We start from the raw sequence: 111697 nt of genomic DNA on the forward strand, positions 1-111697 counted from the left end.
TGGCGCATGCCTGTAGTCCCAGCTACTCGGGAGGCTGAGGCAGGAGGATCGCTTGAGCCCAGGAGTTTGAGGTTGCTGTGAGCTAGGCTAATGCCATGACACTCTAGCCTGGGCAACAGAGTGAGACTCTGTCTCAAACAAACAAACAAAAAAAAAAAAAAAAAAAAAAGAATTTGTAACTACATGTTGTATTTGCCAGGGTTTGAATTTTTACTTCCATGATGTACTAGAAATTCAAATGCTAAAAAATTAATATAAATAATGGTCCTGGAGTGGTGATATCCTTTGAAAACCTGGCTGTAGCAAATCCAAAATCTCTCCTATAAGACAAGCCTCCAACCCAAGCCATGTGGACACTCACAGATAAAGCCCTGCGGAAGATGAGCTCATGATAAAAAAAAAAAAAAAAAAAATTACAAGCCACCAAAGTAAACACCAGGAGAGTCAGTAGATACAAAAACAGCAGGATTAGATTACCAAGATTTAAGATACGGAACTCTTGAATAAGAACTATTGAATAATTATATTTTAAGTAATTAAATATTTTTTTTAAAAACTTGAAACAGAAATAAGAATAAGACAATATAGAAAAGAACAGGAGTCGAGCGATTTGAACGGAAGACGGTGCAGAAGGCGGCCAGGGTGCTCTCCCGGCTTCCCCCCGGAAGTCCTCCTTTTCGCCCCCGTACCGGAAGTCCGAGTCCAGGCGCCGTGGGGTGGTCACCAGGACTCTCCGCGGCCCACCATGGCCAGCGCCAGCCAGACCCCTGGTATGTCGCGGCAGGCCCCCTCCTTGGGTACTTCCTCTCGTCAACATGGTCAGAAGAGAGATGGATGCTTAAGGAGATCCGAAACTTCAGAAGAGCACAAACCTCTTGTTAAGGACGCGCCCCTTCAGCCGCCTGGCAAGAGAAGTACGTGCTAACTGCACTCGTGGTGTGGACCTCAGTTGGCAAGCCCAGGCCCCGCTGGCCCCACAAGAGGCGGCGGAAGCATTTCTAGTTCATCTCTTTGAAGATGCTCATCTTCTTTTCTTACATGCCTGCTGAGTTACTCTTTTCACAAAGGATGTGCAACCGGCCAGGAAGATCCGAGGCTCAGCTGAATTCCTATGGCAGGTGTTTCTAGATGATTCCAGGGACTCTCTCTGGAGCCACAACTAGAGCCAACGGAGTCTGAGGTACTACTTCCTGGACTTTGCTGTCTCTAAGCGGTGTATGCATGTTGCTTTTTAAATGTTTTTTTCTTTGAGAAAGAGAAGACTACATGACTTTCCTCTGTAACAAAGGTAATATATGAAACAATCAACACAGTTCCAAAGGCCTGAAAAATATTTTCAGGTAAAGCGCCTCCAAGATTGACTTCAGTTTGTGAGTTACTCATATGACTATTTAAGGATTTTAAAGATATCAGATTTGCTGTGTTATGGGAGAAAAGGAAATTTACTTATTATTTTAGATCTTTCTGTACAATTTACATCTTTTACCATTTGTACTTTTATTTTAAACATAAAGGAAAAAATAGGAGAACACTACTTTGATCAGCTGCATGGAAGGGCCTGGCATGTCTTGCATACAGATCTTTGCCCTTCAGGTCAGCCTCATTATTAGAGGCAGCATCAAGTTCCTGAGTGAGCTGTGCTTGTCCACAAATGTATAGCTTTTCAAAAACTTAATTGGGGTTAAATAGAAAATCTTTTAAGATTTGATGTTCTTGTTCTTTCTAGTAAATTCCTATCAAAATCATTCAGAAAGTCTAACTACATTCTAAATGTAGAATCTAGCATTTTATTTTCACTTGTAAATCATAGAAGATATATCAGTCTAGGATTTTAAAGTGACTTTTCAATGCTTTTACAGGTATTTTTATAGCCTCTTTGTGGAGTGATAAAAAAATAATTTTTTTTTTTTTTTTTTTTTTTTTGAGACAGAGTCTCACTCTGTTGCCCAGGCTAGAGTGAGTGCCGTGGCGTCAGTCTAGCTCACAGCAACCTCAAACTCCTGGGCTTAAGCGATCCTACTGCCTCAGCCTCCCGAGTAGCTGGGACTACAGGCATGTGCCACCATGCCCGGCTAATTTTTTGTATATATATATTTTAGTTGTCCATATAATTTCTTTCTATTTTTAGTAGAGACGGGGTCTCACTCTTGCTCAGGCTGGTCTCGAACTCCTGACCTCGAGCGATCCACCCGCCTCGGCCTCCCAGAGTGCTAGGATTACAGGCGTGAGCCACCGCGCCCGGCCAAAAAAATAATTTTTAATGAAAAAATGAAAACAAATTTACTGCAACAGCAAAAAAAAAAAAAAAAAAAAGAACAGGAATATTGGGAAAAGATCCAACAACTGAAAAAATGAAAACTAAATTTATTCAAATTTAAAACTCAATGAATCTGTTAACAGCAGAAAAGATACCAAGGAAGAAAGATAAGTATGGAAGAGATTTGAAGAAATCACTCAAAACTTTTCACAGAGAGATATAGATGAAAAATATGGAAGAGCAGGTAACAGAGCTTGAGGATAGAATGGGAAGACCAAATATACATCAAAGGAAAAGAAGTATGCAAGAATGGCAAAAGGCAAAGGGAGAAGATAAAATTGCTGAGCATTTTCCAGAACTGATGAAAGGCATGAGTTCTCAGATTCAGGAGGTACAATAAGTCCCTTGAAAGATAAATTAAAAAGTCAACAATTAGACATATTACATAAAATTGCAGAACACCAAAGTAAAATATCTTAAAAGCATTCAGAGAAAACAAATATTAGCTACAAATGAATGACAACTAGATTGACAGTAGACTTTAAAAACATACCAATAGAGGTCAGAAAACGATGGAATAGCTTCAAAATTCTGAGAGAAAATGTTAACCTATACTTCAGTTTCCAGTGAGTTAAAAATTCAATGAGGGCAAATAATAACAATTTAGTCAAATACTGGAAGAATTTACCACCTATAGATGACCCCACAAAAAGAACTATTTAAGGAAGTACTTTAAGAAGAGGAATGGTGACTCACATTTATAATCCCAGTGACTTGGGAGGCTGAGGTGGAAGGATGACTTGAGGCCAGGAGTTCAAGACCAACCTGGGCAACACAGTGAGATCCCATCTCTACAAAAACTTTTTAAAAATTAGCTGGGCTTGGTGGCTCATGCTTGTAGTCCCAGCTACTCGCCTGAGTATCCCAGTGACTCAGGAGGCTGAGGTGATAGGATCTCTTGAGCCCAGGAGTTTGAGGCTGCACTGAGTTATAATTGTGCCACTGAACTCTAGCCTGGGTGACAGTGAGATCTTGTCTCAAAAAAAAAAAAGAAAGAAAGAAAGAAAAGAAAAGAAGAAGTAAATTAAATCCAGAAGGAAGGAATAAGAGAGAAGAAAGAGTGGTGAACAAAGAAATTGGTCAATACATCGGTAAATCTAAACAAGCATTAATAAAATTTGTGTGGGAGTATAAAAACAAAATGGAACTAAAATGTGGTCAACAGTAAGAAGAGGAATAATTGGAATGAAAGCATTCTAAAGTGATTGTACTGTAGTCTCCCCTTATCCATAGTGGATGACACTCCAAGACACCTGAAACCACAGGTAGTATTGAAACCCTGTGCCAGTTGATCTGATAACGGGGATAGCTACTAAGTGACTAACAGGTGTGGCATGAGGGTGGGGGAAGTAAGTATAGGAAGTTGTAGTGTTCTAGGCATAGAGTGGGGGAAAAGGCTGGGTCCCACCCCATGTTCAATTAGAAAGCGTTCACTTTTCTGTACATTTATTCACTGTACCAAGTGAGTACACTGAACCAGGCCTCGCTGGTTCAATTCTCTGGAGAATAAACCTCTGGACTTTTATGGAGGTGGAAGAAGAGAATCCCCTGGCTGCCCAGGGTGGGAGAGGAGAACTGGGGATCAGCAGGTGTGTACTCAGATTCTGAACTCACCTCCTTGTTTTCAGCCATGGGCCTCTCCCCAGCTTCCCACAGTACTGGGGAGATTTTTCAAGGTTCTCTTCACATTTTATCAAAAATACTTTCTCCTGGTCTTTAGGTTGTAATTTTCTCTGCCCTGCTAAATGAGGTATCTCTTTCTATTTGCTTTCCCTCTTCCAGAATTGTGACTAAAATATTTTGTCCACTATTGTCATCCTTTCCTTTCTTTTTCCCCTAGTGGTCTGATTACCTTTATTTATTCATTTACTGTCACATATGATGGGTTTAGGGAGGGAGAGGATACAAAAATGTGTGATTCATCTGCCATGTTTAACGAGAAGCCTGTGACTCAACTCTTTCTCTGCCACACTTCCACCTCAAACCCAAGGAAAACTTGAAAGCTAAATGCAAATAATTTGAAGCATTGTCATATAGAAGAGGAGTTTGAATTGTATGTGACTTGTAGCATGTAGATCAACGAATGGAAGCTCTCAAGAGAAAAATTTAATTGTCACTGCATAAATTTTGAAACCATCAGAACTGTTTCAGAAGGTCAGAGATCATAGGAACTCTAATAGCCTCTTCCTTCTTATTTATTTTGTTCAAGTAATTCCTTTCACTTACCTTTGGGCCTACATAACAAGGCATGTGTTACTTGAATAACTTTGAATAACTTGAATAACCCTGTGCCAAACTTTTACGAAAAAAGGACAAATTGCGAAGGAAAACTTGTTTTTTTTTATTTACAGCATCTAACAGAGTGCTCTGCAGACAGTTGGCATTGGTTATACTATTTCCTGATCAATCAGCTTGGAAGAGCTACTGCTGCTTAATCAACTTTAAAAGAAGAGATATATTTCTCAATAATTTAAACCTGGAGTGAGATATTCCATTCTTTTTTTTTTTTTTGAGACAGAGTCTCACTCTGTTGCCCGGGCTAGAGTGAGTGCCGTGGCATCAGCCTAGCTCACAGCAACCTCGAACTCCTGGGCTCAAGCGATCCTCCTGTCTCAGCCTCCTGAGTAGCTGGGACTACAGGCATGCACCACTATGCCCGGCTAATTTTTTCTATATATATTTTTAGCTGTCCATATAATTTCTTTCTATTTTTAGTAGAGATGGGGTCTCACTCTTGCTCAGGCTGGTCTCGAACTCCTGAGCTCAAACGATCCGCCCACCTCGGCCTCCCAGAGTGCTAGGATTACAGGCGTGAGCCACCGCGCCCGGCGGAGATATTCCATTCTTGAAATAAAAGAAGTAATTACGGGAACCTGCTTCGGCTACAATTCACTTCTCTGCCTCCTGCTCGGCCCGCCCATCTCCCTCATTTTTTATGCCCTTTGCTTGTTATTTAACATGGAGTAGTATTCTGATGTCATAATAACAACACATGACTTTTTGTTGAGTCAAGTCAATAAACATAGCTGACTTTTAAAAATATCAACAACCGTCCCAGGGGGTGAGTCTTCCTAATCATCACTTGTAAATGATTTTCAGTTAGTGTGCCTACTATTACTCTCTATGATGTAACCCTTTAAGAGCTCCAAGTCAGCTCAGCACTCCTCACCTCATTTTGAAATAAAACAGGCCAACAATATTGTCAGCCTGACGTGTCCTCCCTGGCCATATTCACTTTAAAAAGGGTGACCTAGCTGGGTGTGGTGGTGTGCAACTGTAGTCCTAGTTACTTGGGAGGCTGAGGCAGGAGGATGGCTTGAGCCCTGGAGTTTAAGACCAGTCTAGGCAACATAATGAGACCCTGTATCAAAAAAATAATAATAATTTTTTTTAAAAAGGGTGAAATCTTCTCTCCAAATAAATTCAGAGTGGATTTAGCAATAAATTAAACAAATCAATGCAAGTAATATAAAAAATCTTACTTTGTAATTTATTTATTTTGGGAATATGTATTAATTGCTTAGGTCTTTTCCTCCAGAAGTATTCCCAAACCTTGAAAAACTGGATGTTTATGTATGCTGATGATTCTCCATAAGAAACAAGTGGCATTTATTTTTTAGAGAAAGAGTCCCAATCTGTCACCCAGGCTGGAATGCAGTGTGGCACAATCACAGCTCACTGCAACCTCGAACTCCTGGGCTCAATCAATGCTCCTGCCTCAGCCTCCTAAGTAGCGAGTAGCTGGGACTATAGGCATCTGTCACTGTGCTGGGCTTCTGGGAAATATTTTTGAATTTGACACAGGTTGAAGATATGCTGTGGAGATGGTCTTGTTTGGTGGACTAGACTCTGATTTTCTCCTTGGAACATGAACAGGAGACTAAAGAATGATAAAAATGGGATAAAAACCAGATAAATGTAGACATGACACATAAGCATCCTCTTGGCCTCCACCTTCAATGGAAGGGACTTAAACTGATGTTACCACTCCAGGGTAAGACAGAAAGAGAAAGAAGACATGATGTGGGAAAGAAAACAACTTCCAGAGAGTCTTACCCAAAAGCAAATTAGAGGACCAGTGCAACTGAGTACGTAAGAAAAATGTGGGAAGTTTATTAAAAGACAGGTTCTAAGGTTCAACTTTAGAGATTTTGCAGGTCTGGGGTATGGCCTGAGAATCTGTGCTTTAAATGTTTCCCAACTGATGCTGATGCCAGATTTGTGGATTACTGCAGAAAAGCAAAAGTTAAACCAGGACCCAATTTTTAGTTCTGGCCTTGAAAAAAAGGCCTGAGGATGTTTAGAGCTGGTTAGGATACTTTTCTCTTTATTCTTTCCTATCTTCTTTCCCTCCTTTCAAGCAGCCAAACTCTTTTGTGTTCATTGCTTCAGGGGAAGACTAAGCTGGGATGAAAAGGAAATAACCTTCTAGTGTCTTCCAAAAACCTAAGATCCTTAGGGGACTAGACACATAGGAAAAATGTTTGAGAGCTGGGAGGTGGGTGTTTAACAGTGTGGAGTTTCCCTTCAGCCTTCCCTAGAAAAAGATTGTCTAGGACGAGAGAAGAATTTGGGGGGATGGGGGAGGAGCAAGCCCAGAGGACACAGGTGCCTTTGTGTCCTCTAGAGGGACCATGTGTCCTTCCCTAGGGGAAGAGCCCTGGAGAGATGGTTTGTAGGATTCAGTGGCAGAACAGTCCCTCTTCACTCCCCAAGCAGAAATGCAGTGGAGCGGTAAGAACCCATAGAGGGAGTGGCTACACTGTGCAGGAAGGGTTTGCAGCCTTAGCTTGGTACAGAAGCAGCAGGATGATGCTTGTGTGTGAGTGGAATAGGGAAGGAATGGAAAGCACCACGATTGAAGGGGCCAGATGGACAGGAATAAGAGGTGACTCGGCAACAATTTGCATGGATGGAGGACATCCCAAAACAGATGCCCCCCACAGCATTATGTGAGCCCTTGGAGCAACTCTGGGACAAGGGAGATGGGTAATGGGACCTGACTTGACTGCATTTGTGTTTCTGCTGCCTGTAAAAACAATGGGGTTTTGAAATAGAAATTCTGTTGAGTCAAAGAATATAAATTTACATTTCTGGCACACCATATAAGTTACGGACATAAGATTCATGTTTGCTGCACTAGAAACCAATAAAATGAATGAGAGTAGCATAGTATGATAAACCATTTAACAGCTTGGTGGGGTGGGGGGGTGGGAGGAGCGGTGTGCTCACAGTTCAGAGTTTCTTACAATTCCAGTCAACAGCAAGGAAGGATATTGTAACTCCAAGCTAAAGATCAGGTACACAGTGGTAAGTCACTCCAGTGTACATAACTACTCTCTAATTCTAATTTAAGGCATTTTGAAAAAGGGCAAAGAAGTAGGGTTTCCAGATTTATTTTCCAGAATTAATTTTCCAAATTAATTGTCCTGTGCAATATTTGCTATATTGGGGACTTAAGCAAAAAAAAAAAAAAAAAAAAAAAATTCAAATTTAACTGGGTTTTTGAATGTGATCTGGCAACCCTACAAAGAAAGCAACTCACAGGTATCTGGGGCCCAATAGGACATCATGCAATACACTGATCTGGTTAGCAGAGTCCCTGCTCTTCCCTAGAAATCCTGCCAAGGCCCTAGCTGAAAAGCAGCTGGACATACCTAGGTGGAAAGAACACGAATACCAGTGGGCTCAGCAGCTTCCATAAACATATCAGGTTCCACTCCCTCCATCTGCCCATTGCCTGTGGAAAGCTCTAGAATGCCTCCTGGCTCAATGGAAGAAGTGCAGGTTTTGAAATCGGTCCGACCTGTGTTCAAAGCCCATCCCTGTCAACTACTAGGTGTGACCTTGAGTTATCTCTTCTAGGTTATTCCCTAAAATACTCCTTGTAAGGATAAAAGTTAATTCGTGTAAAGCGCCCAGTGGGGTGTATAGCATACAGTGGGTACTCAATAATTGGTGCTATAATTTCATGCCCTCAGTTACTAAGAGTGGAGGAGACTTTAAATCCTATTCCTTGGCCTCTTCTTCACCTCTGGGAGATCCTACTTAGATATTACAATCATTTGGGGGACACAATTTGTGCCTTTGCAATCTTATGTCTATGTGTCTTTGCCTCTAGTATACATTTTGCAGTAGCTTCTGTAACCTGGCATTTCATACAGAAGAATTTATTTCACCTAAAGAAAGGAATGGCATCCTCTGCTGAAAAATCATTAAATTTTACTCACATTCTCTAAAGGCAGAGTCTTGAGCCCATTGAACTGAGGAGTGGAGATCATGATGGTTAATCTGAAGCTTTATTCTGTTTGCTTAACAAATTTTTTAAAATAGAGAAGGTAAACTTAAAGCCATCTAGGGCAACACGTATTTCCAAAAGGAAATTTATCTGCATACGTATTTACTCAAAATATTTAAAAAAAAAAAAAAGTAATGGTACAACTGTCTCCACTTGTCTCGAAATGGCAGGACCTATCCTGTCCTCATGTTCCTTTTTTTTTTTTTTGAGACAGAGTCTCGCTCTGTTGCCTGGGCTAGAGTGCTGTGGCGTCAGCCTAGCTCACAGCAATCTCAAACTCCTGGGCTTAAGCAATTCTTCTGCCTCAGCCTCCCAAGTAGCTGGGACTACAGGCATGCGCCACCATGCCCAGCTAATTTTTTCTATTTTTAGTTGTTTGGCTAATTTCTTTCTATTTTTAGTAGAGACGGGGTGGGGGGGAGGGTCTCACTCTTGCTCAGGCTGGTGTCGAACTCCTGACCTCGAGCCATCCTCCCGCCTCGGCCTCCCAGAATGCTAGGATTACAGGCGTGAGCCACCGCGCCCGGCCTGTCCTCATGTTTCTATCTGCAGGACACATGGCCTGGAATAGAGTGAGTGACTGTAACCCTTCAGGTTATAGTTCCTATTATGGCATAATCCCTCAGGGAAAGCACCATCTTGATCTGATTACATAAAAGTGATTTTTCTGTTTGCCTCTGATACTGCAATTAGTGCATGGTTTCAGGTAAATTGTGTTTAAAAGGAAAGGGGGGATTAAAGGGCCTTAACAATAAAAGATTAGTTAAACAAATTTTATTTTAAAGTAATTTTCCAAACACACAGAAAAAAATTTGTATGAGAGTTGTTGAGGGAAATAAAGAATTGCAAAACCTTCCCAAAATATGCATTCATCCATTCAATAAATATTTATTCAATTTGTGCCTGGCACTATGGATACAAAATGTTGGGAAAACATGAAGCGACAATAATGAGGGTCTTTTCTTTCCCATGTATTATTTATTAGCCCTTCATTATTTATGTTGCTAGTAAGTGACACTCTGGGCTTCTGTAACACCATTTCTGCAAGGTATCACTCATTCTTCCTTCGTTTTCTTACAGCTTTTGAATTTGGGTCAATAAGAAGCCAATCTGGACCCAGAAGACTGACTTATGGAGGGAAAGTACAGCAAAGGTGAGTTAAGGTCGGCACAGACCTGGCAGAAGTTTTGGTGGTGTTTTCAGAAATGGCTAGTGGTGACTATTTGACAGAATTTTAAATTCGCCCTCCCTCCTTGCTCACCTCAGCCTTCCTCTCTTCTCTCTTATATCACTCCTCAAACATTTCCCCTTTCTTTTTCTATATTGCTTCCATGTATAGGAAGTTTTCAGTGGAAAATAACTGGAGAAATTTAAACAAGTGATCTGACCTGCCTTGTTTGGATCTGATGTAGAACCAGCCACCGCACTTTTCTTTTCCTTACCTTGAAATTAGGACAGAAAGCTTCTAAGAACCGTTGCATCTTTCCCTTCCATCTCAGTTTTTAATACTTTTCAAGGGATCTTGTTCTACAGTTAGTGGTGGAGCAAGTGAAAAAGTCCACTCCTTTTTGTTTGTAAACCAAAACCAAACCTGGAGAGAAGAAAGACTCTGCTGGTATCTGAGGAAACATAGGTGCAAATGATGAAAGCGAGTTAAGAGGCATAGCCACAATAGCAAACAGTGAAGAGAGAAAAGTGGAGTTTTCCTGCCCAATTGTCTATTCCTGGTGCCCTTTTGTAGATTTACCTCCTCACCACCCAGCACCAGATCATTACTTCTTTGCAGAGTAACTGCCGTCCAGCATGGGACCCAGTATGGGAGAGAGGAGTGATTATACTCCAGCATTAGCAAGAATGAAGTTCAAATCAATCACTGGTCTCAGCACTTCAGCAGAAAGGGATGGGCCTCAAGGCAGGTGCTTCTTGTGGAAAGTGCTTATGAGTCACTGCTGACTCACTGAGGGGGCAAGATTTTATGACCAAGCAAGTAAAAAAGAGAAAATTGAACTGTTGTTAGTTTAATTGTGGCTGGTAGATGCCATTTGTTGCTTTGTTCAGGCCTCTGTGGGGACCTATGGTCTGCTTTGATGTTTTTATGCTACACATCGTGTATGTACGAGGTGGAACCTCAATCTTCCTGGAGAGTTTTCTCTAGCTGGGGGTAGTGTGTTTAAGTAGGTTTTGCTCAATGTCTGCAGACTTGTCTTTGGTTTGTTTGGCAATACTGGCTATTTAATATTGAATGGAGAATGATATAACCTCACTTATCTTTGCTTTGGAGAATAATTGAAGAGTTCTTTTTTTGTCCGTTTTTTGGTTTTGAAGAGCCATATTTTTAGTAGCTTATGATATCTTTCTGTCCTTATAATGGACCCAAACAAGGTGAGCTATGTTGAGGCCACTGGCCATGGTTATAGGTACTGGCTTAAAATCATGTTAACTAACCATTATGTTTTCGTTAATTGCTCTGTTAAATCAACTCTGCTGCCTAGGATAATACAGAATGAGGATGTACTAAATCCAGATTTTCATTTCGGGTAATAATCTAGTTTCTTTTGGAAAAAAGCTAATGAAAATAATAATTTAAAAATGTTTAATTTCATTTCTGCTCACTTTATGGTAAAGATGAAAGGTAACAAATGGTGAATAAGAGGGAAAAAATCTACACGTTCTATAAGCTGTTGGTTCATCAACTCTTAAATCATTGGTTGTTGTAGATTAATGAGGAACAGAAATTTGTAACCCTGGTCTTTACACAGAAACTTTGGTTACCTCATTATCTTGCCCTGATGCATGTGTTCATATGAGCAAATGTGTTTATATTTGGCTTATACAAGGGGTGATATATGTGAGCCTTTTAAGCACGATTTTTCAGTTTTTGTATTTCATAACATTTTACGTCTTCTCTGTTGTAGGAGTCAGGAACTGCTCTAGGTGTATTGTGGAAAGAATACTTTTGATGAACAGCTTCAGGGGATTTTTACACTAAAAGATCCATTATTGTTATCAAATTGAGCTTTTCCAGAAATAATGTTTGGAGAAAATACTGTATCTGAATATTGTCTTAGCTTCATAGCACCTATTTAAGAGCTCAACTTACTAGAAGTAGGTAATCTATTTAATTGTCTTTATGATTTGTCAAGCAGAAAGTTGCCCTTACAGTTTAGGAAAGTGAAGTCTATAGATTTTATTCCAAGTTGCCTGACTTCTCGTCTAGCATTCTAGATATTAGATGCTAATCCAGTCCCAAGAATATTCCCTCCTAGAGTGCCTGTTTGCTTTTCGACCTTAAAAATGATTTTGTGACTACTCAGAAAAGTCATAGCAATTTTAAGGAAGTACTCTGTTTTTGTTTTTGTTTCAGAATTTCTCAGTCATAGCTTCTTGACCATGGTTTACTTTAATTCATGTGTTTGTTTCTCATGAATTCTAAAAAGAAAATTTGTACAAGTAACGGATATTTGAAAATTAGCAAGGTGTTCTTGAAATATCTATGCTTAACTATATTTTAAAACAAATATTCAGTTTCAGATTCTTAACATTTCAGATATGCTTAATAAATTCTGGTGGCATGGTTAATTTTTAAAACAGTGCTTCTCAGATATAGTGTGCATGCGATTCACATTACATGCGGAATCTGATTGAGTTGGCCTGGGATGGGCAGAGGTGCTTTAGTCTAACAAGCTGCCAGGGGGTGCTGCTGCTGCTGCTGCTGGTCAGAGAGTAGCGAGTGGCCAAAAGCCACTGTTTAAACTGGATACTTTGTGCTTCTCTGGTGGTAATGGTGGGGTGATGTGTACAATAGAGTTGTTTATGTGTTAATTAGTAGAATTCTTTTGAAGAGAAAAGCCTTAATAACTTAGGATCTGATAAATTCAAGCATTCTCTACAAATGCGTTTAAAAATAAAGAAGCTTGGTACTTAGTGTTACCAAATTGAGGTTTGCAAACATTATAGTTTTACCCAGCTTGCAACCTTAATGATAAGTCCAGTTTTATAATGTAATGGATGAATTATATTAGAAAAAACGAAATTAAACCAAGCCAATACATTTCTTGCATGGGATGGATTCAATAGCGTATGTTTAGAATTTGGAACGTAGACTGTTTTAGGTGAATTATTAGTGTTAAGTGCAAGTGGGTAATAGATCATAATGCAGTAAACATTAAGAGAATTCAGTAAAATGGTAAAGTGTGCTCTGTGGACAGAGATTGTTTTACAGTTTTGTGCACTGACACACTAAATGTCAAGACTAGAAACTGACACATAGCAGGTTCTCGATAAATGTTTTTTAATGAATTAATTCCAGTTGATGATTCATTAACTGTCTTAAATGTTAGGATGAGATTGGGCTTCCTGAATTTGGTCATTATTTCATCTAATAATACTGAATTTCCATTCAAGGTTGATTGAATTTAAAGTATGCCTTATACTATGATGAAATATACATCAACTCATGTATATCAAAGCCGTATACATTGATATACATAGTCAGGAAGAAGAAACACTCTTATATGGCATGTTAGAATTAAGTGATATATGTAATCAAAATTTGATCATATTAATTCACTCAGTGTTAAGTATTACTTTATGCTCAAAAGACAGAGAACGCAGTAAGTTAATGATGGTAAAATGATTTACTTCTTTAAATATCTTCCCATCACCATGGCCCTTCTTCCCCAAAATACAAACAGGCAAAAAACAAAACAAACCCCAATAACTCTCTAGAATCCCAACCCTGCTACTGTGCTTTGAGTTTCTCCAGTTGACATTATGTATAATAGAATGAATTATTATTATTATTATTTTTTTTTGAGACAGGGTCTCACTCTGTTGCCCAGGCTACAGTACAGTGGTGTCATCATCACTCACTGCAACCTCTAACTCCTGGGCTCAGGTGATCCTCCTGCCTCAGCCTCCTGAGTAGCTGGGACTACGGGTGCATGATACCATGCCCAGCTAATTTTTGTATTTTTTTTTTTTTTTTTTTGTAGAGATGGGTATCACTATGTTGCCCAGGCTGATCTTGAACTCCTGGCCTCAAGTGGTCCTCCCATCTTGGCCTCCCAAAGAGCTATAGGCATGAGCCACTGCACCTGGCCAGAATGAAATTTTTTTTAAAAAACCACTACTTTTATATTATTTTTCTATCTCAGAAAATGCTTGGTAATAATTATCACATGAAAATGTGTGTGGAAGATCATGGAGATCTATCTAAAACTACTCTCAATAAAATACAGTTATGCATCATTTAATAATGGGAATACATTCTCAGAAAGGCAATTTTGTCACTGTGTGAACATCAGAGTGTACTTACACAAACCTAGATGGTATAGCATACTACGCACCTAGGGTATATGGTCTAGCCTGTTGCTTCTAGGCTACAAACCTGCACAACATGTTACTGTACTGAATACTGCAGGTAATTGAAACACAATAGAAAGTATTTGTGTATCTAAACAGAGAAAAGGTACAGGAAAAATACTGCATAAAAGATAAAATATGGTACATTTGTATTGGGCACTTACCATGATTAGAGCTTGCAGGACTATAAGTTGCTCTGGGTTAGTCAGTGAGTGAGAAGTGAGTGAATTACTGTACACTACTGTAGACTCTATAAATACTGTACACATAGGCTACACTAAATTTATTCTAAAAATTCTTTCTTTAATAATAAATTAACCTTAGCTTACTGTGACCTTTTTACTTTATAAACTTAATTTTTAACTGTTTTATAACACTTAGCTTAGATAAAATGCACACACTGTACCACTATACCAAAATATTTTCTTTCTTTATATCCTTATTCTATAATTTTATAAACTTATTTTTAGTATTACTTTTTTTACTTTTGAAACTTTTTGTTAAAAATTAAGACACAGACACACACATTAGCCTAGACCTACACAGGGTCAGGATCATCAATATCACTGTCTTCTACCTCCACATCTTGCTCCACTGGAAGATCTTCAGGGGCAATAACATACACGGAACTATCATCTCCTATGATAACAGTGTCTTCTTCTGGAATACCTCCTGAAGGACTGGGCTGAGGCTGTTTTACAGTTAATTTTTTTTTTAAATAAGTAGAAGGAGTATACTCTAAAATAATGATAAAAAAACATAGTAACTACATAAACCAGTAACATAGTCATTTATCATCAAGTATTACATACTGTACATAATTGAACGTGCTAGACTTGTAAATGACTAGCAACGCAGTAGGTTTGTTTACACCAGCATCATCACAGACATATGAGTAATGCATTATGCTAAAGACCTTACAATGGCAGTGATGTCACCAGGTGATAGGTGATAGAAATTTTTCAGTTCCTTTTTAATTTCATGGGACCACCATTGTACATGTGATCTCTCATTGACCAAAACATTGTTATGTGATGCATGACTGTAATAATTTGGTTTAATGGACATCATAACAGACACCTCATTTTGGTAGGGTAAAATAACTATGTAACTATGTAATACTTCCTAATAAAATAACTACATACAACATCCTAATTTCCTGTAATTGTCCTCTTTAAATATTCCTTTGGCCAGAATTGTCTTAGCTTTTGAAGAATGTATCAAGGCTATTTTTCAGTTCAGGCTGAGCTTAGACTAAATTGTATTTCATATTAGTGGCTATTCCTTTTCTATTAGAGAAGGGTCAACAGGCTCTCCATTTGCTGATTTATAATTGGCAGATAGTTACTATATTATATGGGAAAAACATAAAGAAGTTTCTTGGCAAAGGACCATTATAGTAATAGGCTTTTCAAGAATTGCGATGTCTCCCAATATACCATTTGTTTTCGCTGAAAAACTGGGTCCAGGTTGAATGTAGATTTCCTCCTGTCTTTTTTTTTTTTTTTTTGGAAGCAGGGTCTCGCTCTGTCACCTGGGTTGGAGTAAAATGGCATCACTATAGCTCACTGCAACCTCAAACTCCCGGGCTCAAGCAATTCTCTTGGCTCACAGCCTTCCTAGCGCTGGGAATACAAGCATGCACCACTATACCCAGCTAATTTTTCTATTTTTTTTTTTTTTTTTTGTAGAGATGAGGTCTTTCTGTTGCTCAGTCTGGTCTTAAACTCCTGGCCTTGGCCTCCCAAAGTGCTAGAATTACAGGTGTGAGCCACTGCACCATTTTTTGTGTGATGGGGTCTGGCTGTATTGCCCAGGCTGGTCTTGAACTCCTGGCCTCAAGTGATCCTCCCACTTTGGCCTCAATTCTGGAATTTCAGACGTGAGCCACTGTGCCCAGCCTCCTCCTATCTTTTATTCTTCCTCTGCTCTAAAGGCTGGTATGGCTTCCAATGACTCAGTCACATGAATGTGGGATGAATGTATTAGAGCTCCCTCAAATATTGTTTTACTTCAAAGAACTAATTATGAAACGAGGTAAACAATTGAGACCAAGGCTATGAGAGATGTGGATTTTCCCATATCTCCTCAAATCCTCCCAAGTATTCTGAAGTTTTGTCTGAGTTTGGCCCAATTCTTTTGCACTTTTCTTTTTCCTTTCAAAGCTTGCTGTAAAAGCTGTCGCATAGGCCAAATAACAGCCTCTAAGAAAGGGATGGGCTTTGAGTCCCAGCCAGTCCTCTGTCCTATGCTGGAAATTTTGAGTCTGACAGAGTGAAGAGGAAAGATAGGATGTGGCTAGAGTTTAATCTCCTATATATGTAGCGGAATTAAAGATTCATATATAGATCTTCCCTGGGAGTTAGCTTGTCAGGAATTACTTAACTCTGCCTCTCAAATACCTAGCTAGGAATTTTGAAGGAATAGGATTTCCTTTCCATATAGGAAGAAGAGGGCACCTGAGGAGGAAGAAGAGCAGGCTTACCTGGAGAATCTAGTGAAAAGTTAGTGGTGGGAGGCGGCATGAAGCCCCAACAAGAGAGCAGAAGAGAAAACAGATTCTCATTTTGTTTACCATATTTCTCTGGACCTTTTGTCTGGTCGGTTGAATGGGAGGGCTGGACCATGTGATCACCAAGAACTTTCTAACTCTCAGCTCCTAGAATCTGCACTTTGTGAATTCAGTCTTTGAGTCTAGCTCACTTACTCGCTTTCCTAAATATAATGCCTTCTATTTGAAGCAAAGATACGTATATTTTTATTACTAGGAATATATCACTTATCTCTAATGTGTGCTGACTTCATAGGTTATTATTGTAATCATTTCTTGCATGTCTTGTATACCAGGAAATATAAAGTACTCTGTATAGTTGATCACATCTGCTCCTCATACAGCTTTATAAGATGGGTTTTAAAGTTCCCATTTTATAGAGGAGGAAGGTAAGACTCAGAAGGTTTTGACTCATCCAAGGTCAAATAGGTAGAGTGGTGGAGCCAGAATTCCAGTCTTGTGTGTTTGACAACAAAGCCCTTATATGATTAATGAAACGTTAATGAAGGTGTATACATTTTTTAATTCGAACGGTTATGGACATTGTTTTTTTCAACCACAGGGTTTTTTTTTTTCTTCATTTTTGCATTACTAACTCCTATCTTTGATTTTATTATCTGTTTACTTTCTGCCCACTTAACCAGCCGACTGGGAGAAGTGGAGTGGGAAGAGGTTACTGTTTTTATGTTAAGCAGTTCTCAGAGTCTAGATTTACAGCCAACAGCAGCAGTAGGACCCCGTGGCTTTGTGTCTCTGCGACGCTCGTTAGAGCTCCCTCCCCGCCCGTCTTCGTTTCCGAGAATGCGCGTTCTAGCGCTGAACTACGTTTCCTAGCGTGCCGCGCGGCCGAGAGCGCGGGCTCGACCAGCCCTTCCTTCCTCCTCGCCTATCACCCGGTCGCAGCGTGATGATGCAAACGCGTCGGGCGCTGACGAGTGACGCGTTTCTGGCTCGCGACCGCGGCGGCGGCCTTGGCCGCGGCAATAGGCGCAACAGCGGCGGCGACTGCGGGGACTACGACGACGGCGGCGGGGCGGGCGCTGTGCGCAGAGGGGAGGGGAGGGGTAGGCGGGCGGCGCCAGCGGCTTCAACTGCGGCAGCTACGGCTAGGGCGACGGAAGAACCCCCAGCAGCCGGCGGTCGAGTTAGGCCTCAGCAGCGCCCGGAGCTGTTCGCACTGTCCTCTGCGGGAGATCTCCATAGAGACCGTGACATACACAGAGGCGGGGGTCCGCAGGAGGCTGCCGGACCGGAGCCAGCCCCTCGGCCTCTGCCGCTAACACCCGCTTCCCCGCCGCACCCTCTCTCGGCTCCTGCTTTCAACCTCGCGGTTCCTGGTGTGCCTGTGTCCCACTGTGTGGGCACCGCGGGCAGACTTTTGGGCCGGGGCCGGGCGCGGGGGCTGGGGGCGCTCTAAGGTCTCCGCCTCTGCCTCTCCCGCCCCCTTGCCCGCCCCCTTACGCGCCCCGGAGCGGGAAGCAGCGGACGCTCCGCCATGGCCTCGGGAGCCGGAGGACTCGGAGGGGGCGGTGGCGGCAAGATCCGGACGCGGCGTTGCCACCAGGGGCCAATTAAGCCTTACCAGCAGGGGCGACAACAGCACCAGGTACGGGACCCCGACGCCGTGGTGGCCCAGCGGGTTGGGAACTCGGCAATAGGAAACGGGCGGTGCGAGGCTCCGGCGCCCCACGTGGAGGAGACTGGAGGGCCTGGGGGAAAGGCCCGAATGAGGCGGCGGGAGCTCAGGCCGTTGGGGGTGGCGACGGGAAGTGGGCTGCGACAGGCCCAGCCTTGCGGCGCACACGTGTGGTTTAGGCCGCCTCTCCCCCAACCCTCGGGGCCAGGGGCTTTCCCGGACGGGCGCAGGGCGGGAAAATAAATTCTAGGCCCATGATGCGTGTGTTTCTTTTTTTTTTTTTTTTCTTTCTTTTGGCGGGGATTGGGAATTTGACGGTATTACTCACGTTCTGTCGAGAGAGAAAGGAAAAGATGTGGCCGGTGGCCCCTGTGCTTGCTGTTTTCTGGTGTGCCCGATTTCAGTGTGTGTGTGGAGGGGGGCTGCTGGGAGGAATCTGCCTCTGGGGCACACGGGGAGTTGGGGGGGCGCTGTTACTCGGAAAGTGGAATAACTTAGTCTCAGTCTATTAATTAATTTTCAGTCTTCCCTGCCCATGTCCCTCCCTGATCTGAGAGCATTGGCTTAGATTTTTTTTAACCGGGTTATAGTTACCGTGGCACTGGGGCATTTTGAAAGTCCCTCTCCACCCTTACGTCTTTTCTCTGCTGCGTGACTTTTCTCTCCCCCCTTCTCTTCCTGCCCTCCCCACTTTATTTTGGAGGTTGGAATTGGCTGTTCTCCACAGTTGACCGGGACTCCTGCTCTGATCTCATACACAAAATATTTTAACATTATGGGGCATATTCTAGAAGTTTAGGTACGTTTGACACTCCAGGAATGTTCGTAGTCTTATAATTTAGCCACCGTACGTACTCGTGGGTGTTTAAAGTTACAAACAGGAGTTTATCCTAACTGTAAATGAACATTTGATTCTGAGAAAATTCCATTTTTTAAATGTTGCTTGTTTGGATTGAGTAAGAAAATGTTAAAACCCTATTTTAATAAAGCCACTAAGAAAACTTCTCTATGTTACTAAGGTGGGAAATATGTCTTAAACTTGTTAAAAAAAAGTATAGTAAAAGGGTCTGATTAACTTGTTGAGTGCTTTAAAGGTAGACTTCCTAGTTTATTCTGAATGATAAAGATTGAACACTTTAGCATGTTATTTGGTGGTGTTACTAAATTGTATCATTATCAACAGATTTTTAAAAGTAAAGATTTGAGGAAAATATTTGAATGGCAAAAATGCATACTACTTATGTATTAAGTAGTTTTCTACTAATAGTTAGAAGGGTTGACATTACTGTTACTTCCATTAGTGTTCCCCAGTTATGTACTAAAAGTGCTTCATTTTCACATTTCTTTGTGAGGAACAGGGGTATGTGCAGACAAATTTAAGATTAGAATTCAGGTCACAAGCCTTGCCATTTAACTTAATCCTTTTGTAGAATGAAAGTTAGACATAGATGCTTTCTGTTTCTCCTAAGAATAAATTTCTTTGAGTACTTTCTTAGATATTCGTGTATTACATATAGAAAAATGAAATTTTTAAATACAGATTAGTGGATGGTATGGACAGAGGTTAGAAGAGAGTTAATATATTCCAGTGGCAAAAGTTATATTCACAGCTTATTTTTAAATGTGCTTAGATAGAAATCTAATTTTGGGGAGATGATGCCTTAACAGCATAACACCTGTGATCCAAGTTGTCTTAGAGCTGATATAACTTAAGGCTGTATAGTTTTGTTTTAGGTCTTGATAATTTATCATTGCCTCCTATCTAAAATACTTTTGGCTTCTTACCCCAGCCATTTAATTAAAAAAAAAATACATTTTAGCTTTTGAATTGGGATTAAAGATGTTTAGGGGTTTCTTGATCAACATTGTAGGTGTTATTTAATATTGGCAGAAACTACCCAGAAAAGTATTCAGGTATATATACAAAAGAATACTCTTCCGTTTATTGTTTTTTTTAAATCTTAAAGACTTTCTTTAGCCCTCAGAACTTTGGTGGACCTATGGGCTACCTGCTTGCTGCTGTCTGCTATCCTAGGCTGTCAACTGCATGTTTTGCAGCAGCTGCTGAGTCATCATGAAGCAAGGAGCTTCATGACATGGCATGTTTTATACTAATGTTATTTGATTAAGTGTCCAAGGGTTTCTAGGCAGAAATGAAGCTTTTGGTTGTTTAGTAGAAGATTGGAATAAGAATGAGCTGTCTGGCACTGATAGTTAATGGATGTTTGCCAATGCCTGTCAGGCCAACTAGCTAGTGCAGTCACCCAGTACCTGTGACTTCTGCATGTATTCAGTTGACTTGTAATTTCCTGTTTTGATTCCTGGTTTAGCTTTACTGGTAAATGCCTAAAGTTTAGCATTTTCACTTTTTAACTTCTGATCTTTAAAATGTCATCTTTCTTGAATTTGTGAAGACAGAAATCCATTGTTTTGCTCAACTAGCTGAAGGGTAGTAACTTAAGAATTGTAGAAGCAAAAGTGAAGAAAAGCCATGAATAATGTAAATTGATCATTTCACTTGCTTTCTCCCCCTTACCTTTTAGCTCAGATGCATTTAGGAAATGGTGTTATTTTTCTAGTTGGGAGTGAACAGGTCACCAAGGAGAATGTGGTTAGTTCTTGTCTTCCTTTCTCGTTTCATTTTTGTGCAGATTATCAGGTCGGGAAAGTCAGCTCTGTGGAGAGGTCAAGCTGCTTACTTTTCTTAATAGCCACCACAAAAAACTTGAACTCATGGGCAAACCAGGCCTTGCCTCTGGGAGAACCTACTGCCACCTCCTGGTGAGATGGAACCACTTACTTTTGCACCCTCTGCTTTTTTTGGAGGGGGCTGGGGTGTGCTTCAGACATTTGTCTTCTGATTTGGAGCTAAGGGAATCTACCTTTAATCCTCCTAGATATAGTTTGTATCTTACGACTCAAGTTTCTGCATTTTGCTATTTAAAAAAGTGGGGAGGAGACCCCCATACAAATAGCTTAGATCAGGGGCCAGTAATTTATTCTCTAAAGGGCCATATAGTAAATTTTTAGGCTCTGCTGTGGCAAATTCTTCTTTGTTTTGCTTTTACAACCCTTTAACAAATGTAAAAACCATTATTGGCATGTATAAAAACAGGCCAAGGGGTGAATTTGGCCCATAGACCATGGTTTGCTGAAACCTGGATTACATGATAGTATGGTTTTATCTGTTTGGTAGCTTCTGTATGATACTTTGTCCCAAGTAAGTGTGTCCTAGCTAGTATCTGATGGCCAGTGTTCTCAGTTTTGAAAAGGAGGAATATTTAGAGATTGAATATTTAACTCATTCCAGAAGTCACTAAGTAGTTTTGTCTTTATTTGCTTTATCCTAGATATTTAATACTGTCAGTGGGAATAGAAATGGAAACAGTTGATAGGAAAAAAAGTATAGCAGTCAGACTGTGTTTGAATCCCTGTTCTGCCCTGACTTGGACAAGTTATATAAATTCTGCTTAATTTACTCCTCTGTAAAGTGAAAATTGTTGTGAGAGTTAAATGAGATAATATAAGTAAAGCTTTTAGAATAGGACCTGGCATATATAGTAACTCATTTGAAATTGTAATTAGATAGAACCTTTTGATTTAATTTCTTTAAATTGTCTCTGAATTTTGCTGCCCTTTAGTAGAATTTTTTTTTTCCCCTTTAGGTACCCAAGTGCAATCCTTTATAAGTTCACATTTTTAAGGTCTTTGTTTACTAAATGGTGAGGCCAAACCTCAAACTATTACTGTCCTTTTAAGTACTTAGTATTTTCCTCATAGAAATGCCAGTCATTTAAGTATATAGGAAAAAAATCCAAGTATAAAATTGTTTAATGCAAAGTAGATTTTTTTGTTTGTGATGAGGGGCTTTTGTGTAGTCTTTTACCAATTTACTTGCCAATTTTTCTTATAAAATAAATGACAAAAAAGGCCAGGTAGTGTCTCCATTTTCTGGAAAGTTCTCTGATGAGGCAGGTATCTTAGTTTGAAGTAAAATGAAAACTTTGGTCAGATATCACTAGTTAAAACCATTTTCATTAGGTGCATAATATTATTGCAAAGATTATAATCTTGTATTTTCAAAAAAGATTACTTGTAGCTACTTAGCTTATGGTCATGGCTATAATATATTTTTAAAAGATTCTTCTGTGTAGGGGAGCTTGGTTTAAAGTCTTGTTGTCAGATACAGTTTATTGTTAGAAACAGGGTGATGAGATGCCCTTGCTTTATATAGCTATTTCAGTTCATTTGTGAGTTTGCTTGATTTTGCTTATCTTTTTCATATTGGGATTTAAGAAACACTCTGAGTTTTCGAACATATTATGTGAGAAGTGTGACAGTATCTTATAGGTAACTTTTAGTGGGTTTAAGTGCTGTGGGCTTTTATTGAGTCTACTCTTGCTAGTTTGAAATGTCTTTTAGGGACTCCTTTCCTTGTTCTTGTTTAATTGCTGTTAATTATCTGTTAATATCATCTCTGTAGATTGCATAACTAGAAATAAATGGTAAGCCAGGTCATGTTTCTCCTTACCGTATTTGTGACAAAATGTTTTGAAGGAGGTTAAAATGTGTAGCCAATTGTAGGTTTTTAATTCTTTAGCAAAATATTTTAACTGGAGGACTTGGACTGGGTGTATAGGGTAGCTTGGCTTCTGGTTATAAAATATGACAAGTAATCCTTAGATTTGGAGATTAAATTTGGATTATTGAAACTAGATTCAGTATAACTGCCTTAGGAATTGAATACTTCATTACTTTTTTCCCTGATGGAAATAACTGAGTATTAAAGTTATAATAGAGAAGCTTTATTAAAATAAGTAATGTAAAGTAGATATATTTAAAAACTGGAAAGAACGGAAACATTAGAATTGCATGGGAGGGCGGTGGTGTCATCATAGCTCACTGCAACCTGTAACTCATGGGCTTAAGTGATCCTCCTGTCCTGCCTCAGCCTCCTGAGTAGCTGAGACTACAGGTGTGTGCCACCATGCCCAGCTAGTTTTTTATTTTTTGTACAGACGGGGTCTCGCTATTGCCCAGACAATATTTAGTGTTTAAGATGTTTTTTTAAGTAGGTAGTTTTTAAAGTCTCAGGTGGAGTCTCAGGGTTCTTAGCCCTTGTTTTTCATTTGGGGTTGGAGGGAGCAAGGAAGAAAACTGATTTGGGAAACTATGTGAAATAAGACTTTCAAGAAAGTTTGTAAAGGATGGCCTGGTGACATGGAAGTTAAATGGGTAAGGAGGGTGTGCACAGAACTCTGGAAGAAAACTAAGAGTCAGTGACTGGCCTCAGCACAATACAGGCAGTCAAAAGAGCAGATAGAAATCAAAACAGCAGTGTATTGTGGGAGAATAGGATCCCAGCACCTTAAAACTGATGATGGACTGTATTTGGTATTTATGCTTAAAGATCTAGTGAAATTATCTGAGAAAGAAGACTTTCATAATCTGAATACTACTATTTAATATGGCATAATGTGAAAAAAAGGGAGTTGAACAGAACCGAAGTCAAGAAAACTAATAGGAAAAGAGCTTTGCATGTGAAGAAGAAAGGATATATAGGAATAATAAGGATTTGGCCATATTGAAAAGGAATCTCTGATTATTTGGTGAATAGATTTATAGGAAAAGAATATCTTTTTAATTACAAATGAGTTCTGGGTTAGTGTTGTAGAATGCCCTCCCCCTTACTCCCACCGTAGCCTTCTTTCATTAATCCTTGAACTCAGGTTAAATATAATTTGAAAAGCTAATATATTCATAGTGCTTTACACATTGAATGTTCATTTTGTTTTGTTTTTTTCTGCAAGGACTGGATTTGGATGAATGTTCTTGATATGTGTGTAGTATTAAATTGAATTTGCTTCTGGTCCCTAAATGGGATTTTAAACTAGTCTAAATCTCAGTGGCATTTTTGTCATATTTTGCCAAATGAAGAATCCTTAGTTCTTGGAGAGAGAAAACCTGATGGATTGAACTAGTTCAAGTTTAAAAATTCACTCCTTTAATCCTTGAATTTAAATTTCTTATTTATGATTATCTAGTGTAGACTTTGCTTTAGGGCCATCTGGAATATTTTAAAGATTTTAATGCTGTTTTTTGTTGTTGATTTTTCTAAGCCCTTCATTAATTTTGCTGTCTTTGGCTATCTTTTTGTTTCTTTTCATTTAGCTGGCTTTGTGGTATTTATCCTTCCAGAGGATGGTGCGATTTCCCTTTGTTCTTGAATAGCTTCATGAGTTGTTTTTTTGGGGAAGGGATATTTATTAGTGGGGCAACAAAAATGATAATTGCTTAAGGTGAAACTGTTACATCAAATGAATGTATTAACCAGAATTACTGATAATTCCTTTTAGAAACTTGTCCCGAAATACTTATTTTCTTAGAGACAAGGTCTCGTTACATTGCCCAGGAGTTTGAATCTAGCCTGGGCTATATTCAAACTCCTGGACTCAAGCAATCCTCCTACTTCACGTTCCCAAGTATCTTGCCCCGGAATATTCATGAGGCAGTAAGATGTTATTTGAGCAGTGCAGCTATAGATAAATTAAACCCATGCACCAACTAACCTCTGTACTATGTAGACCTGGTGCCTACTCTCACAGAACTGATGGTCTGGTAGAGGCCATGGACAGATGGTAAATCCCATCCTGTTTGACAAATTGCCCTCATGTAGGAAGTACAGGGCAGTGCTGGTACATATAAGGGAGTTACTGTCCCAAGATTTGGAGGGTCAGAGACAGTTTTCTGCATGAAAACTTCTGTAAAATTACAATTGTGGCAGTTACGCTTACTGCTGAAGCCTCTAAAAGTAGGGAGGAATTGATTGGGTAAAGTGGGACTTGAATATTCACTCTTCAGTGTCCCTTTATTCAGAGAACTTCAGTCTCCCGCTCTGGTTTTTTGTTTTGCTTTTTTTTTAAATCATAAAGTATTCTTTCAGGTCCATATAGGAAGCTGATATGCCCCATTCTGTAAAGACCTGAAGAACTCTTCTCTCAAGTACTCCTGAAAAGATAGGTGGCGGCTTATATTGGATCTTGTTTGGTAGTAAGGTCAAAGAAACCTTTTCTTCCCATAAGAAAGCCATTTCCCGTCTTATCTAACTCCTTTCACTCTTTCTCAGTTTTCCACTAGTGGCAGAAGTCTGTCTTTGGTACTTTACACTCGTATAAAAAATTGCCAGTTGGGGAGATACTTCTCCATATCTGTTTGCTAGGCAAGATTCTTTACCTCTTGATAGTTTCCTACTCAATGCTGTGCGTAATCAGATTTCTTTTCCCTAGTGGTTTTGTTTATTTTTTTAGAGACAGGGTCTTGTTCTATTGCCCAGACTTGGGAGGGCAGTGGGGTCACATAGCTCACTGCAACCTCCAATTCCTGAGCTTCAAGCCCTCCTCCCACCTCAGCCTCCCAAGTAGCTGGGACTGCAGGTGCAGGCCACCACACCTGGCTAGTTATTTTTATTTTTGTAGAGACAGGGTTTCACTGTGTTGCCCATTCCTGGCCTCAAGCGATCCTCCTGCCCCAACCTCCTAAAGTGCCGGGATTATAGGCCTGAGCCACAGTGCTTGTGCCCTGCCTGCCTAGCAGTTTTTAAAAAATTCTAATGTCTGGTATTGGCTGTTTACCCTAAACAAATATATACCCTGTGTAAGTCTTCATAACAGTGGAAATAAAATTGACTCGAAGGTAGGCTTTTATGTTTATGATGGATTTTCAGAGTCAATATGACAAAGTTGATGTTTATAAAAACTGATACAATGTCATGTTGTGTTTGATAGGTAATGAGACAATCATTCAAATAGGTGGCCTTTGAGGTAAAACTTTACCTTATATTTTAGTTAAACTTATATTCTGCTTTATGTTTACCAAGGCCTTAATTGGAATAACAGTACAGTAGTTGTCAAACATTAATTTGCATAAGAATCACCTTAAGAGCTTGTTAAAACATACTTGCCTTTTTAAGGAGCTTATAGATGACACCAGTACTGCTCGCCTGAGGGCTATACTGTTTTAGTCCTTCTATAGTTACTGGATATATTACATAAACTGCAGAACAGATCATGTAGATTCTCACACATGGGTATGCACACAAGAATCAAGGGTAATTTTGAATGGTTTAAAGTTAATTTAAGATTTTGGTTTTGCATTAGTTGTTAAGTTTACCAGAAGCTTGGACCGAATGTTCCAAGGGCGCTCCTATATTTGGTCTTTGCACCTTTTTGTCCCTCAGTATGTAATAACTTCTCCAGTAGAAATTTGTATGACCTATTCTTCACTTTTTAAGTCTTTGCTTATATAATGGGATACCTATCCCATTTTGCTTCCCAGCTTTATTTTTGTCAGTAGCACTAAATCACCATATTATGTTTATGTGTTACATATTACGTTTACCTGGTTATTAGTCTGTCTCCCTAACCTAGAATATGAGCTCAAAGAGGGCAGGAACTTGTTCACTGCTGTGTCCCCAGTGTTTAATGCCTGACATGTAGTATGCAATCAATAACTACTGATTTAATGAAGAATAGTGATGTCTGCCTTTACCTCCGAGAGTTAGTGCAGATTCTAAAATATTCACCAGGATAAAGCACCTTTTCTGGTACATTTATATATTGGTTTCTAGAGATAAAGGTTGGATGTAACTTGTTGAGTAATATGGGTGCTTCCCCAAGTATGGTTGGTACACCTGTTCATTGTTTTTTCTTGTTTAAAAAAAAAATTTATTTGTTTATGTATGAATGAATGAATGACAGAGTCTCACTCTGTTGCCCAGGCTAGAGTGCTGTGGCGTCAGCCTAGCTCACAGCAACCTCAAACTCCTGTGCTCAAGTGATCCTCCTGCCTTAGCCTCCTGAGTTACTGGGACTACAGGTGTGCACCACCATGCCCAGCTAATTTTTTCTATTTTTTGTAGAAACGAGTCTCGCTGTTGCTGAGGCTGATCTCGAACTTCTGGCCTCAAGCGATCTTCCTGCCTTGGCCTCCCAGAGTGCTAGGATTATAGGTGTGAGCCACCGTGTCTGGCCTTATCTTAATTATTGTCTGACTAGTGCGCCACATGTGTATTTCTAGACAACTGAAGCCGAAGCTTTGCACAATTTTATTTACCTGTTTTAGAGGGACTTTTACTCTGAAATGATCTTAATTTCCTGAAATGTATCTGATTTCCTAATCTCATTAACTATAGTGGTGGTTCCCAAACTTTAGGGTACATCAGGATTACTTGGGAGGGCTTGATAAAACAGGTGGACCCCTCCTTTGCAGTTTATCTTTTAGTAGGACTGGAATAGGACCTGGAGTGATGCTGAGATTACTGCTAATGGGATCACACTTTGAAAACCACTAGTACTAGAGTATATTGAGCTTAATTTAACGTTTTCTTGATGACATGGGGTCATTTAACCCACAAAGGTATATTTGTTACTGAAGTGTAGGGATGTTCTTTCAAAATGGTTCCAGGTCAGGTTTATAATCTGCATTTCTTTTTACTCTTCCTGCTGTCATTCACCGTGCCTCTGTCTCAATGTAACTTTCCTGTATTAAGCTGCTCTGGGCTGAGACTAGATAAGTTGGTTGAATTTTAGTTTAGAAAAGACAAGATCTGAAAGCAAAGTTCATGCACTTTAGTGAATGAGCTTTAGTATATCCATTTTGACTGTTCAGTTTTCTGATTATTCTCCAAGATATCTAAGACTACCACATAAATGACATTTGGTTAGTTGTGGTATCACTTTTGAGTTGTTCCGTACTTGCCTTAGATGGGTAGGGATCTCAAGATTCTCTGATACTTTTAGTAGCTGAACACCTTAGAGGAAGTCCATGAGAAACTTTCTGTCTGTATTAAATTCTTATTATGATTCTTTAGCCTATAACCTGTATCAGGTATGTCTTTTTGTTTTAAAGTCTGTCTTAAACTGTATTATGTCTTGTAAGCACTTTTAAGTCTTTTGAAATATAGAAAGGGAGCAAGTAACTAGTATTATGTGTGTTTTTATAAATATTAAGTCTTGGATGTAGGTATATAATCTTTTTTCTCCCAAGATAACAAATACTGTGTAACATTAGCATTGAAAAGGGGAACAGTGAATTTGTGTTTTTCAGTAGTGAGTATTCTAGAACTGTTGGCTTCATATGTTTTTTTTTTTTTTTTTTTTAGACACAGTCTCACTCTGTTGCCCAGCCTAGAGTGCTGTGGCGTCAGCCTAGCTCACAACAACTTCCAACTCCTGGGCTCAAGCAGTCCTTCTGCCTCAGCCTCCCGAGTAGCTGGGACTACAGGCATGTGCCACCATGCCTGGCTAATTTTTTCTATATATATTTTTAGTTGTCCAGATAATTTCTTTCCATTTTTAGTAGAGATGGGGTCTCGCTATTGCTCAGGCTGATCTCGAACTCCTGACCTCTAGCGATCCTCCCATCTCGCCCCTGCCCCAGTCTAGGATTACAGGCGTGAGACACTGTGCCCGGTCAGCTTCATATGTTCCATAGAGAATTTACCTTGTAGATATGTTGAAAATTTGTTTGGAGAATGAGTGGAAAAATAATTATGTACTTCCCAGTTGTTACTACATATTTTCAAACAATAAGGAATTTACTGTTCAAATGCCCATATCGGAGATGTCTTCCACATCTTTTCTGTTGATGGGATTTTTAAGGCCTCTGTGTCTTGGGTTTTCGTTCGAGATAGATTTATATATTCTGTCTTGACTTTATTTTCTGTACCTGCTAAGTCGTTTTTTCTCTTCTTTGACTTTTTCTCTGAAACCCTACTAATGCTGACTTGTGAAAGAAATTGTTGCTTAAAATTGATTACCTTACCTCAATTTGTTTTTGCTAGCTTTTTTCCTTATTAGTAACAAAGTTATCAGTATGTGTTTTGTTATACCTTGTAAATTGAGTTGTAATTTCACATTATTTCATTTGATTTTTCATTATAATTCCTAAAGATGATAATAGGAGGTGGTATTTTTCTTATTTTACCAATAGAGTAAATCAGAGTACAGAGAGGTACTCAAATTTCACCCTAGGTCCCAGCAGTCCCAAAGCCCATGCTTTTACTCTATCCTAGATACACTGTAATAGTCACGTTTTTACCTTGGGTAAGTTGCTTAATTAACTTCATTGTCTGTCTTCATCCGTAAAGTGGGAATATTAATTCCAACTTCATAAAGTTATTGTGAGGATTAAATTGAATAATATGTATAAATTGCTTAAACCAGTGCCTGGCACATAGCCAAACTGCAATAACTGCTATTAATACTAGTGGTTGGTATACCACATTACTTTTCTTTTCTCCCTTTAAAAGTTACCATCATAAAATTGATTTCTCAGATTTTTCAGGCAACATTTGCTGCAGTGAAATTTCACCATCAAAAAAGATTCTTAGATTGTTTCTTTATGTTCGATTAGTTTATTTATTTTTATTTCAGCATATTACAGGGGTACACATGTTTAGGTTATATATTATTGCATTTGCCCCACCTGAGTCAGAGCTCCAAGCATGTCCTGTAACTAAATTTTAACAAATTTTGTTGGGAAGTGTCTTGCTTAGCTGGCTTTCTCTAAGTAGTTATTTAAAAAGATAAATTTCTAAAACTGTCTTACATGTTTTTCCCCCAATAGGGCATTCTTAGCAGGGTTACAGAATCTGTTAAGAATATTGTGCCAGGGTGGCTACAGAGATACTTCAACAAGAATGAAGATGTATGCAGCTGCTCAAGAGACACAAGCGAGGTTCCACACTGGCCAGAGAATAGAGAAGATGACCATTTGACGTATGCTGATGAGGAGAGCTCTAATATTAATGATGGGAGAATCACTCCTGAGGCAGCAGTCAGTAATAGAGAAGGTAAATAGAATGTGGATATTTTGTCATGAATGATAGGTTTTCATGCCTTAATTTTAATATATTACCTGGCTATGATAAATCTAATTGGGTGGTACATAAACTGTGTAGAAGGGTGACAATCACGTTCAAATTGGATATATTTTATATATCAGCTTTTTGTTTATTAAGGAAGATTGATAACTGTGTATTGCTTAAGAGTATAAGCTCTGATGTCAGATTTCCTGGGTTTCAATTTTCATACTGCCAATATTGGTTGTGTGGCTTTTGGCAAGGTAATTAATATATTTTCTCCTCTGTATCTTCATAAGTTGTTTGAAAAAGAGTAATTGTGAAGCCCTTAGAATAGGTCCTGGTAGTAAGGTATTAGCACTATGTAAATATTAAGTGAAACTGTGGTAGTGCCTGTCACAACAGTTTGGGTATAATATAACAGCAGTTTCCTCTTATCCTCAGCAAGCTTAATTGGGTCATTCCGTTAATCTTGCAGTTAAGTGACCCTGCATTTTAAAGACTTAACTTTTTTGGTGTACTTTACAAATTTACAGCATCTTGGTAGGGTTTACAAGTATTTAATGGATTCAGTATAACCTGTGAATATGGTGTATTTGGGGATATTCTCTCAATTCACTTTATATATTTTTATGGCTTTATTGAGATACATTTTACATGCTATAAAAGTCACCTATTTAAAGTGTACGGTTGAGTGGGTTTTAGTATATTCACAAGAGTTCTGCGGTCATCACCACCACTGATTTTAGGACATTTTCATCACCGAGCAAAGAAATATCATATCCATTAGTAGTCACTTCCTCTACCCCTCTCCAACTCCTGGCGGTCATTAATCTAATTTCTATCTCAGTGGATTTGCTTATTCCGGAGATTTCATGTAAATGAGATCATAGAATATGTGATCTTTATGACTGACTTTAACTTAATACAGTGGTTTTAAGGTTCATCCATATTTGTATCAGAACTTCATTTTTTTCCCCCTGGACAATATTCCATTGTCTGGATAAACTACATTTTTAAAAATCAATTCATCAGTTGATAGATTTTGGGTCGTTTTTCACTTTTAGGAGATTATGGATAATGCTGCTCTGAATATTGGTGCATAAGTTTTTATGTAGAGTAAAATTGCTAGGTCATATGGTAATTCTGTGTTTAATGTTTTGAGGAATTGCCAAACTGTTTCTCAAAGTGAGTACACCATCTTTCTTACCAGTAGTGTATGAAGGTTCCAGTTTCTTTATATCCTCACCAATACTTAAGTTCAATTTATTTTGATTATAGCTATCGTAGTGGGTGTGGTGGAATCTCACTTTGGTTTTGGTTTGTGTTTCCCTGATGACTAATGATGTTGAGCATCTTTTAATGTGCTTATTGGCCATTTGTATATTTTTGGAAAAATGGCTATTCAAACTCCTCTTTTTTATTTTTGATTGGGTTGTCTTTTTATTGTTGAGTTGTATCAGAGCTTTATGTATTCTGGATACAAGTCCCTTATCGGTATAGGATTTGCAAATATTTTCTTCCATTTGTGGGTTGTCTTTTTACTTGCTTGATGGTGTCCTTTGAAGCACAAAAGTTGTTAATTTTGATGAAGCCCAACATACCTTTCAGTATATGTTTCTTTCAATGTATATTTTTTCTTTCAATATGTGTTTTGACATATATAGTTACAGTTTTTTCTGTTAAATCTTGCATTAAATAAATAATGTTGATGTATGCCCTGTTAATTTTGGCATACCTGATAATATTTTCCTACCTGATTTGCCTGTAGTGAAAATGAAATGGGCCTGAAAGACTGGTTTTTATTTTTTATTAATTATTTATTTATTTTTTGAGACAGAGTCTGACTCTGTTGCCCGGGCTAGAGTGCTGTGGCGTGAGCCTAGCTCACAGCAACCTCAAACTCCTGGGCTCAAGCGATCCTCCTGCCTCAGCCTCCCAAGTAGCTGGGACTATAGGCATGTGCCACCATGCCCGGCTAATTTTTTCTATATATATTTTTAGTTGTACAGATAATTTTCTATTTTTAGTAGAGATGGGGTCTCGCTCTTGCTCAGGCTGGTCTCGAACTCCTGAGCTCAAACAATCCACCCGCCTCAGCCTCCCAGAGTGCTAGGATTACAGGCGTGAGCCACCGTGCCTGGCCAAGAATGGTTTTTATTTTGGAGAAATGGGAATCTAAGTTTTCCTAGTAATATTCAATTTGATGTATTCTTTGAATGTTCACTTATTTTTATTAGAATAACTTTAGAAGTTTTATATTTTTTTTTTTTTTTTTTTTTTTTTGAGACAGAGTCTCACTCTGTTGCCCAGGCTAGAGTGAGTGCCGTTAGAAGTTTTAATATTTGTGCTTTTCACAGATCCCCCCACCCCCCTTCTTTTTTTTTTTTTTTTTTAAAGTGACAGTCTTACTCTCTCTTCCAGGCTGGAGTACGGTGACACCATTATAGCTCACTGCAGCCTTGAACTCCTGGGCTCAAGGAATCCTCCCACCTCAGCTTCCCAGGTTGCTGGGACTACAGGCACACACTGTCACACCCGCCTAATTTTTTTTTTGGTGGGGGAGGGTAGAGATGGATCTCTCTATGTTGCCTAGGCTGATCTCAAACTCCTGGCCTCAAGCAATCCTCCTGCCTCAGCCTCCCTCCCCAAACTCGGGGATTATAGAAATCCTGGCCCAGGGTTCTTTTAAGTATATTACCAGCAATTGTCTTGAGGCCTTATCTGGTAGATCTCTAAACTCAGTGCTTCCATGTCACTTTCTTTTCTGGCCACCAAATGGGACCCCAGCTTTTCTCTTTCTTTTGGTTAGAGACTTATAGGGAGCACCACTATATACACAGTGACTGAAACCATCTTTTCCATCGTAATGAACATACTTGTAAGAATGAACTAACTTGAAGAATTTAGTTTAGGCTTGAGATACATGGAGAGTTTCTCCTGCAGCTATGAAGTTGTATTTGTGTGTTTGTATTTTCATGAAAACAGTGAGATTGATTTCATCGGTTTGCCAAGATCAATTTGAACTCAGATTTTATTCACCATATTATTAAATTTATAAGATAGCTTTTCTGTTACGTGTGTACTATCTTATAAAATTATTATGTAAAATTTCCAGGATAGTACAGCGAACCCCCATGTATAGCCATCACCCAGCTTCAACAGTCAACTTGTGGTGGATCTTGTTTTCTCTGTTCCCACACTTATTTGCCCACCTTCTCATCCCTACTCCCCTCATGTAGAAGCAAATTGTGGGCAGCTTTTTGATATCTACTTCAAAAACTTGATAGCATTTTCCCCTCTCATTCTTGTCTTAGAATGTGGGAACTGTACCTCTCTTAAACTTTGTGAGTCCTAGATACTTCCCTTATAGTCAACATTGTGTGTGACTTCAATTCCCCGCTAAGATTAATACAGATTTTGCTAGATATATTAATAACAAAGAAATCATGGTTTATGTTTCCTCTGTGAAACATTGCACTAAAGTTGACAGTGCATTCTCGAAAAATCTTACAGATAGTCATATATTGCTTAACTAAGGGGATGCATTCTAGGAAATATGTTGTTAGGCAATTTTTGACATTGTACCGAGTGTATGTACACAAATCTAGATGGATAGCCTACTCACACCTAGGCTTTAGCGTATTGCTCCTAGACTACAAACCTGTAGTAAATGTTATTTTACTGAATATTGTAGGCAACTGTACTATGTATTTGTATATATAAATATAAAAAGGTACATTAAAGATACTGTATAAAAGATAAAATATGGTTCACCTGTATAGGATACTTATCATGATGAAGCTTTCAGGACTAGGAGTTACTCTGGGTAGGTCAGTGAATGAGCGGGAATGAATGTGAAGGCCTAAGACGTTACTGTCTACTACTGTAGATTTTATACACATTGTATACTTAGGCTGCACCAAATTTATTTAAAAATTTTTCTTCTATAATTAACCTTGGCTTACTGTGACTTTTTTACTTTATAAACTTTTTTACTCTTTTGTATTAACACTTAAAACACAGTTGTACAAAAATATCTTCTTTATGTCTTTATTCCATCCATAAATAAGCTTTTTTCTGTTTTACTTTTTTTAATTTTTTTATTTTTTTATTTATTTTTTTTTTTTGAGACAGAGTCTCACTCTGTTGCCCAGGCTAGAGTGAGTGCCGTGGCTTCAGCCTAGCTCACAGCAACCTCAAACTCCTGGGCTCAAGCGATCCTACTGCCTCAGCCTCCCGAGTAGCTGGGACTACAGGCATGCACCACCATGCCCGGCTAATTTTTTGTATATATATATTTTAGTTGTCCATATAATTTCTTTCTATTTTTAGTAGAGACGGGGTCTCACTCTTGCTCAGGCTGGTCTCGAACTCCTGACCTCGAGCGATCCACCCGCCTCGGCCTCCCAGAGTGCTAGGATTACAGGCGTGAGCCACCGCACCCGGCCTGTTTTACTTTTTTTTTTTTTTTTTTTTTAATTTCAAAATTTTTTTGTTAAAGACTAACACCCAGACACACACATTAACCTAGACCTATGCAGGGTCAGGATCATCTCTATCAACTGTCTTCTTCCTCCACATCTTATTTCACTGGAAGGTCTTCAGAGGCAGTAAAATGCATAGAGCTGCCATCTCCTATGATAACAATGCTTCTTCTGGAATATCTGCTGAAGGACCTGCCTGAGGCTGTTTTACAGTTAACTTTTTTATAAGTAGAGGGAATACACTCTAAAATAACAATAAATGCATAGAAAATACATAAACTAGTAACATAGTCATTTATTATCATTATCAAGTATAGTATTATATACCATACATAATTATATGTGTATTACTTTTACACAACTGGCAGCACAGGAGGTTTATTTATACCAGCATTATCACAGACACATGATAATGCCTTGTGCTAAGACCTTACGAACGCTATGATGTCACTAGGTGGTAGGAATTTTTCAGCTTAACCTTATGAGACCACTGTTGTATATATGTGGTCTATAGTTGACCGGAATGTCCTTAATGTGGTGTATAACTGTGTATTTACTGTTGAAGTAGTGTTGTAGTCTGGAAAGCTTAAAAAAAATTTTAGATACAACAGTCTTGAATATTGTTTATAAAAAAAATTTTTGTTTGACATCTTGGGCACTCACAGTATCTGGAGTTTACTAAATACTAATTTTAAAAATACAGACCAGGCACAGTGGCTCACAGCTATAGGCTGTGAGCCCAAGATGGGAGGAGCACTTGGGGCCAGGAGTTTGAGACCACCTTGGGCAAGAGTGAGACCTTGTCTCTACAAAAATTTAAAAAACTAGCCCGTGTGGTGGTGCACTTCTATAGTCCCAGCTGCTTGGGAGGCTGAGGCAGGAGGATCAATTGAACCTAGGCATTTGAGGTTGCAGTGTGCGGTTTTTCTTTTTTCTTAGTCTTTTTATAATTTTTAGAATAAAAATTTTTTTCTTTATGAATTAAAAATTTTTAAAAATAAAATTAAAATTTAATAGGCACAGCTCCTCTCTTGGGAGGAACCCATTCCAGGGTACCCTGCCCTTCACAAAGGAAAGAGAAGTCTCCCTGGAGCAGTGAGTTATGATGCCACTGCACTCTAGGCCTGGGGAACCGAGTGAGACCTTGCCTCAAAAAAATTTTTTTTTACAAATAGAGGCATATGTTGTTTTATTGCACTTTGCAGATAACTGCTTTTTTTTTTTTTCTTTTTACACATTTTGAAGGTTTGAGGCACCCTGTGTCAAGCAAATTGATTGGTGCCATTTTTCTAACACCATGTGCTTACTTTGTGTCTCTGTTACATTTTGGAAATTCTTGCAGTATTTCAAACTTTTTCATTTTATCTGTCATGGTAATTGGTGATCTTTGAGGTTACTACTGTAATTGTTTTGGGGTGCCATGAACCATGTCCATATAAGATGATGAACTTAATAAATGTTGTGTATGTTCTGACTGCTCCACTGACTGGCCATTCCCCTTCTCTTTCCCTTTTCCTATTTCCCAAAACACAACAATATTGAAATTAGGCCAATTAATAACCCTACAATGCTCTCTAAGTGTTCAAGTGAAAGCCAGAGTCATGGGTCTCTCATTCTAAATCAAAAGCTATGAGTGGGCCTGGGCGACGTGGCTCATACTTGTAATCCCAGCACTCTGAGAGGACGAGGCCAGAGGATTACCTGAGCTCAGGAGTTCGAGACCAGACTGAGCCAAGAGCAAGATCCTGTCTCTACTAAAAATAGAAAAAATTAGCCAAGCATGGTGGTGTGTGCCTGTAGTCCTAGCTACTCAGGAGGATCACTTGAGCCCAGGAGTTTGAGGTTGCTGTGAGCTAGGCTGATGCCCTGGCACTCTAGCCTGTACAACAGAAGCAAGCTCTGCCTCAAAAAAGAAAACAACAACAACAACAAAAAAAGAAAACCATAAAGCTATGAATGATTAAGCTTAGTGAGAAAGGCTTGTCAAAAGCTGATACAGGCGTAAAGCTAGGCCTGTTGCACCAAACAGTTAGCCAAGTTGTCAATGCAAAGGAAAAGTTCTTAAAATAAATTAAAGGTGCTAACTCCAGTGACCACGCAAATGATGATAAGACAAAACAGCCTCATTGCTGATATGGAGAAACTTAGTGATCTGGATAGAAGATCAAACCAGACAGCATTCCCTTAAGCCAAAGCCTAATCCAGAGCAAGGCCCTTACTCATTTCAATTCGATGAAGGCTCAGAGTGGTGAGGAAGCTGCAGGAGAAAAGTTGGAAGCTGGCAGAGGTTGGTTCAAGAGATTTAAGGAAAGAACCCGTCTCCGTAACATAGCAGCAAGTGCTTATGTAGAGAAGCTACAGCAAGTTATCCAGAAGATCTAGCTAAGATCATTGATACAGGTGGCTGTGCTAAGAAACACATTTTCAGATGAAACACCCTTCTATTAGAAGAAGATGCCATGTAGGACTTTCATAGCTAGGAGAAGTCAATGCCTGGCTTCAAAGGATAGGCTCTCTTTATTAGGGCTTAATACAACTAGTGACTTTAAGTTGAAGCCATTGCTCAATGTACCATTTCAAAAATCCTGACTTCCTTAAGAGTTATGCTACATCTACTTGGCCTTTGCTCTATAAATGGAACAACAAAGCCAGTATGACAAAACATCTGTTTATAGCATGATTTACTGAATATTTTAAGCCTACTTTTGAGACCTACTGCTCAGGAAAAAAAGATTCCTTTCAAAGTATTATTGCTCATTGGCAATGTACCTGGTTATCCCAGAACTCTAATGGAGAAGTACCAGGAGATTAATGTTGTTTTCATGCCTGCTAACACAGTATCCATTCTGTGGCCTGTGACTACAAATTTTGACTTTAAAGTCTTACTGTTTAAGAAATACATTTCTTTAGGCTATATATAGCTGTTAGTGAGTCCTCTGATGGATCTTGGTAAAGTAAATTGAACACCCTTTGGAAAAGATTCACCATTCTACATGCCATTAAAAACATTCATGATTTATGGGAGGAGGTCTAAATTATCAACATGAACAAGAGTTTGGAGGCAGTTGATTCCAATCTTTATGGATGACTTTCAGAGGTTCAAAGCTTCGGTGGAGGAAGTCACCATAGATGTGGTAGAATAGCAAGAAAACTAGAATTGGAAGTGGAGCCTGAAGTTGTGACTGAATTGCTGCAAACTCATGATCAAACTTGAATGAATGAGGAGTTGTTTCTTAAGGATGAGCAAAACAAGTAGTTTCTCAAGATGGGATTTCCCCCTGGTGAAGATGCTGTGAACATTGTTGAAATGACAACAAAGGATTTAGAATATTACATAAACTTAGTTGATGAAACAGTGGCGGGTTTGAGAGGATTGACTCCAATTTTGAAAGTTCTGTTGGTAAAATGCTGTCAAGCAGCATCACATGCTACAGAGAAATCTTTCGTGAAAGAAGGAGTCAATTGATATGGCAAACTTCATTTCAAGTTGTCTGATTTTAAGAAATTGCCACAACCTCCCTAAACTTCAGCAGCTACCATTCTGATCAGTCAGCAGCCGTCCACAGGGAGGGAAAGACCCTCCACCAGCTAAAAGAGCATGACTCACTGAAGGTACAAATGATCCTTAGTATTATTTAGCAATAAAAAATTAATTTTAATTAATTTAAAATTAAGATACATACATTGTTTTTTGTTTTTTGAGACAGAGTCTTGCTCTGTCACCCGGACTAGAGTGCTGTGGCATCAGGCTAGCTCACAGCAACCTCAAACTCCTGGGCTCAGGTGATTCTCCTGCCTCATCCTCCCCAGTAGCTGGGACTACAGGAATGTGCCACCACACCTGGCTGAGTTTTTCTGTTTTTAGTAGCGATGGGGTCTTGCTCTTGCTCAGACTGGTCTCCCACTCCTGACTTCAGGCGATCTTCCTGCCTCGACTTCCCAGAGTGCTAGGATTACAGGCATGAGCCACCACTCCCGGCCCTTGTTTGGTCTTAATATCCCAGACTGTGTCCTTTATTAGGCATGGTTTGGAGGGTGAGGATGCTTTGTAAATATCCAACCTGACATTGCTGTTAGCAGCATACCTTCAAGCAGAAGTATGTCATATTGCATTTCTTTTTCCACTGTCATTCTGTATATACTACATTTAGCAGATGTCTGCCAATAGCTAGAAAATTGTCCTATCATTTTATATCCTATAGGTTAAACTAATGCAGGGATAAGAGAATGGATAAGTAAAAAGCACTTTTATGATATTATAATATACTACACTATTAGAATATTTCATTCCCTAAACGTAATTTCAACCTATGTGTATATAAATGCTAATTGTGGAGAAATTGAAGTAATTACAATGTTTAAATGCTAAGTGGTTTAAAATGCCAATAGTAGATTTCTAAGCTTCAGCCATTATCTCTCTTAACTTTTGAGCATTCGTGATAAAATATTATACGTAAAATCAATTTAGGTATTCTATTGGATTTTTAAAACAGGATTTTTCATGAGTAATGATTTTTTTAAAAAAATAATTCTTTTCCTACATTCTTGGTCCATCTTGCTTTTTTTTTAGGAAAAAATTTGTTTTTGAGTTGTGGTAAAATATACATAACATAAAATTTACCATTTTTCAATGCCCAGCTCAGTGATATTAAATATATTCACATTGTTGTGCAATCATTACGACCATCTGTCTCAGAACTTTTTTCATCTTGCAAAACTCAAAGTCTGTACCCATTGAAAAATATCTCCCCACATCCCCTCCCTCAGTCCCTGGCAGCCACCATTTTAGTTTTTGTCCCTATGATTTTGACTACTCAGTACCTCATGTGAGTGGAATCATACAGTATTTGTCTTTGTTACTGGCTTATTTTACTTGGTTTATTTTACTTAGTCTTCAAGACTCATTCATGTTGTAGCATATATCAGAATTTCCTTTTCTAGGTGGAATAATCCATTGAATGTATATACTACAATTTGCTTATCCATTTGTCTGTCATTAGGCATTTGGAGTTGCTTCTACCTTTTGGCTATTGTGAATAATGCTGCTGTGAACAGGAGTGTACAAATGTCTGAGACCCCGCTTTCAATTTTTTGAGTATGTTCCCAGAAGTGGAATTGCTAGATCATAAGGAAATGCTGTCTTTAATTTTTTGAGGAATCACTCTACTGTTTCCATAATGTCTGTACCATTTTACATTCCCACTGGCAGTGCACAAGGGTTCCAGTTTCTCCATGTCTTTGCCAACATTTAATTTCTCTCTTTTTTTTTGAGCCAGAGTCTCGCTCTTTTGCCCTGGCTGGAGTGCTGTGGCGTCAGCCTAGCTCACAGCAACCTCAGACTCCTGGGCTTAAGCAATCCTGCCTCAGCCTCCCGAGTAGCTGGGACTACAGGCATGTGCCACCATGCCTGGCTAATTTTTTCTATATATATTTTTAGTTGTCCATCTAATTTATTTATTTATTTATTTATTTTTTGTAGAGACGAGGGTCTCGCTCTTGCTCAGGCTGGTCTTGAACTCCCAACCTCAAGCGATCCTCCTGCCTCGTCCTCCCAGAGTGCTAGGATTATAGGCGTGAGCCACCGGAACTGGCCAATTTCTCTTTTTCTGATAGTAGCTATCCTAATGGGTATGAGATGGTATCTCATTCTGGATTTAATTTGTATTTCTCTCATTAGTGATGTTGAGCATCTTTTTATATGTTCGTTGACCATTTGTACATCATCTGTGGAGAAATGCCAATGTAGTTTCTTTGCTCATTTTTTAATGAGCTGTTGAATTGTAGGACTTCTTATTCTTTTTCTTTTTTGCTTAGATTTACCTTTTACTTTTTATTTACTTTAAAAATTTTCAGGCCGGATGTGGTGGCTCATGCCTGTAATCCTAGCACTCTGGGAGGCCGAAGCAGTAGGATCGCTTGAGGTTGGGAGTTCCACACCAGCCTGAGCAAGAGTGAGACCCCGTCTCTACTAAAAAAGAGAAAGAAATTATCTGGACAACTAAAAATTTGTAGAAAAAATTAACCGGACATGGTGGTGCATGCCTGTAGTCCCAACTACTCGGGACGCTGAGGTAGAAGAATTGCTTAAGCCCAGGAGTTTGAGGTTGCTGTGAGCTAGGCTGATGCCACCGCACTCTAGCCTGGGCAACAGAGCGAGACTGTCTCCAAAAAAATTTTTTTTTCGATTATTATGGATGTGTAATAGTTGTACATACATTTATAAGGTACAGGTGATATTTTGCATCAAGTGTATAATGTGTAATAATCAAATCAGGGTAATTCAGATGTCCATCACCTCAAGCGTTTGTTATTTCTTTGTTTTGGGAACATTCCAGTTCTACCTTTTTTGTTATTTTGAAATATACAGTAAGTTATTGTTAAATATAGTCACCCTTTTAACTGTGCTACTAAACATTAAATCTTATTCCTTCTATCTAGCTGTATTTTCTTTTCTTTTTTCATTTCTTTTTTCGCTGCCTTCCTTCTTTCCTTTTTCTTTCTTATTTTTCCTTTCCCACAACCCCTGCATCTAGCTGTATTTTTGTACCCATTAACCATCCCTTGTTTATTGCCTCCCCTCCCCACTACCTTTCCCAATCTCTGGTAACCATCATTCTACTCTTTATCTCTCTGAGTTCATTTTTTTTTTAAACTCCTGTATATGTAAGTGAGAATATGTGTTATTTGTCTTCTTGTGCCTGTCTTATTTCACTTAACAATAATGTCCTTCAATTGCATCCATGTTGTTGCAAATGACAGGATTTTATTCTTTTTTGTGGATGAATAATATTCCATTGTATACATGTACCACATTGTTTTTTATCCGTTCATCTATTTATGGACATGTACATTGATTCAATATTTTGGCTGGTGCGAATAATACTGCAGTAAACATGGCAGTGCAGATATCTCTTTTATATACAGATTTCCTTTCTTTTGGATATATACCCAGCAGTGGGATTGTTGGATCATATGGTAGTTCTGTTTTTAGTTTCTTGAGGAACTTCCATGTTGTTCTTCATAGCAGCTGTGTACTATTGATAATTTACATTCCCATCAACAGTTTACAAGGGTTCCCCTTTCTACACATTGTCACTAATATCCATTATTGCTTGTCTTTTTGATAAAAGCCATTTTAACTGGGGGCAGGAGTTCTGTATATTGTGGATGTTAACCCCCTAATCAGTTATATGGTTTGCAGATATTTTCTCTATTTTATAGGTTGCCTTTTTATTCTCTTGTTGTGTCCTTGGATGCACAAAAGTTTTTACATTTGATACAGTCTCATTTATCTATTTTTGCTTCTGTTGCCTATTCTTTTAGTGAAGAAATCGTTGTCAAATTAAATGTTATGATGGTCTGTTTTCTTCTTGGGAGTTTATGTTTTGGGTGTTAAATTTTGGTCTTTAATCCATTTTGAGTTAATTTTTGTATGTGGTTCAAGATAAGGGTCCAACTTCATTCTTTTCCATGTGGGTATCCAGTTTTCCAAAATCATTTGTTGAAGAGACCATCATTTTTTCATTGAGTGATTTTGACTTCTTTGTTGAGGATCATTTGAACATATATGGGGATTTATTTCTGGGCTTTCTATTATCTTCCATGGTCTATGTTACCTATATGCCAGTGCCACATTGTTTTGATCACTGTAGTTTTGCAATAAATTTGAAATCAAGGATGTGAGACCTCCAACTTTGTTATTCTTTTTGAAGATTATTTTGGCTATTTGGGGTCCCTTGAGATTTGATAAGAATTTTAATATTGGTATTTATATTTCTTTTTTTTAATTTTTAATTTTTTTATTGTGGCATATTACAGGGGTACAAATGTTTAGGTTATTTATATTGCCTTTGCCCCACCTGAGTCAGAGCTTCAAACTTCCATCCCCCAGATGGTGCGCACTGCACCAATTAGGTATGAATATTCCTATCCCCTCCTCCCCCCCATCCTGCCCGACACCTGATGAATGTTACTACTATTTGTGCACTTAAGTGTTGGTCAGTTAAGTCAGTTAATACCAATTTGATGGTGAGTACATGTGATGCTTGTTTTTCCATTCTTGTGATACTTAGTAGAATAGTCTTCAGCTCTATCCAGGCTGATATTTCTATTTCTGCAAAAAATGTCTTTGGGATTTTGATAGGGACTGTATGACTCTATAGGTTGCTTTGGATAATATTGACATCCTGACAGTATTGTCTTCCAGTCCATGAACGTGGGATATCTTTCCATTTATTTGTGTTCTTTAATTTCTTTCAGTGTTGTTTTATAATTTTTTATTGTGCACATCTTTTACCTCCTTGGTTAATTTCTAAATGTTTTATTTTTTTGATGCTATTGTAAATGGATTTGTTTTTTAATTTACTTTTCAGATTGTTCATTATTAGTGCATACAAACACGATTTTGTGTGTGTTGATTTACATGTCCTGGTACTTTGCTGAATTTATTTATTCTAATAGGTTTTCTGTGGGATCTTTAGTGTTATCTATATATAAAATTATATCATCTGCGAACAGATAATTTTACTGTTTCCCTTCCAGTTTAGATGCCTTTTATTAATTTTATTGCTCTGGCTATAACTTATAGTACTATGTTGACTAGAAGTGGGAAAAGTGGGAAGCCTTGCCTTATGATCTTAGAGGAAAATCTTTCAGGCTTTTACTATTCAGTATGATCATAGCTCTGTTTTTTCATATGGCTTTTATTATGGTGAGTTAGTTTCCTTCTAGTCCTGGTTTGTCCAGTATTTTTATCTGCACTTTGCTTTTCATTTAGTAGTACTTTGAAACTAAATAATGCAGAATTGTTTTGTATTGCTTAAGCTGTAAATTTCTTTTAAAGACAAACTTTTACAAAGCACACAGAAGAAAATTAGAGTAGCAAATACAGTATGGCAGCACATTACAAAATGCTGGGGAGAGTGTTAATCAGGGAATGCAAGGAATCATTCAGCATTTCATAAAATTTAGCATGTTAATAGGTAAAACGATCCTATAATTTTTCTCTTTTTAGTAGATAACTAAATAGGCATTTGTTAAAATTTAAAATCCGTTATTTACTTCTATGTGGAATTTGGAAACTACTCCTTCCTTAACATGTCAGTCTTTCAAACCAAAGGTCAGTATCATATTTAACAGTGAAACATTAGAAGCATTCCCATTAAACTTTGGAATAAGATAGAAGCCCATTGTCACTATAGTAGATATTAAGAATGTAACAAGAGAATGCCCGTTCAAATAAGAGAATTCTATAAATTGATCATAAAGTTAATATTTAAAAATCCAACTCTCTTATTTAAGCAGTAGCCAGTTAGAAAATGTGAAGGAAGAAAGGATCCCATTTACAATATCAAACAGTAAAAACACAGAAATATACTTAACAAGAAGTATATGGCACTCTAGAAGAAATCTTAAGTTCTGCTGAGGGACATAAAGGAGACATGAAAACAATGTTGGAAATGACATTAGTTTCTTTTTAAAATCTTAAATTCAGTGTAATCCCAATCAAAATAATTTTAACATGTCTTTTAGGAACTTTTAGCACATTTGGTGGCTACTTTTATAGCCCTGTTATACTAAATAATTAAAGGTTTTTGTCTACTCACTTGGGTTAAAGGTTCTATTGCCTATTTTTCTACCCTACTGTGGATCACATTTTTCTTTTTTATGTTTATCAAATGAGTTTTTGATTAAATATTTACATTTGGATAATAATGTGTAGAGACACTGGATTCTGTTATCTTCCTCTGAAGAGTTTTGATTCTTGTTTTAGCAGACAGTTCAGTTACTGAATGATTATTTTGAACTTTCGTAGATAACAGTTTTATGCCGGGCCAATGGGTGTTTGTGGAAATTCCAAGGTGTTTCCTAAGCCTTCTCATGTGGTAGGACTAATCTGTCTCTTCTGTGGCTTTTTAGGAGAGATCTAGAGTAGGCCTTGTTCTAGGACATAGTCCTTACTCCTAAGGGGAAGCTTTTTGGTATGCCAGCTGAATGCCAGTGTTAATGGGATCTCTAAGTTGTGGCAGCCCTGGAACTTCAAAGTCCTCAACACTGTTGTTTTTCTTAGCACTGCTCACTGTCTGGCATCTTTGTTTTCTTAACTCCATTGCAGCTATTTGATAAGTCTTAGGTGGTCTTGCTCTGTCTGTGTACAGCCCATCCACTCACTGGTCATGTCCATGTGGATTTTCTAGCCGCTACTCTCTGGACAGTTCCCCACTATCCAGTGTTTTTCATTCTGATTTCTACCTGTGTTTTGCTTTGATTCCAGGTCTCTGTTGTCTGAAAATGTTCCTAGACAGAGAGCTGGGTAATCATAGGGTTCACCTCATGAGTTTTTTTATGTGCTGTTTCCTACTGTCTGAAAGCAGTTGGTTCATATTTTTTCTTCAGTTTTATAGTTTACAGTAGAAGAGCTAGTTTGATCTCAGCTATTTCATACTAACTGGAAACCTCTTTTGGGAACTTGACATACAATACTTAAGATTTTGAAAATAACCCTGAAGATGAATAGAGAAATTCTGAAAAATAATAATAAGGAGAAAGTAAGGTTGAGTAACTTTAACAGGTATTAAATGTGTTCTAAAGCTATAGTGCTTAAAATATGGTACTGGCACAGAAATATAAAGATACATCATTAGAGGAAGGAAGAGTAAAGCCTCTTAGGATTTAGTATGTGGTAACAGTGGCTTCTCAACCAGAGAGGAAAGGATGGTTTATTTAAAAAATTATTTTAGATTATAAACAGGCTACCCATTTGGAAAACAGTAAAGCTGAATCCTTCTTTCACTCCTACATCATAACTGATTCCAGATCAAGTCAAGATTAAACTTTTTTTTTTTTTTTGAAACAGAGTCTGGCTCTGTTGCCCGGGCTGGAGTGCCATGGTGTGAGCCTAGCTCACAGCAACCTCAAACTCCTGGGCTCAAGAAATCCTACTGCCTCAGCCTCCCGGGTAGCTGGGACTACAGGCGTGCGCCACCATGCCCGGCTAATTTTTTCTATATATATTTTTAGTTGTCTGGTTAATTTCTTTCTATTTTTTAGTAGAGACGGGGGTCTTGTTCTTTCTCAGGCTGGTCTCGAACTCCTGACCTTGAGCAATCCTCCCGCCTCGGCCTCCCAGAGTGCTAGGATTACAGGCGTGAGCCACCACGCCCGGCCCAAGATTAAACTTTTATTGAAATAAAAGCAGTGGCACCAATAATCGTTAAAAAAAAAAAAAAAAAGTTGTATAATCTTGAAATGGCAAAAGACTCTAAACAAGGTATAAATTATTTTCTGTATTACAAAAAACATCAAAAAGTGAATGGGTTTAACCACCTGGGAAAAAATAGTTGTAGTATTTCAACTATCATCGTGTCACATTGATCTTACTGATCAAAAAAAATTAGCTCTTATTAAGTATAAGAGATTATGTTAATATACAGTTAACAGAAGAAGAAATATAAATGGCCAACAAATATAGGGAAGGATGCTCAAAAGCCCTCTTATTTAAATGAATACAAATAAAAACAATGCCATTTGACATATTAGATTGATGAAAATCAGAAAAGGTCAATACCTGGTGTTGGAGATTATGGGGAAATACACATTATTATCTGGCATATAAGTTATCAGGAAGTACTTTGAATCATAGTTTAATATCTGTCATAAGCTAAGATGAGTATGTGGTCTGATCCAGATGAAGTAATTCCACATATAATTTTTTATCCTGTTGATACTTAGGATGCCTGAGACTGTTCAGGCTAACTTAATGGCCCAGCTTCAGACATACTGAATCATATTTTTTGTGGGTGGCTCAGGCATGTTTAATAGTTTCTCCTCATGATTCTCATACATATTTAAAGAGAACCATGGATTCATCCCAGAGAATCCTATTAAACATATGCAGATATAAGTACATGTATGTTTGATGAGGTATTGGGAAAACAATTGAATAAATAACTCTAATAAAGTATATGATGGTATGATAAAATACAAAAGTAGTTTTTTTTTGGTTTTTTTCTTGAGAGACAGGGTCTCGCTATGTTGCCCAGGCTGGAGTGCAGTGGCCACTTATAGGCACAATCATGGCGCGCTATAGCCTTGAACTCATTGATTGGCTCAAGCCATCCTCCTGCCTCAGCCTCCTGAGTAGTTGGGACTATAGGTGCGTGCCACTATGCCTGGCGCAGTGTGGTATTGAAAAGGAATGCTCTGAATGTAGCAACAAAACTGGTAAATGAAAAAACAAATCACAGAGCAGGATGCATAACATGATTATGTGTTTAGGGAAAATGTATTTATATCTGGGAGGATATACAAGTTTATCAGTGGTTATTCCTGGAGGGACAGACTTTTGCCTGTTGTTTTATGGCTTTCTTATATGGCTGCTTTAATAATTTTTTTATGAGCATGTCTTATAATAACATCGAGTCAAGGAAAATCAAGAATCATGCACTTATAGAAGTTGTATGTGATTACTGAACTACATTTGGGACTAAATTAGGAAAATTAGTTGAAACTTTGGCCAAAGTGTATCTTAAATTGTGCTTATCACAGGAGGCCTCAGTGATTTGAATTGAAACCAAATCATACACTTTAGTGTGTTTTCTTAAAGTAAAAACCATTTTATTATGATAGTGTATTGCTCTAAGTTGTATATTCATACTATTAATGCTTTTCTTTTAAGAACCATCAACAACTAGTACTACTTCAAATTATCCAGATGTGTTAACAAGGCCTTCTCTTCATCGGAGCCATCTAAATTTCTCCATGTTGGAACCCCCTGTATTACACTGTCAGCCATCCACATCCGCGGCGTTCCCAATTGGCAGTTCTGGATTTTCCCTTGTAAAAGAAATTAAAGATTCTACCTCTCAGCATGATGATGACAACATCTCAACTACCAGTGGTTTTTCTTCAAGAGCTTCTGATAAAGGTATTCTTGGCATTTGGTAGCACATAATTTTGGTAGTAAAATTAAGTTTCATGGGGTGAAATTTTTCCTGACTTACAATTTTTTTCTATTTATAAAAATGTAGTGTCTTATAATTGGCACTGTTACTATGCATTGCATATTTTTGTTTCAGATATAGCTGTTTCAAAGAATACTTCATTGCCACCTCTGTGGTCCCCAGAAGCTGAACGTTCTCATTCACTCTCACAGCACACTGCCACCAGCTCAAAAAAACCAGCATTCAACTTGTCTGCCTTTGGAACACTTTCCCCTGTGAGTACTAACTGGATTGGATTTAATCACATTGGTTTTGAGTATTTATTGCTTATAATTTATCATTGTGTTTCTGTGCAGTCACTTGGGAATTCTTCAATCCTTAAAACCAGTCAACTTGGAGATTCTCCTTTTTATCCTGGAAAAACAACATATGGTGGGGCAGCAGCTGCTGTAAGACAGTCTAAACTACGAAATACACCTTATCAGGTAGGCTTGAATAGGACAAGAGTCGATGACTTTTTTTTTTTCCTTAACTTTAACTGGACAATAAGTTATTTGGCACTCATAAAATAGACTTTAAATTTAAACTTGGTAAGAAGATGGAGCTGTGGATTTCATTTTTTCAATTAGAGTATGTGAACGTTATTTTAGACCTAAGTGAACATTTTGTTTATTAGATTTGTGTGTGTGTGTGCGTGTAAGCACAACCACTTCTGCAATCAAAATATTGAACAAACATTTTCATCACCCTAAAACATTACCTTGTGCATCTGTGTAGTCAGCCCCTCCTCCCACCACCACCCTCTGGAAACCACTGGACTCTTTTCTTTCCCTGTAGTTTTGGCTTTTTCAGAATGTCATATAAATTTATTCATATAGTATGTAGCCTTTTGAGTCTGGCTTATTCCACTTAACATAATGCATTTGAGATCCATTTGCTTTTGTATACATCAATAGTTAGCTCTTTTTTTTTTTTTTTTTTTTGCTGAGTAATATGGCTGTAATACAGTTTATCATTCCATCAGTAATAAGATACTGGGTTGTTTCCAGTTTTTGGCAATTGTGAATAAAGGTGCTATGAACATTTTGTGTAAACATTTCATTTTCATCTCTCTTGGGTATATACCTAGGTGTTGGACAGCTATGTCATGTAGTACATATATAGTAAACTGGCTGGATGAGGTGGCTCATGCTTGTAATCCCAGTGCTTTGAGAGGCTGAGGCAGGAGGATTGCTTGAGGCCAGGAGTTTGAGACCAGCCTGGGTAATATAGTGAGACCCTGTCTCTACAAAATAACAAAATATAAAAAAATTATCTGGGTATGGTGGTGCATGCTTGTAGTCCCATCTACTTGGGAGGCGAAAGCAGGAGGATTGCTTTAGCCTAGGAATTCGAGGATACAATGAACTATGATTATGCCACGTACTCCAACCTAGGTGACAATGTGAAATCCTATCTCTAAAAATAAATACATACATACATACTTACTTAATAACTGCCAAACCATTTTCCAGAGTGGCTAGTACCAGTTTGCATTCTCACCACTAATGTGAGAGTTCCAGTTCTGCATCCTTGGTTTTACCATGTCACCCAGGCTAGAGTGTGGTGGTGTGATCATAGCTCACTCCAACTCCAAACTCCTGGGCCCAAGGGATCCTCCCACCTCAGCCTCTCGAGTAGCCAGGAGCTAAATGCATGTGCCACCATGCCCAGCTAATTTTTCTTATTTTATTAACTTTATTTAATTTAATATTTTATTTTATTTTATTTTAGTAGAGACGGGGTCTCACTGTGTTGCCCGGGCTGGTCTCAAACTCCTGACCTCCCAAAGTGCTGGGATTATCGGCGTGAGCTATGGCACCCAGCCAGTCTGCTGGGATTTTGGTTGGGATTGCGTTTGAGTCTGAAGATCAATTTGGGGAAAATAAATATCTTAACCATTCAGTCTTCTGATCCATGAACATGATATATCTCTCCATTTAGGTGTTTTGTTTTTTTAAAATTTCTTCAGTGTTTTTTGGTGTTCAATGTATAGACCTTACACATATTTTGTTAAATTTATTTCTAAGAATTATTATCTATTCAATAAATTGAATTCATAATTAAAATACCTACCAGCAGAGAAACTTTTGGGCTCAGATAGCTTCCTTGGTGAATTCTACCAAACATTTAATGAAAAAGTAATACTAATTCTACACCAGCTCTTCCATAGAGTAGAAGATGAGGGAATGCTTCTCATTACATTTTTATGAGGCCAGCATTACCCTTATACCAAAATCAGACAAAAACGTTGCAAGAAAGCTACAGACTAGTATTTCTCATGACTTATAGATACAAATCTCAACGAAATATTTATAAATGGAATCTGACATATTTAAAAGGGAAACTAACTACATCATGATCAAGTGGGTTTATTCTGGGAATGCAAGGTTGACTCAACATTTGAAAATTAATGTACCATGTGAACAAACTAAAGAGTAAAAATTATAGGAACATCTCCATAGATATATCAAACATTTGACAAAATCCAACATTCATTTGTGATAAAAATTTTCAGCAAACCTAGGGATAGATGAGAACATCCTCAACCTAAGAAAGCACTTCTACAAAAAAAAAAAAAAAAAATCATCATCTTGCATCATACTTAATAGTGAAAGACTGAGTACTGTTCCCCCAAGATCAGGAAGAGAGCAGGGATGTCTGTTATCACTGTTACTATTCAACATTGTACTGCAGGTCCTAGCCAGTGTAGTAGGCATGAAAAAGAAACACAGGGCATACAAATTGGAAGAGAAGAAATAAAATTATTCTTACTTATAGACAACATGCTTAGCTACACAGAAAACCCTCAGAAACTATAAGAAAAAACCTGCCAGAACTAATACGTGAGCTTAACAAGGTCAGTGTACAAGATCAGTTGTATTTACATACATATATTAGCAAACAACTGGAAATTGTTAGTAACTTTTAAAAAAAGTATCAATTTAAGGTAAATTCTGTCATTCTGTGTTTTGTCTTGCTATTTTCTTGAGGTCCGTAAACATTCTATTTTGTGTGTATGTTGCTGTGGTAGTTTTATTTTACATCACAGATTTTGACATTTTAAAGATGGAAGAGAATATGTATGTAGGCTTTTGGAGAGGGAAATTTTGTTAAGATGGCAATCCATGTCAAGCACATTTTGAAGATTTTTGTCATTAGAGTAGTTACTTGCTTTCCTGATTAAAGGATTCTTCCACATACAATTAATGGTAATTATGAGACTTCTTTCTGAGTGTTTATGAAGGATAGTATTTTGTTATAAGAGAAGGTGTTAACCAGATTTTATAATTACACAAGGAGCTTTTTTCAAAAGCTTAAGCTGAATTGTATTACACTTTTTTTTTTTTTTTTTGAGATGAGGCCTCACTCTGTTGCCCAGGCTAGAGTGCAGTGGCTTATCATAGCTCACTGCAGCCTCAAACTCCTGGGCTCAAGCAATCCTCCTGCCTCAGCCTTCTGAGTAGCTGGGACTACAGGCTTCTGTCACTGCACCCGGCTAATTTTTCTATTTCTTAAGTAGAGACAGGGTTTTGCTCTTGCTCAGGCTGGTCTTGGAACTCCTAAGCTCTAAGTGTTTCTCCTGCCTCGGCCTCCCAGAGGGCTAGGATTACAGGTGTGAGGCACCATGCCCGGCCTGTATTACTCTTAAAATTTTTTTTAAGAGTTAAAAGTAGTTCAGCATGCTAGTAGAAGTTAAAATAATGTAAGCCTGTGATTCATAGAATAGTCCAATTAGAGTACCTTCCTGTTCCTCCTCTATTGCTAATATTGAATCCTATACTTTTAATGTTGAGTCCTGAATACTGTTAGAATCCTTCTCACATAGGCTTCCAAATATTTATAATTGACATTTGGGATCATTTATTTCCTGTTCTAGAGTTTTAGAGCTGGGAGACAGTAAAGATTTTCTAATTCATTTCCGTTTTATTGATTAATGAACTGAGGCTCTGACAGGCCAGTAGACTCCAGTGATTAGACAGACTGTCATATATTCCTGGAGGATATTTTAGTGTTTCCTCATGTTTAACCAAAGCCTCTAGCCTGGATAACAGTCCTTAATGGGCACCAAGTTCTTAATAAAGCTGAAGTGGAATATTGCAGTTACTCTAAAATATGATGAATATTTGGTATCAGATAGAGAAACATTTAAGGTAATTGTTATGGTTCAATTTCTTAGATATATAAGCTGTTTATAAAAATTTGGTTGTGTTCTGGTTGTGATACTATGTTTTTCTTAATCATTGCCAAATCACTTGGTTTTGTGGTAGCCACTTGGTTATTGCAGTGTTGTAATGCATTCTTGAGAAAAGGAAGTGTTTTTATTGGATTTTGTAAACATTGCTTGTGTATTGAAGGGTACTTGCCTATTCTGTAAAAGGTTTTTTCCTAATGCCAGTTTTCAGAAAGTTGAAAAGTCATTTATTTAGAAATAGCCTGAGCATTTAAAAATCTTTTGTTGTCTTCTTAGAAATTAGTATTAAAATGTTAAATTTCAATTGCAACAGAGTCTGCACTCTCCTTGTATAGCCATTTTGGAGTTTAGTATAATTCAATGTTATTTAATAGCCAGGACAACAGTATCTTAATTCAGTTCTCATTAATTTAATGTTCTTTGATTCAAATATTAGGGAAAAATGGATCCAAGAAAATGGCTAGAACTTTTCATCAATTACCTCATGTCCCTCATGTGACATAACTGGCAGATCTTACTTTAGGTTCATACTATGTTAATATCACTCTTCAGATTGTAAAAGTAATTTCTAAAGTAGAGAATTGGATTTTCAATAAAGGTATAAAGAAAAAAATTTGAATTTACTCTAAAGGACACCACCCAGAGATAAGTTGCTATTAACACATTAATCCTGTTTCACTTTGGGCAACCATTCTATTTTGTAAATATTTTCATTGCATGAAATATGTGTTTCATATTTTGTGTTGCAACAAATAATATAGGGTTTACTTTATAGGCACCAGTCAGAAGACAGATGAAAGCTAAGCAACTCAATGCACAATCTTACGGTGTGACCAGTTCAACAGCTCGGAGAATATTGCAGTCTTTAGAGAAGATGTCAAGCCCTCTAGCGGTAAATTTTGAAAATCACAATTAAATACAGGAGTGTAACAAAATTTGACATTAGTGGAAAATACTAATTTTATTATTATTTGAACTTTAACAGGATGCAAAAAGAATGCCATCTGTTTCTTCTCCTCTGAATTCTGTAAGTTAACTTTTAAACTTTTTTAAAGAATAAAAGTTTTAGAATTTTCCATTTATTCTAATGGTATTTTGTTTTTTCAGCCTCTTGATAGGAGTGGGGTAGATATCATAGACTTTCATGCCAAAAGAGAAAAGGTAAGACTTCTATAGCATTTAGTTATTTAAAGTGTCAGCAATTTCGTTATATTTAAAGTTTGCAAGTACACAAATTAGATTTAGTTAATAGTCATTAAGGATACATGTTTGAAAAATAAGATTCTTTTACTTGGACATTACAGCCTTTTCTGAGGGCTTTAGGACAATGCTATATATATGGTAGATGCTCATTCAGTATTTCTTAGTTATTTGGCATTTCCTTCTTCAAGATCTCGACTGTCTTTATGGCTTATTCCTACCTTTTCATAAATAAAAATAGGAGGTAGCAAAGGTTAAATATTTAGTAATTAGAAGTTCAATGTATTAAAGCCTTCATTGAATGTAGTAATCTTTATAAATTTCCTCCTTAAACAACATGTCAGATCTTTTGTGTGTAGTAGAATTTGAATTTGACATGTCTCATCAGGCAGCCAAAATCTTGTTCCATGATAACAGAGCTAATAAAAAATATAATATAGATTACTATCTTGATACCTTTTAGTGTATTATGTTTGGTAAAAATTAGCTTTGGTGGTTACTGTGGGAGAAAATACAATTCTTGCTAGTTTGGGTTAAAAAGTTATGTTTTTTGTTAGTTTGTGGCTGGTTGATTCCCAGATCCTTACTTATGAAAGCATTTATTACAATACAAGTTCCTCAAAAGTAATTATCAAAATTATCGTAATTCCATGAATTAATTGTGGGGATTATGTGTGAGATATTTCTAAATTATAATTTTGCTGAAATTCTGATGTGGAGAAGAAAGCTAAAATTGAATTTTGTCTTAGAAGAGTGTTGCTTCTCAGTTTTCACAGTTACCTAGACGTTTGCAATTAGGCAAGAGGGAATCCACTGTTAGTTACTGATAGGATTAGTTTAAAGGATTAGTTTAAACTGTTAGCGTTTCTCTAATCCCCATTTACATCAGATTTTTTAAAAAGAAGTAAATTTTGACTGGGTGTGGTGGCTCACCCCTGCAATCCTAGCACTTTGGGAAACCTGAGGACGGAATTTGAGACCAGCCTGAGCAACGTAGCATCTGTCTCTACAAAACTTAAACAAAGTTAGCTGGGCATGGTGTGTGCCTGTAGTCTCAGCTACTCGGGAGGGTGAGACGAGAGGATAGCTTGAGCCCAGGAGTTCGAGGCTGCAGTGAGCTATGATGATGCTACTGTACTCTAGACTGGGCAACAACAAAATACTCCCTCAAAAAGAAAAAAAAAAAAAGTAAATTTTAAAAATTATTCCAGAATATAAATTCTTATCAATAAAAACTTTACTGTAAATCATTGAGTCTCGTATCCATAAAAGTTTATTAATGGGTGCTAGGAAATAAGTCAGAATGCAACACAATATTGTAGTTCATGTTTCACAGATGTAATCAGAACAGTCTACAAAATAGACTGTCTCATTGAGTTATCCGGTCACACTTGGGAGGAGGGTTTAAGGAAGAGGTAGTAACTGTACAGAGGCTTTGCCCTGGAAACCAGTGTTGTTCACAGCTGCTGCTTACTAAAAGAACTCTGTTCATAGTATTACAATCTTTGGACAGAGTAGAAGCTTTTGCCATTATAGTGGTTTACACTAACAGGGTATTTGCTATGTTTCAGTATAGTAAAGGACTATTAACAAAAACCCTTTATTACTTAGATAATAAAACCAGTTCATTTCAGAATCTGAAGTTCTTACAGTGATTTACCAATTAGTCTTTGTAAGATTTTTGGTCTGGTTTTTAAATAACAAGGGGGGAGATCAACTTGCAGATGGATTTGCTCACATTCTTAAGGAGTTAAAATATGTCTATAGCTAGTTTAAAAATATCCTATTTGCAGCTACAAAAATATAGACTGTAATTTGGGGAAAATGTGACAAAACTCAATTTTACTTCATGTGTTTAAAATTCACCCTGTAAAACTTAGATTTATGGAGCTGTTTTAAATATAGTTCCATTTTGTGTGTATACATGTATATGCATGTATGTGAAAAGTCATTAAGTCTGAAATAAAATATAGTCTGTGGAACCATTTTAGAATTATACATATGTGTATGTGTATTTTTATGTGTTCATGTGTATAAATAGATACATACCCTTGGTTCTATTACCAGTTTTTCCTCTTGATTTATATGAAAATAAATGTCTTTGATTTCTGTTTATCTATCAGGTGGATTTTCAGTATCCGCCTGTTCAGAGACTCATGACCCCAAAGCCAGTTTCCATAGCAGCAAATCGAAATATTTATTTTAAACCATCTTTGACCCCATCTGGTGAATTAAAGAAGACTAATCAAAGAATAGATAAAAAGTACAGTGTGAGTATATGTATATTTTCACCAGTCTTTAAATATTGATTAGAATGATTAAGAATAAATAATATAAAATATAAGTACTCTACCAATGTATTGTAGCAACTATCTATGTAATGCATAGTTTGTGAATTAGTGATGATTGTGAATTGTTATGCCTTTAAAATATTTGTCACCTTGATCAAATCCTAAGTTTGTGTTTACTAGTAAATACTAGCATATACTCATTGTCTAGATTAAATAATTTTGCCAGATTTGTTTTACCTGCATTTCTCATTTGTGTTGTTGAACTATCTGAACGTAAGTTTCAGACATATCTTTTAACCCCTAAGTACTTTGGCATGCATTCCCTAAGTACTTTCTCCTATATTATTCCAGCTAAGAAAATGAATATTAATTCCTTAACATTATCTAAAATCTAGTCCACGTTTTTTATTGCTGCTGTTTTAACCAGGGTTCAAGCAACATTCAGATATTGCTTTTGCTTTTATTTTTCCAGACACCAAACCCTCACCTTGGCCACATTGGTTTTTTTTTTTTTTTTTTTTTTTTTTTTTTTTTTTTTTTTTTTTTTTTTGTTGAGACAGAGTCTCACTTTGTTGCCCAGGCTAGAGTGAGTGCCGTGGCGTCAGCTTAGCTCACAGCAACCTCAGACTCCTCGGCTTAAGCGATCCTACTGCCTCAGCCTCCCGAGTAGCTGGGACTACAGGCATGCGCCACTATGCCTGGCTAATTTTTTCTATATAGATTTTTAGTTGTCCATATAATTTCTTTCTATTTTTAGTAGAGACGGGGTCTCGCTCTTGCTCAGGCTGGTCTCGAACTCCTGACCTCAAGCGATCCACCCGCCTCGGCCTCCCAGAGAGCTAGGATTACAGGCGTGAGCCACCGCGCCCGGCCTACATTGGTTTTTATTTTTGAGATAATTCACATGCCATAGAATTCTCCTAATTAAAATTTTCAATTCTGTGGTTTTAGCATATCCACAGTTGTTTAGCTGTTTAGCTATCACAATAGCGAGTTTTAGAACATTTTTATCACCATCTCTCCCACTCACCCCAAATCTCGTACCCATTATTAGTCACTTAGCACAGTGTTTTCAAGGTTCATCCATGTTGTAGCATGTATCAGTACTTCATTCCTTTCCTTACTGTGGCTGAATAATGTTTCATTGTATGTATAGATCAGATTTTGTCTATCTGTTCATCAGTTGAGAGACATTTGGGTTGTTCTTGCTTTTGTCTATAATAAATAATACTGCTATGAACATTTGTTTACCAGTAATTTTTTGTGGACATATGTTTTCTTTTCTCTTGAGTCTGTATCTAGGAGTGGAGTTGCTGGACATGTAGGCCTGTGAAGAGCCCAGGCCAGTTATCTCATACAGTGTCCCATAATCTAGGTTTATCTCTTTTCTTGTGTTATTTAAAGTGTTTATTGTGTTTATATAGTATCTTACTGTTTTTGCCTTTGCTTATATTTAATTTCATTTCTAACAGCCCAGTTTCTTAAAAAAATTAAAACAATGTTGAAAGAATAGTACAGTGATGACCCCATATTCCATTATCTTCACTCACCAGTTATTAACATTTTGTCATATTTGCTTTGTCTCTCTCCATGCTTTCTATTTTTAATTTTAAAAAGTTTATTGTAGAGACAGGATCTCACTATGTTGAGATCTCACTGGTCTTGAACTCTTGGCCTCAAGTGTTCCTCCCACCTTGGCCTCCCAAAGTGGTGAGATTACAGGCATGAGCCACTGTGCCTGGCCTCTTCTTACTTTTTAATTAGCATTAAATGTTATTTAAATATTTTGTTTATTTTTTATTTTTTGAGACAGTCTCACTTTGTCGTCCTGGCTAGAGTGCCAGGGTGTCATCATAGCTCACTGCAACCTCAAACTCCTGACCTCAAAAGTGATCCTCTGTCTCAGCCTTCTGAGTAGCTGAGACTATAGGCACAAGTCACCATGCCCAGCAGAATTTTTCTATTCTTTTTTTGTAGAGACTGGTTCTTACTCTTTTTACACTGGTCTTGAACTCTTGACCTCAAGCAGTCCTCCTGCCTCGGCCTCCCAAAGTACTAGAGTTATAGGCATGAGCCACCATGCCCAGCCCTAAATATTTTAAACATAATTTTGGACTTATAGATTTGCAAGAAATGTTTCAAGATCTTCACATTTGCTTTATCTTTTTCTGTTTCTCACAAATAAGGAATTCCCTTATGTAATGCGTAACAATGATCAAAACCAGAAACTTAACATTGACACAACACTGTAATCTACAGATTTTATATACATGTTGTCAGTTGTCCCAACAGAAAAAATTCCAAGATATGTCTTGCATTGAGTCATCTCGACGTCTCCTTTAGTCTAGAACAGTTCTTTCTGTTTTGTTTTTCACTACATTGATAACTTTGAAGAATACAAGCCAGTTATTGTGTAGGATGTCCTGCAATTTGGGGTTGTGTGATGTCTGCTTGTGATTAGATTCCAGTTATGCACTTTTGGTGGTAATAACCGTTGAATGGATGCTGAGCTGTTCTCAGTGTTCAGAAGGCACATGTTATCAGTTTGTCCCATTGCTGGCACTGTGGTCATTAGTTAAGGTGGTGTCTGTGGGGATTCTCCACTGTAAAGTTACTATTTTACCTTTTGTAATTAATAAGTATCTTGAGGGAGATAACTTTGAAACCATAAACCTTTTCACCCACTGGTATTAGCATTATTGATTTTTGCCTGAATCCATAGATTGCTACATGGCAGTTTTCGAATTCTCCTGTTTCTTCTACATTTCTTAGTTGGCTTCCTCTACTGTAAGGAAGAATTTTCCTTTCCTTGTGTATTTAATTTTTTATGTCAACTTGAATGTTTACACCTAATAGATACAATCCTTTACTAGCATTATTTATTTTGATGCTCTCTGATTATTCTACGTTTTGCCTTTGAACTGGCTCCTGTGTCTTTTTAATATGTCTTCTCATTTTTTGAGCACTCCATTGCTTTTTGATGTTATAAAATAATTCAGGCTCATCTTGTAAATTTCCTGCCACAGCTCTGTAATCAGCCATTTCTCCAGGGAGCTTTGATTCTTGTCAGTAGATGCGCTTTTAAGTGGCAGAGAATCATTTCAAAATGAGTATCCTTGTAAATTTGCTTGCACAATTAATAGGCCAAAAAAGGGAGAAGTAAAAGTAATTTTATTCCTCTTCCCTTCCTTCCTCCACCCTATTTAAAAAAAAAAAATTTGTGGTTAGTAAGTGTATTGTCTATATATTATCATTTTGTTAAAAGGACAGTTGTGCTTGGTAACATTTTGTATGTGTAATCACATTGTGACTCTTGGTTACCATTCAGAAGGTTGGGTATAATTTTAAATTTCAGGATTCATTGACTAAAGAAATAATCAAATTCTTGATTCAAAATATAAGTGTGTGTGTGTTTTTTTCCAGATGGGATATGAAAAAAATATGACCCCTGGACAAAATAGAGAACAGCAAGAAAGGTAATATTTTATATACCACGAAACTTCTTTATATTTAATTTGTTAGGTCCATATATGATCTACATATACTTTTTTGAAGATTAAGATTAAAGAAAAATTTGATACGAAAAAAATTTGTTAGTGTTTTAAATCATATTCAGTTGTACATTTATTTTCTTGTTAGCAGTTCTGTTTTTTAAGTATTTAGTTAACAAGTTATGGACCAGAATAATAAATCACTTCTTTAAATTTTTTTTTATTTGCTAGTGGCTTTTCATACCCAAATTTCAGTTTGCCTGCAGCCAATGGTTTATCTTCTGGAGTAGGTGGTGGAGGTGGCAAGATGAGACGAGAAAGAACACGCTTTGTTGCTTCTAAACCTCCAGAGGAGGAGGTAAGGCTGTGTACTTAATACTCTTGAGGTTTATTAAAAGCTTTGATATGGTGGTGGTGAGGAGAGAGCACTGGGTAAGGGTGGGGTTTGAGGAGACACAGAGCAAAATTAATCTGTCATTGAAACAGTCCCTTCAAAGTGTGTGCTGAAAACCTAACATAATACCTTAAATATCGTGGGTATCACAAGGAAAACTACCCATAATTCTTCAAATAAAGGAATTGCAATTGAAATTATTTGACTCTCAGTATTAGTGTATAGTTTTGCCTGTTTATAAAACTTACATAAACAAGTTTATAAGTAGAATCAATACCGTATGTATTCTTCTCACTTACCCTTTTCTCCTGTTTTTGGTGATTTGTGTTATGAAAGGTAACTGTAGGTTATTTAATTTCATTGCTTATATATTTATCCAGTTTAAAGATTTACCACAATCCATTCTACCATCGGGATACATTTAGGTTGCTTTCTCTCCCTCTGCAAATGTGCAGTATTTCCTCTAGGGTGTTTCCAGGACTGTAATTGTTGGATTATAGGAGATGATCTGCATCTTCAAATAAATGTATTAAATGTTGCATATTGCTCTTCAAGGTAGTTTTGCAATTTAACACTCCACCACATGATAGTAGGTAGGTCTACTTTATCTTTACTCAGTATTTGATGATTTTTTTTTGAATTTTTGCCAGTATGATAGATGTATGCTTTCATTTGTCATTTTTATAATTAAATTTTCACCTGTGACTTTCTCAGGAGTGTTTTAGGAGCGTAATTTTAGGTTTTTAAACATGGTCTTCTGTTTCTATTGACTTGTCATGTTTTGAGTGAAGTTGTTGGATGTCTTAGGATTAGTTTTCTTCATGTCTATTGGTATTTTGTTTTGCAAGCTTAGAATGGGAGGCTTTTCTTTCTTCCTTTCTTTCCTTTCCTTCCTTCTTCCCTTTCTTCCTTTCTTCCCTTTCTTTCTTTTTTAGAGACAGGGTCTTGGGTCTGTCACCCAGGCTGGAGTACAGTGGCACAGTCATAGCTTACTGTAACCTGGGCTCAAGTGATCTTCCCAGATCAGCCTCCTGACTAACTAGGACTACAGGTGTGCATCACTACACCTCACCTGGCTATTTTTTATTTTTTGTAGAGGTGGGTCTCGCTGTGTTGCCCAGGCTGGTCTCAAACTCCTGATCTCTAGGATTACTCCTGTAAATCCCAAAGTGTTGGAATTACAGGCGTGAGCCACCGTGCCCAGCCTTTCTCACTTTTTGTCTCTCCTTTTTATACTTAGCAGTTCTGTAGTTGTGCCTCTGGCTCGCCAGAATCGTGACTTCTTTGGCAGTTTGTATATTCTGTCATATGGCCTGCCTTGTAGTGATATTTGGGATTATGCTAGGAGACTTGGCTCACTTGTCTGGAGACTCCGTCTTTCCCTTAGGTTCTGCTTGTTGCTTTGCTGGAGTGTTGTGAAGGGAGGGGAATATATTGGTGCATACTACTGTCTTGAAAGAAATCATCAGTGTTTAATGCTGTTGACCACATATACACTCTATAAAATTTTGTAGCATACCAATTTTTTTGTCATTAAAACTCATTATGTAGACTTTGTTAATTACATTTAATAAACAGGTTACCTTGTGTAAACAATGAATTTAGTATTTGATTAATATAGCATGAGTTAATTTTTTAAACAGGCTTCTATATTTCATGGTAAAATTTGTGGCCTCACGTTTGTAAAGTTTTTTTTAATCTCTGTATGCGGAAAGCGTTAGCTTGGCTTGATGTTTGCTAGTGACAGATTGTATAGATTTTGTTAATTTCTTTCAATTTCAGTTTTTTAAAGATAAAATTTCTAAGCTCTTAAGCTGAAGCCCAGGTTGATATCTGTAGCTTAATTTTAGCTTTCTTGTAGATATGTGTTTAGTGTGACTTTGCTGTATTGAACAGTTTTTTGGTTTTACTGATGTATTACTTTACTTTTGCTCTTTCTGTCCGGTATACTGAGGACCTTTATGAAAAGCTTACCCGACCCCATGTCTTTATCACCTTCTCCCTTCTTTGAGCCCCCTCTCATCCTGGCAACTGCCAACTGCCAATTTCGTATCCCAGGATTCCTCACCCAGACTCTTCAATCCCTGGCTCTGTTCTACCCTGGAGTTAGTCTCCACATTTCTGAGTAAAGTGGTACTAATGGGATGGCTGTCCCAAATTTTCTGCCTACTTTGTGTTTATCTATATAGAATAGGTTTGGTTTGGATACACACTTTGTAGTTACTTTGAGTCTAATGCTGCTTTTTTGTTTTATATGTCAAGTATGTTCAGACAACTAGTGTTTCTTTGTTGAGTTATAGTTAGTGGGGAATTTTTGGTACAAGATTAAAGATTCATTCTTTTGTGGGTATTTTAATGGGCGTTCGGGAAAGGTCAAATGTAGATTTATTTTTGATGGAATGTAAATTGATTATAATAATTTCATATACTATTGCTACTTAGCAGGAATTGGTGTATTTTGAATCACTAAATTTAGGATAGTAGAACTCTATATTTAGAATAACCCATTTTGTAAGAGTGTTTTACCTTTCACCTTATCTTAGATTTTAAAAGACATGAGGATTATAGTCACCAAACGTACTGCCATTTTGCCTCTACTGTGGTACCAATCCAAGTGTGTTTTTTTTAATAATTAAAAAGCTCATTGATACAGAGCAGGTATGCAGCATATAATAAGACTGTGATTAGAGAAATTTACTTGCTTGCTATTGTCATATATAGTCCTGCTACTGACTAGCTTGACCTTGAGCAAATTAACCTCTTTGTACCTCCTCAGTTTATCTGTAAAATAGGAATAGGAATAAATGTATTGAGCTGGTGTCTGTAGGATGTCTACCACATAAGAGCATTATGGTATTAAGCCGTATATTTCTGCCTCTGTTTCCTCATATACAACAATAGTATCCACTTCTTGTGAGAGAAAACCTACATAAATGTATTACAAAGGTATTGTGGAGTGAGTTGTCAAATATTTGATAATTGGTGTGTTCAACTTGAGGTGTCTGTAAGCATGAAGTTAGCAGAATTCATGGATTTTTTTTCTCCTAAATTAGTGGGATCTGCCTATGATCTACTAAGTGCAAATTTTAGGGAACAGGAATCAAATTATAGAATTGGTTCAAGGGCAATAATACAAAGAAACAGTGTGGCCAAGTATGAGGCTTAAGGAGCTGGCATGAGATAGCAGATTATACAGCTGATGTTTTTAGGCTTCTAGGCTAGAGGTTGGAGAAGAAAGAGACTTCCCTACAGAAATAACCGGATGCATCTTTTGTTTGCTCCCTCTCCCCCCAAATTGATTGTGACAAGTTTCAAACATATGAAATGTTAAAAGAATTGTGCAGTGGATAACACATAGTAGCACTTGGATTCTAACATTATATTTGCTTTATCAAAAAACACCTATCTTTTTTTAGTGCATTTTAGAGTAAGTTGAAGACGTCAATACACTTTATCCCCAAAACTTCAGCATACGTAGAATGAATTAGAATTAAATATTTATTATTTTTTAATTTAGCAAAAATTTACATATATGAAAGATAAAATTCTTAGGTGTACCATTTAATGAATTTGACAAATGCTTACACCTGTGTAATCCAAACCCCTATGGAGATTGGACATTCCCAGAAATTTCACTCCTCAATTCCCATCACCTCCTACCCCAGAGGCAATCACTGTTCTCATTTTTTCCACTGTATATTGGTTTTGCTTGTTCTCCAACTTCATATGAATACAGTTATTCAGTACATATTATTTTGTCCTTGGCTACTGTGAGTAAAGCTGCTATGAACATTCTTGTACAAGTCTTTTTGTAAACATGTTTATTTCTCTGGGGAGTAAATACCTGGAAGAGAAGGTGCTAGGTTATATCCTAAGTGTTTTAACTTTTTAAGAAACTGCTAAACTATTTTCCAACGTTTTTGCCATTTTACACTCCCACCAACAAATAATATGAGGGCATTTTAGTTGCTCTGTGTACTTACCAATAATTATCATCTTTTTAATATTAGTCATTATGGTTTGTTTATGATAGTATCTCATTGTAATTTTAGTTTGCATTTTCCTGATAACTATTATAATAATATTGTGTTCTTTTTTATGTGCTTATTGGCCATTTGTGTATCTTCTTTTGTAAGGTGTATGTTCAAATTTTTTGCCTGTTTAAAAACTGAATTTTCTTATTATTGAGTTTTAGGAGGTCTTTATAAATTCTAGACCCAAGTAGTTTGTCAGATATGTGTCTTAACAAACAAATTTGGTTTGTTATTCATTTTCTTAATAATGTCTTTACCAGTAGATGTTCTAAATTTTGTGAAGTCTGGATTTATCTTTTTTATTATTATTTTTACCATTCTTTGTGTCATAAGAAACTGTTGCCTATCCCCAGGCTACAAAGATACTCTCCTATTTTGCTTCTAAAAGATTTATAGCTGTGGTTTTATTTTGTTTTCTAATTTCCCTTTTGATTTTATATTTGACCCATGGATTATTTAGAAATGTTTTTAATCTTCATATATTTGGGGGGAGGGCGGTTACTGATTTCTACTTTAGTTTCATTGTGATTAGAGAAATACTGACATCATGATATTAATGTTTTGAAATGTACTGAGACTTGACTTACAGCTTACCCTATGGTCTGCTTGGTAATTCTTGAAGAATGTATATTCTGCACTTGTTGGGCATAGTGTTCTATAGAAGTCAATTAATAAGATAACTGATAGTATTTATTAGATTTTTGTTCTTTTTTAGGGAATGGTCAGGTATAGTTAGTCTGTTAAACTATTGAGAGTTGAGGGTTAAAATTGCCAACTTTCATTTGGTGAATTTGTCTTCCCCCCTTAATTATATCAATTTTTGTTTGATGTATTTTGAGGTCCTCTTTAGAGCATACACCTTACAGTTGTTCTGTGGCTCCATAATGAATTTCTCTTTTAATATTACTAAATGTCCTTTTTAAAAAACTTTGAAAATACTCTTTGTCTTGAAATCTACCATCTGGTATTAATATAGCCACTATATTCTTACTAGAACAAGACTTGTGCTTACTATTTGCAGGGTATATCTTTTTAGTTTATCTGTGTTTATATTTAAAGTAAATCTCATATAAATAGCATGTAGTTGATTCTTTTTTATCCACTTTCTATCTTTTAATTGGAATGCTTAATCCATTTATAGTTAATGTAATTATTGGTATGGTTAGAGTGAGGGCTTCCGTTTATCCATTATTTTCTATTTCTTGCATTTGTGTTTTTGTTTCTCTCTTGTTCCTTTCAAAACTTGCCTTTTTTGGAGACTAACTGAATATTTATTAGAATTCCATTTTAATTTATTTGTTGGCTTTTTATTTTTTATTTTTTTGAGATAGAGTCTTGCTCTGTTGCCTGGGCTAGAGTGCCGTGGCATCAGCTTAGCTCATAGCAACTTCAAACTCCTGGGCTCAAGCAATCCTCCTGCCTCAGCCTCCCGAGTAGTTGGGACTACAGGCATACAACATCACGCCCTGCTAATTTTTTCTATTTTTAGTTGCCCGGCTAATTTCTTTCTATTTTTAGTAGAGACAGGGTCTTGCTCTTGCTCAGGCTGGTCTCGAACTCCTGACCTCAAGCAATCCTCCCGCCTCGGCCTCCCAGAGTGCTAGGATTACAGACAAGCATGAGCCACCATGCCTGGCTTATTTGTTGGCTTTTTAGCTCTACACCTTTGCCTTATTTGCATTATTTAGTGGTGCCTCATGGGATTATGATATCTGTAACTTTTTACAGACTATGTTATTTCCTGTAAAATTTGTACCACTTCTGTAAAATTTAACAGGATTGCAACTGTGTAGTTAGATTTCCTACTCTACCTCCCTGGCATTTTATGCTATGCTCATTTGTATTATATCTTGCTAGGCTATAAATTCACAGTGTATACTTTTTGCTTCATATAGTTATATGTGTTTTAAAGAAATTAAGAGAAAAATGTTTTTATGTTTGCTTTCACACCCTCCATTTCTTTCTGAAATCCGAGTTTCCATTTGGTATGTTCCCCTTCAGCCTGAAGAACTTGTAGAGCAGGTTTTGTGGCAATAGAGTCTTTTTATTTTATTTGAAAGGGTCTTTATTTTGCCTTTGGTTTTGGGATCAGCTTTATTCAGGTGTGCTTTATGCACAATAAACTGCATCCATTTGAAGTATTTAGGTACTTTTAGGTAGTAGTGAACTTATCTGAACTCAGATTCAGTCTCCTCTATGCTGGGCAGCTGAAGGTCTAGTTTTATTTGGCTGTTTGATTTCTGCTTGACACCTGTATAGTTTCAGATCTACCAGAGATTTGGGTGGTTTATATGCAGACTTTGGGGCTCCTCTTCTGTGACTCTTCATTCCTGTATCTCCCCTAATTTTCTAGCTGATTCCTCAACTAACAGGTTTGCAGTTTTCAGTGGCACCAACTCATGAAGAGAACAGGAGGCTCACCCAGTGCCCTTCCCATCTTCAATGCGTCCTCTCCTATCCAGTTTCTTCTTGATTTTGGTTGCTCTCCAGTGTTTTCAGATGGTTGTTTCTTAAATTTTTTCCATGATTTATAATAATCTGTTAGAGTATTTGTCAGATGTAAACTACTCTACCATTAGCAGAAGTAGAACTCTTTTTGTTCGCTCTTAATCTGGGCCATTGGAGACTTGGGGTGCTCTTTGCTCTGTTGGGTTAAAAACCAGGGTGGTTCACCAGACTTCTCAGTACTGGCAGTTGTTACATGCTTGTTTTACATACCAAGACCATATAGTAGTTTCTCCTTATCCTTGGGGATGTGTTTCAGACCCCTAGGGATTGTCTGAAACCCTAGATAGTACTGAGCCCTGTATCTATGATGTTTTTACATACATATGATAAAGTTTAATTTGTAAGCTAGGCACAGTAAGAGATTAACAACAATAATAAAATAGAACAATTATAACAATATACTCTAACGTAAGTTATATAAATGTAGTCTCTTCCTCCCCAATTCCCTCCCTCCCTCCCTACCCTAGTATCTTACCGTATGTAATATTTTTGTATCATGATTGATTACTGCAGGTAACTGAAACTGTGGAAATTGGAGCCATGGATAAGGGGTCACTACTGTATATAACTTTGTTTCATATTAATACTACAACTATTGAATAGAGTAAGGATTATTATTTTTTTTTTTCTCATTTTTATGAATTAGGGAATTGGTGCTGAGGGAAGTTAGGTTCTTAAAGTCACATGGCTAGTGGCACAGCTGTGATTCAAATCTTGTTTAGTTTTTCTGATTCAAGAGCCCACGATGTTAATGCTACATGGTGCCACCTTCTTCCTATTCTAAATTTACCTGTAACTTTGATTCTACATGAAAGTAAGTAGAGATAAAAGAATGACATGAATGATGAAATATTATAAAACATATGTTTTAGGAAATGGAAGTACCAGTATTACCGAAAATATCTCTACCGATCACCAGTTCTTCACTGCCTGCCTTCAATTTTAGTTCCCCTGTGATCACAACTTCCTCTCCATCACCCATCAGTCTGTCTCAATCATTAACAAACAAGGTAAAAAAAAACATTGTATAAATAGAGGTGAATTTTGTTCATTCTTCCTTATTTTTGAAAACCTAATACTATACTCTGAGCAGTGATTAATTTTCATTATAGAAATTAATAGCTCATAGCAAGCAGAGAGAAATGGAAGTGGTGCTTTGCTTTTTAAAAAGAATGTACAAGTAACTTGGATACTTTATAAGGGAATGTTCTTTAACTCTTATGCAATGCAGTAAAGAATGAGATTATTGTAAATTTGTTTCTGAACAGTGTTTCCAAAAAGATACTTTTTGGGCAAGAAAGGACTTATGTTTTTACTTCTAAAGTAGACTTAACATCTTTAATCTGCTCCTGAAATTTTTATGATTTCTTCTTGGCTTGTACTTTTTCTGAACATATTCTTATACATGGTATTTTTCTCCTGTAGGCAAATATCCACCTCCAAGATTGTGAATGCTCTTTTTGTAAAAGGAAGCCAGATTTTATAGCAGTTATAGTTCACTGTTTTTCAGAAGTTAAAGTTATTTTTAAATCTGAAAGGAAAAAATATTTTTAGCTTCTTTGGGATAATTAATTTGCTTAAAGTATATTGTATTGCCAGTTTTTTTTTTTTCTAAGTAGCTCTTTTTGTGTCATTTCTTAATAATTTGGAAAACCAGGTACAGATGACTTCTCCGAGTAGCACTGGCAGTCCCATGTTTAGATTTTCATCTCCAATTGTAAAATCTACTGAGGCAGATGTACTACCTCCATCATCTGTAAGTAGCAAGCAAAGAATAGTTCTTATTTATTAATTTCAAAGCCATGCTGTGTTTTTATCAAATCTAAGATGGCACTGGTGTTAAGAAACGCTATTCTTTTTCTTCCAACTTAAAAAATATTCAGTGTGTAGAAAACTTCTGAAAATTGTATATTCTTCACTACATGTATATACATACATGTGGATGTATTTTCTCCTATTGAAAGTTAAAATGTAGTCATCTTGATTTCCTTAATGCTTATCTGTATATCCCCTAAGGAAAAGGACATTCCTTTGCATCTCTGCAGTGCAGTTATCATACCCAAGAAATTAAACATGATACAATAACAACAACATAATCCATATTCAGATTTCCCTTTCATCCCCAGACTGTCCTTTAATTGCTGTTTTCTTTCTGGTGGTCCTAGATCCAGTTAAAGACAAGGACCTAATCCAACTAAATTATATTGCATTTTGTTAAAACATGCCTTTTGATTTGTCTTTAATCTGGAAAAGGGCCGGGCGCGGTGGCTCACGCCTGTAATCCTAGCACTCTGGGAGGCCGAGGTGGGCGGATCGTTTGAGCTCAGGAGTTCGAGACCAGCCTGAGCAAGAGTGAGACCCCATCTCTACTAAAAATAGAAAGAAATTATATGGACAGCTAAAAATATATATAGAAAAAATTAGCCAGGCATGGTGGTGCATGCCTGTAGTCCCAGCTACTCGGGAGGCTGAGACAGGAGGATCGCTTGAGCTCAGGAGTTTGAGGTTGCTGTGAGCTAGGCTAACGCCACGGCACTCACTCTAGCCTGGGCAACAGAGTGAGACTCTGTCTCAAAAAAAAATAAAATAAAATAAAAATAAAAGAAAGAAAAGAAAAAAATAATCTGGAAAAGTTCTGGGCTGGTTTTTATGTCCCACAATATGTATTTGTTTCTTCATGATCAAGAATTAAACATTTTGCGCTGGGTATGGTGGCTCACACCTGTAATCCTAGCACTTTGGGAGACTGAGGCATGATCACTTGAGCCTAGGAGTTTGAAAGTCCAGTGGGCTATGATGATGCCACTGCATCCAAAAAAAAAAAGAGAGAGAGAGAGAGAGAAAATGAAGTAAATATTTTGGGTAAGAATAATACATAAGTTTAATGTTCAGGTTGCTCTACATTTGGCATGTTTATCATTTTGACACACCACCTTCTGTTTTTAACTATGCCCTTACTTTCTGGCACAACTAAATGTTATAGATCAGATGTAATTTCTCTGCCATTTGTCTAAAATCCATCAGTTGCCCCCAAAGTCTTATACTTTTTATTAGAAAATGACATTCAGAAGCCCAGACCTAGGCATTGGCAACACCGCATTTTATGTACTGATTTGAAAGAAAGAAAATGCCTAAGAAATTAAAAATGCTGTCAGTTAAACTATGACATTGACATTCAATTAAGAAGAATCCCAATTTCAGAGATTGTAAAATATAAACTCAATATCTTAAAATAGGTGAAATTTAGTACATATTTTGACTTGGAATAAAAATAAGCTCCATATTTGATATTTGTTTAAAACCAAATTGATACTTAAAGGATACCTTTTCTTTTTACAGATTGGATTTACTTTTAGTGTGCCTGTTGCTAAAACAGCAGAACTTTCTGGCTCCAGTAGTACTTCAGAACCAATGATAAGTAGTTCAGGTAAGTAAAAAGTTCTCACACATTTTTATGTAAAAAGTTACATACAGTAGTTTAGTATTTCAGAGTCTCTGTCATGTTAGGTAATTCTTACAAATGCCTTCATTTGAATGAAATTAGCCTGAAAGGCAAGCAGGAGCTACCATCAACTTTAAGCTTAATATTTATATAGTGTTTTTTATAAGTTATCTTCAGTGATACTAGCTCCTTAAATGTAAGTGTTAAAGTTTGGTTTTGAGAAGGATAGCAAGTTTATCTACTCTGTTGATTTAGTCAAAATAAGGTGACAAGTTTGTTATAAATGAAGTCTCATTTTAAGAAATTTAAAGATTGTCTATATTATAATTGTATTGGATTTTGTCTCTAGATTTTATTGTTCAATTCACAAGCATTTTTGTGTGTAAGGGTTATGCTGGCCCATGCAGACAGTGATACATAATTTCTGAATTGAAGAAATCAGCGTGGTTGAGAGAAAGAAATGAGTACTCAGATAATTAAAACATAGGATTTTGTTGTGATATGGGTGGTTTTCTTTTAAGTGTTTGGGAAATGCAGAAACCTCTGGGCTGAGTTACTTACGTCAGGAATTTTGAGCAAGGGCATTTTACCCCCAAAATAAAACATCAAGTGCAAGGGCACAGGAACAAGAGAAAAAACATGGCAGACTTGAGAATTCCAAATAATTTGTCGTGAAGTTAGAGAGATAGCTTTAAATCCTAAAAATTATTCAATGCCATGCCAATGAATTGCATTTTATTTTGACTATAGTAGGGAGACATTGTGTGATTTTTATATGGGAGTGAAATGGGTGTGGGCATAGTGACAGTGGTATGTTGAGTGTGGTGGGTGGGAGTGGAGTGTTATAGGCAGAGACATGGTTGGGAGCTATTGCTCTATCTAAAAGTGTTTCTTCAAGTATCTGCTGAGTTTTGGAGTTTTAAAAAACTAGATCCTCCCTCAAAAGCTAGATTAAAAAAAAAACAAAACACAAAAAGTCAGACATAGAAGCTCGAGAGGTGTTTTGGCTTTGGATAATCTGGAAGATAATAAGAATTTGACCAGTATGTTTGCAATCCTGTTTTTTTATGAGATAAAACAGCCTCGTGTGATAGAAAGTAACAGGCAATTTCAGGTATACTTCTTGTGTCTTTTTTTTTTTTTTTTGAGATGGTGTCTCGCTTTGTTGCCCATGCTGTTTGGCGTCAGCCTAGCTCACAGCAACCTCAAACTCCTGGGCTTAATCCTCCTGCCTCAGCCTCCTGAGTAGCTGGGACTACAAGCATGTGCCACCATGCCCGGCTAATATTTTCTATATATTCTTAGTTGTCTAGCTGATTTCTTTCTATTTTTAGTAGAGACGGGGTCTCGCTCTTGCTCAGGCTGATCTTGAACTCCTGACCTTGAGCGATCCTCCCGCCTCGGCCTCGCAGAGTGCTAGGATTTTTCAGGTATACTTCTTACCAAAAAAGTTTTTTCTTTAATGTTATGTGTTCAAGAGGAATAAGCCTCTTCAGATAACCAGTTTCATGACTTGTTATGAGGAAAGGCATTAAAATCCTTCCTACTTTTTAACTAGTGCTTTACTCTAGTGGTAACTGAATGAGTAACAGTTTGTTATAACAGCTTTGTATTATTTCATCTCAGGAAATTAACTAGATTTTTAAGGAGTTGATTATGAGTGGCATATATAGAGTTATTCTCATTTTGATGCCTCTGGTTCTCACCACTTACATCATTTAAAAAAGCTAATCAAAAATGTAAAAGTCATGATTAATTGTGACTTTGTGACAGGAATTAATTTTTCCATTATTTCCTTTTTCCATTTCTTTGTGTATACTTCAGGGAGTCCTAAAAATTTACCTTTTTGTTGTTGTTGTTGTTGCCTGGGCTAGAGTGCTGTGGTATCAGCCTGGCTCATAGCAACCTCAAACTCCTGGGCTCCAGCGATCCTCCTGCCTCAGCCTCCTGAGTAGCTGGGACTACAGGTGTCCGTCACCACGCCTGGCTAATTTTTCTATTTTTGTCGAGACGGGGTCTTGCTCTTGCTCAGGTTGGTCTCGAACTCCTGAGCTCAAGTGCTCCTCCCACCTTGGCCTCCCAGAGTGCTGGGATTTACAGATGTGAGCCATCACTCCGCAGCCAAAAAATTTACCTTAAATTACTAAAAGCAATTCAATTTTTGATTATAAAGGAAGATAGAATGTGATAAAGTGATCAAAGTGTAAATTTTCTTTGTTTTGACACAGTTTTAGATATTATGGGTGTATTTTGGGCAGAGATAATATTTTTGTTATTGAGATGAAATTGACATGACACAGCCATTTTAAAGGGAATGATTCAGTGGCTTTTCGTACATTCACGATGTTGTGTAACCACTGCTTTTATCTAGTTTCAAAACATTTTTATCAACCTGCAAAAGGAAACCCCCGCTGTCCATTAAGTTGCTCCCCATTCTACCTTTCCCCCAGCTACTGGCAACTTGTGTTCTGTCTCCATGGATTGACTTATTCTGGATATTTCATATAAATGGAATGATACAATGTGACTTTCTATGTCTGGGTTGTTTTCACTTATAATGGTTTCAGAGTCCTTCCACTTTGAGAGTATGTATCAATACTTCATTCCTTTTATGGCTAAATAATATTTCATTGTATAAATATACAATAATTCATTCATTGATAGACATTTGGGCTATTTCCACCTTTTGACTATTGTGAATGGGTGGCTTTGAACATATACATGTACATCTATTTGAGTACTGGTTCCAATGCTTTGGGATATATATCTAGGAAGGGAATTGATGGGTCAAATGGTAGTTCTCTTTTAACTTTTTGAGGACTCACTCAACTTTTCCAAAGTAGTTGGAACGTTTCACGTTCCCACTAGCAGTGTACAGGGGTTCCAGTTTTACCCACAATGTCACCAACACTTATTTTTTTCCCTTTTTTTGATTATAGCCATTCTACTTTTTTCTCCCTCCACTCCCCACTTGTGGCCATTCTAGTGGATGTAAAGTAATACTTTATTGTGGTTTTGATTTTCATTTTCCTAACACAAATGATGTTGAACATTTTTTCATGTGCTTGTTTGCCGTTTATGTATCTTCTTGGAGAGAAATGTCTATTGAAGTACTTTGCCCATTAAATTGGTTTGTCTTTTTGTTACTGAGTGGTAAGAGTTCTTTATATATGTGATCTGGATACTAGACCCTATCAGATAAATGATTTGCACATATTTTCTCCCATTTTGTGTGGATTTTCTTTTCCCTTTCTTGATGATGTCCTTAGATGTACAAAGGTTTTTAATTTTGATGAAGTCCAGTTTTTTTCTTATGTTGCTTGTCCTTTTGGGTGTCATATGTAAGAATACATTGCCAAATCCATGATCATGAAGCTATACCCCCTATGTTTTCTTCTAAGAGTTTTATGGTTTTTGTTAGTATTGAGGTCATTGATTCATTTTGAAGTAATTTTTGTTGGTGGTGTGAGGTAGAGATAAGTAGATTTTTTTAAACTACTTTACCCACTGTTTTTTAAATTGGCAAACATTTAAAAAGAAAAACCTGGTTATTTATCTTCAAGCATTCTCAAAAGGAGACTACTAGACTGAATTCCATACTCTTTACCAGCTTCAACATACACTATTTTATTACCAACCTGTTTCTTCTTGTCTCCTTTGTTTCTTCCCTCTCCCCCCACACACATAGAAACACACACATAAGGTTGTTTTGAAACAATCCCAAACATATTATTTCATCAGACCTCTTCTTAAACATAAAGCCATTATCACACTCAAAATTGAGATTTCTTCTTTGAAATATAAGGATACAAGTTTGGAAAGCATAAAATGTAAAAACCATAAAAATCACTCACCTAACCACTAGCAGCCATTATTAATCTTTAGATGTAAACACTCTAAATCTTCTGAACTTCCCAACCTGCTTTTACCTATGACTGCTTTTAAGAATGACTTCTTTGGCTGTGTAGGCATTCCATCATGTCACTGTTCTATAATTTGTATAACCAGACCCTTATAGAGCATGTTGTAATATGGGTTCTCAATATAATAACTGGAGACATCTTCAATCATAGTTAGTATGAATTTCTAGAAATGAAATAACTGCTCAGTTGAAAATTACTTTTAAGGTTTTCTTGATCAGCATTATAAATTTTTGTGTAATCAAATACATACTTCATGCAGTGGATGGGTTTGTCTCAGTTGCCATATTTTCTCCAGTGTTTCAGTTTGATTTTCTTGATAATTAGTAAGTTCATTGGGTGACAGTTATAGTTTGTATTTTTTGCCTTTTTGTGTATGTGTGTGGTGGGGTGGTATAATATGGGAAATAGTATTTTTGCCTTCTTTTAATGGCAGATTAATTCTGTACTTTAAGTTTGTTCATTCACTATCTTTTGAATTACAGTTAATTTTTTCATGAGCTTTTAGAAATTGATCAAAAAGAGTTGACTTTGAAATATTTTTTTAATGCATTTAATTTAGAGTCCAGTGCTTTTTCTTGGCATAATATCTTTTACAATTAAAAAAATTACAGCGCAGGATATCACTACAGTGAATAGTACAAGCTGTAAGAAGACATCAGATGAAAATTATGTGGACCCTTTTAGACCTGCAAAAACCCTGAAAGAAGGAAGTGTTCTAGATGTTCTGAAAAACCCTGGTAAGATAACAGCTACTGTTGAGAATAAAAAAATCTTAATTATTTAATACAAACTCATGATCTCATTTTAATGTCATTTGTGTTATACTTTAGGCTTTAAAAAATTATGACTAGTTTGATAGGAGATCAACTTTTGCACATAGATGTAATCCTTTTGTGGGAAATATCTTGGAAACCTTACTTATTTCTTTGGAATTTAAGGACTCTGTAATAAAATGAAATCTCTAAGAGGCAAGTTTAGAAGGAGAAAATGAATTGCCTGTCAATAGAGATAGGCCAATGTGGGATCAAGATTAAATCAAGACTATCTAGGCATGTCTTTCTCTGAGAGCATTGAACTGCCTTCTCATCTCAAAGTATTCCCCAGTTTGGTATATATGGAACAAGACCAGGTGGAAAGCATTTGCTGAGTTGTAATATATATATATATATATATATATATATATATGAATGAGACAGTACTCACTTGAAATGATAGAAGATTTGCAAGCTAGCAGGTAACCATTTGAAGAGAATAAATGGAAGTTCTCAAATAGGATTAAGTTTTTGGTTTGAAATCAAAGAGTGTTCACAATTTCATTTGCTGTGTAGTGTAAGAATGTAAAACCATTTATAAGATAATCTAATAGCTCAGAAAGAATTTAAACTTACCGGCAGATGTGTTCATTTAAATGGGATAGGTTTTTCAAAATAAGATTGGCTTTTACAACAGAAATTAGAAGGATTGGGTTTTTCTGGCCCAGATCTCTCATTTTATAGATGAATATACTACCTACAGGAATCCAGTATTTTGGACAGTTTTGTGCAGTTATGGCAGAACTCCAGAATTGTGTACTAGAATTAACCAGGTAGTTGGCCAGCATCAAGTGTGTATAGTTTATCTTATGTATTTAGGGTTACATTTTGCACTCATGATACTAACTTCCCCTTGTCACTTTTTGGCTTTTTAAATAGGAAAAAATTTATGGGGAATCTTCATTTGAGGAAAATTAGGAAAATTTGAAAAGTTGGAAGGAGATCTGTGGTGCTTTGAGATGGTTACTGTTAAAATTTTGCCAACCTTAGTGATTTAAATTAATCATTAGCAAAATAGTATATTGTTGACCACTGGGAATAACTGAAGTATTTGGGATCATTTTGCCCTTTCTAAAATAGCTTTAGGCTGGATTATTTATTGGTACCACTAGAAAACCTGTAACAACCCTCTATGTTTTCTTCCCTTCTAATTTTCTTTTCCTTTGGTGGTAAAGGCTGGAGAAACAGATCACTGATGGTGTCAGTGTTTGTAAAATAAAAGTTAACTGGTTCTAAGTAAAGGACTAGAAAGTCATACCCATGAATAAAGTGTAGCTTAAGTGAATCAATTCAATGACAACAGTTTGGGTAGCACAAAGACCTCTGCCCCCCAGCCCCATGCCGTGGTTTTGTGTGAACACCTTGTCTAAATTAAACACCTTCAGTTTTTACCAAAATGGTATACTTGGAATTTGGAAGGCTCTCTGAGATTATATTGAAGAGATATCTGAGGCAGTTTTGTTTGAGTAACTGTTCAGTAATTTTGTGTAAGCATGTATTTGAGTTGCATGAGCTCTTGCTCCACGAGGATAGATTAGGTCTTAATCATTTTTATATTTGTAGGCCTTACCAGAGGATTTGGTACATCTTTGTTGGGATTTATCATTGAACCATTACCATTTTAAAGCCTATATGAATTTAGTATAAGTAAAACTAATCCTTAACACCCAGTTGTACTTTGGAGGGACATTTGCAAATAATTATACCTGCATAACTCATCTGGTTTTATTAAAGGTAGTGGATACCACAAGAGTGGATTATGACTGAACAAAATTCAAAGATGATAGATATTGAAGTCATTTGGCATAGCCAAGGGAACACTTGAAAGAAGAGACAGATAAGGGAGGAAAGCTATGAGTATACTGTATTTGCAGGAAGGCAGAACATGGCAAAATGTGGATGACAATAGTATAAATCAGTAAATTAGTACAAATGAAAGCATCAAACGAGAAATTCCTAGAAGGAGAAGATGCTATCCTGTAAATTAAAATATCTTTTGTAGACTTTTAACTGGTCTAAGTATCACTTATTAATTATGTGATTAATAAATATGGTTGCTTAGGTGAAAAACAACTCTTAAGGTAGTCCATCTTGGATTGTAGTAACTGTGCAATAAGGTAAATACGTCTTCTTCCAGTAATAATATTCTGGTTAATGCTTTGATTTAGAAAGCTTCTCTAACTTTTTATTTTTGTTGTTGCACTCTCCCCTTCCTCTGTTACAGGTTTCACATCACCGAAGGTAGATTCTCTTGCTGCTCAGCCTACCACGACAAGCCCAGTAGTTTATACGAGACCAGCAATAAGTAGCTTTTCTTCTAGTGGAATTGGGTTTGGAGAAAGTTTAAAAGCTGGATCATTGTGGCAGTGTGATACATGTCTACTCCAGAACAAAATTACAGACAACAAGTGCATAGCCTGTCAGGCAGCAAAATTGCCACCAAGAGATACTGCTAAACAGACTGGAGTTGGGACACCAAGTAAAAGTGGCAAAGCAACTCTTTCTACATCAGGGACAAGCTTTGGAGACAAATTTAAACCAGCAGTAGGAATTTGGGATTGTGATACCTGTTTAGTGCAAAATAAACCTGAAGCGATAAAATGTGTAGCCTGTGAAACACCGAAACCTGGAACTGGTGTGAAGCGAGTCCTTGCATTGACAGTGGTTTCAGAAAGTGCTGAGACTATGACTGCCTCATCTTCCAGCTGCACTGTGACCACCAATACCTTAGGATTTGGAGATAAATTCAAAAGGCCCGTGGGCTCTTGGGAGTGTCCAGTATGCTGCGTTGTTAATAATGCAGAAGACAATAAATGTGTGTCCTGTATGTCTGAGAAACCAGGTGTGTTTATGGCTTTATGGAGTAATTTTGCTAAGTACTATAGTACAACATTGTGATTTATTCTTTGCAAAACAGTTCAGAACACCTGCAGTATCTTAAATGTTTCAGGATGAGCATTTCCTCATACATATTAATTTTTCTAAACTATCTTGTGGTTAAAATGACTTGCTTGGGGCTAGATCTCCATATTTGTTTTGGATAGGTTGTGTGTTAACCAGTCCAATATATATGCTGTCCTTTCTATGCTATGTTCTCAGAAACTTCTTCATGATCATTTTCAAAGTTGGCTAATAAAGATGTAGAAAGATCTTAAAGTGGGGCAATGTTTCTCAAACCTTTGTAGAGAATACAGTATTTGTCTTCCTCTCTAAGTAGAAATGAGGATAGCTAGTGGTCATTACTAGGGAAGGCTTCTTTAAGGGTTAGACAGTAGTCCTTAATGAAAAGCTGTAGCTGAATATTAATGACAGTACCTTTTGTTCTCTGCCAGAGATGGTGCAATGATAGTAAATTACTGAATCATTAATGAAAAAATTCTAACTTAGCCAGAAAAATGGAGTTAGGTTTGAGTTTTTTCTTTTTCTGTGTTCTAAGTAAAAAACAAAGCCCTTGATGTATGCAGGAAACCAAAATTAATTTTGAGTTGGTGGAAGAGAAATAAAACTTTTGAGTTGGGAAGTAATTTGTTACACATGAACAAAGGAAGCTCATCTGTGTATTAAAGAACTGTATTCTTTAAATGATGAACAGATTTGAAGGCAACAAAATTTGGAGACCAGAGGACAAGTTAGAAAGCTATAGCAATAATATATATAGGTGATAGATACTGGTGATATGTACTAATGGAATTAAATAGGGAATGGGGGATGGGGAATGATGTAAAAGCAGTTAATTTCAAGCTGCTGAAGTTGACATTCAGATAACTATGTGAGGCCTTTGGAGATACTGATACGGACCCTCTGGGCTAGAGATACCGATCATTAGTTCATAGATTTTTTTTTTTTTTTTTTAGACAGAGTCTCACTCTTTTGCCTGGGCTAGAGTGCCGTGGCGTCAGGCTAGCTCACAGCAACGTCAGACTCCTGGGCTCAAGCAATCCTCCTGCCTCAGCCTCCCGAGTAGCTGGGACTACAGGCACGCGTCACTATGCCTGGCTAATTTTTTTTCTATATATTTTTAGCTGTCCATATGATTTCTTTCTATTTTTAGTAGAGACGGGGTCTCGCTCTTGCTCAGGCTGGTCTCGAACTCCTGAGCTCAAACAATCCACCCACCTTGGCCTCCCAGAGTGCTAGGATTACAGGCATTAGTTCATAGTTTTCATATTTGAAGTCTTGGGAGTAGAGGTGAATGAGTTGAGTGAATAGAAAAGATGGCCTTAAACTGAAGTCACTAACTTAAAGGGAGTGGCAGAAATAAAACCTTTGAACAGTTAATCTTTTAAAGGAATAATCAGAGAACTACAACAAAACTACATGGCACTGGTAGCTTCTGAGGAGGATGGATTTCAAAGGAATAAGACCAGTGGTCTCAATAAGAAGGCTATTATTCACATAAGAGATGACGGAGGGCTTAAACTAGAATAGTAATGGAAGAATCAGAATGAGATTGGAATAAATTTGAGAAATATATAAGGGAGCAGGAACCATCCAGCTAAACTAATAACCAAGTGGACAGTGGAGTCATTAACTAAGAGACTGTAGTGATGAAGCTCAGAGTGTGGGTTGCAGATCAGATTAGGAAATGTTTTGTTGGTGTTTAAAACTATCAGAGTAGATGAGCTTGTGAGAAGGGCAATGGAACAAAAAAGATTGAAACCCAGAGAGCAATTTTATTGGTAAGATAGAAGAGAACATACCTATAAAATGCAGAGATTATTCAGGTAACTATGGGCAAAGTGACAATAGTTGGAGACCATTCAGAGAAGTAGAAATACCAGAATGAATGGTTCCCCTCGCAACACTATCCCCATGCAACTTCTCGTACGAACATGCCAGTTCTGCTTAAAGATTTGTCACCTCTGTATATCCTTCTGCCTTTTAGTCATTTCTCCCTTCTTTGCACATTTGTCTTAGATCATTTATCACTTGGTGATGGTGCTTCTATGCTTTTGGTTTTTTTTTTTTACCCCCTTTTAGACCATGAGCACCTTAGAAGATAAGCGACATTTTATTCATCTTTAGTGTCTCCAGAAGCCAAGTATGTTATGGTGCTTAATAATAAATGCCTGCTAAATGGCTAGCATATAACAGGAGTGTTGTGAACCATAGTAGGTGTCAAGTTGAATTGCAAAGTAAATGATAGAACACTTCCTTCTGTGCAAAAATGATTGTTTCAAAGGCAGAGAGAGCTAGGCTTTGAAATCTTGAAATTAACATGGTCCATGGCTATGTATTTCATGTTAGGATATTGCCTACAAGTTACATCTTATGTCTTAGAATGCTGGGCTGTTTGAAGAAATTTGACAAAGATTGTTTAGTCGTGTAGCTCCTAATTTGTGAGCATGATTTACAAAAAAAACCCTAGAATTTCAGACTTGGGGTTAAGGGGAGCTCACCTCTGAGCAAGGTTATTGTGAGCTGCTCATTTATAAGATTAAAAGAAATCTGAGAGGTCTGTCCTGTTTTTAACAATCTACTGTTCATATTTTTGGCATTTTGTCTTAATAGGAAATGTTACTAGAAATTGAGCATTTAAACTTTGTGGTGTCATTAAAATCCTGGCATGTAAATTAAAATTTTCATGTGTTTCCCCATTATTTTTTAGGAAGTTCAGTACCTACTTCAAGTGGCAGTTTTCTAGAAACTTCAGTACCTACTTCAAGTAGCAGCACTGTACCTGTCTCTCTGTCTTCTGGAGGCTGTTTAGGATTGGACAAGTTCAAGAAACCTGAGGGAAGCTGGGACTGTGGAGTGTGCCTAGTGCAGAATAAAGCAGACTCCACCAAATGTGCAGCATGTGAAAGTGCAAAGCCAGGCACAAAATCTGAGTTTAAAGGTAAGGCAATGGTAAAGGGCCTCTTTGTAAGCCCATTTTAAAATGAAGTACTTGCAAACAGCTTTAATGTTTAAGTTATTCATTTTCTATTGAAAGTTCATATAAAGTGAGATATTGTCCTGAGATCTTTTAGTTATATCTATCTCTGAATTGTAAACTCGAGTTAGTTGTTTGCCGACAGTGAGATATCTTTTCTACAGCTAAGTAAAGAAATTTCTTATGTTATTGAGTCTCAAAGTTTTTGGTTTTTTGTTTTAAACTGTTAACACCCTATATGAATTTACTGACTCTTATTTGACTGGGAGTTTATACCTCTGAAACCTATTGTAATTAATCCTGGCCTGAACTTTGGTTTCTCAGAATATGTCTCAGAAAAAGAACTCTTTTAATATTTTAGTACGTAAATATCCAGGAAGAACTTCTCAAAGTAATTAATGCTGAATTATCTGGAGGCCAAATTTTTATATCCTTGTATGAATTATTATTATTATTATTATTACTATTTTGAGACAGAGTCTTGCTCTGTTGCCCAGGCTAGAATGCTGTGGCATCAGCCTAGCTCACAGCAACTTCAAACTCCTGGGCTCAAGTGATCCTTCTGCCTCAGCCTCCTGAGTAGCTGAGACTACAGGCATGTGCCACCATGTCCGGCTAATTTTTTTCTGCATATATATTTTAGTTGTCTAGATAATTTCGTTCTATTTTTTTAGTAGAGACGGGGTCTTGCTCTTGCTCAGGCTGGTCTTGGAACTTCTGAGCTCAAACAATCCACCCGCCTCAGCCTCCCAGAGTGCTAGGATTACAGGTGTGAGCCACCACGCCTGGCCCTGTATGAATCATTTTAATTCCTTACACGTTTCAGTCAAAATGTTGGTAAAAGCTGGGAAAGAGAAGAGATTTTAGATCTGAAGGACCTGTCAGGGAGGGGTGAGAAAGATTTTAATCTGTAAGAAAGTGAGTCTACAAGGTAGAAATGTGTGGGGATTAAAAAAGAATACCAAACTTTATCTACTTCATAATTTGCCTTGGACTCTATTAGCTTTCAGACTTTTTTGACTGCAAACCAAAAGTCAGAAATAAGCCTTTTATATTGTGAACCATCACACGCACAGTTTATTTGTCTACATGATCGAAATAAAAGTTTTACAAACTAATACTTAGCTCTGATGTGTGTGAGATACCCTGGTATTTTCTATTTTATTTCATTTTAAAAGAAAAATAACTGGTTGCTGTAGCCCACTAAATTAATTGAGTGACAAATGGGATACAACTGGCAGTTTGGAAAACATTGCATTCATGTGTTTTAGAAGGTGCTGCTTTCCCGTCCATTTTATCTCATTCTGTAGCTGTTAACTCATGGTCCCTTTCTAATACTGTTCTCTATCTGCAGTACAGTGATCACCATACTTTTAAATCTGTCCAGTAGAGCCCTTTGAGGCAGAGGTGATAACTTGTTAATTCTTGTCTTTGGCACCTTTAATTTTAGCTTTCTGTCTAATATCATTTAATGTATTTTAGACCATGTGGATAGCCACATCTTTCTGAGATTGCGATGTAATTTTTCAACTAAGCCTCTCAGGGAAAGAACGTGGAGTGGTGGGTAATCATTAAAGGGGGAAATCTCAGGATGGGCTTGTAAATCTTGGTTATCATTTGTCTATTTACTTATGGGTAAGTAGATTAATGCATAAGTATCTTACCACCTTTAAATGATTCTTGTTTTGAGCTGATCAGTAAGCACTTCATTTTACTAGTTTCTTCAGCTGCAGAGAAACAGGAAACCAAGAGTTTGATATTGTCAGTATAATACTGTTTAACTTTATAAATTTTGCTTCCACTCATGTAATTCTTGTTTTTTGATGCTAAATTATTTTTAAATGCTTGAGTTAATAATACATTTATTCACAAGGTTTAAAAATCAAGAACAAGATTCACAGTGAAAAGTCTGTCTCTTGTCTGTATTCCAGCTTCCCCCCTCCAAACATAATAGCTATGGCTAATTCATTGTAAATCTTTTGGTGTTTTTGTTTTTTGAAACATAATCTTGCTTTGTTGCCCAGGCTGGAGTGCAGGGGCATGATCTTAGCTCACTGGAGCCTTGAACTCCTGGGGGTCAAGTGATCTCTTGCCTCAGCCTCCAAGTAGCTAGGACTGTAGGCGCACGCCACCACATCCGGCTAATTTTTTTAATTCTTTGTAGAGATGAGGTTTCGCTACATTGCCCAGGCTAGTCTCAAACTCCTGGCCTCAAGTGATCCTCTCGCCTTGGCCTCCCAAAGTGCTGGGATGACAGGCATGAACCACCACACCCAGCCTCTTGTAAATCTTTCAGTTTCTTTATGCCCATCCTAATAAAACACTCTTTATTCTGTGTATTCTTATTTCCTTTTGCCCTATTAGAAAAGATTGTATACTACACTCCCTTTCTGCCCTCTTGATTTTATCATGTATTATCTTGGGGATAATGTTCTTCTTTCTCATTTACAGTTGCCTGAATTGTATATGGCATTTTGCAGGCCTCTAAGTTTATCTTTAAATCAAAGTCCCAGGCCGGGCGCGGTGGCTCACACCTGTAATCCTAGCACTCTGGGAGGCCAAGGTGGGCGGATCGTTTGAGCTCAGGAGTTCGAGACCAGCCTGAGCAAGAGCGAGACCCCATCTCTACTAAAAAAAATAGAAAGAAATTATATGGACAGCTAGAAATATATATAGAAAAAAATTAGCTGGGCATGGTGGTGCATGCCTGTAGTCCCAGCTACTCGGGAGGCTGAGACAGGAGGATCCCTTGAGCTCAGGAGTTTGAGGTTGCTGTGAGCGAGGCTGACTCCACGGCACTCACTCTAGCCTGGGCAACAGAGTGAGACTGTCTCAAAAAAAAAAAAAAAAAAACAAAGTCCCAGCTGTAGAATTGCTGAGTCAGAGGGCATGTGTGTTTGTAATTTTTGAAAAAATTAACAAATTTCCCCCCTATAAGTTTTGTGCTAATTTACATGTCCACCTGCAATGTATAATGCCTGTTATTTCCAGTTTTATCACCGGTGCAAACTTTTTTTTGAGACAGAGTTTCACTCTCTTGCCCGAGCTAGAGTGCCGTGGCGTGAGTCTAGCTCACAGCAACCTCAAACTCCTGGGCTCAAGCAGTCCTCCTGCCTCAGCCTCCCGAGTAGCTGAGACTACAGGCATGTGCCACCATGCCTGGCTAATTTTTTTTTATATATATTTTTAGTTGTCCATATAATTTCTGCCTATTTTTAGTAGAGACGGGGGTCTCGCTCTTGCTCAAGCTGGTCTCAAACTCCTGAGCTCAAAACAATCCACCCGCCTCGGCCTCTCAGAGTGCTAGGATTACAGGCGTGAGCTACCGGCCTGTACAAACTTTATCAGACTTTTTTGATCTTTGCCAGTCAATAAATGAAAAGTGGCATGTCGGTATAGTGGTAAGGATTGAGATATAATTCTCATATTGTATGTTCAACACATGGTTCATGTTTATTGCCATTGGTAATACTCTTCAAAGTAAGCTTTTTCAAAGTTATTACTATGTCACTTTGGCTTTCAAGGTTTACATTTTATTTGAGAGGGTGAGTATATTAATTCAGTGTCTGTGTGGTGTCATATTTTTGCAGGCTTTGGCACATCTTCCTCATTTTCAAACCCACCAGCTTCATCCTTCAAATTTGGTATCCCATCATCCTCTTCTGGGCCTTCTCAGACTTTAACAAACACTGGAAACTTCAAATTTGGAGATCAGGGAGGATTAAAAATAGGTGTGTCATCAGATTCTGGGTCTATAAACACCATGAGTGAAAGCTTTAAATTTTCTAAACCAGTAGGAGATTTTAAATTTGGTGTTTCATCTGATTCTAAACCTGAAGAAGTTAAAAAAGACAGTAAGAATGATAATAATTTTAAGTTTGGACTTTCTTCTGGTTTAAGCAACCCAGTTTCTTTAACTCCATTTCAATTTGGGGTGTCTAATCTTGGAAAGCAAGAAAAGAAAGAGGAGCTGCCTAAATCTTCATCTGCAAGCTTTAGCTTTGGTACAAGTGTTATTAACACCACCCCTGCTGCTACTAATACCACAGTGACCTCTGAGAACAAGAGCAGCTTCAGCTTTGGAACCATAGAAACCAAGAGTGTTTCAGTGCCTCCTTTCACATGTAAGACATCAGAAGCAAAAAAAGAAGAAATGCCTGCCACCAAAGGAGGGTTCGCTTTTGGCAATGTGGAACCTGCCTCTGTGCCATCTGCCTCAATGTTTGTTTTGAGAAGGACAGAAGAGAAACAGCAAGAGCCTGTCACCTCTACTTCTCTAGTTTTTGGGAATAAAGCTGACAACGAAGAGCCAAAGTGTCAACCAGTGTTTTCCTTTGGGAATTCAGAGCAAACCAAAGATGAGAGTTCTTCAAAGTCAACGTTTAGTTTTAGTATGGCAAAACCATCTGAGAAGGAATCTGAACAGCCAGCAAAGGCCACTTTTGCTTTTGGGTCTCAAACCAATACTACAGCTGGTAAGTATTAAAGTTTTTTTTACAAGGTATCTTTGATATCCCAACAAATGAAGCAAGCCAAGGAATGATTTACACCGTTGAACACAGAACATAATTGATAGAGTACAGAACTCTTTGGGAAGGTGGCCTAGGATTTTCAGTTTTAACTGCCCTAAACCCTTGTGATTCTGATGAAGTTATCTTCAGATCTAATTTTGAGAAATACAGATCTAATGGAAAACCTACAATAGTGCACAATTAGATATATCTTTCTCCCTTTTGTTTGGGCCTTTATAATCAGAATTGGCATATACTACCTGAGAAAATAGGGATTCTTAAGCTCATGAAGTATTTTCTAACTAATATAATTTTTATGTAGAGGCCTTTATGTACAAATAGTTAAAATACAAAGTCATGATCAGACATTTAAGAAACACAGACAACAAACATAATTAATCCCTGAGAAAACAGGTGATTTTGAAAGCTAAAATCCTAAAGAAAAAAACGAAGTAGCATCCTTACAAGCTAAAAAACATGGTTGGTGAAATAAAATTATTCTGTGTACTGAGTTGCAGGAAGAACATAGCTGAGAATCAGATTAATGAACTGGGAATTTCCCCAAACAGTGTAGAAATACAAAGAGATTGATCCAAGCTAGATCCACAAGTTCCTTTTGAATAGGAGTGCTTAGAAGATGAGAACAGTATGGAGGAATACCAAAGAAGTGACAGAAGAAAATTTCTTTCTTTCCTTTTTTTTTTTTTTTAATACCAAAAACAAAAACCCAGATTGAAGAAAATTTTCTAGATGTAAAGACATTGGTCTTAAAAATGGAATGATCCCCTCATTGACAAAGACCAGTGAAATTTTAGGACACCAAAGCCAAAACCCTGAATACAAATAGGTATCAGATTAGCATCAGACTTCTAATTTGCAACATCAAATGCAGTACAGTAGAGTGGTGCCTCCAAGTGAAAATGGTCTTGAACCTAGATTTCTATTACTAGCCAAATTTGTTAAACTTGAAGGCAAAATATAGTTGATTTCAGACATACAAAGGATCAAAAGTTGAATGCCTATGAACACTTTTGAATAATAAATTGGAAACACTCAAAATTAAAATTAATATAAGAAAAAGTATGGAATTTGACAAATAGCTGTGAGCATTTTTTGTCTATCAAATACTTACTTGGACATGTAAAACATCCTACAAAGAAAATCAAAACTAAAATTACCTCTCATTTGGAAAGGAACAAAATGAGATAGGATCTAATCAAATTTGATCATGAAATCACTAGACTGTGGTAGACCCTCTCAACCAACCTCACCTTAGCCAACTTGAAAGTGAGCCAGCCAGTAAGCTCCATTTTGTGTAAGTCATACTAATGCCTATAGCATACTATGACCAGCCCTGGCTTGTGTGTAGTAATGGAACCGAAAAATTACTAGAATAGTGGGGGAAAAAACTGTTCAGCTAGGTGGCTGGATTTAGGATCACCATATAAAAATCAAAAGCTTTCCTTCAAATCAGCAGTAAAATGGCATATCTCATTTGTATTGTCTAACATTTTTAATTTTTTCTTTTTTAAAAAATTTTATTTCAAAATATTAAGGGAGTCCAAATGTTTTGTTACATGGATAGCTTTTTTAAATTTTTATTTTTTTAAAATATTGGATGCTTCACCAATTTGCATGTCATCCTTTCGCAGGGGCCATGCTAATCTTCTCTGTATCGTTCCAATTTTAATATACGTGCTGCTGAAGTGAGCACTACATGGATAGCTTTTGTAATGCTTGAGTTAGGACTGTAAGTGTGCCCATCACTTGAATAGTGTTCATTATTCCCTTCTGTTTGATTTCCAATGACTTTTATTTTCCTCTGTACACATGTGTGCCCATCGTTTAGTTCTAATAACATTTTTAATTTGCATTTTATAACAACAACAGAACTTGTAACATGCTGAATAATTAAAAGACATAAAAGACATACTTGTTTCTGGGTGAGAGATCTCCCGTCCCTCCCCATAATTTAAGTTCTTAGAGCAATTGTTGTGGAGCTTGACAAGCTAAAGTGATTCTAAAATTCACATGGGACTGCAAACTAGTACAATCTCTGTGGAAAATAATATGGAGATACCTCACCGCCATTTGATCCAGCAATCCCATTACTGGGCCTGTACCCAAAGGAAAAAAAGACATCTGTTCTAGAATGTTTATAGCAGCATAATTCACAATTGTAAAAATGTAGAAACAACCCAGGTTGCCCATCAGTACATGAGTGGATTAATAAAATGTGGTATGTGTATACCATGGAGTACTGCTCAGCCATAAAAAACAATGGTGATCTAGCACCTCTTGTATTATCCTGGGTAGAGCTGGAGCCCATTCATTCTACTAAGTGAAGTATCACAAGAATGGAAAAACAAGCACCACATGTACTCACCATCAAATTGGTGTTAACTGATCAACACATATGTGCACATATAGTAGTAACATTCATCAGGTGTGGGCAGGTAGGAGTGGGGTGGAGGGTATGGGTATTTTCACACCTAATGTGTGTGGTGCACACGGTCTGGGGGATGGACACGCTTGAAGCTCTGACTCGGGTAAGGCAAAGATAATATATGTAACCTAAACATTTGTACCCCTGTAATATGCTGAAATTAAAATAAATAAATTAATTAAATAAATTTCACATGGAATGAAAAATACGCAAGAAATTTTGGGGAGAAGGGCAGGTACACAGGCAGGTTTGCCCTACTACTAATATTAAACTATACTATAAGTTACAGTAAGTAAAACAATCTAGTGACAATAACAGTAGAGGAAACAAATGTATGTGTATTTGGGAATTTAGTGTACCATAAAGGTAGCACTGCAGATTAGTCACAAAAGTGTACTACATGCTTTGGAGAAAATTGGCTATCCATTTAGACATGTTGAAGTTATGATTCTGCTACATATTATAACAAGTTATAAAATCAATATATAGATACAGATATATAAAAGTATAGCTATCTTCCACTTTCTGAACTTGGTATTCAGACAGTATCTCGTTAAATTTAGATTTAAGAGATAAATTTGGATTTTTATTTTTATTAACCTGAATGGTTCAATAGAGGAAATCTGTAAGTTGTAAAAGAAAAGATGGATATATTTGGCTTTGTCAAAATTTAGTATTAATAACAGATGTCTGTTCAATGAATAAATCTATATAAAAAAGTTAATATTCTTTTTTCTAATGAATTGATTGTAGGGTAGGAAAAAGAGCTTTTTGAGACAATTTGTTCTTAAGGATCTGTTTCTTAATTTCTGTCTTACAGATCAAGGTGCAGCAAAGCCAGGTTTTAGTTTCTTGAACAATAATGCCTCCAGTTCAAGTACACCAGCCACTTCTGCTGGCGGTGGCATATTTGGTAGTTCCACCTCTTCCTCCAATCCACCTGTGGCTGCCTTTGTGTTTGGACAGGCCAGCAATCCTGTGAGCAGCTCTGCCTTTGGTAACTCTGCTGAAGCCAGTACATCTCAGTCTTTGCTATTTTCTCAAGATAGCAAACCAGCAACCACATCCAGCACAGGTACAGCTGTCACCCCATTTGTCTTTGGTCCAGGAGCCAGCAGTAATAATACTGCAACCGCTGGTTTCAGTTTTGGAGCTACAACCACATCTAGCTCTGCAGGTACATTTCTTTTTTTATAAAAGAAAATATATATATATATATATATATATATGTATATATGTGTTGTAATGAAATGGGCTTTAATTATAAGTGTGTCAGTTTTTAGTAAATAATATAGCAGGTTGTCACAAAACTACATGAATGCCTTTAGGTCATCTATATACCAGGGAGGTTGTAATTATTCATTATGTGGAATAATGTATGTTTTGTGTTCACGTTTAATATATTTAACTCTTGAAAACAATTTTTCTCATCTTAGAAAGTGTAATATTTCTTTTTTTTAAGTTTTTGAAATATTAAGTTGTAAGTAACCAGACATTGGAAGTTGTTTTATTAGATATCCGTCTTTATTATACAGTATATACAGGTACACAATATGAGGCAGTTTCTGTACAGATTAAATTTTTGGTGGGAGATTATCTTAGATATATCCCTCTACCAAAAATTGTTGGCTGTGGAGGTGGGGAGTGGTTTGTTAATTGAAGTTTTTGTTTATATGAATTCTATATGTTTCACTAAATATGGTAGAGAGAGTTATATTTTTAATCATTATTTAAGACTTACCTTGATGGAATTTGATTAGTAAGGTAAGTGTGTGAAAAGAAGCTTGAAATTTGTTTGCGGGCTTACAGAAATTTCCTGAGGATAATCTCACTTTAGCCACTGTGGTGATTTAAGCATTTCCTTCGGCCTCCAGGATCCTCCTTTGTATTTGGAACTGGACCTTCAGCACCATCTGCCAGTCCAGCATTTGGTGCTAACCAGACCCCAACATTTGGACAGAGTCAAGGTGCCAGCCAGTCTAATCCCCCAGGCTTTGGATCTATATCATCTTCAACAGCATTATTTTCTGCTGGTTCTCAGCCTGCACCACCTACTTTTGGGACAGTGTCAAGCAGTAGCCAGCCCCCTGTGTTTGGCCAACAACCTAATCAGTCTGCATTTGGCTCTGGGACAGCTCCTAATTCCAGTAAGTGTGTACAGTGATGTAGTTTGTCTCTGTACTTAGGTTTTGTGTGTCTTAAAAATATTTTCTTTGAACTTTGAAACCATGTACATGTCTATTTTGTCTTACTGTCTCTTGTACTTGGCAGAATAGAGAGGTATATGTTTAATTTACCTGTACACAATATTCCCAAGTTTCACACAATTGTAACTTTTTTTTTTTTTTGAGACAGAATCTCACTCTGTTGCCCGGGCTAGAGTGAGTGCCGTGGCATCAGCTTAGCTCACAACAACCTCAAACTCCTGGGCTCAAGCGATCCTTCTGCCTCAGCCTCCCTAGTAGCTGGGACTACAGGCGTGCGCCACCATGCCCGGCTAATCTAATTTTTTCTATATATATTTTTAGCTGTCCATATAATTTCTTTCTATTTTTAGTAGAGACGGGGTCTTGCTCTTGCTCAAGCTGGTCTCGAACTCCTGAGCTCAAACAGTCCTCCCACCTTGGCCTCCCAGAGTGCTAGAATTACAGGCGTGAGCCACCGCGCCCGACCAAATCATAACTTTTTAAAGATATTAAAGTATATTTTAAAGTGTTTCTTACTTACACTTTGACTTAGGTGTAGCATTCACTCATTCTCATTTCTCCTCAACTCTGAATTTTGAGGCTATCAAAGCTAGATTTGAACTGTATTTTCTGATTTTATGAATGGATTAACTTCAAGAAGTTATACCCCAGTTCCAATACTCTCTCCTTGGATAGTCCCTCAGAGTTGTCCCATGATACTTTCTATTTAATAATGATATTGGCCTTTGCACTTGCATGTATAAACAAAAGTTTCCATGACTTTTTAAATATGACTAATCATAATATATTAAAATGTTGTATTTCCTCAAAATTGTACTATTTGATATTTTTCTAATTATGAAATATAACCTAGCGTGGAAAAGGACATAAATCATAAATGAACAGCGTAATGTTGAAGCAAATGCTTGTACCAACCACCTGGCAGGCCCTCTCTTTTGATCACATTCCTCTCTTTTTTCTTCCACTCCAATGATGACCACTGCCTTGTCTTTTATGGTAATCACCCTCTTGATTTTTCTTTTTTTTTTTTTTTTTGTTGAGACAGAGTCTCACTTTGTTGCCCAGGCTAGAGTGAGTGCCGTGGCGTCAGCTTAGCTCACAGCAACCTCAGACTCCTCGGCTTAAGCGATCCTACTGCCTCAGCCTCCCGAGTAGCTGGGACTACAGGCATGCGCCACTATGCCCGGCTAATTTTTTCTATATAGATTTTTAGTTGTCCATATAATGTCGTTCTATTTTTAGTAGAGACGGGGTCTCGCTCAGGCTGGTCTCGAACTCCTGACCTTGAGCGATCCACCCGCCTCGGCCTCCCAGAGTGCTAGGATTACAGGCGTGAGCCACCGCGCCCGGCCTCACCCTCTTGATTTTATTTAAAGTTTATTGACGTATGCATCTCTAGAAAATATAATTTTCCCTGATTTTTATCTCTGTAAATGGAATCTTACTGTATATAATCTTTTGATCCTTGTCTCTTTCACTCTGTTAGGTTTATAAGGTTCATCCATGTTATTGCATATAGCTTGTTTATTGTCATTGCTGTAGAGTAAATCATCGTATGAATATACCACAACTTATCTGTTTACTTTTAATGGATATTTGAGTTAATTTTAGCTATTAGGAAATGCTGCTCTGCACATTCTTACGTATGTACCTTGGAGCACATTTGCATGTTTTTCTAGTGTATATACCCTGGAGTGGGATTGCCAAATTAAAAGGATTGTATATCTTTTACTTTAGAAGATAATAAAACTTTTCCTTATGGATTGTGTCAGTTTACAGCCTACCACCATTGTATGAGAGTTCTCATATTTGGATTCTGTTTTATTGCTTGCTTGCTTTTGTTTTTGTGAATTCTTTTTAACATTTTTTGGGTCAGTTTTTGGTTTGGTTGCTTGGCTTTTGCTTGGGTTTGTAAGAGTTCTTTATGTATTCTGGATATTGGTGCTTTGTCAGTTAATATAGGAAGCAAAATGTCTCTGTTTTATGATACATATTAACCATCTGAATCAGAATTCTTGTCTGCCCCGCCCCGCACCCCTCCCCCCCCCAATACTGAATGGGAACATTTTAGATTTTTTTCACACAGGTACCATTTCCCTCTATCTCCCTAATGTAGAGACACTGTATGGTTAGATCAGTATTCTCATTATGCAGGTACTGGTTATTGCTGAGCCATATGGTATATACTATGACTTTCTTTCCTACACAGAATTTGTTTCTCTGACATCAATGATTCCCTCTCTTTGTTAACATTTTCTCTATACCCGTCGCTGGTTAAAATCTTAACTCCCGTTTTATCATTCCTGTAAGTCTCTATTCAGAATTTTCAAACACATTAACTGTTTTTCAGTGTCTGAATGATTGATTTTTTCCTTAAAGAAGAATACTTTTATCCAACCACAGATTAAAACATGCCACTTTATGTAAAGAACATAAAGAACAATCAGTTGTATAAACTTAAAAAAAAAAAAGTCAACTTTCAGAAATGTTCTTTCCAGTTAAAGAATTGAGAAAAATCTAAAAAGGCATCAGAAATTATAGTCACACTGTTGCTGAAACTTGGGAAAACTGCATTTCAGAGTTGTGGTCCTCAGTTCTTCTATAACAAGATGGAATATGTTAGAAAGTTCTAGGCTCCAGGCCGGGCGCGGTGGCTCACGCCTGTAATCCTAGCACTCTGGGAGGCCGAGGTGGGCGGATCGTTTGAGCTCAGGAGTTCGAGACCAGCCTGAGCAAGAGCGAGACCCCATCTCTACTAAAAGTAGAAAGAAATTATATGGACAGCTAAAAATATATATAGAAAAAATTAGCCGGGCATAGTGGCGCATGCCTGTAGTCCCAGCTACTCGGGAGGCTGAGACAGGAGGATCGCTTGAGCTCAGGAGTTTGAGGTTGCTGTGAGCTAGGCAGACGCCACGGCACTCACTCTAGCCTGGGCAACAAAGTGAGACTCTGTCTCAAAAAAATAAATAAATAAATAAATAAAAGAAAGTTCTAGGCTCTGGTGTAGCAGCATAACTATCAAAAAAGACCATACTTCAACGAAAGTCATTCCCACAGAAAACACAAAGCATTCATTTTACTAGGCATAGAAGCATACTTTTAGTAATAATCAAAAAGCATTTTTGATAAAGATTAAAACTTAACATTTTTAATTGATACATAATATTTGTATATATTTGTGGAGTGCATGTGATATTTTGTTAGGTGAATACAGTGTGTAATGATCGAATCAGAGTATTTAGGCTATCTCTCACCTCAAACATTTATCATTTCTTTGTGTTGGGAACATTTCAGATCTTCTAGCTATTTTTAAATATACATTGTTAACTATAGTCACTCTATTGTGCACTAGAACTTATTCCTTCTATCTTGGTGCCCAATAACCAACCTCTGTTCACCCTTCCACCACCTCCCCTACACATACCCTTTCCAGCCTCTGACAATCATCATTCTATTCTTTACCTCCCTGAGATAAACGGTTTTTTTTGTTTGTTTGTTTAAAAAAAGCTCCCACGTGTGTGAGAACATGCAATATTTGTCTTTCTGTGCTTGGCTTATTTCACTTATCATAATGACCTCTAGTTCAAACTATATTGCTGAATACAACAGGATTTTATGGTTTTTTTTTTTGTTTTTTTTTTTTTTTTTTGAGACAGAGTCTCACTCTGTTGCCCAGGCTAGAGTGAGTGCCGTGGCATTAGCCTAGCTCACAGCAACCTCAAACTCCTGAGCTCAAGCGATCCTCCTGTCTCAGCCTCCCGAGTAGCTGGGACTACAGGCATGCACCACCATGCCCGGCTAATTTTTTCTATATATATTTTTAGCTGTCCATATAATTTCTTTCTACTTTTAGTAGAGATGGGGTCTCGCTCTTGCTCAGGCTGGTCTCGACCTCCTGAGCTCAAACGATCCGCCCACCTCGGCCTCCCAGAGTGCTAGGATTACAGGCGTGAGCCACCGCGCCCGGCCTATGTTATTTTTTTTATGGCCAAATAGTATTCCATTGTGTATATGCACCACATTTTTTTAATCCATTTATCCAATGATGGACACTTAGGTTGCGTCTATATATTGGCTATTGTTAATAGTGCTGCAGTAGGCATGGGAATGCAGGTATCCCTTTGATAATATTGATTTCCTTTCCTTTGGATAAATAGCCAGTAGTGGGATTGCTGAATCATAAGGTAGTTGTTTTTAGTTTGAGAAACGTCCATACCATTTTCCGTAATGGCTGTACTAATTTGTGTTGCCACCACACCAACAGTGTGTAATAGTTCCCTTTTCTTTGTTAGCATTTTTTTTTTTTTTTTTTTTTTTTGGGTCTCTTGGTAGTAGCCATTCTAACTGGAGTGAGATAATATCTCATTGTGGTTTTGATGTATTTCCCTGATGATTAGTGTATTGAGCATTTTCTCAGGTGTTGATTGGCCATTTGTGTATCTTTTTTTGAGAAGTCTCTTTTTAGCTCTGTTGTCCACTTTTTAATGGGGTTATTTGGGTGGTGGTTTTTTTCATCTTGTTTTTGCTGTTGAGTTGTTTGAGTTTCTTGTATATTCTGGTTATTAGTCCTTTATTGGATGAATAGTTTGCAGATATTTTCTCCTATTCAACAGAGGTTCTTCACTACATTGATTGTTTCCTTTGCTGTGCAGAAGCTTTTTAGTTTAACATAGTCCCACTTGTCTATTTTTGTTTTCATTGCTTGTGTTTTTGAGGTCTTAGCCACAAAATCTTTGCCGCTAGACCAGTGTCCTGGAGCATTTCTCCTGTATTTTCTTCCAGTTTTATAGTCTCATGTCTCATGTTTAAGTCTTTAATCCATTTTGAGTTGATTTTTATATATGGTGAGATGTACAGGTCTAGTTTCATTCTTCAGCATATGAATATCGCATTTCCCCAGCACCATTTATTGAAGATATCCTTTCCCCAGTGTATGTTCTTGGCACTTTGTTGAAAATCAATTGGTTGTAAATATGTGGATTTATTTCTGGGTTCTTTATTTTGTTCTGTTGGTCTGTGTGTCTGTTTTTATGCCAGTGCCATGCTGATTTGGTTACTATAGCTTTATAGTGTATTTTGAAGTCAGATAATGTGATACCTTCAGCTTTGTTCTTTTTGCTCAGGATTGCTTTGGCTATTTGGGCTCTTTTGTGGCTTCAGTGAATTTTAGGATTGTTTCTTCTGTTTCTGTTGAAGAATGTCATTGGGATTTTGAAAGGGATTGCATTGAGTATGTAGATTGTGAAGGAAATCAAAGTATTTTTACCCCAGAATATATTTCTTTGACATATTTTGAGATGACGGCCAAAGGGCTAGCAAACAGGTGGCCCTGCAAAGCTGCCTTTTGTAGGGGAAATTTGCTCTGTAGAGAATCTGCACTGATGCAGCCCGGCCTTGCCTTGTCCACATCTGGGAAAGATCAACTGAGAGTCTGACATCTTTAAAAGTCTGAAAAGAAACGTTTATCCTCTATTCTCTCTGAGGGCTGCTACCTCAGCCCTCAGTAGAAGCCTTGAGTTTTCATCTAACAAGACCACTTTTGCTAGCCAAGTCTTCTCCTCCCGCCCATAACCTGTCTTACCACTAAAACTTGATTTACTACCATAACCTGTTTTTGGCCATGCTCTCTGAGCCAGCATCTCTCTGTAACCTCAAAATGGTATATAAGCTTTTGTACTCCATTGGAAGATTGGGTCTTCATTCCAAAGGCTCCTGTGTATATATATTTCATAAATTTGTATGCCTTTTCTCCAATTAATGTACCTTTTGTGAGTTGATTTTTCAGCAAACCTTCAGAGGGCAAAGGGTAAGTTTCATCCCTGGCCCCTACAATTGCCTTTGGGTAGTGTGGACATTTTTACAATACTGACTCTTCTGATCCGTGAGCATGGGATTTCTTTCCATTTGTTTGTGTCCTCAGTTTCTTTCATCAGTATTTTATAGTTTAGAATGCTTCACAAATTTGCATGTCATCCTCATGCAGGGACATGCTAATCTTCTCCATATCATTTGAATTTTGGCATTTGTGCTGCTGAGATGGGCATTGGAAGAACTTTTCTCATGGGATCTTTTCACCTGTTCCTCCCACCAGGCTTTCTAGGCCTGCTGTTTAACTAACTGTGCCCTTGGGGACTCTCTTTTTACCATTATGTTGGAGACTCCTTTTAGCTTCTTATAGGAACTGTTTCCTGGGTGTTATGTCTTTGTCACCCCCTTGTTTTTGATAGAGCACATCTTCAGTGATTTCTTGAGAGTTTGGCAAAGAAAAATTGGAGACTGTGCATTTCTGGAGGGATCTTTACTCTGTCCTTATGTTTCGTAAGATTTTGGTTGAATATAGATTTAGATTAGAAATAATTTTCATAATTTTGAAGACAGTTCTCCATTGTAGACTTCCTGGTTTCTAGGATTGCTTGTGAAGTCTGTCCTGATCTTTGCTTTTTGACCTATTTCTCCTTTCTGAAATCTAGTTAGAATCTTTTCTTTTAACTCCATTGTTCTGACACATCAGGGGCATGCCTTAGTGTGGGTCTTTTCTTTTTTTTTTTTTTTTAAGACAGAGTCTCTCTTTGTTGCCCAGGCTAGAGTGCCGTGGCATCAGCCTAGCTCATAGCAATCTCAAACTCCTGGGCTCAAGCAATCCTCCTGCCTCAGCCTCCCAAGTAGCTGAGACTACAGGCACACGCACCACCACACCCAGCTAATTTTTCCTATTTTTGGTTGCCCAGCTAATTTTTTCTATTTTTAGTAGAGAAGGGTGTCTCACTCTTCATCAAGCTGATCTTGAACTCCTGAGCTCAAGCAATCCTCCCGCCTTGGCCTCCTGGAGTGCTGGGATTATAGTCACCCAGCCTGTATGGGTCCATTTTTATCCATTGTGTAGAGAATGCAGCATGCTCTTTTGTGAACTTCAATTCTTGGGAATTTTCTTTAATTATTTCTTTGAAGATTTTGCCCCTCATTCATTCATTCATTCATTCTTTTTTTTTTTTTTTTGCTTTTTAAACTTCTATTCTCTCCTTTACCTTTTGTATTTTTTGAAGAGATTTCTTTGTCTTTTTATTAATACTACTACTTCTATTGAGATTTTACTTCTACCATTATGACTTTAATTTCTAAGTGTTCTTTTTTGTTTTCTGGATGTTTCCTTTTTTTTATTCCTCTGGTTTTCATGGATGCAGTGTTTATTGATCTCTTGAGGACATTAATGGTGAGGGTTTTTTTGGGTTTTTTTGAAAGTTTTGTTTCCTTGCTTAGTGTTCTCCAAGTTGTTTTTCTCCATTACTGTTGTGGTCTCAGTGTTTCTTCATTTGTCTCTTAGAAGGAAATATTTAATAAGGACTTAGGAACAGAAGCTATGTCTCGGGTAGCTGCCAGACAAGATGGTGTTTCTTACTAAATACTATCTTCAAATGTCTGGTACTCCTTGGTATCTAGTCATAGTTTTATGAGTGTAGGTTACCTAAATACCACTTGAATCCTTCGTACATTGATAGGGCTTACAGATGTCGCATTTCATTGCAGGTTTATCTAGCTTTATTTTACTTGGGAAAATTGGGATGGTTAGTATCATTAGATCTTTCTTCTTAGTCTATCAGATTCCCCAGAGAAGATGCTTCCAATCGCCTGCTTGGTATCAGAGAACTTCTGCTTACCAGTGTTCTGTGAGCCAAGTTAGAGAGGATGGCTAGAGCTCTCTGTATTCATTTTATCAGCCTACTCTTAATAATTCCTATTTTCAATATGATGTTCTTGCCTGAAGGGGCAAGAACACTATGCATGTTGTGCCCCAGTCCAGAGACTTCTCCAAAGACGAAATTATTGTTCTGCTGGGATGAAAGAGAATTACCAACTTGTTTGGTGTTGGGGAGGGATAGGTCTTAGTATCTGCTTCTTATATTCTACCATCCTTCCTTTCTTTTTCTGTTTTTAGTCCCACCTTCATTCTCACTTCCAGAGGTACCTGAAACCTAAATCTTTTGGGTATGTTTAGTGTAAATGGAATTGCTTCTGTGCTTTCCCTGCTACTAGTGTAGTGTCAGCTCCAGTCAGCCTTCTGGCTTCTAAATTTTGTTGCTGTTGTCTTCTCTTTCCCCATCTTTGTGAAAATCCCCTTACTATTATTTTAATGCACTTTTCAAAGAAGATAGAGCTTAATAGGTTGACTTCCGCTATCTTTAACAAAAAAATCTACTCTGCCCTTTTTTCCTTGGTCATGGGTAAGTTGTGTGATTTGTTGGAGGTGTCGGGTATGTACTATTGTATGTCAGTGGAGAAAACATTTTTGTTTTTCTTGAGATTAAGACACCATAAGGGATCTTAACCACTTACATGTTTTTATATGTAGAGGTCAGCGTCATTACTAAAAAACTATCATTTTGCCCTAATGAAGTACTTCTGCTTTAACTATTGTAGGTTCGTTTTTCCAATTTGGCAGCAGCACGACAAATTTCAACTTCACAAACAATAATCCATCAGGAGTGTTCACATTCGGTGCAAATCCTAGCACACCTGCAGCCTCAGCCCAGCCTTCAGGTTCGGGGGGCTTTCCTTTTAACCAGTCTCCAGCAGCGTTTACATTGGGGTAAGAGAACTTTTTGTTGCAATGGAGAATTTACATTGGTAAGAATGTGTGCATATGTGTGTTCTGTTTTTAAAAGTCACCAAGATGCAATATAGTTTTGATAAAATATGTTTTCCAACATCAATTTACCACATTATAATTTGGTGGACGACATTATAGCCTGAGAAAAATAGCAGCATAGTGTGTGTGGTAGGTGTAGCATCAAACGTGTTTAAGTGTCTTTTTTTTCCCCCCTTGTTACTGGTCATATTAAATGTTTTGATTCTGAAATTTTGCTCTGGGCATCGTGTCACATTATAAAGTTTTTATTTTCACAGGTCAAATGGGAAAAATATGTTCTCTTCTTCTGGAACTTCAGTTTCTGGTCGCAAGATTAAGACTGCTGTTAGACGCAGGAAATAAAGGTCACATTGGTGTTATACACAAGGATTTTAACAACAGCTGGTGCCCTGCTTTCAGATACTGGATTGTGCTATGTGATGGGGTTTTCTGAACTCAGATCTGCCTAAGGACTTCTTTAGTTTTTGAAATTTTCCTCCTTTCTCTTTCTTTATGGAAGCCCCGTCCCCACCTCACCCACCCTCTTTTAAAAAAAAAAATAATAGCTAGACTGGTGACTGATTCTTCAGCAAAAATATTTTATGTTCCAGCAGATTATTCACTGATTTGACATAGTCTGGCTGTACCCAGGAATGGAGCCTGCACGGCAAATGGCTTTGTATAGAACTTCTTTGTCTGCACCACTATATGCGTTGATAAGCATTTGTGGAATGCATTGAAATTGTAATTACATCTGAGGAATTCTGTATAGATTAGAATTCTGTATAGATTAGAGGATGTTGAAATGAATGATTTCTATGCCGAGTTTGTGCTGGTGTATGTGTGAAATGAGTGAGTTGGGTGTATTGTGCACTAAAATTTTCTGATAGAGGAAGCCTGATTAAAGAATGGTCCATGCTAAGGACTTGTTAGATCTAGTTCGTTCTCCATTTAATAATTATATGCTATTTCTATATTTTCATTCTTCTATCACCTGTCTTGCCTTTTTCATTATTTTATTATAAAACTTGTGTAAATACAATTTTGTTTCTGTACTTTTTTGGCATAACATAAATCTGTGAACTTGAAATTTGAATTTTATGTTAGAAATTTTTTGTTGTTTAGTCTTGTCTCAGATTTTATTATGTAAATCCCATTATTCAAAGTTGCCTAAATCCATTTGGAAATCTTTAAAAAAAAAAATTGGGGATTCTTAAAGTTGAATTTATTGGCTTTTCTGATCCAGTTTTGTTTGGACCAAAAACCAGTATTGTACAAAGTATTAAGCATATATTTTTATATTTACTGAAATGGACTGTGGTGACTTTGGATAATAAGGAAAAGTTTAATATTAAAGCCATGTTTATTACAGTATAATTAACATGTTAAACCATGGGATAAATGCCATCAATAAAAAATTATGACATACTTTTTGTTCTAGTTTTAACTCATTATGAAGGTACACAGTATTAATGGGAGGGGACTTTTAAAAATAGAGGGTTAACAGTGGACAATTAGAAGATAAATTTCAAGGAATAAATTTAAGTGATCTCATGTCTAATTTGCACATATATTTACGTACCTTTTTTAAAAGTTGAAAATAAACACACACAGCCATTTCTGTTTGTACTTGTATCTTCCTTGGTAGATGACTAGGACAGTGTTCATTGACAAAGTTCTTGGAGAGCATGCCTAAAGCAGTTCACAAAAACTGCAGTGGCCCTTTAGTATACACCAGGGATTCTTCCCAGGACATCCCCGTATCCCCCAAAACCAGAATCTGAGCAGAACTTGAGTATGCAAAATGTCAGCCCTCCTTATATGCAAGTTTTGTATTCTGTGAATACTGTTTTAGATCCATGTTTGGTTGAAAAAAATCTGCGTGTAAGTGGGCTACCCATGCAGTTCAAATCTGTGGTGTTCAAGGGTCAGCTGTGATTTCTTTTGAATTATTTTACTGCAATTTTTTTTTTTTTTTAGATTTTTTCCTGTGGTTCATTAAAAAGCTCTTGGAGCAGCATTTGATAATTTTATTTTTCAGTTTGAATGCACAGATATATTATGCTTCTTGTAATTTGCTTAACTTTTGGTTGGTTTTAAGTTTAAATTCAAATCTTTAAAATGTTTAGCTTTTTTGTGCTTCCAATAAAAAGATACATATTTATATATATATATATATTTTTTCTATCTGAGCTATCTTAGGACATTATCAAATGGTTAGGGGTAGAAATTTATATTTATAGTAGTTACTTTATTAATAATGCACATTTGACACCTGTTTGGGAGGCAGATGGTGGTGGTTAAGCTAGAAGAGGTAACTGAGTATCTGTCTTACTGCTGAGAAGTTAATGCCTGACTACCTTGCAGGTTAGTTCTTAGCCATTCCCTAGGTGCCTATGGTTGGGAACTTTTCTACTTTCTCTACTTCTCTCTAAAAATGTGCCAGAAATGTTTACTTTAGTACTCTTTTTAAAAAACAAGTTATTGAAAACCATACTTAAGCTGGCTTATGTTAAAAATGTAATCTTTTTGTCCCCCAAACTGAGAAGTCTATAGGACTATATTCGGAATTTGGAATTTTTTTCAATCTGACTACTCTTGGGAACCAACCTTAAACCTGTCCTTCCTCAGGCTCAGCAGAGGGTATCTCCTTATTGCATTGATTCAGGCTGTAGACTCACTGCTCATCTACTCCTCAGGACTGTAACTGCTCCTTTGTAATGGCATATAACTGTACTTCACACACAAGTGAAATTTGAGGGCTGTTTGTGCAAGAAAGGGAAACAGATGTTGGAAAGCAAATAATAAAAGTCCACTTCTCATGGTGGGCCAGTAAGGAATTGTTTTTAATGGAAAAGACTCTTTGAAGGAAGGAAAAGCGTGTAGAAAGTTTAATTGAATAATCAGGCATGTTTTCATAATTTGTTTGATTGACCAGCAGATCAGTGGTCCTTACTGAATGTATTGTCAGCATTACTTATGAGATGTGTCAAACATGTGGTCCAGGACACCACTGATAGAGATTCACACACTGGGTCTGGATAGGGTCCACAAATCTGTGCCATTAAATAATCACCTAGATTTCTGATGCATTGAGGTCCAGGGATATCACTTTTAAGCAAAGTGCTAGTTGGTTTTGAGTAACTACAGTTCCAGGCATTAAGACAAAGTACAATCAGTTGAAAAATGTCTGTAAGCTGCTTATTACTATGTTGGGAATCCTAAATTGCTTATTCATGTAATTAGCATTTTATTACTTGAAATTGTTGAATTAATTTTAACAATTTGTAACCAGGCCATAGACTTCCTTATTTAACCAGGGAAGAACTTGTGTTTGCTTTAATTTTATTAGCATGTCGTTTTCTGGGCCTGTTTATTTGAAATTCAATGGAAATTTTATAAAGGTTAGTCTGTGTGTTTAATGGAAACTGGTGAATTTGATACAGTAAAATTGAGAAAATAGGGGTACTGGGTCTAGCTACAGTACACACCAGCTGTATGACCATGTCAATCAGAACTGTCATTTCCCTGTAATGTGGCAATTTTCATAAACTTCCTGAAAAAGTCCACTTCAGTTCCAAAATGTGTAATTTGTGACTAGGCTCATTAATAGCACATTGTCCACAGGGCTGTATTTTAGCTACACTCAAGTTTATCCTTTATCTTTGCTCTTCTTACAGAACCTGTTGTTTTGTGTCCTGCCCTTCCCCTCTGGACCTGTTCATAAAGGTTAGAATAGGAAAGCCTTTTAAAGGTAGAACTGAGTTTAAATTGCCCAGTTCAGTCATTTACTAGCTGAGACTTACCATCTTGCGTGGTGGTTGTGATGCTTAATAATTCTTAAAGGACTGGCTTAGTTTACAATGAAGCTTAGTTCATGCACAGGTAATTTTTGAGTGTACTTAATAAATGAATATAAATATAAAATAAACATATCCCTAAAAGTGGATGATAATTGTCATAGACCTCTTTCTGAAAGTATTCTTGTTTACTGCTATAGCCACTGGAAAAGCTGTATTTGGAACCAAGGTCTGAGCAGATTCCAGAATACACCTTCTTAAAGAAATAGATAAAAACACAGATGCATAGGTGACTAAGTATTTATTGAGACAAAGAATACAAATCGGTGGCATACAAATTATTAAAAATAGAATGCTGAATTTTATTTATGCATGGGCCATCAGATACTGTTTGCAGGTCAAACCCTACTGTAATGAACCACAAGGAAATATATACACACATAGTTTGAAATGAACTTTACCCAGGCGAGCACATGTTATAAATACTTTGGCCTTTGGTATTGGGGGTGGGGAGAATGGCAAGTAATTGAAATGGTAGTCATTACGGATCTTTAGAAATATTGTTATGAAAGCATATTCTTCAAAGAAACAGCCTGTTTAAATAGGGCCAAGTGTAGAATGAAAACATTAATACCGTTATCCACCTCAAAAAACCCTTTATTCACAAATAGTATAATTTTCACCTTTCTATCTTCCCTTTGCTGGAAATATTTATAAACACGTCATCGAAGGGAACAAATCCTTTCTTTTTACTATCACTTGAAACAATAAAAAACACTAACTCATTTGGTAATTTGGAAAAAGTAGCCCTCAACTATAATGCATTTTTTTTTCAATCCTAAATACTTGCGTGAAATCAGGAGGTAAATGTTTAGATAGAAACAAGTAACTACTGAACCAGTAGTAGAGAAGTATCAGTTGGGCAGTACTTTTTATGATACTGACAAGTGAAGGTTTAGTATCCAAAAGTGTTGGTTTTATTTCTATAATCAAAAAGTAGTTTAAAAGCAGGGTTTGCTATCACTCACACCTACCTAGGGCCTAGCTTCTGCCTGCAACCTGAACATTAGTATGCCAGACTTTCCTCAAGGTGCACTAGCCATTCTGGACACTTGTAGGTGATGGGTACTGAGATTTTTCTGGATGCCTAAATTAACTGCCAGTGCTGTAGTTTAACTTAGGGCATGCTCACTGAAATAGTATTCTTACTCCCCTTCAATCCTAATTTTTGTTCCCTTATTATCTTGTTAAAAGTGATGAATAATGTTTGCACTAAAGACAACTTTCTTTTGCCTTTTCAGGCTAGAGCTTCAGCATGAAAATTATACTTAAGACATAGAAAATCAGTATAAGTGAAATGTGTTAAATAGAAAAAAGTTCTGAAAAGGAGACTCCACCCAACAACCCCAAGAGAAAAATATGTGGTACTAAGGCCTGGTTCCCTCTTCCCCCATTGTTCTGTCATTTTTTTTTTTTTTTTTTTTCAACTCTGGGAATCAAAATCTCTTTTCCAAACTGAATTCATAAATAGAAACACTTGGGTTTTGCTGTAAAGACAAAGTAATACTTCTATGTATCTTATTAGGACTATGTAACTTGAGTCCATGGTTGGATCTGAGTGAACCTACATAGATACTAATCTGAATGATTCATGTATAGCAAATGTGTAATATTTTAAGTATAACAAACTAAACTGGACCACTTGTTTGCTTTTGTTTTACTATATACATGAATATAGCTTAGATGGCAAACCATTCAATTATCTGACCAGAAATTATAAACCAAAGATGTATTCTGGAATACATCTACATGACTGAAGGACATTTCAACTTGAAATCCCCAACCAGTGGCAATAGTGTACACCAGTGTTAGTGTCCATATACTACTAAAGTGCTAACTTTATGTAACACTTCTAATTTCTAGTCTAATTTAAAAAATGAAAGATTTTTCTTTCCTTTTTTCTTAAAAACCGTAAGGGACCATAACACTAAATCTTCCCAGCACGAACAAGTGAATGATCTGCTTAGCACACTGACATACTTAACTAATGGGGTTTCTGTGAAGTTGGATTTAATATAAAATTATTTTGAAAAACATGGTTTATGAAATTTTATAATTCCAAAAAGTATTAATAAGAACATTGTTAAAGTTTCTGTAAACATTAAATGTGATTATTTTCACAGTTTTAAATGTCAAAGAAAAACCCACTTTAAAAATTGATACAGTGATAATAGATGTCTTGCGTTTCCTATTAAATTTAAGATCAAGAACAATGCCTAGATTGATCCCTTAAGCAATCTAATTTTGAACTGCAATAGAGTTTAGTGTTTGTTCTGAAAATACTATCAGAGATGGAGAAAATACCTAGAACCCAATAAAACTTAAACTATAAATAGTGCAGGTATATCTCAACACATGTAACTGGGACATCTAACAAAAACACACAAACATATAAAACCCAGAATGTTCAACACAAGAATATTTTGTTTCAACAGAAGAATAAAGGAGGTAATACACAAAGTATTACTTTGCTTAACATTTCCCCCAAAACTTCATCCCTAATAGGCCCAGAATGAGCTTAAAGAACCTAGAATAATATCTGGAAACGATACTGTCCCTTCTTTAGAGAGAACAGTCCATACTGGGAAACTTGCTAATATTTCACAAGCTACTAGTATTTAGAGTTAATCATGAGATATTAAGATTTTCTTATTTAACTCCTTGATGTTTCAACAGTTATGGAAGTATATAAAAAAGTAGTATGTGAATATGCTGTATATAAATAGAAGTTATATTCAGAACACTGAAAAGCACTAATACTTTCTTCATGCTGCACACATACTGGGAATATTGTTTTACAGTAAATATGCAACAATGTGATGGAAGTAATTTTTCGCCACATTATTTGTAGTTTGATTTAGGGTGCTGAAAACACTTGCACATGAATTATAACTTAAATTTACAGTGAAAATTTACTCCCCCCCCCCATTAAAAGCAATCACTAACTTACCTTTTCTTTAAAAGAGTCAATGATACTATAGCAGTATGACTTAAAACTTTTTCATCATTAAAAACCTGCCCCCAAATACATGTTTAAGCATTAAGAACAGTTGTAAAGTTACATCATTACTGCAGTGGGCTGCAGTACAGATTGGAAAACTTCAGGTAAGGGAACTGCTAGGCCTGTCTCACTTGTCCCTTTCTCTTGCAGCTAACTCACAACCTCCTGGGATGGGAGATAAATCAGTTATCCAATTTGTGTCCTCAATCCCTCCCCTCCAAAAACAAAGACAATTTCCCCAGGAAGTGTAAACTAAAAGATGAATTATGTAGGTGTTTACAAAACACAACTGGACATTTTTCCATCCTTTTGGGATAAACCAAAGTAAATTTTTAAAGTTTCATTTGGAGATTTCAAAGCTGAAAATGCTTTCAACAAATTCTAATGCCTTAGATCTTAAGAAAGTATATATTGTCCGTTGTCGATTATAAAACCACTTGCCTTCTTTTTGATCTAAAAATTTTAACACTTGAATTTAACAGGTTTTTCTTCTGCAAAAGTTCTTTGGCATTCAAGTAAAATTAATACTTTCAGAATAGTCAGCTGCATCACACTACAGTGACTGCTTTAATTTCTAAATCATCAATTAATGTAACCCAGGGATACTGATGGCCTTGATACATAATTTAGTCTTGTCATTATTCCATAAAATGTGGAATTCAGGGTTTTTTTGAGCATCATCTGACCCCATTTCTTTTTACCACAATGGTTCCTGCTACAATGTCATAGGCTGTTCGATTATGCTGAAAAAACAGCAGTGTGATGAAAGCAGGGAAAAAAGAAGCAATAGAAAAATTCTTGATCAAAGCTCGTATAGTGGACCTAAAAAATTAAAGCAAAAATATCAAGTAAGTTGTACATCAACCACATATAGATTAATGGTATCCCATCAAGTTCCAAATATGTATTTAAAACACATATTCAAAGTGTAGTTGAGAGAATTTTTGCCTCTGATATTTGAGTTATTTTCAAGTAGCACTGTACCATGATCAAATCACCTGGACTATTTCTAAAGATTTCATCAACAATAAAGACCTTAGAACTTAAACATGAAAAGCAGTAATAAACATGTCTTAGAATATGAACTAAGAGTTTACAGTATTTTCTAGTTATTTTGCCAGAAGAATGGAAAAACTGTTCCCCTTGCTTAACTTTTCTATAGTCACTTATTATTTCTGTGAATTTCTAGTATCTTCTAAGCTAAGTATGCCTTCTATTGTCCCATTTTCTACCTTATATGAAGCAATAACATTTTAAATTGCTGTGTGTTCTTTTATCAGCTCTCTCCTTTGTGGGATCCAGGGATTAAGGAAAGCTTTAAAAAGCTTTCAACAGTTGCTCAGAATGGAAAATTATCTTATGTTAGATTTCTGCCTTTTAGTGCATTGAAAGGCCACAGAAAAGTACAGTGGCTGAGAGTATGGGCTAAGAATCCAGACCAGCTGAATTCCAATCCATCTTCTAATTACTAGTTGTGTTCCATATGTCCACAAAGTGGATAAACAGTATCTATCTTATAAGGTTGTTAGGATTAAATTAGTTAATAGATATGCAGTGTTATTAACAGTGATGGTACATGAGAAAAGGCCAATAAACATTAGCCACTCTTTTATTAAAAGAAGTAGCTAGGATTATAACCACAAAATTCACAGCAAAATCGAGGCTTCTTCTAGAGTCACTTGTTCACATTTCTTGATGTAACAATCTAGCTCTGGCAACAATTCCAGCCAATATCTTGTTTAGCTCAACTGATTACCACCCATTCAACCTCCACAACTTCCATTATCACCAGTTGGACTTTCGCCAGCCAACAGCTAGCCGTGAGCACTGGAAGTAATAGAAGCTCTATTGCTCAAGAGCAAGAGCAGGATGCATGAATGCATAGCTGTCAAAACTCTTACCACCTGTTCAAGATGGAATTATGACAGGTATTATTACCAAATGGAGGCTCAAGTCAGGTTAATAACTGACCAATGTCCACAGATCTAGAGGATAAGAAAGCTGGGCATGGAACACCGACACAGCATTAATACCCAAATCATCCTCTCATTATTATGACTTATATTTCATAAAATGAACATCTTGAAAATGTATACTGAACAGGGGTCTACAATCATATAACACAACTGAAATAAATACTCAGACTTTCCATCGTAAACTTAATAAATGAAAGCCTGTCTAATAACATACCATTAAGAAGAAAAAAACATACCAATGTTCTAAAACACTATATCAAATGCTATAACTTATGAATTACAGTGACTACTATACATAAAATATATTATTTTCATTAAGTATATAGTAGATAAAGCTAAGAAAAGGACTTACGTTGTAATGCTAACATTTGAGGAAGGAATCACTAAAACCCGACTCGGTGCAATAAGTACTGATGTATCGCATGTCACAACTCGAAGCCCTAGCAGGAACTTCCCTGGGGTAGCTCCACCTGCTCCCCAGATGCAAATTATCTAAGGAAAGAAGGATAATTTAAAACAATTTACTAGTTCAACTACATTAATTTTAAAGATAAGTTGTCCCACCATATTATTTCATGTTTTAAAATTTTAAGTTGAAAGAATTGCACAGAATATGCAAATATTAACCATTTAATGTGTTTCTATAGGTCTTTAACATGTTCAATATCACAGACATCAACTGTAATATTTCTCTATGACCTATTATACTTTTCAGCAAGTTGTTTCTATGGAAAAATATATTTCAAGTTCCTCAACCAACTTACAAGTATATTTTTGGGCCACAATCTGTTTATGAGTGGAATTGTATTTGAATTCCTAAGACTGAAAAATATTACAAAGAAATTATAAAATGTCTCACTTTCAAAAGTTGTTTTTTTAGTTAATATGTTATTAAAGAAAATTTGTAAAAAATAGCAAAGTAGAAAGAGATATTTAAAAAATGCATGAATAATTATAAATTTCCACTACTTTTTGGTCTTGGGCTGATAATCTGAAATTAAATTGTTAAATAATTAATATTTGCTGAAGTCAGTAGCTTACCTCATAGAAACAAACTAATAATCTGTATATAAGAGCCACAACCATCATTTTCTGCAAGTCTTCCATTGATGTGTCTTCATCTATTTCTTCTATTATATAATGCATAGCAAACTTAGATATATCCCTACACAAAATAATAGTTTGTGGTTATAAAGAATTAGTTATCAGAACAGTTGCACTGTTTTTTTTTTCATTAGTGTAAGTCATAAAATATAACTGAAATTCTAAACTAATCTTTAGGTTCCTAACCATCTAGTTTCACAAAACATTCATTAGCATCTTCAACAAATAAGCAGCATTATCATAAGCAGGCATTGTACTAGCCCTGGGGACATAATGGTGAATGAATTCAACATGGTTTCTGCTTTCCTGGAGATTCTAACCTAGCAAGAAAGCAGAACAATAAATAAGCAGCAATAATAAAGTAGGATGAGAACTGTGATAGGAAACCACAGGATACTACAGAAACATGTACCAGATAAAAGCTTCCCAGAAATGACATTTAAACTAGGATCTGAAGATGAAGAAAAGTTAGCCACACTAAGAAGGGGAAGAAAGCTCCAGAGAAAGCGAACAGCAGGAGAGAAAGCCTTAAAGCAAGAGAGTAAGTAATGGAAGCTGAAAGCAGTTTGGTATGGCTCAAATATTAAGTGTGAGAAGTTACAGTAATTAAGAAATAAGGGCATCTGTTAAACCACATGATGAAATTCAGACTTTATCCTGTTGGCGATGAGAAACGATTGAAGGGTTTTAAGGCAGGGGAGGGACAGAATCAGAATTTATGGATTACTTTGGCTTTATATCAGAGACTTGATTGAGATAAAACAAGAGAAAGGAGACTTGAGTTACCACGCAGAAGACTTTTGCTATAATCCAAGCAAAAGATGACAGTAGCTGGACTAGGGAGAAGCAGTGGTGAGAGAGAGAGTGGGTGAGAGGAGCAGGGAGGAATCACAGCAACACTCAGGTTCCTGGCAAGAGCCCTGAAATTTGACCACATGGGTTTGTATCTTGACTCTGTCACTTACTATCTTTGTAACTTTTTAAGTTCTGGGCTTAACTTCCCATAAACCCAAATTTCAAATCCTATAAAATGGAAGTATTAACCTCTACCTCATAGTGTTATTAAGAATTAAATAAGAATCCATATAAAGAGGTAAGCGCAATGCCTAGCATATAGAAAGTGCTTAGGAAGTGATAACTGACTGCTATTAGGATTATCATTAATCTGAAAGGAGGATTATTCAAATCAATGTCTCACTTTGCAGTTCACTTGAGACTTGCTTGATAGTATAAGCAATCCCATTTGGAAATGCCATCTAGTTGATTATTAATGACTCACCTATCAAAAGCTCTTTATGCCTTTGTGTTTAAGGACTCTACAAGATAGTAAAAGGAAAATTAGTTCCTGGTCTAGAGAATAGTTGAATAAAATCAAACCAGATTTGGAGGCTCTGCTTTTGATAGGTGAGATTAGCACACATCTTATATAATTTATTAAGAGTCTTTTTCTCCTTTGTAGTTATTTCTTGAAACCAACACAACAATAAATCTGACAAAGCTCTTACAAAGAAAGCGTGACAGTGGCACACTGATTATACATACAATCATTTGCAGCCATGATCAGAATTTAACAAAACAAGATCTCTAAGCAGTAGAATTAAAACCTTGCTGTAAATGTCCTTAACTTACTTTATTCCACTGAGGTGCATAATACTTAAGACAATGGTTGCTTTTATAAAGAAGAGAATAAAGAAATCCACCATCTCTGCCATAAATCTGTGGGCCAACGATGGAATAACATACTCTCTGCCTGTTAAAAAAGAAAAGGGGGTTAGGAAAACTAATCATTTCACATAGACCTTACAATACAGGCCACGTAATGAATGGGGAAAATCAAGGTACAACTCGATAGTAAATAATTTATAATCTTACAGCAATCATTGATATTGATTCTACCAAGAGTACATGTTATTAAACACAGCAACACTACTCCACTATTTACTGAACTGCTTAAAGCTTGCTTTCATTACTTTAATGCTTAAAATTGATTTCACAGATAAATTTGATTAGGGTACCCAATACATGTCACTAGAAACTCTAATGAGGAGAATCCAGGTGATCACATCTAGGTGACATAAAATTAAATGTTTTAGTAAAAATCAAGGTTAAGTACACAATTATTATAAAGTAAACCCCTGTATTTCTCCCCTATTCTTTTAGTTTGCTTTGCTTTCTATAAAATAAACTAATTATCAATTCTGACTGGGATTATATTCAGGCATCAGCTAGTTTTCGTCCCATATATCCGTGGCTGAATAAATTAAACAAAAAGTTTAACTAATAAAAAGTCAGTAAACCAAAGGATGTAACTAAATAAAATATTTTGGTTTCCATACAGAAGTAAACAACTAGATAATATACAAGATCTGTAAGTCATGGCCCAATTAAAGCTTCCTGACTCCATTTGTAGTCAATGTAAATCTTTTATATTCCTTCAGTCCCACTGTCCCTAAGCAGCCAATGTCTGGATTATTTCCAGACTACCAGTCAAACCCCTCCAAAAGTGGATTTGCCATCTGGGAGTTTAGCTTTGGATCTTTCTCTCCAGAGCGTGGAGATCAAGATCAAGGTAAGAGGATGGCTTGAAGAGCAAACATTTCTTTACATGTGGAAATAACTAGTCCCATGAGTAAGGGAATCAATTCGGAGTGCCAAGTTCTAAAGGAAGAAGAAACTGTATTGTCCCGTACATTTTAGGAATTTAAGGCCTGGACAAACGATAGCTGATGCACGCGGAGAATCACTAATCAGAGTGACAATTACAGATTTCAAAAGCGTGACCACTCTACCCCCCAGGCAGTTCACTGGAGACCCTTATGCTCCGCCCAACCTCTACCTCGCGCTTCTCACCTGCCTGCCGCCCGGTCTCGCTCGGAGTTCGCGAAGGGGCCGCGGATCCCACCCTCGTCACTGGAGTGGCGCGGACTGATCCTTGTATGTGAGGGGCCCGGGGTCCCAGGCCAGCGACTGGAGCAGGAGTGGTGATGCCTGTGGCCGCCGCGGGGCCAGGCCCCGCGGCCCCGGCGCTCAGGAAGTAGAAGGGGTTGTAATAGCCCAGCTGGGGGGGCGGGGGCGCCGCAGCTTGGGGAACCGCAGCGCCGCCCGAGGGGTAGGTCGGTGGGGGCGGATGGGGGCTGCAGTAGGCGGGGAAGGTGGCTAGGCCGCTGTGCCAGGTGAGGTAGCCGCAGTAGGACTGCCACAGCCACTCGTGCACCTGCCGGGAGTACTCGCGAGCGCTCAGCCGCGCCGGCCTCTCCCGCGGTGCCGCGGCCTCGGGCGCCTCGCAGCCCGCCGGCTCCTGCAGCTCCGCACCAGAGCCGGAGGCCGCCTCCCCGCGCTTCCTGAGCTCGCGCGCCGGCTCCGACTCCTCGGCGGCGGTCGCGAGGCCAGAGGCTGGGGGCCGACCCGGGGACTGGGGTTCAACCTGGGGCCCAGCCCGGGGCCACGGGGCGGCGGCGGCGGGAGGGCTTCTCAGGGAAGGGACGGGCTCGTGGTCCCCTCCGCCGTCGTCCTGCCCGGGAGGGCGGCCTCGGGCTTCCTCGGGCCCCTCTGACATGTCGCCTCAGCAGCACCCTCCGCGGTACCTGTCACTGCACCGTCTCCCTCCCCCTATGGCTCCTCCCCAACAGCCCCGTCGCCACCGCAGCAGCCGCAGGCGTCAACAATCCACCACCGGAAGCGGAAACCCCGCCCCAGGAGCGACGCCGGCCGCCGGGCGGAGCCGGGGAGGGAGAGCCGGGCAGGGCGGGCCGCGCGGTGGGGCTTCGGGCTCCGGTCCGGTCGGTCCGGTCAGGTCCCAGAGGGCCATTGGCTTGCCGCTTGTGGGGCTCAGAGTGTCTGTCCTTCCCTGTACGGTTTTAATGAGGTCTAACGTCCAAGGCCTCTGTAGATGTCCCTTGGGGTTGCAGCCAGGTTGTCGGGGAGAAACTGCGGATGGGCAGGATTTCCGAGAGGTCCCAGGGTCAGCGCAGCCTTTTCCACTGCGGAACCGCCCTTGGTTGTGGTCTCCAGGTGCAGGGCTTGTTGCTGTGTCTGCCTGCACTCACTCCAGTTAACCGTCTGTACTTGAGAAGGCGATACAGGACGCATCTGTCCCCTTAGAAGATAAGAAATTAAAAGTCAGGCTAAACTGGGACATATATTAACATTGCTACCACCGAGAGGCTTATACTCAACTTAAGGATATAGGAAAGTATATTAAAATATAAATATGTGAGGCGCTGTATATAATTCAGAGGAACAAGGGAATCATGAGTACTCTAAAGCCCTGGGCTATGCCCCGGGCCTTGCGTAACAGAAAGGAAAAGA

The 111697-nt window shown here is 37.4% G+C and overlaps 2 protein-coding genes and 2 non-coding genes across 6 annotated transcripts; 1 reads left to right on the forward strand and 3 right to left on the reverse strand.

The window, feature by feature from the left end:
* The first annotated feature begins 17474 nt into the window (after positions 1-17474).
* On the forward strand, positions 17475-98876 carry NUP153 (nucleoporin 153). 3 transcript variants are annotated; one of them, XM_069493009.1, is made up of 22 exons: positions 17475-18136; positions 29792-30017; positions 47190-47438; positions 47590-47729; positions 47811-47939; positions 52464-52580; positions 52674-52715; positions 52796-52849; positions 55012-55158; positions 58603-58655; positions 58902-59028; positions 66479-66616; positions 67264-67362; positions 68946-69033; positions 73583-73708; positions 76008-76625; positions 79428-79622; positions 83249-84133; positions 87436-87792; positions 88490-88762; positions 97241-97409; positions 97727-98876. In XM_069493009.1, the coding sequence occupies exons 1-22, from the start codon at positions 18026-18028 to the stop codon at positions 97809-97811; spliced, it is 4428 nt and encodes a 1475-aa protein (XP_069349110.1). In that variant the 5' UTR covers positions 17475-18025; the 3' UTR covers positions 97812-98876. The 3 variants fall into 3 exon arrangements, with proteins under 3 accessions (XP_069349110.1, XP_069349111.1, XP_069349108.1); XM_069493007.1 differs by having other exon boundaries at positions 17842-18136; positions 79392-79622; positions 97727-98340; XM_069493010.1 differs by lacking the exon at positions 73583-73708.
* LOC138399191 (U6 spliceosomal RNA) lies at positions 85777-85883 on the reverse strand. Its single transcript, XR_011236091.1, has one exon. It is a non-coding gene; the product is annotated as a U6 spliceosomal RNA (small nuclear RNA).
* Positions 94764-94869, reverse strand: LOC138399218 (U6 spliceosomal RNA). Its single transcript, XR_011236115.1, has one exon. It is a non-coding gene; the product is annotated as a U6 spliceosomal RNA (small nuclear RNA).
* A 2693-nt stretch (positions 98877-101569) lies between the features above and the next one.
* Positions 101570-111027, reverse strand: FAM8A1 (family with sequence similarity 8 member A1). The gene is made up of 5 exons (XM_069493708.1): positions 110240-111027; positions 109019-109139; positions 107327-107450; positions 106638-106777; positions 101570-105131 (listed from the first exon to the last, which is right to left on the reverse strand). The coding sequence occupies exons 1-5, from the start codon at positions 110943-110945 to the stop codon at positions 104987-104989; spliced, it is 1236 nt and encodes a 411-aa protein (XP_069349809.1). The 5' UTR covers positions 110946-111027; the 3' UTR covers positions 101570-104986.
* Between the last annotated feature and the right edge of the window lie 670 nt (positions 111028-111697).

The sequence above is a fragment of the Eulemur rufifrons genome, chromosome 18 (assembly GCF_041146395.1).
Source record: "Eulemur rufifrons isolate Redbay chromosome 18, OSU_ERuf_1, whole genome shotgun sequence".
In the NCBI taxonomy this organism is placed as follows: Eukaryota; Metazoa; Chordata; class Mammalia; order Primates; family Lemuridae; genus Eulemur; species Eulemur rufifrons.

Coding starts and splice junctions, on each gene's coding strand:
- FAM8A1 (XM_069493708.1), bottom strand. CDS start 110,945: ATGTCAGAGGGGCCCGAGGAAGCCCGAGGCCGCCCTCCCGGGCAGGAC. Junction 107,451..109,018: donor ATGCACCTCAGTGGAATAAA/GTAAGTTAAGGA, acceptor TATTTTGTGTAG/GGATATATCTAAGTTTGCTA. Junction 105,132..106,637: donor TCAAATGTTAGCATTACAAC/GTAAGTCCTTTT, acceptor TTAATTTTTTAG/GTCCACTATACGAGCTTTGA.
- NUP153 (XM_069493007.1), top strand. CDS start 18,026: ATGGCCTCGGGAGCCGGAGGACTCGGAGGGGGCGGTGGCGGCAAGATC. Junction 18,137..29,791: donor AGGGGCGACAACAGCACCAG/GTACGGGACCCC, acceptor TTCCCCCAATAG/GGCATTCTTAGCAGGGTTAC. Junction 88,763..97,240: donor TGGGACAGCTCCTAATTCCA/GTAAGTGTGTAC, acceptor TAACTATTGTAG/GTTCGTTTTTCCAATTTGGC.